General features: G+C 35.3%; 4 protein-coding genes and 2 pseudogenes across 4 annotated transcripts; all 6 read left to right on the forward strand.

The window, feature by feature from the left end:
* Positions 1 to 13,465: 13,465 nt before the first annotated feature.
* Positions 13,466 to 14,962, forward strand: LOC142641991 (scopoletin glucosyltransferase-like; annotated as a pseudogene).
* Positions 14,963 to 36,399: 21,437 nt separating this feature from the next.
* LOC142642670 (scopoletin glucosyltransferase-like) lies at positions 36,400 to 38,048 on the forward strand. The gene has a single exon (XM_075817071.1). It carries the CDS (start codon positions 36,458 to 36,460, stop codon positions 37,865 to 37,867), a length of 1,410 nt encoding a protein of 469 aa, XP_075673186.1. The 5' UTR covers positions 36,400 to 36,457; the 3' UTR covers positions 37,868 to 38,048.
* A 5,024-nt stretch (positions 38,049 to 43,072) lies between these two features.
* LOC142644308 (uncharacterized) lies at positions 43,073 to 44,096 on the forward strand. The gene is made up of 5 exons (XM_075818949.1): positions 43,073 to 43,140; positions 43,228 to 43,435; positions 43,529 to 43,612; positions 43,679 to 43,746; positions 43,880 to 44,096. Exons 1-5 carry the CDS (start codon positions 43,073 to 43,075, stop codon positions 44,094 to 44,096), a joined length of 645 nt encoding a protein of 214 aa, XP_075675064.1.
* A 10,163-nt stretch (positions 44,097 to 54,259) lies between these two features.
* LOC142644309 (scopoletin glucosyltransferase-like) lies at positions 54,260 to 59,601 on the forward strand (annotated as a pseudogene).
* A 4,107-nt stretch (positions 59,602 to 63,708) lies between these two features.
* Positions 63,709 to 65,504, forward strand: LOC142642577 (scopoletin glucosyltransferase-like). Its single transcript, XM_075816960.1, has one exon. The coding sequence runs from the start codon at positions 63,900 to 63,902 to the stop codon at positions 65,328 to 65,330; it is 1,431 nt and encodes a 476-aa protein (XP_075673075.1). The 5' UTR covers positions 63,709 to 63,899; the 3' UTR covers positions 65,331 to 65,504.
* Positions 65,505 to 97,349: 31,845 nt separating this feature from the next.
* On the forward strand, positions 97,350 to 98,778 carry LOC142605370 (scopoletin glucosyltransferase-like). The gene has a single exon (XM_075776838.1). It carries the CDS (start codon positions 97,365 to 97,367, stop codon positions 98,772 to 98,774), a length of 1,410 nt encoding a protein of 469 aa, XP_075632953.1. The 5' UTR covers positions 97,350 to 97,364; the 3' UTR covers positions 98,775 to 98,778.
* The last annotated feature ends 15,688 nt before the right edge of the window (positions 98,779 to 114,466 follow it).

Below are 114,466 nucleotides of genomic sequence, written 5' to 3' on the forward strand. Positions count from 1 at the left end.
TGGTTTTTGGTGTAGGCGGGGATTGAATTCCAGATCTTTTATTTAACCATCAAATACTTTACTAATTAAGCTAATTAGAACTTAATTACAATCTGGGTACATAGAATAAACAAAACCTAAAACATACAAAATAGTTCAAATTTTGAGAATTTTTAAAAATAAAGAACAAAACGGTTTTTGGTGTAGGCGGGAATTGAACCCCAGATCACTTATTCAACCATCAGAGACTTTACTAATTCAGCTAATTGGAACTTAATTACAAACTAGGTACATAGAATAAACAAAACCTAAAACATACAAAATAGTTCAAATTTTGAGAATTTTTAAAAATAAAAACAAAAAACTTACCTAAGAGAAACCAAGAACTTAAATGGTTGTCCCTTATATTACTTCTTTATAGTGGACTTCCTTTGACATAATATCCATACATGAAAATTTAGAAACAAATAAGAATAAGTAAGATGCATTTATTTAATAAAAATGATCATATACAAACACATATGCGTACGTAGGTTGCAAGTTAAAAAATATATATATATAAATAAACAAGAGGAAGTAAAGAAGGATTAATTTTATGGAAAGATCATTGGTGAATATATATAAGTTTTGAAATTTTGATAATATATTTTTAGTTAGAGTAGATTTTAAATTTTTGAAACTTAGATGATAAAGTTTTAGTTAAATAAAATTATTTAATTAAATTCCATCCCTTAATTCGAGGAATATATCCTAACAATTAATAAAATAATTTTTTAAATAATTAATAAAAAATGCAACTTGAGGGGAAAAAAAAGTATGGGGTGTTGTGTGGGATTTTAGATTTCATTTCAGAGTTTTTTTTTTTTTTTTTTTTTTTTTTTTTTTTTGTCTAGGGAAGGAAGTTAAAAAAAATTTATAATAGACTTTTAGTTTGAATAGAATTTAAATATGTTAAAATTTAAATGATAAAGTTTTACGTAAATTAAACTATTGTTAATTTTATCCCTTAATTTGAGGAAATATATCCTAACAATTAATAAAAAACCAATTTAAGAATTAATGAGGGTGGTTGGTTATAAAGAAAAGAAATTGTTCTAGCAAGAGAAAGAGTCATAAATGTATCAACTCCTATGAATCTATACAATATATATATATATATATACCCTCCTAATACAAATACATATGCATAAGTTGCAACTAGAAAATAAAAATAAAAAATAAACAAAAATGTGGGGTGCAAGATAGATTTTAAGGAAAAACCATTGGTTAATATATATAAGTTTTGAAATTTTAATAATAGATTTTTAGTTGGAGTGGAAATTTAAATTTTGAACTTAGATGCATGTTGCATATTTTGTTAAAACATTTATTGTTACTTTATTTAAAGAAATCTCTATAAATTGAAACTTAGATGCATGTTAAATGTTTTATTAAAACATTTATTATTATTTTATCTAAAATGCATGTTGCATGTTTTGTTAAAACATTTATTGTTACTTTATCTAAAGAAATTGTTAAGAACAAATAAGTTGTTGTCTCTATTAGTTGAAACTTATATGCCTATTGCATGTTTCGTTAATTAGAACACTATTATTATTTTATCTAAAGAAATTAATAAGAATAAATAAGTTGTTATATCTATTCAAAAAAAAAATTTTATCCAAAAAATTGCTGTAATTTGGTGAAATTACTTGGCGCAACCATGGCTTCTAAGCACAATTTTTATTATATAGTTCAAGATGTACAACTTTTTAAATCCTCACTCTTTCCCTCATTTTCTTACTTCTTCAAAAAATTTCAAGATACAAGTACAATTTAGCACACTTTTTATAAAATATTTTCAACAAAAAGCTTGATTAGTTATTCTCAAATAGATACTTATATTTAACGGTAGGTATTTGGGTAAAACTAATCGATCCATGTGCATCATGTGATGTTGATTGACTATCATTATTAGTAGGAATAAAAAAGTTTATGGGGATATAAAATTATATATAGGACCATATGCTAACAAGAACGTGTAGACATTGGGAAATGAAAGTTATTGAGTTATTTTTTTACGAATAGAAATCATCTTTACCATTTTTTATGTTCCACTTTATGTTTCACCCATCGCAACTTACCATGTGTCTTTCATTTTCAACTAAAGCAGAATATTATTCCAAAGTATCTTCATCAAGTCGATGCGCATGGGCTGCTATAAACAATGTTCATTTTAACAAAAAGAAAAGACCTCAAAAGAGTACCGGTGTGGTACCGGCCTAATACTTTCCGAAGGTTAAGTTAGAGATATTGTCACAACTCTAGAATGCTAGAGCTGGGATGAATTATGCGTACTTATTTTCTGAAGGGTTTAGCCTTTTTTATAGTGGTGGGGGACTGACCTTGGTTCCTTAGAGGAGAGGAATATTTCCTTGTAGAGAAGATCTTCATAAATGTGCGTATTTTGTGGAATCCTTTCTATGCAGGGATTCTGTTGCTTAGGATCAATTGTGGAACACAAGTTATTTCCTATGTGAGATTCCTTGAGGACCAAATTAACCATGTGGGTACCACGTAGCTTTAGCCACCATCCACCTTAGGGTCCGTCTATCTTCGCATCCGTCCACCAAGGCTAGTCTGTACGTCACTGCGTTACCTACTTTTTCATCCGTCACCTTGGTAAAATCGTCCAGAGTCTTTTTGTAAAATCTAATCATCTATCTTAATTTCACCCCCTTCAAAGGCAATGAGACAAATTTTGGTGGGTGAAGAAGTAGCCAAAGCCAAGGCACTCGGGGAGATGGCAAGGAGGGCCGTTGAAGAAGGAGGATCATCCTACTCTGATTTGAATGCTTTAATTGAAGAATTAAGGTTACATTGCCCTTGGTCTCTGGTGATAAAAATTGCTAATATGGCTCTTTTAATTATTGTTATATATATATATATATATATATATATATATATATATATATATATATATATATCAAAAAGGATTTATTACCCTTGTTGTTCAGTGTGTGTTATTTTTATTTGCTTAGTTGTTCTTTAATAATTGTAGAACATGGTTCTAAGAATTTGGGATTGATAGTCCAATCTGAATTTATATATAATACTAAAAGTGGAAGATAAAGCCTTGTTTGTTTTTTTTTTTTTCATCACTCATCACTCAAAATACCCCAATTTCCTTATACCCACCCGTTTGGCAACTGTTTTCAATTCACATCACTAAATTATTTCTACTGTTTTGTGGGACCCACAGACTGACCCAAAGACGACTTTTCGCTCCTTTTTTTTTTTTTTTTTCCTCGAACTCTTACATCTTTCTCTGCCTCTCCTTTTTTTTTTTTTTCCTCTTTCTGCCTTCGTCTTTCTCTGGAACAATCAGAGCACTACCAGAGAAGCAACAATCAAAACCCATGCCATTCTATTCCCCTCAAAAAATTTCCAAGTGCAATGTTAATTGGACCTTGTGATCAAATTCAAAGAAATAATAATTTCTTCAACTTTCTTTTCAATGAGGAATTTTGTCAAACACCTTATTGGCATTGAGGAAACTCCGATTCGGACTTTTGTGTAATATTCGATGATTTTTGTTGAGTTTTTTTTATTCGATTAATTCATTTTAGGGGCTTCTCTCTATCTTTTTCACACATGAGGAACACTAAAATGAAATAGGATATTTAAAGAGATGCCCATTCCTAAAGAATATTGCTAGTAATGATGTTATAGTTACCAAATGTGTTGCTAACTTTTGTATGCGTTTAAATTCATTGTTTTCTTAGGAACGTAGCTAGTTGTTGGGTCACTTGACTAGTCAATTAGGCCAACATAGATATGATACTACTCTCCTTAGCCTACTTTGGAATGTGGTGGACATACTTATAGTATGTTTACAGTTTTGAATGTTATTAAATGATAGTAGCAGTTTGTAGTATGTTAGGTTCTTTGCTTTTTTGTCTTTAGAATGCCCTATTTTATTTTGATAAGTTACATTCCACCCTAATTATAGTAGCTAGCATGTATGACACGTAGTTGGCTAGTAGCATTTATCCCATTTCAAATTGTTTTGAAACCAAGCAGCCAGTCATGCCATTTTAGTTTGCAAAACCACAACTTTAATTGGTTTGAGATTTCCAGTTGCACATAGTAACATGCCCCAATTGTTGGACCTTCCAACATTTACTTTAAAGACTTATTAAAAGTAATTCAATTCTTAGAAATTGTGGAACTCTATTTTCCATAATAGAGACCTTAACATGTCTCAGTATTCAATTTTTATGATGGTTGTACTTGTTTATTTTTTACGCATGCCCCTCTAGCTTATTGACTATATTTTTCACTATGCTAATTTCTTTAGTTAGCCATTTGATATTTATTTACCAGGTGCACTTCATTTCTTTAGTTAGCCATTTGAAATCAAAAGTTTCGTGCAATGCTGAAAATAGTTTTGATGCTAGCTATTAGCTGATATGACTTTTGCAAGAGCCCTTAGTTAAGTAGCACTACAATTCTATCCAAATTAGTTAGATTATATATCTATATATATATATACACGACACTGTTTGATCTTGTTCCCATTTTTTGCCTTGGTAATATTTTCTTGTCATTCTATTCCATTTATATGCACTTATTGAGTAATCATAATTTGTATGTAGGATATTCCTCTGGTCCAACAATCTCCACCTATCCAAAAATCATCAGCTGCATACCATCACCAAAGAAGCTTATAGATTTTATCTTGGTGTTTGAGGACTCTTTTGTGTACGAAGAACTTCATTGCTACAACTGCATTTTTTGCAAGTGTTGGAGGATATTTGTAAACACTTTGAAACTTTGATTATGATATTAGCTTATATTGAGCGGTTTTTTTATTTAAAGGACCACATCTTTTTTTGTTAATCTTATGATGATGGTAATAGACAATGTTATGTATTTGATAATATATAGCTATGTTAATATTATGTTAGTTTGAAAACATTTGTGGTGTTGTTAATTAGTTATGTTTGTGGTATTGTGTTAATAGAGCCAAAATTATTACAGGGTATTGACAAATAGTGGTTTTAAAACCCAATTGAAACCCAAAGGAACTAAAATTGGCAACTATTTTGGTATTGTTTCAGTAGAACTATGGTTTAAAACCTAGGGAAAAAAAATTAACCTATAGTAGTGGGCAAAAAGTGCCGCTAAAGGTCTAAAATTATGTTTTAATTGAAGACTTATAGCGACGTTTATAGCTCGCTGCTAAAGCTTCACACATATAGCGGCAAGCGTCACCGCCACTAAAAGGTGCATATGGTCTGTTGTACATGAAGCCCTATAGTGGCGCTTATTGCCCATTGCTAAAGGTTGTCACCTATAGTGGTGTGCATATTCCGCTACTAAAAGGTCACTTGACCCAAATGGTAACCTCATATAGCGGCGGTTTTAAGCTTGCCGCAATAGACCAAAAGCGCCGCTAAATGGCAGATCTATTGCAACGCTTTTTGTTATCTCCACAATAGATCTATAGTGGCATCACAACAGTGGCGGTAAGAACTGCCACAATAGCACCCGCCGCTAAAGGTTAAATGTACTTTTGGCGGTGGTTTTGGCCTGCCGCAATAGTACAGATTTCTTGTAGTGTTGGGATCCGCTTATTTTGCTAAAACTAAAAAGTTTTTACTGAAAGTACTATAGATAAAGGTAAAAATTAGTTAAAATAATACAGTGAGACCCATGAATAGTATCAAATGAAGAAAAATTGAGAAATGTATGCACAATTGTGATGGAAGAATAGTGAGAGAAAGCTTAAGTGCGGAGAGAGAGAGAGAGAGAGAGAGAGAGAGAGAGAGATATGAATTGAATAACTTCTTGCATGAAACGATAATTAGCAATATACAAAGCTTATATAGGTCCAGCCTAACACGCATAGACCTCTTTGTAGGGACTATAATAGACTCCAAATAATGCGGAGCTAACTAACTGATTATCAACGCTCTAACTAACTTTGGATCCAAAATATCTAACTGGCTCTAGAAACGGTGTCACTTGGCTTCAGTCTCAATTCTTTGCTTGATGAAACGCTGTCATCTAAATAAGTAATTGCTCGTGTCATGGCCTGCTTCTTATCTCTCCCACTTGTGTCATTAGCTTAAGAAGAAATGACAGCGTTTCTATTATCATCAACATCCCCCCTCAAACAAATTGGGGAAGAAACAGCCATGAGTTTGCGAACAATGGAAGAAAATAAGGGAGTAGTTAGAGGCTTAGTGAAGACATCAACTAGATTGTCTAAAGAGGTATTGTAAAACAATACCTCTAAAATAAAATAATAAAACAGCAGACTAGGAGTCACCATAGCTAAAAATATAGGTATGGTAAAAAGATCATGACATTTTGTTGTATTCCTATACTTCTTTTTTGGTTTAATCAATTTATTGAGCCAAAAATTCATTGTTTTATGCACAGTTTTTTTTGGTTGACTTTTTTTAACACATTGTTTAAAGTTAAAAATAAAAATAAAAAATTTTACACAAAAAAAAAATGACGAATAAGCACTTTCTTCCTTTATGTTTCATTCCCCCCAAACTAAAGTTGAATAAATTCCTCATTTATATTTTGTAAATGAGCAAATACCCCTATTGGTACTCTCTTAGTTAAGCCCTAATGAAATCTTATGATTTCTAAAATATTCCATTGTGCAATGTCTAAAATACTCACACTAAATTTTAATGTCCTAAAAAAATTTGTCCATGTATCTTAAATTTTATGTGGTAGACTGGTAGTCATGCTTGGAAAGTTAAAATGATGATATATGGTGTTCTATTTTTTGCCTAGAGAACACTAATTTATTAGGTTTAAATCTTCTAAACTTATAATTTTATCTAATGGAAACTTTGATGACAGATTTTTTTTTTATCTTGTTCTTTTTTAATTTATTTTCTTTCTTAAAAGGATATTCATTAAAAATAAGTAAGCTAAACATTGTAATTAGGGTTATAAAAAAAGATGATAAAGAAGGAAGTATGAATAATAAAATCTTCATTGTCGATGGTTGCAAGTATTTAATTTGATGAAGAGTTTCAAATTGTATTATATATTATTATTCAGTGCGAAAATTTAAATATTGTGACAATATTTTATCATAACTTAGTTGTTTATTATTGGAAGATAATAACATTTGTTATAATTCTTGATAGCTTTTGTTAGTGAGTAAATATTGCCTTTAGCAAATAGGTTCTAAAAAATTGTTATAATAAATAGATATTCGAATAGTTATTTTAAGTTGATGTACATAACTTCATTCCTTTTCAAAAAAAAAAAAAAAAAATAACTAGAGAGATGACACATGCTTTATACGGGCAACCCAAACTAGGTATTCAAAAAAATGGAAAAGTAAGATTTCATTTGAATGATAGATAAGCCATCCATCAGTCAAGACGGCCACTCGATGGCCAATATTTGACACCCAATGGTCAACTCACCCTATGTCGATACCCAACGGCCACGTGATTTCACCCGAGATCAACTTTGGCTACGGAGAGGGTATATCCTGTGCCCGGCATATATGCCGGGTATAGGATATAATTTTCGTTGGCTACGGCATTACAATGACAACCATCCCAATGCTTCTATCAAAGAAGAGAGATGAGATGGAGAGGGAGAGCCATAGAGAGAAAGGGTAATCTGAGAAAGAGAGAGAAAGAATGAGTTGTTGAAAAAAGAAAGTAGTTTATTGAGCTACAATGTTATGTATATTTAGGAAAGAATGATAATTAAAATGCATTATTTCTACTGGGTTACTAGTTTAATTGGAGTCTTTTTTTTAAAAAAATTTTTTTACTTAATTTTGTTGGACCTATCCAAGTGTCCAATGCTTTTTTTTTTTTTTTTTTGAGAGATAAGTGTCAAATGCTAATATTATAAATTTTATGACATAAGACTTATAAACTAATGTTTCACTAATCATAAAAAAGTAATTTAAACATTAATGTATTGGTTGTTAAAGTTTACTGATCAAATTTATATTATGATATCGGTTTGTAAATATTTTTTAGTGAAATTCGAAGAACCTCTACCATTTTCCTTTTAGTGAACGGTGACACAATAGTTTTTAAGGTTTATGTAGTAAAATTTATAGTAAGTCTCATTCTTTACCATTTATTAAACTAGGATACAAATTAGTGAGATGCTAGCTAGAATACTACAAATATTTCAGGAGTCTCACAAATTGATATGTCGTTAATCACACAAAGGTAATTTTAATATTTATAAATTAGTTGTTGAGGTAGCATTAATCTTATTTGTTACTGTTTTATTTTCTTAGGTTTTTGTAATATTCTCCTACAAACTGTCCCTTCTTATCAGGAAAATGCTAAAGATATTACGAATTTTTCTACAATGGTGTATAAACTAATGTGGCAAAAATATGGTTGGTGCCGCTTAAAAAAAAATGAAGGTTTGATTTAAAAAAAAAAAAAAAAGTAACACGTCAGTTAATAAGGTTTATGTAGTGAGATTTGTAGTATATATAATGTCAATCCTTTTATTAAATGTGTGATGGTAATGACTATCACTTTATGATATATATATATATATATATATATATATATATATATATATATATATATATATATATATAAATAAAGCTAAAGTAGTTGAAAGGAAATTCAATTAGATTCACAATTGGATTTCCAATTTTGCGCCACATGCCCTATCGTCTAAGCTTCTATATTTTTGTGTCAAATGAGTTATTGGGTCAAGTTAATATCTTAATTTTGATGGAGTGTTTACCACACAATGTGAAAATCAAAGAGTCAAATTTTTGTTTTTAATGAGTGCAATGGATCTGGGGTATCGAATCAAATGTTGTTTAAATATGCCAAGCCTATTTACCGGGGTCTCATAGTTTAAAATGTCCTGGCAATCTATATGTTCTAGCAGTTTCTTGATCAAGAAGGCAACCTTTTCATTCTGAAATTCAAGAAATTGGGCAATCTCGGAATCATCTTCTGAATCCTTTAGCAATTGGTTAGCACTCATTAGCACTCTCTTTAGTTTTTGTTATTTTTTGTTTATGCAGTTTGAAAGCAAGATTCTTTTCTTTCAAAGAGGAAAACAAATTAATTGCCACAACGCACAAAGCCCTTTGTATTTCAAACATGCTGTGATTTAAGATTTTTATTAGCTATTTATTTTTAAGATTGACGAAACTGATTTGCCCTTCAGTCCTTGACATTTCTAGGAAATTAAGATTTCAAATATCATTTTTGTTTCCTCAATTATTATGCCATCTATATATATAATAATAGGTAAAGCAGAAAGAAAATCTAATTAAAGTTCAAATTAGAATTCAATTAGAGTCTAATTTTGCGCCATGTATCTCATTTAATCTAAATTTTAGAATTTTGTTCCAAGTGAGTTAATTTAGTGTAAAAATTGAATTTCAATTAGAGTTTAATTTTGCGCTACGTATCCTATCTAGTCTAAATTTTTATGCCAAATTAATTAATTTAGTGTAGAAAACGAGGAGTTCAATATAATAAACCATAAAAAACATAATCATATAACTAAAAAAAATTCAAATTTATAAGTCATCTATATATATATATATAAAATAATAGATGAAGTTGAGAAAAACTCAAATTAGAATTCCAAATTCCAAATTAGAGTTCCAATTTTGAGCTGTGTCCTAAATTATTTATTCTTAAAGAGTTTTATTTCTTAATTTTAGAATCAAATGTGGGACTATATTATAAATATTCATCCAAGTGAGTTATTAAGTACAAAAACCAAAGAGTCTAGAATAAATGAATTGTAAAAAAAAAGTGCTTCACAATAATAATAAAAAAATGAAAAATTTACATTTTATATCTAATAATATCCTTACAAATTTTTTAAAGAGTTAATAAAATATAAAAATGATTATCAATAGTATTTAAATTATATTTATAAGAACTATATTATGCATCTTATTGTATATGTTTAAGTATATCTATACATATGCATGGCGTTACAAGCTCGTATATATTAATAGCGAAAGCTTATAAAAAACTAATTGAATTTCAAATTAGATTCTGAATTTTGCACCAAGTGTCTTATTGCATTTTTAATTTTTGTGTTAAGTGAATTTTTTAGTGTAAAAATCAAAGAGTCTAAATCCAATTAGATTCTAAATTAGATTTTAATTGGAGTTCAATTATGCAACACGTATCCATTTGATTTATTAATTTTTGTGGCAAGTAAATTATTGTGTGTAAAAATCGAAAAGTCTAAATCTAATTAAATTCTAAATCTCTCTCTCTCTCTCTCTCTCTCTCTCTCTCTCTCTCTCTCTCTCTCTCACACACACACACATATAATGAGAAACTATTACATATTTTAGAAATGTATAGTTTAAAAAATGTGTAAACTATTACCATGTATAGTTTTAACCGTATAATTGTGATTTTTTTTATTGTATCCGTGTATATGCACGAGGTTACACACTAGTTCGTAATAATACGTAACCACATGATAACGTCTTCACTTTATGTAGAAACTATTGTATTGCAAATTAGATGATTTAGCAATGGTCCTTCTCCAAAATTCTAAATAGAATCCATATTTTATAGACCTACTTTTGAGTTCTAAATAGAATCTATATTTAGAAACCTACTTTTCAGTTCTAAATAAAATCCATATTTTAAAGTTGAAGTTGAGCCAAAATCTAAATATAATCATTATTAGTTTTTAATTGTAATCCAATTTTATGTCAACTGGCGCCCATTTTAATTTTGGTACCAAATGACCCATTTATAATATTTCACACAAAAGTCAAAATAATAATTTTATCATTATTAATGTTAAAAGTTTCTGTGTGTAAAAACGGGTTATAACCTAGTTTTAGATGATGGTTGTGTCAAGCTGGCTAACTCAAATCAAATCAGTGTAATAAGATCTTTGTAATTGAAACAAATGACCATGCTTAAATTTGAAAAAAATTTGGGTAAAATTACCTTCTTAATCGGTCCATGTAATGTTGATTGACTTGATTCACTACCAGTTATTATTAACACAATTCGTACAAGATGATGCATTGCCAATCCGAAAGAAATAGGGTAAATTCTAGTATACATTGGCTGTTGGTTTGTTGCACACAACCGTTTTAGTGTAAAATAGACATTTCCCAAAGACTTATTTCATTCAAGTAATACAACAACCCCATTGGGTTATTGGGTTTCATGTAGAGGTGTCAATGTTTGACACTACTTGCCAACATGACATAGGTTTTTACAGGTTATGGTTGGATTTTAGTAGGTTCGGTGCATAATTAGGTTAATTCAAAAGTGACAAAATAAGAAATGTGTCCCGAGCAGGTTAACCCGTTTGACCTGCAAAATTGACACGTTTGACACGCTAATTTATTCGTATTATTACAAAATGACTTGTTTAATATAACCCACCTAACTTGTATAACAAAATAAATATTCATTTTAATTTAGATTTGTCAAATACCTTTTATATCCAACTTATGTTTTAAACTTAAAATGAAAAGTAAGCAATTTCAAAAACTTATAAAGGGATATAATTTAAACCTTAAATCTCTAAACCCTTCACTATGAACTTTCGGATGATATGTTAAAATATTTGATATTATTAACTTTCAAATTTTATGCTTAATAGGTATTTTGATGTTATGAGTTTGTATTAATTTTTTTTGTTTATTAAATTTAGAATAATATTAATAAGGTCAAACATGTTGAAATGGGTTGATTTTTTGAAGAAGCTGGTTAAATGAGTTGTATTTATGTAAACCTTACTTGTTTAATATTAAATGATTAAAATGGATTGTATCACATTCATGTCAACGCAACACGACTTATTACTCACTTATTGAGCACGTCAAGTTGGCCGTGTAGTGTTTACTCACTTCATTAACAGGTTGTGTTAGGCTTGAAGAAACATGGGGATTCTAGCATTTTGCCCTTATTTTTTTAAAAATTTAGCAATGTGTCCCTGTTTTGAAACTATATAAGTTCATACCTTTGTTTTGAAACTTGATTTTAATAAAATTGAGTTTCAATAAAAAAAACTCAATTGGTTTAAAATCGAGTTATGCCAAATGAAACTTTAAAAAAAAAAATTGCATGAAATTCGAGTTCAATACCTATACACTCGAGAATGAGCTTGAGTTCCATGCAATTTTTTTTTTATTTTTTTTTTATTTTTTTTTTTTAATTTGATCACCTCATACCTAAGACCATACCTATAGTTGCGTTCAGGTAGACCTATAGCGGTGTTTTAAATGGAGCTCGAGCTCCATGAACTCGAGTTCCATGCAATTTTTTTTTAAGTTTGATCACCCCATACCTCTATAGCTGCGTTTAGGTGGACCTATAGCGGCATTTTAAATGAAACTCGAGCTTCATGAACTTGAGTTCCATGCAAATTTATTTATTTTTAAAGTTTGATCACCCTATACTCGATTTTCTACAAATCGAGTTTTACATTGAAACTCGATTTTGAGAAAATTGAGTTTCAAAATAGGGGTATAGACCTAAATAGTTTTAAAACAGAAACATATTGCTAAATTTTTTAAAAAATAAGGACAAAATGCTAGAATCTCCAAAGAAAAATAACTCAATTATTAAATAGGCTGAGTCATTTAGCCGAATTCCCATATCTTAATAGGATACAAATACAACACTCCAACATAAATTGACACGGTAGATCCACACGTGTTAGCGTGACAAGTATTACTCTAGTTGTGTCCCCTAAATTATAGGGGTGGCAATTCGTGTTCACGTGTCGGATTCGTGTCGTGTCAAGTCATGAGTATTCAATTACATAGGTCAACACTAACCCGACATATTTATTAAATGGGTCAAGATTCCTCAACCCTAACACGACTCATTTATTAAACGGATCAGTCGTGTCGACCTATTTATTAGATTTTATCAAAATGAAAAAAAAAATTATGAAAAAACAAAAAATTAAATATTTTTAATATAATATTTAGAACTAACGAGTAACTACATCACAAATAATCATTCAAAACTAAAGCATATCCTAATATCACAAATAATGAATCAGAATATGTCAAAGAAAACAAATCACAACAACTAATAAGTTTATATACTTAGAGTTTGAAGGGTATATTGGTAAAATGTTAATTAATTAAACGGGTCACACGGGTCACACGGGTTCTATGTGTTCAATACTAATCCAACTTGCTTATTAAACAGGTCAGCCGTGTCAACCCGAATATGACACGAACCCGTTAAGTCTCAACCCATAACCTGTTAATTTCGTGTCGTATCGTGTCGGGTTCGTGAGTAGTGTCAAATTTTGCCACCCCAGTAAATTATGACCCGCAATGGACAAATAAGTTTGTGGATGTGAGCGTCCAAGAATAATGTGTGGGCACTGAGGAATGATAATCATTCATAATTAATGCATTCCATTCGGCACCGTACAAAAAAAAAATCTTGTGGACTACTTCATTCACATTTTCATGTTCATGTCTAACAAATTTCTTATAAGAACACTGTATAATCTAGCATAATCTCTTTATTTCCGCTGGATCCTGATTACCATTGTTGGCTTCTGGGGTGTTATGGCTAGCGAAAGTCGTCGTCAGCTTCACGTATTCTTCTTCCCTTTCATGGCCCATGGCCACCTGATACCGACCATGGACATGGCAAAGCTATTTGCAACACGAGGGGTGAAGGCAACCTTAGTCACTACACCTCGGAACGTGCCTTCATTCTCCAAAACTCGTGGCATCAACATTGATATCCAAATCATTAAGTTTCCGGCTGTAGAGGCTGGTCTGCCAGAAGGATGTGAGAATATTGACTCAATAGCGAGTTCTACAGAAATGGTTCACAAATATTTCAAAGCCACTAAGCTACTCCAACAACCACTCGAGCAACTACTACAAGATTTCCAACCTAGTTGCCTTGTTGCCGACATGTTCTTTCCTTGGGCAACTGATATTGCTACTAAATTTGGTATTCCAAGGCTTGTTTTCCATGGGACCTGCTTTTTCCTCTGTCTGTTGACCTTAGTTTGAGACAATATGAACCTCACAAGAAAGTTTCATCTGATTCTGAACCTTTTGTCATTCCTAACTTTCCCGGGGAGATAAAGTTGACAAGGATGCAACTTCCTGACTTCATTAAGCTTGAAGTTGAAATGGACCTTTCCAAGTTGTTGAAAGAAGTTGTGGGATCAGAATTGAGGAGCTATGGGGTGATTGTTAACAGCATCTATGAGCTTGAGCCGGCTTATGCATTACAAGAAGGTTATGGGAAGAAAGGCATGGCATGTAGGTCCAGTTTCGCTATGCAACAAGGATACTGAAGATAAAGCTCGGAGGGGAAAGGAACCCTCCATTAATGAACATGAATGCTTGAGGTGGCTTGGTACAAAGAAACCCAATTCTGTCGTTTACATATGTTTTGGGAGTATAGCAAACTTTAGTGATTCTCAGCTTATGGAGATTGCAATGGGTCTTGATGCTTCTGAACAACAATTCATTTGGGCTGTGAAGAAAGGAAAAAATGAAAGAGAAGAGGAAGATTGGTTGCCTAAAGGATTTGAGAAAAGAATGGAAGGCAAGGGACTAATTCTAAGAGGTTGGGCACCCCGAGAGTTGATACTTGACCATGAAGCAGTTGGAGGATTTGTGACTCATTGTGGGTGGAATTCGACCTTGGAAGGAGTGACGACAGGGGTGCCTATGGTCACTTGGCCTTTGTGTGCTGTGTAGTTTTACAATGAGAAGTTAGTAACTCAGGTTCTGAAAATTGGGGTTGCTGTTGGTGTTCGACAATGGATAAGAGTAGTGGGAGATAGTATCAAGAGGGATGCAATTGAGAAGGCAGTGAAGCAAATTATGGTGGGTAAAGAAGCAGAAGAAATAAGAGGCAGAGCCAAGGCACTTGGGGAGATGGCAAAGAGGGCTATTGAAGAAGAGGGATCATCCTACTTTGATTTGAATATTTTAATCGAAGAAGTAAGGTCGCATTGTTCTTGACCTTATTTGACACAAGAAATTCCAATATGGTTTTTTCATCATTAAAAAAAAAAGAAAAGATTTATCATTGTTGCTTAGTGTGTGTGAGTTTTACTCGCTTAATTTTTCTTCAATAATTGTAGGACGTGTTTATAATAAATTGGAAATATGTGTCTACTTACCTACTAGAATTTATAATATTATAAGTTGCGTTGCATGGGATTACACAAATTTTAGCTAAATTTAGCTTAAAGGTAATTTTTTCCATTTGTAGCATAGTCCATTTTTTACGTTTACCAGCGTCGTACTCTTTAATTGTTAAATATTAGTTATTTACCCAAAAAAAAAAAAATCACCCATACCACTAGCAACCACCAATCAAGCCTACAAATCTAATACTCAAACTGCTGGGACCCAGCCACCAATGAAGCCCAAACATGTAGTATCACATTAGTAGAGCCATAAATATAACAATATGGCTCTACAAAAGGTTATTTTATCTATTTTACCTTCTTCCTTTACAATCCACCCAACATCAATAGATTTATATTTTTAGCTATTTGATTCAAATAATATAAAAAATTCATTAAATAGCAGTGTGAACACAACCAAAAGAGATTTTTTATTAAAAAGTAATGTGAACACAACAATTTAATAATATATATATATATATATATATATACACACACACACAGATATATAGAATATATCAAAGTAAATGATAATTGAAAGTAAGGCGGTAGAACCAGCCAAGCAGTTGTATATCAAAATAATTCAAAGTATTGAAAACAGAAGTGTTTATTGAATGTACTTCAAAACACTTACAGTAGTAGTAGTAGCAAGAAGATTACAGTGATCAACATGGATCGGTTGGATAAACAGTACAAGGCTTGAAAGCTAGTCCTGGTTTTAGTTACAAGCTTTGTGTATCAGTGAGATATCTTGATCTAAGGAAGTCCTAGAGAGAGTTCTAAGGGAAATCCTAGAAAAGATTCTGCCTTTAATAATAAGGGACAACCCCCCTTATATAAGTGAATAAAGCAGTGAATAGTACAAAGTGAATAGTGACATTTTTCTATTCATATCAGGATCCGTGAGGGGCATCAAAAGCAACAGTAGCCTTAAATCCGGAAGGAATCAGATTGGCTTTAGAGCCGAAAGTAGTTTGGCATGTTGTGCCCAAAATATCAGCAATTATGAAAGTAGCAGGTAAATAGCTTTAACTTCGGGGAAAAACCCTTATCTTGGAAAGTCAACAATAGAGGAAAGCTGCAGCAGTGTTGGATCGTATTGGTGGTGCCAAAATGATTTGTCATATGGACTTTAATAAGAATGTAGTCAACAAGGAATTATTATTATTAGGAAAGCATCTTCGGCAAATAGTAACTAGTGAATATTGAAGCACCATCTGGCTAGACCAATAAGAAAGTCTTGTTCTGGGATCACTATGCTTCTAGGTAGAAGCTGCATCAGACGGGTAACCAGCATAAGGGTCCCATAGGGGATCATCATTGCATTCATGTTCATGATAAGTTAAATATTGGTTACAGAAACCACAATACATTAATGGTTCGTAAACATGATCTCTTGTGAGAAATATTCTTGGGTCATCATGTTCTGCCCATTGTAAATGTCGGACCGCAAAAGCATAAGGTTTACTAAGGAAAACAGAGATTCTATCGGTACATCCAAAGAAATGGTAGTCTTTCCATAATTCTTCAGAGACATCTAGAATTCGATTATTGAAATAACTTCTCCAACATTCAGCAAGAGCATAGGGATGCTTATGAGAAACATAAGCATTTCCTTCATACCACTGACCTTGGTGAGTATATCCATTAATGAGAACAAGATACTTGGAAAGTTGAACATTGATCCAATTATTCTTTTCCCATTTGGGCAAAGTACTCTAACATCGGATGGAAACATAGGGGCTTTCAATATGTGTAACAGCTTTTCAAATAATATCAGGAAATTGGTTAATTTGATCATGACTCGTCAATTTGATGAGTCTGATAAAATCAAATTCAAACATTTGAGAAAGCCAGAAGGGATCATCATCAGAACTATCTTCATAATTAATCAAAAGGCCAGGGAAAGGATGGGTTTTTTCATGTACTCTTAGACTGCTTCCAAAGTATTTCCCCCATTTCTTTTTCATGTAGCCTTTATTGAAGCCATCCGGTTCAACAATGGTAGGAGCAATAGAAACAAGGGTTTTGAAATGTTTAAGCCAAAGATCAAGATCTTTGCTCATAGCCTTGCTTTCAGAAATACAAGATTGTCCTTCTGGAGGCAAGTTGGCAACAACACTTTTAAGCAAAGATTGGTTTTTTAGACTCAAGCTAGCAAAATCAGTACCCATTAAAGTCTTTCTATCCATTGAATGGATTTCCTCTTTGCCAAAGAGTTGACTAATAAGATTTGATTCATCATTATGGTTTTGAGAGTTAATAAGGTAATTAAAAAGTTGGTCGGCAAAGACTCCATTTTCAGTAGTAGGGTCAACAATTTGGGTAGTAAGGTTAACAAGGTGAATTTCAAGCGCTCTCATGATTTTGTCGAATAGTTTATGGTGGTTTGAAGAATGGGAAGCTTGAAGGTTGTCAAGAATGAATTTAATGGAATCTGGTAATTCACTATAGACTCCATTACAGAATTGCAATTCTTTGTTCAATACTTCTTGTAAGGTTAATATGATATCACCACTGGAAGATGTCACCTCTGCCGGGACAAATTCCTGAAGGGATGTTGCATTACTGGATTTTACTCCAGAAGATGCGCCTTTATGCATTACAAAAGGATGTCCCGCTGGGAACCTTTCGTCTTGAGGAAAGTCCTGTGCAGGTGCTTTCCCCTTGTCCCTCTTCTTTGCCGAAGAAGTCATAATATTCCACTTAGTAGTGGTAGTATTAAATCTTACTTTCTCCTTCCAAGTAATGGAGAAGATGTTAAGCCAGTTGGCCATAGTCAATAGTATAATGATAGAATGTTTTTTGAAAAAATGAGAGTAAATATTATCAATAAAATTCTTTTGAAAAATATGTTTCAAAAGCCAGAGTATAATATTAATATATCTTAGTTGTGCAGGACAATAAGTTTTAGGATGACAATGATCATTTTTTGGGAATATTGGGGTAAGAGGAAGACTTGGTCCGGACAAGTTTGAACCATGCTAAGGACTTGGTTAAAAGGCTAGTGCAAAGGATCATTTTTTGAATTGTAGTATCCGTAGGAAATTCTTTAGTGAAGATATACCTTTCACTAAAGTTCTTGTCATTATGTATGTCAACATCAATATTGCTGGGGTAACTATCATTCATCAAGACTTTGTGACAATTAGCAATTATTGTTGGCAACAAATTATCAGAGAGTTGTCCACTAGTTTTCTTAGAGCTATCTTTTTGTTTAATAAAGCTAAGATGTTCATTAACAAGATTAAAAGCATTATCAATATGAGTTTCACACTTTGAGCAAAAAACAAATTTACTTTTTGTCCAAAAGGATCAGTAGTAATTCCGTCATCTTCAGTAAGAAAAGGGTATAAAGAGTTAATAAAAGGCAAACCAAAAATCACTTTATCAGTCATGTTTTCAACGAGCACAGAAGGAATTTTAAAGCAAACATTATCATGGGAAACATGAGCATTATTTAATTCATATTTAATTTTCATTTTTGTTCCCTTAGCAGAAACCAATCTTTTAGTAGATTTTTCAAAATATTTGGAAGGGATCAATCCTTCTTGAATACAATTAACATTAGCACCAGAATCAATCATAGCACAATACATTAATGGTTCATAAATAGGATCTCTTGTGAGAAATATTCTTGGGTCATCATGTTCTGCCCATTGTAAATGTCGGACCGCAGAAGCATAAGGTTTATTAAGGAAAACAGAGATTCTATTTGTACAACCAAAGAAATGGTAGTCTTTCCATAATTCTTCAAAGACATCTAGAATTCGATTATTGAAGTAACTTCTCCAACATTCAGCAAGAGCATAGGGATGCTTATGTGAAACATAAGCATTTCCTTCATACCATTGACCTTGGTGAGTATATCCATTAATGAGAACAAGATGCTTGGAAGGTTGAACATTCATCCAATTATTCTTTTTCCATTTGGGCAAAGTACTCAAACATCGGATGGAAACATAGGGGCTTTCAACATGTGTAACAGCTTTTCGAATAATATCAGGAAATTGGTTAATCTAACCATGACTCGTTAATTTGATGAGTTTGATAACACCAAATTCAAACATTTGAGAAAGCCAGAAGGGATCATTATCAGAACCATCTTCATAATTAATCAAAAGACCAGGGAAAAGAGGGGTTTTTTGATGTACTCTGAGACTGCTCCCAAAGTATTTCCCCCATTTCTTTTTCATGTAGCCTTTATTGGGGCCATCCGGTTCAACAATGGTAGGAGCAATAGAAACAAGGGTTTTGAAATATTTAAGCCAAAGATCAAGATCTTTGGTCATAGCCTTGCTTTTGGAAATACAAGATTGTGCTTCTGGAGGCAAGTTGGCAACAACACTTTTAAGCAAAGATTGGTTTTTTAGACTCAATCAAGCAAAATCAGTACCCATTATAGTCTTTCTATCCATTGAATGGATTTCCACTTTGCCAAAGAGTTGACTAATTAGGTTTGATTCATCATGATGGTTTTGAGAGTTAACAAGGCAATTAAAAAGTTGGTCGACAAAGGCTCCATTTTCAGTAGTATGGTCAACAATTTGGGTAGTAAGGTTAACAACGTGAATTTCAAGCACTCTCATGGTTTTGTCGAATAGTTTATGGTGGTTTGAACAATGGGAAGCTTGAAGGTTGTCAAGAATGAATTTAATGGAATCTGGTAATTCAATATAGACACCATTTTGGTATTGCAATTCTTTGTTCAATACTTCTTGTAAGGTTAATATGATATCACCACTGGAATATGTCACCTCTGCCGGGACAAATTCCTAAAGGGATGTTGCATTATTCGATTTTACTCCAGAAGATGCGCCTTCATGCATTACAAAAGGATGTTCTACTGGGAACCTTTCGTCTTGAGGAAAGTCCTGTGCAGGTGCTTTCCCCTTGTCCCTCTTCTCTGCCGAAGAAGTCATAATATTCCACTTAGTAGTGGTAGTATTAAATCTTACTTTCTCCTGCCAAGTAAGGGAGAAGATGTTAAGCCAGTTGGCCATAGTCAATAGTATAATGATAGAATGTTTTTTGGAAAAATGAGAGTAAATATTATCAACAAAATTCTTTTGAAAAATATGTTTCAAAAGCCAGAGTATAATAGTAATATATCTTAGTTGTGCAAGACAATAAGTTTTAGGATGACAATGATCATATTTGGGAATATTGGGGTAGGAGGAAGACTTGTTCCTGACAGGTTTGAACCATGCTAAGGACTTAGTCAAAAGCCTATTGCAAAGGATCCTTTTTTGAAATGTAGTATCCGTCGGACGTTCTTTGGTGAAGATATTCCTTTTACTAAAGTTCTTGTCATTATGTAAGTCAACATCAATATTGTTGGGGTGACTATCATTCATCAAGACTTTGTGACAGTTATCAATTATTGTTGGTAACAAATTATCAGAGAGTTGTCCATCAGTTCTCTTAGAGTTATCTTTTTTTTTAATGGGGTTAAGATGTTTAAAAGCATTATCAATATGAGTTTCACAGTTTGAGCAAAAATCAAATTTTACTTTTTGTCCAAAAGGGTCTGTAGTAATTTTATCATCTTCGGTGAGAAAAGGGTACAAATAGTTAATAAAAGGCAAACCAAAAATTACTTTATCAGTCATGTTTTCAACAAGGACAGATGGAATTTAAAGCAAACATTTTTATGGCAAACATGAGCATTGTTCAATTCATATTTGACTTTCATTTTTGTTCCATTGGCAAAAACTAATCTTTCAGTGGATTTTTCAAAATATTTAGAAGGAATCAATCCTTCTTGAATACAATTAACATCAGCACCAGAATCAATCATAGCAACAACATCAAAAGCATAATCATGGGCAACAACAATTTTGACCTTAGTGTACCATTTAGGCAGCATATCAATCAAATTAATCAAGACACGATTAGAAACATTACCAGAAGGAGAAGCTTGTTGATCGGATTCATCTCCGTCTTTTTGCTCATCATCATCAGATTGGTGTTTATCCATGTTTTTATCATCTTTAGAATTAACAATTCTTGTTTAAGATGATCATTATCATGTTTAATAGTTTTAACATCATTTTTTAACTGAATTATTTCTTGTTTAACAGTTTTTATTTAATGTTGAAGATCATTAACAGTTATTTATTTTGATTTATTTTTATTAAATCTTTTCAAAGTTTCTTCAAAACTTATCATAGAATTAGGTATTTTAACCTTGTCTTCTTTTGTTAAGTTTTTCAAAAACTTGTCAAGATAATCTTCAAACTGCAAATCAGGAGGAGTAGGTTTAGAATACCAATTTTTTGTAAAAGACGTGGGATTGGGTTTTCCAACAAATCTTTTAATTTCAGGTAAGCTTAAACCATCATCAAAAGCATTTTTTAAAGAATCAGAAGATAATGAGTCAGAATTTGTGTCTTCATCAGAAACAAATTCTTTCTCATTTCTTGAAATAGCACAAGTAGTGCTTCTAGAAGTAGAAGTTTGCTCGGTTTTAACTTTTAAATCAGTAAGCATTTTTTCAATCTTTTCAACAATTGATCCTTGAGAGGTAATTAAATAAAAAATCTTACTCTGAGAAGTTTTAAAGTCAATATTTTTTCTTTGACTGGGTAAATCAATCAAATGTTTGTCAGGTTTTGAAACAGCAGTTTTTTCAACAATTTTTTCTTCAATACGGTCAAGTTGTTGACCAATAATATGCAAAGATTCATTAGCAAAATTGTTTTGTTTAATAATGGCAAAAACAGGAGTTTTATCATCAGCAATTTTGAAAGGGGAGGCTTTCACCTCAGTGCTTTCTTTATCATTTTTGCAAGTAATCAAAACATTTTCAAGGGGTGGATGATTGGATTTTCTTATTACGTTCAAGTAATTGGTATGAACCTCATTTCTCGAAACATAATAATTCTCAAGATAATCAAAAAACAAAATATGTTGTTTTAACAAATTCATTTTTTCTCTCCATTTCCTTTTGATTCTATCTTTTTTAGACTGAGCAAAAGTACTTTGGTAATACTTCCTTTTATCACGGTTTGCTTTAGAAAAAAATTCATTACTTAAAGCAACCATATCAATTTGGAAAGCAGGGATTTCAAAATCCATATCCATCAAATTTATCACATGCAAATGATTGTAGCAAATAGGAGGAGTTTCAATAGGTGGAAAACCAGATCTAGAAGGAGCATCAGATTTTGCATCTTCTTCTTCTTCTTGATCACTTTTTGAAGGAAATTCAGGTTTAGTTGAATAATAAGTATTGCTAACTTGGGAATTGTTGCTAGCAACTCCTTTTAGCTTCAGATCTCTAGGTTCAAAATTCTTTTTTAAAAATTCATCAACATCAGAGTTTCTTTTAACAAAACTTTCAGATCCAATAAAGGACTTTCTTCCTTCATTGATTCTTAAAGGTTTGTTAGTAGGAAAACATTTGGTATCATCAAAAAATATTTTAACAGTTCCATCAGTATATTGAGCAATTTTAGTAAGATCAAGTTCATCAAAAACAAGTTTAACAGGTGGTGCAACTTGTTCCAAAGTCCATTCTCTGGGAAGAGTATTATCTTGCCATTGAATCATTTTAGGGACTTAGATCTTAGCATCAGGGGTGGAACAATGAATTAACATAGTTTTTCCAGCAGGATCACGTCCTCTAGACCGAGGAGTTAGCTGGGAATCAAGCAATCTATAAAAAATTCGGTAAATAAGAGTAAAAGGATTACTACTATCATCCATATCATAACCAGATGTCAATATATTCAAAGTTAAAGCTTTAATAAGAAAAGGAGTTGATGCTTCTGTGCTAATGTGTTTACGTGATGCTAGATTTAAGAAATTTAATGATAGCATTCTTGGCATGATTACTGCTTCTTTGTATGATGGTCCTATTTGCTTTGATTATTATCCTAATCTTGCTCTTGCTTTGGATGATCCTAATATTATTAAAGCTTTAACTTTGAATATCTTGACTTTTGGTTATGATATGGATGATGATCCTATTATTTCTTACCGAATTATTAATTGGTAAAAATGATTCTATTGATTTTGATAATTTAACTTATGGTGATATTTTCAGCACTATTAAAAAACTTGGAATTAATATGTTCAACGATGAAAAATGGTTAAAACAACAGTTAAAAGATAAAAAGAAAGCTAAATATGAAATGAGTAATTTCTGTGAACAATATGGTTTACCTCCTATTGCCCCTTCCAGGCAAAAATGAAAAAGTAAACATGATAAGGTTTACAAAATTATTCCCGTAAAAAGCATAAAAGATACAGAACCCACTTTGTTAAACCCAATGATTTTTATGCTAAAAACAAATCTGTTTTTTGAAAACATGAGAAACAAAGATCAGGTAAAGATAAATGCTTTAACTGTGGTAAATTTGGCAATTTCAGTAAAAATTGTAACCAAAAGCCTGGTAAATTGAAAAATACGTTCAACAAGTTAAATATTAATAATAATGATCAAAATGAACTATTTCAGATTCTTGAATCTGCTGCTTCAACTGAATCCTTTCAAGAGGATTTCTCCTCCTCATTTGATTCTAATTATCACCTTGTAGTGATGTTTCTAAATCCCCTAATATTAAACTTGATTGTAGAAATTACTGTTGTAATGTGATAAAATCTGTTAAAATGTTAACTAAAAGTAAAGAAAGTGATGATATACTTTTAACAATGATAAGTAAAATTGAAGTCAAAATTGTTGTTGCTATGATTGATTCTGGTGCTGATGTTAATTGTATTGAAGAATGATTGATCCCTTCCAAATATTTTGGAAAATCTATTGAAAGATTGGTTTCAGCTAATGGAACAAAAATGAAAATCAAATATGAATTAAATAATGCTCATGTTTGCCATTATAATGTTTGCTTTAAAATCCCTTCTGTGGTCGTTGAAAACATGACTGATAAAGTGATTCTTGGTTTGCCTTTTATTAACTCTTTATACCCTTTTCTTACTGAAGATGACGGAATTACTACTGATCTTTTTAGACAAAAAGTAAAATTTTATTTTTCTCAAAGCGTGAAACTCATAATGATAATGCTTTTAATCTTGTTAATAAACATCTTAGCTTCGTTAAACAAAAAGATAGCTCTAAGAAAACTGGTGGACAACTCTCTAATAATTTGTTGCCAATAATAATTCCTAATTGTCACAAAGTCTTGATGATTGATAGTTACCCCATCAATATTGATGTTGACTTACATAATGACAAGAACTTTAGTGAAAGGTATATCTTCACCAAAGAATGTCCTACGGATACTACAATTCAAAAAAGGATCCTTTGCACTAGGCTTTTCACCAAGTCCTTAGCATGGTTCAAACTTGTCCGGAACAAGTCTTTCTCCTACCCTAATATTCCCAAAAATGATCATTGTCATCCTAAAACTTATTGTCCTGCACAACTAAGATATATTACTATTATACTCTGGCTTTTGAAACATATTTTTCAAAAGAATTTTATTGATAATATTTACTCTCATTTTTCCCAAAAACATTCTATCATTATACTATTGGCTATGGCCAACTGGCTTAACATCTTGTCCCATACTTGGCAAGAGAAAGTAAGATTTAATACTACCACTACTAACTGGAATATTATAACTTCTTCGACAATGAAGAGGGACAAGGGGAAAGCACCTACACAGGACTTTCCTCAAGATGAAAGGTTCCCAGCGGGACATCCTTTTGTAATGCATGAAGGCGCATCTTCTAGAGTAAAATCCAGTAATGCAACATCCCTTCAAGAATTTGTCCCGGTAGAGGTGACATATTCGAGTGGTGATATTATATTAACCTTATAAGAAGTATTGAACAAAGAATTGCTATACCAGAATGGAGTGTAAAAGTAAAGAAAGTGATGATTTACTTTTAACAATGATAAGTAAGATTGAAGACCCTAATTTACAGAAAGATTATCTTGACAAGCTTATGAAAAACTTAACAAAAGATGAAAAGGTTAAAAGACCGAAATCTACGATAAGTTTTGAAGAAACTCAGAAAAGATTTAATAAAAATAAATTAAAAGAAATAATTGTTAATGATCTTCAACATGAAATAAAAACTGTTAAACAAGAAATAATTCAGTTAAAAAATGATGTTAAAACCATTAAACATGATAATGATCATCTTAAAGAAGAATTGTTAATTTTAAATATTGATAAAAACGTGGATAAACACCATTCTGATGATGATGAGCAAAAAGATGGAGATGAATCCGATCAACAAGCTTCTCCTTCTGGTAATGTTTCTAATCGTGTCTTGATTAATTTGATTGATAATCAATTGTCTCTTGTTAAACATATGCTGCCTAAATGGTACACTAAAGTCAAAATTGTTGTTGCTATGATTGATTCCGGTGTTGATGTTAATTGTATTGAAGAAGGATTGATCCCTTCCAAATATTTTGAAAAATCTATTGAAAGATTGGTTTCAGCTAATGGAACAAAAATGAAAATCAAATATGAATTAAATAATGCTCATGTTTGCCATGATAATGTTTGCTTTAAAATTCCTTCTGTGCTCGTTGAAAACATGACTGATAAAGTGATTGTTGGTTTGCCTTTTATTAACTCTTTATACCATTTTCCTATTGAAGATGACGGAATTACTACTGATCCTTTTGGACAAAAAGTAAAATTTGATTTTTGCTTAAAGTGTGAAACTCATATTGGTAATGCTTTTAATCTTGTTAATAAACATCTTAGCTTCATTAAACAAAAAGATTGCTCTAAGAAAACCGGTGGACAACTCCCTAATAATTTGTTGCCAACAATAATTGCTAATTGTCACAAAGTCTTGATGAATGATAGTTACCCCAACAATATTGATGTTGACTTACATAATGACAAGAACTTTAGTGAAAGGTATATCTTCACCAAAGAATGTCCTACGGATACTACAATTCAAAAAAGGATCCTTTGCAGCAGGCTTTTCACCAAGTCCTTAGCATGGTTCAAACTTGTTTGGAACAAGTCTTCCTCCTACCCCAATATTCTCAAAAATGATCATTGTCATCCTAAAACTCATTGTCCTGCACAACTAAGATATATTACTATTATACTCTGGCTTTTGAAACATATTTTTCAAAAGAATTTTATTGATAATATTTACTCTCATTTTTCCAAAAAACATTCTATCATTATACTATTGACTATGGCCAACTGGCTTAACATCTTCTCCCTTACTCGGCAGGAGAAAATAAGATTTAATACTACCACCACTAACTGGAATATTATGACTTCTTCGGCAGAGAAGAGGGACAAGGGGAAAGCACATGCACAGGACTTTCCTCAAGACGAAAGGTTCCAGCGGGACATCCTTTTGTAATGCATGAAGGCGCATCTTCTGGCGTAAAATCTAATAATGCAACATCCCTTCAAGAATTTGTCCCGGCAGAGGTGACATATTCCAGTGGTGGTATCATATTAACCTTACAAGAAGTATTGAACAAAGAATTGCAATACCAGAATGGAGTCTAAAAGTTATGAAAGTGATGATTTACATTTAACAATGATAAGTAAAATTGAATACCCTAATTTACAGAAAGACTGTCTTGACAAGCTTATGAAAAACTTAACAAAAGATGAAAAGGTTAAAAGACCCAAATCTACGATAAGTTTTGAAGAAACTCTAAAAAGATTTAATAAAAATAAATCAAAAGAGATAACTGTCAATGATCTTCAACATGAAATAAAAACTGTTAAACAAGAAATAATTTAGTTAAAAAATGATGTTAAAACCATTAAACATGATAATGATCATCTTAAAGAAGAATTGTTAATTCTAAATATTGATAAAAACATGGATAAACACCATTCTGATGATGATGAGCAAAAAGACGGAGATGAATCCGATCAACAAGCTTCTCCTTTTGGTAATGTTTCTGATAGTGTCTTGATTAATTTGATTGATAATCGATTGTCTCTTGTTAAACATATGCTGCCCAAATGGTACACTAAAGTCAAAATTGTTATTGCTATGATTGATTCTAGTGCTGATGTTAATTGTATTGAAGAAGGATTGATCCCTTCCAAAATATTTTGAAAAATCTATTGAAAGATTGGTTTCAGCTAATGGAACAAAAATGAAAATCAAATATGAATTAAATAATGCTCATGTTTGCCATGATAATGTTTGCTTTAAAATTCCTTCTGTGGTCGTTGAAAACATTACTGATAAAGTGATTGTTGGTTTGCCTTTTATTAACTCTTTATACCATTTTCTTACTGAAGATGACGGAATTACTACTGATCTTTTTGGACAAAAAGTAAAATTTTATTTTTCTCAAAGCGTGAAACTCATAATGATAATGCTTTTAATCTTGTTAATAAACATCTTAGCTTCGTTAAACAAAAAGATAGCTCTAAGAAAACTGGTGGACAACTCTCTGATAATTTGTTGCCAACAATAATTCCTAATTGTCACAAAATCTTGATGATTGATAGTTACCCCAACAATATTGATGTTGACTTACATAATGACAAGAACTTTAGTGAAAGGTATATCTTCACCAAAGAATGTCCTACGTATACTACAATTCAAAAAAGGATCCTTTGCACTAGGCTTTTCACCAAGTCCTTAGCATGGTTCAAACTTGTCCGGAACAAGTCTTTCTCCTACCCCAATATTCTCAAAAATGATCATTGTCATCCTAAAACTTATTGTCCTGCACAACTAAGATATATTACTATTATTCTCTGGCTTTTGAAACATATTTTTCAAAAGAATTTTATTGATAATATTTACTCTCATTTTTGCAAAAAACATTCTATCATTATACTATTGACTATGGCCAACTGGCTTAATATCTTCTCCCTTACTTGGCAGGAGAAAGTAAGATTTAGTACTACCATGACTAAGTGGAACATTATGCTTCTTCAGCAGAGAAGATGGATAAGGGGAAAGCACCTGCACAGGACTTTCCTCAAGATGAAAGGTTCCCAGTGGGACATCTTTTTGTAATGCATGATAGCGCATCTTCTGGAGTAAAATCCTGTAATGCAACATCCCTTTAGGAATTTGTCCCGGCAGAGGTGACATATTCCAGTGGTGATTTCATATTAACCTTACAAGAAGTATTGAACAAAGAATTGCAATTCCGTAATGGAGTCTATAGTGAATTACCAGATTCTATTAAATTCATTCTTGACAACCTTCAAGCTTCCCATTCTTCAAACCACCATAAACTATTCGACACAACCATGAGAGCGCTTGAAATTCACCTTGTTAACCTTACTACTCAAATTGTTGACCCTACTACTAAAAATGGAGCCTTTACCGACCAACTTTTTAATTACCTTGTTAACCCTCAAAACCATCATGATGAATCAAATTTGATTAGTTAACTCTTTGGCACAGAGGAAATCCATTCAATGGATAGAAATACTATAATGGGTACTGATTTTTCTAGATAGAGTCTAATAAACCAATCTTTGCTTAAAATTGTTGTTGCCAACTTGCCTCCAGAAGTACAATCTTGTATTTCCGAAAGCAAGTCTATGTCCAAAGATCTTGATCTTTGGCTTAAACATTTCAAAACCCTTGTTTCTATTGCTCCTACCATTGTTGAACTGGATGGCCCTAATAAAGGCTACATGAAAAAGAAATGAGGGAAATACTTTGGAATCAGTCTTGGAGTACATGAAAAAACTCATCCTTTCCCTGGCCTTTTGATTAATTATGAAGTTGGTTCTGATAATGATCCCTTTTGGCTTTCTCAAATGTTTGAATTTGGTTTTATCAAATTCATCAAATTGACGAGTCATGATTAGATTAACCAATTTCCTGATATTATTCGAAAAGCTGTTACACATGTTGAAAGCCCCTATGTTTTCATCCGATGTTGGAGTACTTTGCCCAAATGGGAAAAGAATAATTGGATGAATGTTCAACCTTCCAAGCATCTTGTTCTCATTAATGGATATACTCACCAAGGTCAGTGGTACGAAGGAAATGCTTATGTTTCACATAAGCATCCCTATGCTCTTGCTGAATGTTGGAGAAGTTATTTCAATAATCGAATTCTAGATGTCATTGAAGAATTATGGAAACACTACCATTTCTTTGGATGTACAGATAGAATCTCTGTTTTCCTTAATAAACCTTATGCTTTTGCGGTCCGACATTTACAATGGGCAGAACATGATGACCCAAAAATATTTCTCACAAGAGATCCTATTTACGAACCATTAATGTATTGTGGTTTTTGTAACCAATATTCAACTTATCATGAACATGAATGCAATGATGATCCCCCATGGGATCCCTCTCCATGGGACCTTTATGCTGGTTACCTGTCTAATGAAGCTTCCACCTAGAAGCATAATGATCCCAGAACAAGACTTTCTTATTGGTCTAGCCAGATGATGCTACAATATTCACTAGTTACTATTTGCCGAAGATGCTTGATAATAATAATTCATTGTTGACTACATTCTTATTAAAGTCCATATGACAAACCATTTTGGCACCACCAATACGATCCAACACTGCTGCAACTTTCCTTTATTGTTGACTTTCCAAGATAAGGGTTTTTCCCCGAAGTTAAAGCTATTTCCCTGCTACTTTCATAATTGCTGATATTTTGGGCACAACATGCCAAACTACTTTTGGCTCTAAAGCCAATCTGATTCCTTCCGGATTTAAGGCTACTGTTGCTCTTGATGCCCCTCACGGGTCCTGATATGAATAGAAAAATGTCACTATTCACTTTGTACTATTCACTGCTTTATTCACTTATATAAGGGAGGGTTGTCCCTTATTGTTAAAGGCAGAATCTTTTCTAGGATTTCCCTTAGAACTCTCTCTAGGATTTCCTTAGATCAAGATAACTCACTGATACACAAAGCTTGTGACTAGAATCAGGACTAGCTTTCAAGCCTTGTACTGTTTATCCAACTGATCCCTGTTGATCATTGTAATCTTGTTGCTACTACTACTACTATAAAGTGTTTTGAAGTACATTTAATAAACACTTCTGTTTTCAATACTTTGAATTATTTTGATATACAACTGCTTGATTGGTTCTACTGTCTTACTTTCAATTATCATTTACTTTGATATATTCTATATATCTGTTATCTGTTGTGCTTCTGCCTTCTGCGCTGTCATCCTTCCCCCTTTATATATATATATATATATATATATATATATATATATATATATATATATATATATCTGTGGAGTCAAAAGTAGCTATGCACAGTAGCTGTGGAGCCAAAAAAATATGGTTTTGGCTTCACCAATGTAGCCACATTTTTGTATTTGGTGGTGCTAACTAGTGCTCTAACAAGTAACAACAATTCCATAACACTAAAAGAAACACCTTAGTCCACAATTTACTAAAACTCAGAAGCTTCCATATTTGCCCTTTGGTCAAGTCCCACCCGTTAATGCCTCCATCAATAAACCAAGTTGTTTGCTTCCTTGTTATCCACTTAACATAACTTAGCCTTTGTTTGTGAGGAGGGAATATAAAGAAATGAAAAGAATAAATTTTAGAATATTCTTCAATTTCCTTGTTTGGGAGCTATGATGGTGGGAATAAAATCCATTCCTTTCTTTAGAAGTTTAAGTGGGAGGAAATAGAATGGGTAAGACCGTAGGAGGGAATATTCATTCTTTTCTATTCTCTTAAAATCTCAAATTTTTATTCCTCCCAAATTGAGAGGAATTAGAGGGAATTAAATTAGATTTAATAAATTCTTTACTAATTCTTCCAAAATACCCCTATATATTTAGCCATTCATTTTAAAATAAGGGTTTAATAGTAATATTGTCATTAAATGATTCCATTAATTTTCCTTTATGTTACTCTCAAAAAAGGTTACTTAGATTCCATTTATTTCTAATCTTTTCCATTCCTTTATTTTAAAACATCTAAACAAAGTTACTTAATTCCATTACATTCCCTTTTTTTTTCACATTCATTTACTTTACTTAAATACATTCCATTCAATTCTTTTATAATAATTTATTTTCATTATATTTCATTCCTTTATGAACTCCCAAATGAAGCCTTAGACTTTAAAGCGAGAAGATGAGGAAGGAAAGGAAATAGGGAGAGAAGACAAAGGTTGGAAAAAAAGAGAGAACAAATAAGGAAGAAAAGAAAAAGAAAGGTGAATGGTGTTAGGAGATTTTTATTTTTTAGATCTTAGAAATTAAAAAAAAAAAACTGCTATTTCTAAGAATGTCGTGGAGAGAGAGAGAGAGTAATTGACTCTCAAATCTATGTTTTATTTTTGGTGTGTGTGAGTGTGTGTGTATTTTTTTTTTTTTTTTGAGAGCATAATTTGGTTTGTTTTATTGTGTTTTTCTAAGAGCATCAGTAGCAAGTGTTGCAAAAAAAAAAAAAAAAAAAAAAAAAAAAAAAAAAAAGCCATTTTGACACACTAAAGACCTTCTTTATTATTTTACCGCATCATTTTACAACATCCCATTTATCAAATGTTTTATTCTTCAATTCTATACATTAAAATAATATTTACAACACATTAAAATAATATATTAAATTCCTCCCTCATCATTATCATCATCAACAACACCAACAACAGCAACTACAACAACAACCAGAAAAATTGTTAAGTTGTGGCCACAATCATCAGAAAAAAAAAAAAAAAAAAAAAAAAAAAAAAAAAAAAAAAAACACACACACACACACACACACACACACACACAACCACCAAAATCAACCCACAACCGCCGCTGAATCCACCATCAAATCACAACCACCAAATTAGAAAAACAAAAACAAAAACAAATCAGAATAGAGATCGGCACCACCAACGATTCGCCCATCACCAGTCGACCCACCCACCACGACTGATCCGCCCATCACCATCTCAACCCACCCACCGCCATAACCCCAACCCATGAAACTCAACCCACCCATCACTGATCTGCCCATCCGAACCCACTCATCAAACCACAGCCAAAAAATGTGAACAAAAAAAAGAAAAAAGGAAAAAAAAGAAAGAACCCGAAGTGGAATAGAGAAGATAGATGGTCGGCAGCGTCGAGTGGTGGCCTTTGGTGAGATTGGCGGCATAGAGTGGTGGCCTTTGGTCATCGGTGTGCTGTGGAAGATGAATAGAGAAGACAAAGATGAGAGAGAAGATAGAGATGAGAAGACGGAGAGAGAGATATCTATGATAAGGAGAGAGAAAATGGGAATAAAATAAAAATATATATTTTGCCATTATTTGTCCGTACCGTGCCAAATTGTGAGGGTACTGTAGCATTTTACAAATATTTGACACATTTAGAACATCTGATAAAGGAGGTTTTTTGGTGTTTGGTGTGCCAAATGTGCCAAATATTTGGCATTTGACACATCTGCTGCAGATGCTCTAAAGGTAGGCACATGCAAAAATGGGTTATGGATGTATAAGAGCATTTTTATTAGTGATGCTAAAATTGTAAATGGTGGTAAAACCACTTAGAAGCTATTTTAGCACTTCAAGCTATAAAAATCATGCTAAATCAAAAGTTTTATATATAAAATTTTTCAACATTTAGCTACATACAATAAGAGTTCACTATAGCAACTCTTTTTTTTTTTTTTTTAATGATTTTATTGTCTCTCCCCTCCGTACTTCTCACTCTTATTTTTTTTAATGATTTTTATTAATATGTTTGATTGTTTATATTATTGAATGAGTTGTTTATATTATTTTAATGAGTTCTATGTAAAAATAGATGATTTGATGTGTAGTATATTGTAAAGTGAGGCGTTAAAATAGATAAAGTAATTTTTTAAGGTGTTAAAAATTAAATTTTTTGGCACATTTGATGTGAATGTTCTAAGAAAGTTAACATTATTGGGAAAAGTGATATATTTTTTTAAACCCCAAATGTGCATTGTGCAGAATGCAACCATCAAAACCACAAGTCCATATTGTTTAATTAATATATTTTTATTAGGAAGCCTGAACACAAACATAGGTATGGATACGACGATAATACACTAATTTATGAAAAATTAGGATACTACATGGTGAGAATATGTATATTGATTAATTATTAAACATATTTTTATTTGTGTGTTTTAGATATTGTTAAGCATTTATTTTTCATATATTTTCAAACATATATTTTGACATGTAAAAGTGTTTGAGGCATATTCGAATGTGATATGTGTCTAATATGGACACACAACTTGATGTAAGACACAATTTACTATTTAATTATTGTAATTTATTATTTTTGGTATTTTTATGTAAAAACGTTATTTTAGGTTTAGGTGATTTATTTCCTTGTTTTTAGGTGCATTTAATACTTTTTAGGTCAAATTTGATTCCTGATATGGTAAGGTATCAATTAGGTGTTATTATAGAATATATTTTCTTGTCTAGTAAGTTTTATGGAGCCCTTAAATAGGCCCTTAAGTCTGTAAACGTTTTTCATATAAAATTATTGAATAAAAATCAGAAAAGGTGAGGCTTTGCTCTTCTTTTGGTTATTCAAGAACTGTGAACTTATTAGGGATTCTTCCTTGTGGCGTTCAAACTTTATACTTTCGGTTCGTGATTCTTTATAATCATTGGGTCAAAGTCAACTTATACCTTTGGTTCGCGTTTCGATTATAAATGTTGGGTCAGGGTTTTTATCATAAATCTGAATTTTAGCTTTCCTGGGTAAATATTCCAATATTTTTGTTGGGTCTCAAAGTGTGTCGATTGAGGTTTGCATCATTTGGTATCAGAGCACAGGTTCTAAAATCAGTTTTCTATCCCATTATCTTTTGTTTCCTTTTATCATCCTATCTTCTTCGTTCTTATTTTTTTGACGTGCACTAGGTTAAAATCGTGCACCCAGCACCAAAAAAAAAAGAGAAAAAAAAGAAGAAAATAACGTGAAAAATAAGAAGAGATGGTAATTATTGAGAACATTGTGGAAGATTCAATTGAGGTCAAATATGAGGATGAGTCCTCAACTCACAATCCTCAAGTCTCAGTTGATTTGATGAAGATGACTATACAACATGTTGATTTTCTTGGAGTAGAAAATTTTAATTTTATTATCAACTCTTTCTTAATTGATGTTGCAAATAACTTGAAAGTAGATGAGAAGAAATTTTTTGCTACACTTAATGAAGGATTCAAGTTTCACAACCGGATCAAGTCATTAAAACATTCAAAGTATTTATTTATTTGGAGCAGAAGATTTCAGATTTCAAAGATGAACTCGAGGACGAGTTTGTTTCAAGTGGAGGGGTCTGATGTAGGACAGAATTTACTATTTAATTATTGTAATTTATTATTTTTGGTATTTTTATGTAAAAACGTTATTTTAGATTTAGGTGATTTATTTCCTTATTTTTAGGTGCATTTAATACTTTTTAGGTCAAATTTGATTCCTGATATGGTAAAGTATCAATTAGGTGTTATTATAGAATATATTTTCTTGTCTAGCAAGTTTTATGGAGCCATTAAATAGACCCTTAAGTCTGTAAACGTTTTTCATATAAAATTATTGAATAAAAATTAGAAAAGGTGAGGCTTTGCTCTTCTTTGGTTTCTTCAAGAACTGTGAACTTATCAGGGATTCTTCCTCGTGGTGTTCAAACTTTATACCTTCGGTTCGTGATTCTTTATAATTATTGGGTCAAGGTCAACTTATACCTTTGGTTCGCGTTTCAATTATAAACGTTGGGTCAGTGTTTCTATCATAAATCTGAATTTTAGCTTTCCTGGGTAAATATTCCAATATTTTTGTTGGGTCTCAAAGTGTGTCAATTGAGGTTCGCATCATAACCCATTTTGAAGTGTTCGAGAGTCAAAGCGTTTTCTAAATTAAAGTTTGGGACTTGGGGCCTGTTTGGATATCACTTATTTTGCTGAAACTGAAAACTTATTGCTGAAAGTATTGTAAATAAAAATAAAAGTTAATTGAAATAGTATAATGAGGCCCATAAATAATACCAAAAAGTGCAGTGAGACCCATGAATAGTAGAAAAAATAAGCTGAATAGTAAAATAATTTATAATTTTCATCCAAATCCAAATGCACACTTAAGGGATTAGCTAACAAGTGAGACAAAATATTGAAGCTGATGTGTATGGGAGTTGGGACTTCAGCTATATTTTGTTGAAATTTAATAACGATGAGGTTGATGCTAAATTGCTAATGCTCTCGCTAGCTTTATGAAGTGATTCATCAACGAAATTTAGATATTAATTTATTAATTATTGAAATAGCATAAAAGTTAAATCAATTTGTAAAACCTTTTTATAGTAACCTTATCATTTTCATACAAATTACCCCTCTCTTTTGGTTGAGTATAAGAGGAAACTTTTTTGTTCAAATGACTTTTCAAAAAGTTAGAAGAGCAACATGCATGTAGGCCACTAATGAGAATTATCTTCTCCGTTCACTAATGAGAATTTCCTCTTGCAGCTCACCCGTCGAAAGTTATATATATGCTATTATTTTCAATATAAAAACTTTTACAAATACTAATAAAAAAATAATAAATTTTGACGTTTATTTATTATGTGACATGCATAAATTATGTTCATTGTAAAATCAATTTAAAGAAACAACGTAGTAATATTTGTAATATATTAAACATTTTCCTTTTCCAATATCTCGCTGGGGTGCGTCTGGTCCGGGTTGCTTCATGCAACAGTCAATCTCTTGCGTTCCAAATAGCCTATTCTAATCACAAAGAAAGCCCTCCCTGTCTCTTAGTAAATGTGTGATAAAACACCTTGTCAATATCTGTAATTGTAGATGCTGGTTGTGTCATGCCAGTCAAAGTCAAATCAAATCAGCATTGTAAGAACTTGGTAATTGATAACTATTTACCATTATTAGCAGGAACAAACTATTTTCTGTGGATTGGACTATATACAGGAGTGCGCAACAACTTGGGGACACTGAAATGAGAGCGTTGCATTTAACACCGTAAAGAAGAATATTCCAAACTATTCCTGCTCCCTATGGGGCCTGTGGGTTAATGTGTGCTTTCTAGCGCACAATAATTTATCAATTTTAAAAGAAATTTCTTGAAAATTAAAAAAATTTTAATAGTTTTTTTCAATTTTTTAAACTTATTTTTAAAAATAAATAGATTAATGTGTGCGTTAACCGACTCCTTTTTAATTTATTAGCCCTTTGCTCAACACCACTTTTCACTGCTACCCCAACCACATTCTACATTTTTTTTTTTTTTTAATTTTTTATTTTATTTTATATATAAGCTTTGCTAGTGCCACGTAAAGTCGCACAAGCATTATTCTTTATATATGCATACATGTCTAACAAATTTCTCATACCAACACTGCAAATTATAGCCTAGCCTAATAACCTCTCTATTTCCGCTTGTTCCAGGTGCTATGGGTAGCAAAAGTCGTCAGCTTCACATATTCTTCTTCCCTTTGATGGCCCATGGCCACCTGATACCAACAATGGACATGGCCAAGCTATTCGCAGAGCGAGGTGTGAAGGCAACGATTGTCACTACTCCTCGCAACGTGCCTATATTCTCCGAAACTCGCGGCACCAACGTTGATATCCAAATCATCAAGTTCCCGGCTATAGAGGCTGGCCTGCCAGGAGGATGTGAGAATGTTGACTCATTGACTTCCCAAGATATGTCTGAAAAATTTACCAAAGCCACTAAAATGCTTCAACAACCACTCGAGCAACTACTAGAAGAGTACCAACCTAGTTGCCTTGTTGCCGACATATTCTTTCCATGGGCAACTGATGTTGCAGCTAAATTTGGTATTCCTAGGCTTGTTTTCGGGATAACCAGTTTTTTTTCCTTGTCTTTACAACATAGTTTGCAACTATATGAACCCCACAAGAAAGTTTTCTCTGATTCTGAACCTTTTGTCATTCCTAGCTTTCCAGGAGAGATAAGGTTGACAAGGATGCAACTTCCTGACCACACTCTGCAAGAAGTTGAAACAGACTTTTCCAAGTTGTATAAAGAAGCTATGGAGTCAGAGTTTACAAGCTATGGGGTGGTATTTAATAGCTTCTATGAGCTTGAGCCGGCTTATGCAGATCATTACAGGAAAGTTTTGGGAATAAAGGCATGGCATATAGGTCCAGTTTCACTATGCAACAAAGATGCTGAAGATAAAGCCCAAAGGGGAAAGGAAGCTTCCATTGATGAGAATGAATGTTTAAAGTGGCTTAGTACAAAGAAACTCAATTCGGTTATTTATATTTGTTTTGGGAGTATGCCAAATTTTAGTGATTCTCAGCTTTTCGAACTTGCAATGGGTCTTGAGGCTTCAGAACAACAATTCATTTGGGTTGTGAGGAAAGGCAAAAATGAGAAAGAAGAGGAAGATTGGCTACCTAAAGGATTTGAGAAAAGAATGGAAGGTAAAGGATTAATTATAAGAGGTTGGGCACCCCAAGTTTTGATTCTTGATCATCAAGCAGTTGGAGGATTTTTGACTCATTGTGGGTGGAACTCGACCTTAGAAGGAGTGGCTTCAGGGGTGCCTATGGTCACATGGCCTATGGCTGCTGAGCAGTTTTACAATGAGAAGTTGATAACTCAAGTACTGAAAATTGGAATTAGTGTTGGTGCTCAACAATGGACTTGGGTGGTAGACGGTATCAAGAGGGAAGCAATAGAGAAGGCAATGAGGCAAATTTTGGTGGGTGAAGAAGCGGCCAGAGCCAAGGCACTTGGAGAGATGGCAAGGAGGGCCGTTGAAGAAGGAGGATCATCATACTCTGATTTGAATGCTTTAATTGAAGAATTAAGGTTGCATTGCCCTTGATCTCTGGCGCTAAAAATTGCCAGTATGGCTCTTTAATCATATATATATATTATCCCTGTTTAGTGTGTGTTATTTTTACTCGCTTAGTCGTTCTTCAATAATTGTAGGACATGGTCCTAGAAATTTGGGATCAATAGTCCAATTAATCAAAATTCATAATACTATAATAAGTTGGAGATAAGTGTCTAGTTGTCTGCTAGTTCTTTAAGTTTCAACTTTTATAGCATTTTGCATGGGATTAGGCCAGATTTTTAGCTAAATTTAACCTAAGAAGTCACTCTTTCCTTTTTTTGCCTGGTCCATTTCTTTTTTTTACAAGCAATGGACTTTCTATGCTTTTTTTACTACTTTATTAAAACATTATTTATCTACTCCTATGTTATTAAAAACAAATCGAAAATTTAGGATTTCATTTGCAAGATCAACCATTCAATTGACAAGATTTTACACAACTTTCCTAAAACTCGCCAAAAATCTGCCATAATTCCCTTTGGTCAAGTCCCACCCCTCGATGCCTCCACCAATAAACCAAGTTGTCTGCTTCCTCATAATCCGCATGGCTTAGACTTGAAAGTGAGAAGATGAGGAACGAAAAGAAACAGGGAGAGAAGACAAAGGTGGAAAAAAATGAGAGAAATAGTAAAAGGGCAAGAATGGAGAAGAAGAAAAGAAAAGAAATAAAAAAAGGTAAAATGGTGTTTGGAGATTTTCATTATTCAGATCTTAGATATTAATTTTTTTTATAAAAAAACTTATGTTTCAGAGAGAGAGAGAGAGAGAGAGAGAGAGCCATATATAATTTATATTTGAGAGGGCCATATATAATTTTTTTTTTTTTTTTTTTTGTGTATGAAATGTAATTAGTAATGTACAATATTTCGTAACTTAATATGCACTATAAATAAAAGTGTATTTAATTAATATTAAAAAGAATATAAAAAAGAAAGCAATGAAAAGTAAAGTAAAAAAAAAATCAAAACAAAGCAAATGCAAAGGATCCGAGAAAGAGTTAAAAACAAGCGGTCAGCCGGTCAGTTAGGGGCATAGAGCATTGCACTTGCACAGTCAGGGAATGAGAGGCCCACGACATGAACATTTTAATCTTTTACTCTTTCTTGTCTAGTTTAGTTACATATTACATAACTTTTACTTTTAAACAAACTAAAGTAGCAGTGGGAGGGAGGAAAAAAAAGAAGAAGAAGGCAAACGCCAAGTTGCCGACAAAGATAGAGAGAGTGGGAGAGAGAGAGAGTCGTCTATGTGGGGGACTTGGTGATGCAGCAAATCAACAAAGTTTTTTACCTTTCAATTTTTCTACTATTGTGTACAAGTAAGCCCTAGATGTATTGAGATGAGAATTAGAATTTTTTTTCCCTTTTATTTGTTGAGGTAATTGTTAAAATACCTATGTATTCATTTTAAAGATGTTGAATATTTAATTATTGTCATTTGTTGACATATGTATTTATGGATTGTATTTTATTTAAATGAAAATTATGTTTTTTTTAAGACTTTCTTAAATATATACGTATATTATCAGGTATATATGGGGGCTAAAATGATAAGGTTAATTGAAAATTTTCAAATCATTTAGGATATTTTCAACAAAAAAAAAATATTTTCCAAAAATTTTGTGGGGGCAATGCCCCCCACGGTCATCAAGTGGCTTTGCCACGGGAGAGAGAGATTGATTCTCAAATCTATGTTCTACTTTTGGTGTGTTTTATTGTGGTTTTGAAAGGTGGATGCAAAGATGATTATGATTGTGTAACAAAGTTAACATCAGTATGGGTACAACATGGCAATATGACAATTCTTGAAAAATTCAGATACGATACGTGCATGATGGGATACGTATATTAATTAATTATTAAAAAATTTTATATATATGTTTTATATATTGTTAAGCATTTTTTTTTTCATATATTGTTAATATAATATCAATTTAAGAATGAAAATAGATAATAAAGTGAGTTCATGACTACTAAGTAATGTTTAGAATTTAATTATTTTAAAAAAGTCTAACCCTTCAAATATGACATTACCATCATTTATTAATAACCATAACTTATAATTTTTTACATTAAAAAATATTACACAAAAATTAAGTTAAAAGTTAGTAAAATAATTCTTGAAAAAATTAATATTTTTTGGCCGTACACATTGGGAACATGCATGTAGACGTGCCCGAGGCGTGTTCTTGTCTAATATGTATCCGGGAGTCAAATAATTTTCTATATCAAGTGCGGGGCTTAATAGACTTCCTAACAAGTGAGACAAAATATTGAGGCCAATGTACGAGAGTTGGGACTTTAGTTATATTTTTGTTGAAATGATGAGGTTGATGCTATGAAGTGATGTATCATCGATTATAGTAAGGTAATTTAGATATTTATTTGTTAATTATTGAAGTAGCATAAATCACATTCATTATAAAATCGGCTTATAAAATTTTTATGGTAGCCTTGTCATTTTCATACAAATTATCACTCTCTTTTTTCAGTATATTATCACAAGTGTCTAGAGTTTTCGATCTTAGCTGCCCCAACTGCTCACACTCCATTAGTTTGGGTCCCCCCTCCGCGTAGTTGGGTAAAGGTAAATGTCCACGCTGCTTTTTCAGATCATAGGGTGGCTTTAGCAGCTGTTGCTCAAAATCACAAAGGTAAAGTGATTAAGGTATGGGCCAAGCTTCAAAACCCCTACTCCCCTCTCTAAGTTGATGCAGTAACAATCTCATGGGTTGTCCAGCTTGCTAAAACTGAGGCTTGGAGTCATAGCATGGTTGAGGTATATTACTCTAAAACTTGCTTTGACCACTAATTAGTTGATGCAACTTTTGTTGACGTAGTGGTAGAGTTAGGAATTTATCTTTTAGGGGGTCATATATAATTTTTTTTGTGTATAAAATCTAAAATAGTAATATACAATACAATTTAATAATCAATATGCAAATTAAGTAAATGTTAATATAGTAGTATTAAATATAATAAACAACTACTAAATATATGTTAATATAGTAGTATATTTGAATCAAGTACATTTATAATGTACTATGATGTATAATATATTGATTATTATAATAACAAATAATATATTACATGGAAAAACAAAAGAAAACAAATGAAAAGTAAAATAAACTACCTGGGAAATAGTGGGAATTGGGAAAGTGGTTAGCTAGTCAGGGGATAGTGCTGTAGAGGGTTGAGGAGCTTCAAGGCTCAAGCTTATCTTTCTTTTCTTGTATAGTCGAGTCATAGAAGCTTTATTAGATTTTACTTTTTACATTGCAAATCACAAAACTATAGCAGCCTAAAGGAAAGAACTGTAGTAGCCCAAAGGAAAGAGCTAGAAAGAAAAGAAGAAGAAGGCAAACGAGGAGAGAGAGACAGAGAGAGAGAGAGAGATTCACCTGCAGTGGCTTGGTGCGGTGAATCAACATTCAACAAAACCTCTGAACTTTCAATTTTTCTACTGTTGTGGTACAAGTAAGCCCTAAATGTGTTAGTAAAAAAAATTAAAATTTTTTTCTCTTTTATTTGTTGAGGTAATTGTTAAATACCCATGTGTTCATTTTAAAGATGGTGAATGTCGAATTATTGAAATTTTTTGACACATATATTTACCACTAATTGGATTGTATTTTACTTAAATGAAAGTTATATTTATTTTTAGACTTCTTTTATTAGTTTTTTAGACTTTCTTAAATATATCTGTATGTTATCAAGTATGAGGGCCAAAATGATAAGGTTCTTTAAATTTTTTCAAATTATTTAGGATAATTCCAATATATATGTATGTATTTCCTTAATTTTTATCAAAAAGATTGGGGGGGCCAAGGCCCCCCTCGATCCTTAAGTGGCTTATCCATTGTCCAGGTTGACGGGTCCATTTCCATAGTCTTAGATAACACTCTATGTTTAGCTAAAGACTTTTCTAGTTACTCCTTTTGTTTTTTAGGTTAAGAGAGTTTGCAATGTTGCTGCTCACACCTCTACTAAATTAGCTTTAATTTCTAATGCATCCTTTTGTTTTAACAATGGCAATTTGCTGCCTTCCCCTTTTTTGCCAGCGTGTTGAGAGGATTTCCCTTTTGTAAGTTCTTGAGTTTATGATGTTGCAGAAGTCAGAAGAAAGCACACATGATGCTCTCTTTGATAGAATAGAAACTATACTATTAGTTTCTAGTAGTAAACTTCGAATCCATGAGAGGTTTGTTGAATCCACGAGGTGATAAACTGGAATCCACCAAAGAAAAGTTTGAGAAGAACTCTACAATATTATTGACAATAATCTCTATAAAAAATGATTATAGACTGAGGGGCCTATTTAAGGGCTCTATAAAGCTTGATAAACAATAAAATATATTTAAAAATAATTCCTAATTGATATCCAACCATAACAGGAACCAAATTTGACCTAAAAAGCATTTAAAGAACCTAAAAATAAAGAAATAAATAACCTAAACCTAAAATAACGAAAGTTACATAAAAAACCAAAATTAAATAATTACAAAAATTAAATTGTAGATTTTTTCCTACATTAGTTTAATACATATTGCAGCTTTTTTTATAAAATAAAAAAGTATCAGAGGGAATTTATTCAGAGATTTTCCAAAAGTTATATAGGTATAAGCAACACTCCAATTGGCTCTCATTAGTAGTTAAAGCAATTGGGATGTAACGTTAAAAATACTATAAATTTTATTGCATAACTTTTACGAATACTAATCACAAAATAATAATTTTAACATTTATTTACTGTGTTATTGACATGCATCAATTTTCCTCTTCCATAATCTCCTTAGGGGTGCACCTGGGTTACCTCATGTAACAGTCAATCTCTTGCATTCCAAAATAGCCCATATAGTTTCAGCAAAAATAAATTAAAAAATAGTCTATATAGTGACAGCCAAAGCCTTAGTCTCCGAAAACACTACCAGGATATTAAAGAAAACTCTCCTTGTGAACATTGCGAATCTTGTCAATTTTAATTTTTAATTTTTAAGAGTGGCAGTAAGAACTTGGTAATTGAAAACTAATGAATAGTGTGTTTATTTGACATCAGTAAGCTCAACTTCCCCTCAAAAAAAAAAAAAAAAAAAAAAAAGCTTATAAGCTCAACTTTTTAAGTTTTAACTTTTACTGGTGAAAGTCTCGTGTGTTGCATGGCTTTAATCATGAATTATATATTTCTGAGAGGTCAATGCTGGAGAGAGAGTTTGAGAAGGAGATTGAGGCTCTCAAGGAGGCAGAAGGCAATAAGACTCCTGGGTCAGATGGGTTTACTATGGCTTTCTATCATAAATGCTAGAGTGTTTTAAAAGGGGATGTAATGGCTTTTTTCAAAAAATTTCACAGCCAGTGTGTTTTTGAGAGATTTCTTAATGCCACTTTTCTATGTTTGATCCCCAAGAAGATTAATGCAATAAATATTAAAGACTTTCGTCCTATTAGTCTTGTGGGCAACCTTTGTAAGCTTTTGGCTAAGGTGTTGGCTCATAGGCTACAAGGGGTTTTGGATAAATTGATATTTGACTCTCAAAATTCCTTTGTGGAAGGGAGACAGGTTTTGGATTAGGTTCTAATTCCCAATGAATGCTTAGACAATAGGTTGAAAAGTGGTATTCTTGGTGTTATAATTAAGCTGGACATTGAGAAGGCTTATGATCATGTGAACTGGAATGCACTATTTTACCTTATGGAAATGATGGGCTTTGGAGCAAGGTGGAGTAGGTGGATAAAGGTATGCATCTTTACAGTTAAATTCTCAGTTCTGGTTAATGGATCTCTTGTGGGTTTTTTTTGGTAGTTCTTGTGGTCTTCGCTAAGGGGATCTTTTGTCTCCGCTTTTATTTCTTATGGTTATGGAAGTGTTGAGTAGACTGTTGAAGAGGACAGAAAATGGTGGCCTTCTTTGTAGATTTCAAGCGGGGTCCCATAGGCATGGGGGTATCCATATCTCTCACCTTCTTTTTGCTGATGATACTATTTTGTTTTGTGATGCTTCTAGGGAACAATTATTATATGTGCGGATGGTGCTGATCTTCTTTGAAGCTATTACGGGCCTAAAAGTTAATGTAGGCAAGAGTGAGATTGTTCCTGTTGGCGATGTTGGGAATTTGAATAGTTTGGCTCGTACCTCGTGCTATAAGGTGGGCACTCTACCTATGAATATTTGGGAGGCACATTATAAGGATTCGTCAATTTGGGATCCTATTATAGAATAGATGGAGAAACGGCTAGCTAGATGGAAAAGACTTTATTTGTCGAAAGGAGGTAGGCTTACTTTGTTAAAAAGTACTCTATCGAGTCTTCCCACCTACTTTTTATCATTGGTTACTATCCCTCAGGCTGTGGCAGCAAGAATTGAAAGGATTTAGAGGAATTTCCTTTGGGGGGCCTCAGAGGATGTTTTTAAGTATCCTTCAGTTGCTTGGGATAAGGTATGATTGCCAATTGAATGTGGTGGTTTGGGAATCCAGAGGTTTGGGTTGTTTAACAAGGCTTTGCTTAGGAAGTGGTTGTGATTTTTGGGAAAGAAAATAATAGATGATGGCATCAAGTTATTGCAGCCAAATATGGGGAGGCAAGAGGAGGTTGGTGCACTAGAAGGGTAAGAGGTGCCCACGGGTGTGGGATGTGGAGGAGTATTTAAGAAGGAACAGAGAAGTTCTTTAGCCAGATTCTGTATAATGTAGGGGAGGGTAGCCGTGTTAGTTTGTGGCGTGACCCATGGTATGGGCCTACTCCTTTGAAGGAACTCTTTCCTTCTATGTATGCTTGCTTTGTTTCTAAAGAAGCATGGGTCTCTAACTTGGTTGTATCTGATGGGAAATTTAAACCCCGGTTGATAGAATTAACAAGTAACCTAAGTTGTTAATTAGATTTATTATGAATAAATATTGTTAAAACTAACAAACAAACATCAATATCATATCAAAATTATGCACAAGGGAATAGTAAATAAGACAAGATATGATGACCTAAGAAAACCAATGAAACAAACTAGTTTCACAGTAAAAACTTGGGGGGGAAACCTTCCCAAAAAGGAATTCACTGTAGTAAAGAGAAGTTTTAGATCTAGTACAAACCTTTGTCTCTAGACTCTACAATCCCTATAAATGAACTCACAGCAGAAATCTTCTACCGCTTTAGAACCTTTGAACTTTTCAATATATGAACATCACCCTTTTGCACGAATCCCAATACATGACTAACCAATGATGCACATATCCCAATACATGACTAACTCCACCAACTTGAAAAAGATATTGGCTGCAAATTTCTCCACTTCATCAACAATGAATATCAAGAAGCACTTGGTTACAAAACCCTAAGACGCAAAAGACTCAGTAGCTTTTATAGAGAGAATAAGGCACTTGGTCACTTTTTCATGTGTTTTCTATGTGCATACCCATTATGACGGCCTTTAAAATAAGCCTTATATATATCTAGGGTTGTGAGAAAAGAAACCTTACACAAATATTTCAACACGGGCCAAAAATCGGATCTAGAAATTCTGATTTCGTAAGTCTCGATAAATTCTTGATTTGTCAAGCTTTGTTCATTAAATCTCGATAGATATGTTTTTGTTGAGCTTCTATCGAGAATCTATTGAGAATATATTGAGAATCTGTTCGACTTTTATCCAACTTTAATGAATAGCTTTACTTGTTTCTTGGTCCAATCTTCATGGCTTTAAAACTTGACTTGAGCAACATGTTTCTTGAAGTATTTTACGCATCCTAAATCTACCCAATTACAAGTAAAGTGCATTTTGTCAAAGGATTAGCCAATTCTAAATGACATATGTTCATAACAAATTTCACATATGTCTTAACAATATCTACTTTAGAAGGAGGTAGGAGCTGGAATTTACTGTTCCGTCATGGTCCTCAAGATTGGCAGGCAACCACTGTCTATTCATTTTTTGATTTTATTTATTCTTCTATGCCGAGGGGTGAGGGGGATGATCAGTTGGTTTGGAGATTAACAACGTTCGGTGTTTTTAATGTGCGCTCTTTTTATAAGCTATTATCTAGTCCAACCATTGATGCCTTTCCTTGGGAGTGTATATGGTGTACTAAGGTGCCTAAATGCGTGTCTTTCTTCCTATGGACAACAGCTAATGATGGGATACTCACCATTGATAATCTTATTAAGAAAGGTCAGTCTCTGGTTAATAGGTGTTGCTTATGTTGCTGCGATGGGGAATCAATGGACTACCTTCTTCTTCATTGTAAGTTCTTTCACGCCTTACGGTGTGAAGTTTTTGTAGTGTTTTGGATTCAATAGGTAATGCCAAGGTCAGTGAGCTCTCTTTTCTTTACTTGGAGAAATTGGTTTGGATAGCATCGTTCAAGCATTTGGAATATGGTCCCGGCATGTTTAATGTGGTTAATCTGGCAGGAATGTAATGCCCACATTTTTGAAGACAAGGCGAGAACTTTGGAACATCTAAAATATTTACTTTTTTGTACTTTGTTTCTTTGGGCTCGTGTTTGGGGGTGTACAAACTGTACTATTGTATCTGATTATTTAGTTTCTATTTCCTTTAGCTCTTGATCTTTTTGTATTTGTTTTATTGTTCAAAGTGTTCACCATTGTGAACATGATGTTCAATTTTTTCTCAATGAAAGTCTTATTACCTATCAAAAAAAAAAAAAAAAAAAACTAAATGAGTTATTATTACATAATTTTAGAACTCGTTTCTAACTAAATGAATTATTATTAGCATATAAATTATTAAAACACATAATTTTATATATTTTCCCTTACATATAATATCTTGAATTAAAATGATCAATAAACTTTTCTAATTTTTTTTTTTTATGATTCCTTATTATTAATGAAGATGGTAATCTGAACTCAAGCAGTTAAATCTTTTCTAATACTTAAATAAAGTTATCCTAAAATAATTACTTTCAAACTCAAGATTAAAAAATCAATTGTATTTACACACCTAAAAGAAATTTCATTTTTAACTCTTATTCTGATATTTAAATCATCTGTTTTAGTATTGATTTTATTCAAATGGTTAACACCCTAAATTTTACAACTTGAGTAATGCCTCTAATTATATTGTGTTGTAGCCTTTAAGAACACATATATTAATATTATGCACATGAAAAACAATCCAAATTTTAGAACTTAAAAAAAAAATGAAAGAGAAGTTAAGTAAAGATAGACTTACATATGAATTTGGACCAATGAATCTAATTTAACCAAATATTATATATTATCTAAAAGGATATAGGAGGAATTCTAAATTGAGTTTAGTTAGATTGACTTTTGAAGAAATACCGGAGGAATTCCGCATATTAAAAAATTAATACAAAGCATAATCAAAATTTTGAAATATAGAAATAGATAACATTGGTAAAGTCTTAATAATCAATAAGTAAAAGTAACTTGGAATCCGATTGCACTACAAAACACGAAAGACATATTTTGAACCAAATTTTTCATAGTGATAGTCAATTGAAAAAATCAAAATACTTACAAACTTTTTTTTTTTAGGGAGTTTCAATTTATGGCGTCCGCTCTTAATGATAGCTCATTTATTATCAAACCAAGACATCAATCAGTTTTTGGTGTAGGCGGGGATTGAACCCCAAATCTTTTAAACCATTAGAGACTTTACTAATTAAGCTAATTGGAACTTAATTAAAAACTGGGTACATAGAATAAACAAAACCTAAAACATACAAAATAGTTCAAAATTTGAGAATTTTTAAAAATAAAAAACAAAAACTTACCTAAGAGAAACCAAGAACTTAAATGGTTTTCCCTTATATTACTTCTTTAAAGTGGACTTCCTTTGACATAATATCCATACATGAAAATTTAGAAACAAATAAGAATAAGTAAGATGAATTTATTTAATCAAAATTATCATATACAAACACATATGCGTACGTAAGTTGGTGAATATATATAAGTTTTGAAATTTTGATAATATTTTTTTAGTTAGAGTAGATTTTAAAATTTTGAAACTTAGATGATAAAGTTTTAGTTAAATAAAATTATTTAATTAAATTCCATCCCTTGATTCGAGGAATATATCCTGACAATTAATAAAATAATTTTTTAAATAATTAATAAAAAAATGCAACTTGAGGGAAAAAAATGGTGGGGTGTTGTGTGGGATTTCAAATTTCATTTTAGAGTGTTTTTTTTTTTTTTTACATTTTTTTTTGTCTAGGGAAGGAAGTTAAAAAAAAATTATAATAGACTTTTAGTTTGAATAGAATTTAAATATGTTAAAATTTAAATGATAAAGTTTTAAGTAAATTAAAATATTGTTAATTTTATCCCTTAATTTGAGGAAATATATCCTAACAATTAATAAAAAAAACCAATTTTATAATTAACTAGTCGCTAACCCGTGCGATGCACAGGAAAGCAACCAATTTTTGCTATGACTTTTTTTATTTTTGAATTTCATTTATTTAATGTCTTCCACTAAATATTCAATGTATTCATTATATTTAAAAACCATGGAAGTAAAGTTGTATCCTTAAATAACTAAATATAAGAGTTTAATTCCTCTGTTTCAATTTAAAACCAAATTGTGCATAAAGGCCAAAAAAATTCTTTTGTTCCAGTATGTCTTTAGTAATAAAATCACAAATCCATTAAAACCAAATTGTGCATAGAAAATCTTAGAGATTGAAAGACAACTTTAAAGTGTTTTTTTTGTATCTTCTTCCTTTGTTGCTTTGTAGTAGTCCCTAAATATGCCCTTTTGTTATTCTTGAGAACAAAAGTTGGTGTGAGTTGCACATTGCTTTGAACATCAAGGTTTTGAAATTTTGTACCATTTCCATCTTCTTCAGTTGATAAGTTGTTGCAACATTCATTTGAAGTATCACTGATGTAAGCCTGGTAATAGAACAGGTTGAGGAATGTATTACAACATATACATCTTAAATATCATATTTGTTATTTTGCTAAATTAAAGAATACTTACTTTTGTCATTTTATCAAGTTGAATTGCTTTGTTAGTTTCTTCAAAAGAGTCAAAAAGTTTCTTGACGGTGTAGAATTCATATCCACACTTGAGATTATAGTCATTTAGTTGTATTTGGAAAAAAAAATTGTTTTCCTTTCAGATTTTCCATTTGCACAGGAAGGAAGACTTCATCGGGCTCCTAACAAAAGTAACATTTTTAAAATTATAAACTCAAGTAAAGTTTAGTAACTATTAAATACTAATTTTATATTATATATTCTCACCTCTAAAGATTTGTACAAACCGTCAATAAGATAATTACACTCACTTCGATGGACAGTATATCAAACAAAAGCAATTTTGATTGCCACCTAATTTGATATGGCACATATTTTTCAGTTACAATAATCTATAGTCCACACTACCACATCTGTCATCCACGAACTTATAAAATCTAATGACTTGAAACTGGAGTTAAGACCATGAGAAAGATCTAGGATAACTTAGTACTCCATCAGATTCATTATTCAACTATGGAACAGAAACATATATTGGCAAATGAAATAGCAAAGTATGAGATTTATGTAATGAGAGTGACAGTGAGAATACAAAAACTTCTAATGGTTTTCTAGTATTGTGCCATTTTAGAATCAACAATGAAAATAGGACCTACATTTAAAAAAAAATGGTGTTGTAGATTAGGATAATTAATTGTTACTTTAGTCCAAAGGCATGGGTAAGTATTTTATTATAGATGATTAAGATCAAAATGTTTTAAGTGAAAGCACTAACAATCTTCCATCGAATCAGATTCCTTTTCCTACAATTTGTTTAGAAAGGGTTTCTTGTAGATCATGCAAGTAACTTTTAAGTTTACCACAAAAGGGGAAAAATTTTAATGAACCCCCCCCCCCCCCCCAATTTCTCATGCTAACAAAATGGAACCTTGGTAAATTCGGAGAGCAAATAAGTTCCTTCTCTTTTATTAGGGTATTGATAGATCAAGTAAGAATTACAACTTTCTTTAACTATTCTCTGTAACCTATTGGTACCTTTGCCCATTTATTTACTTTTTGATTGACAATCAGTACAAACAGAAATTGAGCCACTTAATAAGGCAGGGATTTTTGAGGGTTAAGGCTATATCCATTGTTTAGCAAAAATAACTTTTTTCCATTGAAATGGAAACTGAACACTACAATATACTATGATATTAAAACTCCAAGCACAAAATCTTTAAAACCTCAATAGTTTTTTTTTTTTTTTGCTTTTTGCTTGGAAATAGATTGATCATAGTGGATTTCTTTAGGTTTTCACAATTATCCATAAAATAGCATTGTTTAGGAACACAACCTTTCTTTTTTTTTACAAATTGAAGTATTTTTTCTACTAAAACTAATATAACTAAACTAAAATTCAAAAAAAGATAAGAAATCCAAACTATTATAAGTCTGAACTTGAAAAAGTCAAAAGATAAACCTACCAATTCACAGAGGCAAACGTTACAATTCAAATTGAGAGAATGTTTACCTTTAACCCTGATAACTTGATACAAAACAAACTTACTTGAAGTGAACTATTCCTAAACAACTTTACAACTTCCTATAATTCACATCACTAACCATGTAAACCACCAATCAAGAAGTAAAATAAAAAACAAATTCAATGAGTACACACACACAAACTAAAGCCTGCTCACAGCCTAACACTATCCCCTGAATTTACTTAATTTTTGCAAAGCTAACTCCTCCAAGACACAAAGAATATATATTAATTAGGATTGAGGAAAGGCACAAATAATACCTTGAATAACCCCATGGGGTCCTTAGAAAAGAAACTCGGATTACAAAATACCAACAATAACACAATACAATGAAGCAACTGTCCTACTTAATATTCTAGTTTTTCTGATTTCAAAACCAAAAAAGAACAATTGCATACAATTTTCAAAAATTCTAGAATTCCATAAAAAATAGTAAAAATTAGACTGGTTTCATATTTAAGCAATACTCTTAAAAGATTTATATTAAACCCTGTTTCCATAAATAATTAAAACAAAACAGAGAATAAATTCACACACACACAAATTCCTAACAAATTACTTAATAGAAGGTCACAAATATAAGTTCATAATATTGGCTTAAAAAAATAAATTTAGCATTGATAAAGACTATAAATACATTCAAGAAATTAGAGATTGCTTTAGTTGTGACTGAGTTGTATAGAAAGAATTGACTGAGAAAAGAAAATTGGTGACCGAGCTATTTTCTTAGAAAGAATTGCAAAGAGAGTGTGACGAAGCAGATCAGATCCTAATTCATAATTCTAACACCAAATTGATTGAAAGCAAGTATAAATGCACAAAAATATTATCAATAAATATGTAATAAACTGTACAGAATAAAGGAAAGACTGGTAAATACCTAACTTTCCTCGTCTTGTAGTTGTATTACCAAATAAGGCAGATATCAAAATGTTAAATCCCTACTTGCAAAACAGTAAGAATCCAATTTTTAGCCAAGAAACATTAATAGAAGAGAAATAGTGCAGTGCAGAAAGTTTGAAACAATATGATTGTGAGAGCAGGCAGCTTACCCTCATAAAAAAAAATGATAGATAAGAAACTAAAGTGACTACAATCCTCAAGAGACTAATTTCCAATTTCTAAGTCTAAGTCATATCTAATCCGAAGTAAATTAATTACATTAGGATTGAAGTGAAAACCCAATTCAAATTAAAATTTGATTTTGCAGAAGTTCAAAAGACCTCACTTAAGAAGACTTTTTGTTGCAATGCAAGTACAATGATAGATAAGAAACTAAAGTGACTACAATCCTTAAGAGACTAATTATCAATTTCTAAGTCTAACTCATATTCCAATCCTATTGATTCGAAATAACTTGATTCAAAATAAACTGACTTGAAGTGAATTATTCCTAAATAGAGTAACTCAAAGTGCACTGAATCAAAGTAAACTACATCAAAGTGAACTATTTCGAAGCAAATTAATTTGAAAAGAAATCAATGAAGCTGGGGTAAAAAATTTTAGAAGGGTTGGCTACATGGGTTTGCAGAGATACAAAGAGAAACACATCTAAAACTACAATTCAATCAACTCTAGAATACAAAATAGGCTGGGGTAAAAAAATAAACCATGAAGCTGTATGCTAAAACTGATATAACTAAACTAAAATTCAAAAAAGCTAAGAAATCCACACTAAAATAGTTAGAAACTAGATCTACATAGATTATCACAGAGACAAACGAATACCATACCTTTAGCTTGATTCGAATGGAGGAAAAGAATGATGAGAAAGGCAATAGCAATAAACCTAGACATTGGACAACCGTGGAAAAAAAAAAAAGACTAATAAGAATCAACTATTTATAAGATAATAGTTATAGAGTCCTAATCATTATAGAGTTTGGATTCAAAAATAAATAAATAAATATATATATATATATATATATATATATATATATATATATATATATATATATTATAGAGTTCTAATTAAATTTGTTTATTAGATACCTTTGGGCCAGTTTCGATGGGCTAGGTTGGGTGCATTGCCGACCGACATAGTTGATGGGCCATGGACTGGATTAGACCCATGACAAATGGGGCGCCGTTTCTAGGTTGTAGAGGTTGCATGTGGGCGGTTTGAGGAAGGAGCTCGACCTCTATTTGATATTTGTGGGTTTGTGGGTATGGTGGGCATGGTGGGTATGGTGGGTTATCTGTGGCCATGGGGTTGATGAGACCCACGGCAAATAGGGGCTGTTTCTGGGTTGTAAAGGTTGGATGTGGGTGGTTTGTGGCAAATCAGTGGTCTGAGGAAGGAGATCGAGGCTTCAGTTTGTGGGTACGGTGGGTATGGTGGGTCTGTAGATGCGATGCAATGGTTTGTCGTGGGTTTGATCGAGGAGGAGTTGGTAGAAGACTGAGGAAGAACATGAGGATGGCAGACCATCGTGCTAGTAGAGGATTGAGGAAAAAGATGGGGAAGGCAGACTTTTGTGAAAGCAAAAGGTGAAGTTCATGTTCTTTTGAGTGTCGGGTTTCTTTTTTTTTTTTTTTTTTTTTTTTCTGGTTTTGGTTTTATTTTTTTGTTCTATTTTTTTTAATATTGTGCTGACGTGAAAAATTGTGGAGCAAGCAGAGCTTCGGTTATATATATATATATATATATATATATATATATATATAGATGAGGGTAGTTGTTTATAAAGAAAAGAAATTGTTCTAGCAAGAGAAAGAGTCATATAAATGTATCAACTCTTATGAATCTATACAATATATATATCCTCCCAATACAAATACATAAGCATAAGTTGCAACTAGAAAAAAATAATAATAAATAAACAAAAAAGTGGGGTGCAAGATAGATTTTAAGGAAAAACCATTGGTTAATATATATAAGTTTTGGAATTTTAATAATAGATTTTTAGTTGGAGTGGGAATTAAAATTTTGAACTTAGATGCATGTTGCATATTTTGTTAAAACATTTATTGTTACTTTATTTAAAGATATCTCTATAAATTGAAACTTAGATGCGTGTTGAACGTTTTATTAAAATATTTATTATTATTTTATCTAAAATGCATGTTGCATGTTTTCTAAAACATTTATTGTTATTTTATCTAAAGAAATTGATAAGAAAAAATAAGTTGTTGTCTCTATTAGTTGAAACTTATATGCCTGTTGCATGTTTTATTAATTAGAACACTATTGTTATTTTATCTAAAGAAACTAATAAGAATAAATAAGTTGTTATATCTATTCAAAAAATTGGTTTTATCCTAAAAATTGTTGTAATTTGGTGAAATCATTTGGCGCAACCATGGCTTCTAAGCACAGTTTTTATGATATAGTATAGGATGTACAACTTTTTAAACCCCCACTCTTTCCCTCATTTTCTTACTTCTTCAAAAAATTTCAAAATACAAGTATAATTTAGCACACTTATTATAAAAAAATTTCAACAAAATACTTGATTAGTTATTCTCAAATGGATACTTATATTTAACGGGAGGTATTTGGGTAAAACTAATTGATCCATGTGCATCATGTGATGTTGATTGACTATCATTATTAGTAGGAATAAAAAAGTTTATGGGGATATAAAATTATATATAGGACCATATGCTAACAAGAACGTGTAGGCATTGGGAAATGAAAATTATTGAGTTATTTTTTTACGAATACAAATCATCTTTACCATTTTTTATGTTTCACTTTATATTTCACCCATCACAACTTATCATGTGTCTATCATTACCAACTAAAGAAGAATATTATTCCAAAGTATCTTCATCAACTCGATGCGCATGGGCTACTATAAACAATGTTCATTTTAACAAATTTCTTATACCAAATCTGAAAAATATAGCCTAACCTAATAACCTCTCTAGTTCTGCTTGTTCTAGCTGCTATGGGTAGCAAAAGTCTTCATCTTCACATATTCTTCTTCCCTTTCATGGGCCATGGCCACCTAATACCAATTATGGACATGGCCAAGCTATTTGCAGCTCGATGTGTTAAGGCAACGATTGTCACTACTCCTCGCAACGTGCCATTATTCTCCAAAACTCATGGCATCAACGTTGATATCCAAATCATCAAGCTCACGGCTATTGAGGCTGGCCTGCCTGAAGGACGTGAGAATATTGACTTAGTGACTTCCCTAGAAATGGCTCACAAATTTATCAAAGCCACTAAGATGCTCCAAAAACCATTGGAGCAACTACTACAAGAGTACCAACCTAGTTGCCTTGTTGCTGACATGTTCTTTCCTTGGGAAACTGATGCTGCAGCTAAATTTGGTATTCCTAGGCTTGTTTTTGAGGGAACCAGTTTTTTCTCTATGGCTGGAGCCCATGCTATAGGGCTATATGAACCTCACAAGAAAGTTTTATCTGATTTTGAAACTTTTGTCAATCCTAATTTTTCAGGAGAGATAAAGTTGACAAGGAAGCAACTGCCAAACACCATTCAGCCAAAAGTTCAAATGAACTTTATTAAGTTGTTGAAAGAAGCCAAGGAATCAGAGCTGACAAATTATGGGGTGGTTGTTAACAGCTTCTATGAACTTGAATCGGCTTATACAGATCATTTTAGTAAAGTCATGGGAAGAAAGGCATGGCATATAGGTTCAGTTTCACTATGCAATAAGGATGCTGAAGATAAAGCCCAAAGGGGACAGGAAGCTTCCATAGATGAAAATGAATGTTTAAATTGGCTTAGTACAAAGAAACCCAATTCGCTTATTTATATTTGTTTTGGGAGTAGGGCAAACTTTACTGATTCCCAACTTTTTGAAATTGCAATGGTTATTGAGGCTTCGAAACAACAATTCATTTGGGTTGTGAGAAAAGGAAAAAATGAGAAAGAGGAGGAAGATTGGCTACCTAAAGGATTTGAGAAAAGAATAGTAGGTAAAGGACTGATTATAAGAGGTTGGGCACCCCAAGTTTTATTTCTTGATCATGAAGCAGTTGGAGGATTTGTGACTTATTGTGGGTGGAATTCGACCTTGGAAGGAGTGTGTGTGCAGGGGTACCTATGGTCCCATGGCCTATGGGTGCTGAGCAATTTTACAACGAAAAGTTAGTAACTTAGGTACTGATAATTGGGATTAGTGTTGGTGCTAAGCAATGGACTAGAGTGGTAGATGATATCAAGAGGGAAGCAATAGAGAAGGCTGATGATGCTGAAAATTGTTAGTAAGTCACACAGTCCCTACGTGCCCGAAATGATACCTACACAACACCAAAAAGAAAAGACCTCAAAAAAGTACCGGTGTGTACCGGCCTAATACCCTCCAAAGGTTAAGTTAAAGAGATTGTCACAACTCTAGAGTTCCAAAGTTGGGATGAATTATGCGTACCTATTTTCTGAAGGGTTTGGCCTTTTTATAGTGGTGGGGGACCGACCTTGGTTCCTTGGAGGAGAGGAATATTTCCTTGTAAAGAAGATGTTCATAAATGTGCGTATTTTGTGGAATCCTTTCTATGTAGGGATTTTGTTGCTTAGGATCAATCGTGGAGCACAAGTTATTTCCTATTTGAGATTCCTTGAGGACTAAATTAGCCATGTGGGTGCCACATGGTTTTAGCCATCGTCCACCTTAGGGTCCGTTTATCTTCTCGCCTGTCACCTGTCCTTATGGCCTTTCGTCCTCCCTCTTATCTTGCATCTTTCTACCTTTCTCTCTTTCTAGGCTTTTCTTCTCGCGCAAGTAGTGCATCTTCCGCATTCATGTATTTGTTAGTCCTGTAAAGCACATCCGACATTGTCTTTGGATTGTTCTTGTATAGAGAAAAAAAAAACTTACCCTTTCATAGCCTATTGGTGAATGCTGCCACGAGTATCTTGTCATCGGCTTCATCAATCGAGAGGGCTTCCTTGTTGAAACGGGTGATGTAAGACCTTAGTGTCTCGTCCTCTTGCTGCTTAATGTTCATTAGGCATGTAGTTGACTTCTTGTACTTGTGTCCCCCAATAAAGTGTGAGGCAAATTGGGTGTTTAACTCCTTGAAAGTACTGATGGAGTTTGGCGTCAGCCTGCTAAACCATACCCTCGCAGGACCCCTCAATGTAGTGGGAAATGCCTTGCACATGATTTCTTCCACTACGCCCTGCAGATGCATAAGGGTCTTGAATGTCTCCAGGTGGTCTAACGGGTCCTTTGTCCCCGTCATAAGCCTCTATCTGCAGCATATGATACTTCGGCAGCAGAGAGAATGAAGTGACAGGTGCGGTGAAGGGCGAATCAGTTTGGTGCACCAGATCGTCGAGATCATTTGACACCTGTCCTTTGAGGGCGTTAATCATCAAGTCCATATGTTCTCTCTTCCTCTGCATATTTGCGACCAAGTTCGATGGAGTGATGTTTGTGGCCATTGGTCTGCTCATAGCATTACTGCCTTCTGGCCCTTCTCGATTCTGTCTAGTGTCGTTGCGTTGAAGGTTGTTGCCTTCCTGCTTCCCCTCTTGGTCCTGAGGCTCAGCGTCCCTTTGGCACAGTTGCTCCTCCAAGTCATGGTTTTGATTGGTAAGGCGTTTGACCACCGCTGCCAGTGTCTAAATCTGTTTCTCAAGGACCACAGTACGTAGTTCGTCTCCTTGGGCGTTGGTGTTGGTTGCCATTGAACGGGTAAGCACCATGCAACCTCTTTGTCCAGGAAATAGCAACACAACTTACCTACTCTTTTTCACAGACGGCGCCAACTGATGATGTTGAAAATTGTCAATAACCTGCACAGTCCCCACGTGCCCGAAACGATACCTGCACAACACCAAAAAGAAAAGACTTCAAAAGAGTACCGGTGTGGTACTGGCCTAATACCTTCCGAAGGTTAAGTCAGAGAGATTGTCACAACTCTAGAGTGCCAGAGATGGGATGAATTATGAGTACTTGTTTTCTGAAGGGTTTGGCCTTTTTATAGTGGTGAGGGACTGACCTTGGTTCCTTGGAGGAGAGGAATATTTCCTTGTAAAGAAGATCTTCATAAATGTGCGTCTTTTTTGGAATCCTTTCTATGTAGGGATTCAATTGTTTAGGATCAATCATGGAGCACAAGTTATTTCCTATTTGAGATTCCTTGAGGACCAAATTAGCCATGTGGGTGCCACGTGGCTTTAGCCACTGTCCACCTTAGGGTCTGTCTATCTTCGCATCCGTCCACTAAGGCTAGTCTGTATGTCATCGCGTTACCTACTTTTTCGTCCGTCACCCTAGTACAACCATCCAGAGTCTTTTTGTAAAATCTAACTGTCTATCTTAATTTCATCCCCTTCAAAGGAAATGACACAAGTTTTGGTGGGTGAAGAAGTAGCCAAAGCCAAGGCACTCAGGGAGATGGCAAGGATGGCCATTGAAGAAGGAGGATCATCCTACTCTGATTTGAATGCTTTAATTGAAGAATTAAGGTTGCATTGCCCTTGGTCTCTAGTGATAAAAATTGCTAATATGGCTCTTTTAATTATCATTATATATATATATATATATATATATATATATATATATATATATATATATATATATATATATATATATCAAAAAGGATTTATTATCCTTGTTGTTCAGTGTGTGTTATTTTTATTTGCTTAGTTGTTGTTTAATAATTGTAGAACATGGTTCTAAGAATTTGGGATTGATAATCCAATCCGAATTTATATATAATACTAAAAGTGGAAAATAAGGCCCTATTTTTTTTTCATCACTCATCACTCATCACTTAAAATACCCCAATTTTCTAATACCCACCCGTTTGACAACTTTTTTCAATTCACATCACTCAATTATTTCTACTGTTTTGTGGGACCTAAAGACTGACCCAAAGAAGACTTTTCTCTCCTTGTTTTTTTCCCGGACTCTTACATCTTTCTCTGCCTCTCCTTTTTTTTCCCTTCGTCTTTCTTCGGAACATATAGAGTACTACCAAAGAAGCAACAATCAATACCCATGCCATTTTATTCCCCTAAAAAATTTTCCAAGCGCAGCGTTAAGTGGACCTTGTGATCAAATTCAAAGAAATAATAATTTCTTCAACTTTCTTATCAGTGAGGACTTTTGTCAAACACCTCATGGGCACTGAGGATACTCCGATTCGGACTTTTGTGTAATATTGGATGATTCTTGTTGAGTTGTTTTTATTCGATTAATTCATTTTAGGGGCTTCTCTCTATCTTTTTCGCACATGAGGAACACTAAAATGAAATAGGATATTTAAAGATATTTCCATTCCTAAAGAATATTGCTAGTAATGATGTTATAGTTACCAAATGTGTTGCTAACTTTTGTGTGCGTTTAAATTCATTGTTTTCTTAGGAACATAGCTGGTTGTTAGGTCACTTAACTAGTCAATTAGGCCACCATAGATATGATACTACTCTCCTTAGCCTACTTTGAAATGTGATGGACATGCTTATAGTATGTTTACAGTTTCGGATGTTATTAAATGATAAGTAACAGTTTGTAGTATGTTAGATTCTTTGCTTTTTTGTCATTTGAACACCCTATTTTATTTTAATAAGTTACATTCCACCCTAATTATAGTAGCTAGCATGTATGGCTCGTAGCTGGCTAGTAGCATTTATCCCATTTCAAATTGTTCTGAAACCAAGCAGCCAATCATACCATTTTAGTAGGCAAAACCACAACTTTAATTGGTTTGAGAATTCCAGTTTCACATAGTGACATGCTCTAATTGTTGGACCTTCCAACATTTACTTTAAAGACTTATTAAAAGTAATTCAATTCTTAGAAATGGTGGAACTCTATTTTCCATAATAAAGACCTTAACATGTCTTAGTCTTCAATTTTTATGATAGCTGTACTTGTTTATTTTTTACGCATGCCCCTCTAGTTTATTGACTATATTTTTCACTGAGCTAATTCTTTAGTTAGCCATTTGATATTTATTTACCAGGTGCACTTAATTTCTTTAGTTAGCCATTTGAAATCAAAAGTTCTGTGCAATGCTGAAAATAGATTTGATGCTAACTATTAGTTGATATGACTTTTGCAAGAGCCCTCAGTTAAGTAGCACTACAATTCTATCCAAATCAGTTAGATCATATATATATATATATATGACACTGTTTGAACTTGTTCCCATTTTTTGCCTTGGCATATTTTCGTGTCATTCTATTCCATTTGTATGCACTTATTGAGTAATCATAATTTGTATGTAGGATATTCCTCCGGTCCAACAATCTCTACCTATCCAAAAATCATCAGCTGCATCCCATCACCAAAGAAGCTTATAGATTTTATCTCAGTGCTCGAGGACTCTTTTGTGTACAAAGAACTTTATTGCTACAACCGCATTTTTTGCAAGTGTTGGAGGATATTTTTAAACACTTTGAAACTTTGATTAGGGTATTAGCTTATATTTAGTGGTTTTTTATTTAAAGGACCACATCTTTTTTTGTTAATCTTATGATGACGGTAATAGACAATGTTATGTATTTGATAATATATTCCTATGTTAATATTATGTTAGTTTGAAACCATTTGTGGTGTTGTTAATTAGTTATGTTTGTGGTATTGTGTTAATAGAGCCAAAATTATTACAGGTTCTTTGAAACAGGTCTTTAAACAGGGCATTGACAAATAGTGGTTTTAAAACCCAATTGAAACCCAGGGGAACTAAAATTGGCATATTGTGGTATTATTTCAAAAGAACTATGGTTTTAAAACCTAGGGGAAAAAAAATTAACTTATAGCGACAGGCAAAAAACGCCGCTAAAGGTCTAAAATTATGTTTTAATTGAAGACCTATAGCGGCATTTATAGCCCGCTGCTAAAGCTTCACAAATATAGTGGTAGGCGTCATCGCCGCTAAAAGGTGCATATGGTCTGTTGTACATGAAGCTCTGTAGTGGTGCTTATTGCCCGCCACTAAAAGTTGTCACCTATAGCAGTTTGCATATCCCGCCACTAAAAGGTCACTTGACCCGAATGGTAACCTCATATGGCAGCGGTTTTCAGCCTGCCGCCATAGATCAAAAGCGCCGCTAAATGGTAGATCTATTGCGTCGCTTTTTGTTACCTCCACAATAGATCTATAACGGCACCACAACAATGGCGGTAAGAGCTACCACAATAGCACCCGCCACTAAAGGTCAAATGTACCTTTAGTGGCAGTTTTGACCCGCCGCAATAGTACGGATTTCTTATAGTGTTGGAATTCGCTTATTTTGCTGAAACTGAAAACGTTTTACTGAAAGTATTGTAGATAAAAGTAAAAGTTAGCTAAAATAATACAATGGGACCCATAAATAGTATCAAATAAAGAAAAATTGAGAAATGTTAGATTCTCACACAAAGCTCTTTGTATTTCAAACATGCTGTGATTTAAGATTTTTATTAGCTATTTATTTTTAAGATTGACGAAACTGATTTGCCCTTCAGTCCTTGACATTTCTAGGAAATTAAGATTTCAAATATCATTCTTTTCCTCAATTATTATGCCATGTATATATATAATAATAATAGGTAAAGCAGAGAGAAAATCCAATTAAATTTCAAATTGGAATTCAATTAGACTATAATTTTGCACCATGTGTCTCATCTAATCTAAATTTTAGAATTTTGTGTCAAGTGAGTTAATTTAGTGTAAAAATCTAATTCAATTAGAGTTTAATTTTGCACTATGTGTCCTATCTAATCTAAATTTTTAAATTTTTGTGCAAAATTACTTAATTTAGTGTAGAAAACGAGGAGTCCAATATAATAAAGCATAAAAAACATAATCATATAACTAAAAAAAATTCAAATTTAAAAGTCATCTATATATAATAATAATAATAATAATAATAATAATAATAATAATAATAATAATAATAATAATAATAATAATAGGTTAAGTTGAGAGAAACTCAAATTAGAATTTCAAATTAAAATTCTAATTTTGTGCCATGTGTCCTAAATCATTTATTCTTAAAGAGCTTTATTTCTTAATTTTAGAATAAAATGTGGGACTATATTATAAATATTCATCCAAGTGAGTTATTAAGTACAAAAACCAAAGAGCCTATAATAAATGAATTGTAAAAAAAAAAAAAAAGTGCTTCACAATAATAAAAAAATGGACAATTTACATTTTATACCTAATAATATCCTTACAATTTTTTTAAAGAGTTAATAAAATATAAAAATGACTATCAATAGTATTTAAATTATAATTATAAGAACTATATTATGCATCTTATTATATATCTTTAAATATATTCATGCATATGCATGGCGTTAATAACTAAAGCTCGTATATATTAATAGCTAAAGCTTAGAAAAAATCTAATTGAATTTCAATTAGATTATCAATTTTGCACCATGTGTCCTATTGAATTTTTAATTTTTGTGTTAAGTGAATTATTGAGTGTAAAAATCAAAGAATTTAAATTCAATTAGATTCTAAATTAGATTTTAATTGGAGTTCAATTATGCAACACATATCCATTTAATTTTTTAATTTTGTGGAAAGTGAATTATTGTGTGTAAAAATCAAAAAGTCTAAATCTAATTAAATTCTAAATCACACACACACACACACACACACACACACACACACATATATATGTAATGAGAAACTATTACATATTTTAGAAATGTATGATTTAAAAAATGTGCAAGCTATTATCATGTGTAATTTTAACCGTATAATTGTGATTTTTTTTATTGTATCTGTGCATATACACGGGGTTACACACTAGTTGGTAATAATACATAACCACATGATGACGTCTTCACTTTATGTAGAGACTATTGTACTGCAAATTAGATGATTTAGCAATGGTCCTTCTCCAAAATTCTAAATAGAATCCATATTTTATAGACCTACTTTTGAGTTCTAAATAGAATCTATATTTAGAAACCTACTTTTCAGTTATAAATAAAATCCATATTTTAAAGTTGAAGTTGAGCCAAAATCTAAATATAATCCATATTAGCTTTTAATTGTAATCCAATTTTATGTCAACTGGCGCCCATTTTAATTTTGGTACCAAATGATCCATTTATAATATTTCACACAAAAGTCAAAATAATAATTTCTTCATTATTAATGTTAAAAGTTTCTGTGCGTAAAAACGGGTTATAACCTAGTTTTAGATGATGGTTGTGTCAGGCTGGCTAACTCAAATCAAATCAGTGTAATAAGATCTTTGTAATTGAAACAAATGACTATGCTTAAATTTGAAAAAAAATTTGGGTAAAATTACCTTCTTAATCGGTCCATGTAATGTTGATTGACTTGATTCACTACCAGTTATTATTAACACAATTCGTACAAGATGATGCATTGCCAATCCGAAAGAAATAGGGTAAATATTACTAGTATACATTGGTTGTTGGTTTGTTGCACACACCCGTTTTAGTGTAAAATAGACATTTCCCAAATACTTATTTCATTCAAGTAATACAACATCCCCATTGGGTTATTGGGTTTCATGTAGAGGTGTCAATGTTTGGCACTACTTGCAAACATGACACGGATTTTTATAGGCTAGAGTTGGATTTTAGTAAGTTCGGTGCATAATTAGGTCAATTCGAGAGTGACACAATAAGAAATGTGTTCCGAGCAGGTTAACCTACTTAACTTGCAAAATTGACACGTTTAACACACTACTTTATTTGTGTCAATACAAAATGACTCGTTTAATATAACCCACCTAACCTATATAACAAAATAAATATTCATTTTAATTTAGATTTATCAAATACCTTTTATATTCAACTTATATTTTAAACTTAAAATGAAAAGTAAGCAATTACAAAAACTTATAAAGGGATATAATTTAAACCTTAAATCTCTAAACCCTTCACTATGAACTTTCAGATGATTTGTTTGAAGTATTTGATATTATTAACTTCCAAATTTTATGTTTAATAGGTATTTTGCTGTTATTAGTTTGTATTTTTTTTTTTTTTGTTTATTAAATTTAGAATAATATTAATAAGGTCAAACATGTTGAAATGGGTTGATTTTTTGAAGAAGCTGGTTAAATGAGTTGTATTTATGTAAACCTTGTTTAATATTAAATGGTTAAAATGGATTGCATCACATTAGTGTCAACCCAACACGACTTATTACTCACTTATTAAGCACATCAAGTTGGTCGTGTAGTGTCTACTCGTTTCATTAATAGGTTGTGTTAGACTTGAAAAAACATGACTCAATTATTAAATGTGCCAAGTCATTTAGCCGAATTTCCATATCTCAATAGGATACAAATACGACACTCCAACATAAATTGACAAAGTAGATCCATACGTGTTAGCTTGACAAGTGTTACTCTAGTTGTGTCCAGTAAATTATGACCAGCAATGGGCAAATAAGTTTGTGGATATGAGTGTCCAAGAATAATGTGTGGGCACTGGGGAATGATACTCATTCATAATTAATGCGTTTCATTCAGCACCATACAAAAAAAATCTTGTGGACTACTTCATACACATTTTCATGTTCATGTCTAAGAAATTTCTTATAAGAGCACTGTATAATATAGCATAATCTCTTTATTTCCGCTGGATCCTGATTATCGTTGTTGGCTTCCGGGGTGTTATGGCTAGCGAAAGTCGTCGTCAGCTTCACGTATTCTTCTTCCCTTTCATGGCCCATGGCCACCTGATACCGACCATGGACATGGCAAAGCTATTTGCAGCACGAGGTGTGAAGGCAACCTTAGTCACTACTCCTCGGAACGTGCCTTCATTCTCCAAAACTCGTGGCATCAACATTGATATCCAAATCATTAAGTTTCCGGCTGTAGAGGCTGGTCTGCCAGAAGGATGTGAGAATATTGACTCAATAGCGAGTTCTATAGAAATGGTTCACAAATTTTTCAAAGCCACTAAGATGCTCCAACAACCACTCGAGCAACTACTACAAGATTTCCAACCTAGTTGCCTTGTTGCCGACATGTTCTTTCCTTGGGCAACTGATATTGCTGCTAAATTTGGTATTCCAAGGCTTGTTTTCCATGGGACCTGTTCTTTTTCTGTGTCTGTTGACCTTAGTTTGAGACAATATGAACCTCACAAGAAAGTTTCATCTGATTCTGAACCTTTTGTCATTCCTAACTTTCCCGGGGAGATAAAGTTGACAAGGATGCAACTTCCTGACTTCATTAAGCTTGAAGTTGAAACGGACCTTTCCAAGTTGTTGAAAGAAGTTGTGGGATCAGAATTGAGGAGCTATGGGGTGGTTGTTAACAGCTTCTATGAGCTTGAGCCGGCTTATGCAGAGCATTACAAGAAGGTTATGGGAAGAAAGGCATGGCATGTAGGTCCAGTTTCGCTATGCAACAAGGATACTGAAGATAAAGCTCGGAGGGGAAAGGAACCCTCCATTGATGAACATGAATGTTTGAGGTGGCTTGGTACAAAGAAACCCAATTCTGTCGTTTACATATGTTTTGGGAGTATAGCAAACTTTAGTGATTCTCAGCTCATGGAGATTGCAATGGGTCTTGATGCTTCTGAACAACAATTCATTTGGGTTGTGAAGAAAGGAAAAAATGAAAGAGAAGAGGAAGATTGGTTGCCTAAAGGATTTGAGAAAAGAATGGAAGGCAAGGGACTAATTCTAAGAGGTTGGGCACCCCAAGTGTTGATTCTTGACCATGAAGCAGTTGGAGGTTTTGTGACTCATTGTGGGTGGAATTCGACCTTGGAAGGAGTGACTGCAGGGGTGCCTATGGTCACTTGGCCTTTGAGTGCTGAGCAGTTTTACAATGAGAAGTTAGTAACTCAGGTTCTGCAAATTGGGGTTGCTGTAGGTGTTCGACAATGGTTAAGAGTAGTGGGAGATAGTATCAAGAGGGATGCAATTGAGAAGGCAGTGAAGCAAATTATGGTGGGTAAAGAAGCAGAGGAAATGAGAGGCAGAGCCAAGGTACTTGGGGAGATGGCAAAGAGGGCTGTTGAAGAAGAGGGATCATCCTACTTTGATTTGAATACTTTAATCGAAGAATTAAGGTCGCATTGTTCTTGATCTTATTTGACACAAGAAATTCCAATATGGTTTTTTCATCATTAAAAAAAAAAAAGATTTATCATTGTTGCTTAGTGTGTGTGAGTTTTACTCGCTTAATTTTTCTTCAATTATTGTAGGATGTGTTTATAATAAATTGGAAATATGTGTCTACTTACCAACAAGAATTTAAAATATTATAAGTTGCGTAGCATGGGATTACACAAATTTTAGCTAAATTTAGATTAAAGGTAATTTTTTCCATTTGTAGCATAGTCCATTTTTTACTTTTACCAGTGTCGTACTCTTTAATTGTTAAATATTAGTTATTTACCACCAAAAAAAAAAAAATCACCCAAACTACAAGCAACCACCAATCAAACCTACAAATCTAATACTCAAACTGCTGTGACCCAGCCACCAATGAAGCCCAAACGTGTATAACACTTAACAACAACTCCATCACACAAAATGAAACACCAGAGTCCACAGCTATACTCACCAAAAAAACTGCAATAATTGTCCTTTGGTCAAGTCCCACCCCTCAATGCCTCCACCAATGGCAATAAACCGAAGTTGTCTGCTTCCTCATTTTCCACTCAACATGGCTTTTAGATTTGAAAGTGAGAAGATGTGGAAGGAAAAGCCGCAGCGAGAGAAGACAAAGGTGGAAAAAAGAAAAGAGAGAAATAGAAAGAGGGAACGAATGGAGAAGAAGAAAAGAAAGAGAAAGGTGAAATGGTGTTAGGAGATTTTTAGTTAGAAATTAAAAAATAAATAAATACAAAAAAAAACTATTGTTTCTTATAACGTCATGGAGAGAGAGAGAGAGAGAGAGAGAGAGAGAGAGAGAGAGAGAGAGAGAGAGAGAGAGAGAGAGAGATTCTCAAATCCTTTTTTGTTTAGAATATTAAGTATTTTTAATACACACACGGAGAGAGAAGAGAAGGTCTTAAAGAACCTTACAGTGGTGTATATCCGAAAAGACTTAACTCTTGGATACACAGCAGAGACTTTAAACTTCTTTAACTCACACTCATTTTTCAATGTGGGATTAACCCACAATTGTATTTTAGAATATTAAATATTTTTAACGCACACACACAGGGAGAGAGGAGAAGGTTTTAAAGAAACTTATAGTGGTGTATATCCAAAAGGACTTAACTCTTGGATACACAGCACAGACTTTAAACCTCTTTAACTCACACTCATTTTTCAATGTGGGATTAACTCACTATTTTTTTTTTTTTAGAATACTAAGTATTTTTAACACACACACGAGAAGAAGGAAGAATGTCTTAAGTTAAACCCTTTTGGATATACACCACTGTAAGATTCTCAAATCTATGTTTTATTTTTGGAGTGTTATTGTGTTTTTTAAGGGTAGATGCAAAGATGGGTTATGGCTAAAGTTAAAATTAGTTAAACTATTTTACAAATTACTGATTTGACGGGTGGTTATTTGTAAGTAAAAATGTGATATTAGTATTGAACCCATATGAAAATCTGTAAGAATTTATCATATCAACAATTTGTAAAAATGTTACAAAAAAATTTGTGCCTATAGTAGCATTCTTTTTCTAAACCGTGAGTGTGTAGAATGCTAGAATGCAACCACCAAAACCACAAGTCGATATTTTTTAATTAATATTTTTATTAGGAAGCCCAAAAATATAGATGGTTATGGGTATGATATAGTAATATAACAATTTTTGAAAAATTAGCATGTGACACAGCACGACATGACGGTGATACATATATTAATTAATTATTAAACATATTTTTATTTATGTATTTTATATATTCTTAAGCATTTATTTTTCATATATTGTTAAACATATATCAATTTAAGAACAATAATGAATAATAAAGTGACTCTATGACTATTAAGTGATGTTTATAATACAATTAATTAAAAAAGTCTCACTACAAAAAATCTGTACTATTGCAATGGGTACAAAAACTACCGCAATATAAAATTTTGAGGCATTGTCTCATTTATTTCATTGATGAAATTTTGAGGCATGACCCATTTCAAATCCTGGCTGACAATAGAAAGCTGACCATATGCAGACTACGTGTGGCTCAATGCTCATTTCTAGAATTTATTAACTATTTTGAAATAATGTATTGCTATTTGATGGTGACTTAATTAGATCAATTATTTTTTATACAATATATATATATATATATATATATATATATATATTTAAATCCGATAATTGTTTATGTTCTTTATTTTTTTTTATACAATACATGTGAACCGTTGAAAAAGCAAACACATTAATTTGATATTTCTCCCTGAAAGTTTGAATTTGTGTTAAAAACACAAGAGCTGTTTAGACTCCAAATTAAAAAATTACAGCTTAATTGTTTTTACTCTAACTTATCTAAGTGCGAAAACAAAAGTAAATGAAGCGCAAACAACCGATACTACTCTAATGCATAAACATGAACAATAAACAATAAAAGTAAAGCACAAGAGTAAGGGAAGAAGGATGCAAATACAAGATAACACTCCAATATGTTATCGAAGAGGAAACCGAAGAACTCGGTGAAAAACCACTTCAGCGCCCTCCAAGCAGTAATCGATCCACTAGAGAATAAAGTTGGAGTACATGAATAACAAAAGACCCTCCAAACTTAGTCTAACCAATGTACTTGAGCCTTCCAAGCTCTTGCTACTAACGGACTTTAAGGATTCATGTCTTCTCTAGTTTTTTAGATCCCGCAATACGCCCGATTACATCCGCCAAGCCTTACAGGTTTTTTTGGCAAATCTCCAAAGCTTCTCAAGCTCCAAAACACTCTCTACACTCTGAAAAGGTGTAGGTTGTGTTTGGGTACAAATCTCCTCTCAAGGTATGACAATGAGAAAGGGAAGAAGAAGAGGTTACAATGATTTCTCACTAAGGATGGGTAGCTCTCTTTCTAAAAGATGGTTGTGTGTGTTGTTGAAAACCTATCTAGGGTTTTTCTCTCTGAATGACCTCCTTACACATTTGTGGGTATTGAGGGTATATATAGTATGGGTGAAGGGTAAGAAAGTCACAATTAAAAATCCTCCAAGCAGAGAATTTCGCGGGTATCTTGCGGGAAGGTCTTACCCATGAGACACTCGCGAAATCTTCTAGGTTGACACAACTCTTCAGCTTCCAGCATGTGCTTCTCACGTGCCCTTTTTGCGAGATACTCTTCTCGTGAGCTACTCGCGAAAATGCACTGATTCTTCATTTCAAGCTTGATTCTTCACCAACTTAATACTAAACCCAACATAATAAAATCCCACAAAATACAAGGAACAAAATTAAAGCAATTACAACACTTTTTGTCATGGAATAAAACCAACATAAAACATAGTTGTAAATCACAACTTTACACTCCCTTCGACCAACACTAGTCCACTTTAGTTTAGAATTTTCAAACACACTTTGCTAGTTGTATTGAACTTTAGCACCTCATCAACTAATATGTTTAAGGTTATAGGCTTATAGCATATATTATAAGCTGTGTATGCTTTTTCTGTTTTTACTTTTTATCGACTCTATTAGTTGAATTAATTAAAACTCACATAGACAAGTGTCTTATAGTTTAATTAGTTAGTATTTTTTGTTGTTTTCAATGAAGACATTCCAATTTCAAATCTTTACTTGCTGTTGTAAGTATTGATTATTAAAAAAAATAAACCTAGGACCCAAATGTTTGCTTTAATTTTTTTTTATAACAAATGTTTTCCTCTTGTATTGTCTTCTTTTATTTCTCTCAAATAAATCAAAAGGGAAATTAGGAGGAGCGCTCGTTGGGTCCATATGATTATAACAACATGTTTTTCTATAAAAAATTATTAATCCTATATTATAATCATTAGAGCTTTATCATCTCCTAGTTATAAAATCCAACCAAATTCATCTTCCATGAATCATAGGGTTTTTTTCTTCTTCTGTGAGGTCTACCAAACCTCGCAGGAACAAGAAAAGAAAACCCGCCCAATCCCCTTCTCATCATCAAAAACTTCTTATATTCCATTCTTCTTTGTTGTTCTTGTTTTTATCATTACCTTTACTCTAAAGAGCGAATTGAACAAGCTCGCTCCTAGTCATATAATATAAACCAAGTAGTGTTTGTTTTTCAAGTGTTGTGTCAAGGAAGTGCATTCTTCAGTGATAGCCAAGAGGCTATGGAACGTGTTGAGGGTAACATTCTTCATTATGGAAGAGATTGATATCAACGAGGAAGTTGATCATGGACATGAACTTGATGATGAAGAGAGGAAAGCTCTTGAGATTGCGTAGTTCATGATGAATGGCAGATTAAAATCACTAAGCTCAAAAATTCCAATTTCACATTTCTTTTAATGATCTTATTCATATTGGTTGGTTGCACAGTATTTCAATCCACACCAATTAGAGATGAGCATATATCTAAAAATGTGAGATTTTTGGGGGGGCATGGCCAATATAGAGGTTTTGGCTCCATGTCTGTGTTTCTCATTTGTGTGTGTGTGTAAATATCATGTATATTTTTACCTAAATAAAAATGTATTGATGACTCTAAACAAAAAAGATTTATTGATGACTCTATGTTGCTGACACTAAAATATATTTGGAACTAAGGCTTAGTTGTTGTAAACCAAAAATAAGTTCCTTGGTTAGCCTAATATGATTTTTCTAGCTATAAATTTAAGCTAGTTTATGGATACATGTGAATTTTTGTGCACGAAGAATTTATGTCTCTTATTCTCTGAATATCTACAAACAAATATCTTCATCCTTACAATGTTATGAACAAAATAAGATAGAGAGAAGTGAAATGTATGAATATCAAGAATAAAATTATATATTGGATGGAAAGAAAGAAAGAAGATAGACTTTTGAATGAATGGGCAATGTATGTGATTTTCTTCTTTTAATATGGAGATATTCTCGTTTTTTTTACTAGGCCCAAAAGCTAGAAATTCTTGTACTTACCTTCTCTTTTTCTTTTTCCTATTTTTTGTTGAGTTATTCTTGTACCTCTCTCTGGTTAGTTTTTTCTCCTTAAAATTATATCTCAATGTTTGTGTGTTTTTTCTTAAAGAATTCATTATGTTCTAATACAATTATTTGATATTTGGCTGTGTTAAGATTGGACTAATTGTTTGAGATTTGGCTGTGTTAAGATTGGCTGTGTTATTTGAGATTTTTAAACACATTGTGGGATTAAAGTTTTATGTATTGGATGATAGTGTGTAGCTTGTATGTTTATAAGGGAAATAAATGAGTGAGTTTTGTGTTTCTACTTGAACACATGATGATGGATCATGCAACTTATACATGTGTATGTAAGCATTTGTGTACCAAAAAAATTAAATTAAAAATAAAGGAAATTATAGTTAATAAATTATTTTGTTAATCTTATTTCAGGTCTAGTAATGTCATTGATTGGATCTTTGCTCACAATGCTTGTAGTAAGTTTTTTTTTTTTTTTTTTCTTCTGCAAACTCATGTGTCTACTCCTTCTAGTGGTAGTTATGTTGCATTTGGTTCAAGGATATATAATTCTGAAGCTTGTCTATTTTATTATTGTAGAGAGGGAAAATTCTCGACCTATCACAAGCTGACACATCATACTACCAAGTCCACAAAATACAACCAATTACATAGCGCCACGTATTGCTGCTAGGTTTTGCCATCACTATTCAGATTCCAATAGAAATTTGCCAAGTGTCATTGAAATAAAGGCATGAAACTGCATCAGCATGCGTAAGCGATGACACAAGCAGCCCTGCACGTGTAAGCAATGACACAAGCAATCCAGCACGTGTAAGCGATGACATAAGCGGACCAATCAGGCTGTGACAAGTGTCACCAATCAGACTCTGCCACGTGTCGCTCACCTACCCCTAAACTCCTATAAATAGAAGCCTTCCTAAGACATTTAGGAGAACACATAAGACAAGACAGAGAAAAGGAAGAAGATATCTTGAGTTCAGAAATCCAGAAGCTTTGCCGGAATCAAACTCCAAAGCCTTCAAGAATTTCAAGAACTTCAACCTCGAATACAGACAACATTCGAAGCAAAATCATCCAAACTACTCGTCCAGATCTCAAAGTTCATTGGAATCAAGCTCAAAAGCCTCTAGAAACCTCAACAAACCATAAATTGGTGAAGCTCTACAGATTCAAGCCTCCAAAGCCCCAAAGAATTTCCACCACAAACCTTCAAACACGAAGAACAAAGAATTTCTAACAAGCTCATAGCTAGAGATTCATTGTAATTCCGTTTCAAAGATCTTCAATCCATTCCTCAGCTAAATTGAAGAATATCTTATGTTCAAATCAAAATCACATTACCACAATTTCAATCAATAAATCTTTCAAGGAGATCGAATCAGAGGATCACTCTTTTGTAATTATAGAGAATTGTACCACACATTTATCAATACAAATTCGTATTTGTGAAACTATTTTACTTGTTTGATTTATTTCGAACTAAGAAATTTAGTCGTCTACAAATCCTGGCACGCCTAGTGGGACATCTCTGCCTCTCATCTCTTTCTCCTTCAAAAGAAAAGAAATTCGATCTGCTACTAGCTTTGATGGCTTCTAACAAGAATGCTCAAAAATCGGTGATAGATGCTTCCATTGCGGATGATTATGTCGGCCCAATCACTCGTAGTCGATCCAAAGCTCTTGATCAACTGCAACCCCAATCAACCAAAGAAAGCAAGCTTCATAATATCATCTCTCTAGACTTTCTTGCAAAAAGGAAAGCCACCGCTAAGGATTCATCTGTCTCAAAGGATTTTGAGATCAATGATGAATCATCCCTAACAAAGACCTTTTCTATCAACTCTTCGCCCGTGATGAGAAGCCTAAGGAACAAAATGCCTTTGACTCATCCTGTCTCATCGTTTTCTCCATCATATCTAGAGGTCATGCCAGTAATGATGACCAACACCTCTACTGTGGAAGAAAAAATGGCTGAAATGGAACAAAGGGTCACCCTTCTCACAAAAGCACTTGAAGATAAGGACGTCCAAATTGCAATCCTGATGAACAAACTGGAAGTCCAAGATTCGGGTGAATCAAATCCAGACCTTGAGCACCCTCCTAGCTTTACCTTGAAGGGAGAAAATGCTAGGGGTGATAAGGGAAAAGGAGGTGAAGGCACTTCTTAACAAGGACATTCCACCTCAATGGCCTCGATATCTGTCCAACAACTGCAGGACATGATAACGAACACCATACGAGCACAATATGGAGGTTCTTCTACACATTCTCTCATATATTCAAAACCTTATACGAAGCGCATTGACAATATGAGAATGCCAAATGGGTATCAACCCCCCAAGTTTTTGCAATTCGATGGCAAGGGAAACCCTAAGCAACACGTTGCACACTTTGTAGAAACCTGTGAGAACGCAGGGACTCAAGGAGGCCTATTTGTAAAGCAGTTTGTTCGTTCTCTGAAAGGGAATGCCTTTGATTGGTATACAGATTTAGAACCTGAGTCAATTGATAGTTGGGATCAGTTGGAAAGGGAGTTTCTTAACCGGTTTTACAGCACGCGCCGTACGGTAAGCATGATGGAGCTTACCAATACTAAGCAGTGGAAAGACGAACCTGTTGTTGACTACATCAGTCGGTGGCGTTCTTTGAGTTTAGATTGTAAGGATAGACTGTCTAAAATATCTGCTGTAGAAATGTGCATCCAAGGCATGCATTGGGGACTTCTGTACATCCTACAAGGGGTAAAGCCCCGAACATTCGAAGAATTGGCAACTCGTGCGCATGACATGGAATTGAGTATCTCTTGCCATGAAAATATGAAACCTCCCGTACCTGAAGAAAAAAAAAAAAAGAAAGGTGAGAAATAAGGAGAAATGACAGGAATACAAAAAATAATGTCAAACATTCCATGAATGTCAACCCTGCCCCAGTCAAAATTTCAACGGGAAATGTAAAGGCTAACGAGAAGAGGCCTGAGGGACGCCAACGACGCAAGATGCGTCGCTCATCACTCAAGGAATGGGAACAGAAGGTGTATCCTTTCCTTGATGTAGATATACCCGAAATGCTAGAACAACTGCTCAACTTGAAATTAATTGAATTGCCAGAATGCAAACGACCCGAAGAAATAGGAAAGGTTGATGACCCGAACTATTGTAGGTATCATCGCATCATAAGTCATCCGATCCAAAAATGCTTTGTTCTTAAAGAACTCATCATAAAGCTAGCCAAGGAAAGGAAAATCGACTTAGATGTTAATGATGTTGCTCAGTCAAACCTTGTAACATTTGCTTACGGGTCGCCTAGTTGCAAGTCTCCGACTACTAAGCAGAGGACGAATACCACGTTCATCTGATTTGGTTCTTTGGAACCTATTCAAGTTCAGCTCTCACAAAAAGCATCTGATTATAACTCAAATGATGATAAAAAGTCAACAACGGATGAGGAAGAGGGTTGGACGTTGGTTACTCGTAAGAGATGGAAGAAGAGACGAGTATTCCCTCTTCATTTGATCACCCAAGAGTCCAGAAGAGCACAAAACCAAATTCAGCCGCAGTCAAGAAGAAAGAATGATAAAAGAAAAGAAAGACTAAGAATGGAAATGTGTGATGATTCTGCACAAACCCAAAAATTTCGAAGTCTTGTCACATTGGAAGAATTTTTCCCCATAAAATTCTTTCAAAACAAATCAGCGGAGGCTGTTCACACGGTCTCTCGTTGTGAAGTTGATGAAAAACAAAAAGGTGTTGACCATGGTAGTTCAAATGAGACTTTGTCGTCTTTAGAACAACTCAAATCTCAGGTTGATAAAGATGAACCCTCGCAATTCTCCACCTCACCGAAAGAAGGGATCATCCAAGCTCTTGAAGAGCCAAAGATTTACACTCCTTGTACCAATACACTTCAACAAACACAGGAATGTTTCGCATGTTCTCCAGACTTGACTTTCACTGACGAGGATCTATTGTTAGGCCCTAAGCCTCACAATCGTCCACTTTATGTCTCTGGTTATGCTCGTGAACAAAAGATTGATCACATTCTCATTGATGGAGGTTCAACTATTAATATACTACCGAAAATGACAATGAGACGACTTGGTCTTGCTATGGAGGAATTATCACACAGTCGCTTGGTCATACAAGGTTTTAACCAAGGAGGAAAACGTGCCATCGGCATGATACACTTGGAGTTAATTATTGGAGAATTGACAAGCAATGTTTTGTTCCATGTCATTGATGCCAAGACAACCTACAACATGTTGTTAGGACGTCCATGGATCCATGGGAATGGAATCGTGCCGTCAACTTTGCACCAATGTTTCAAGTATCTTCAAGGTGGAATAAAGAAAGTAGATGCCGACTTGAAGCCTTTTTTCTGAAACTGAAGCTCACTTTGCTGACGCGAAGTTTTATGTAGAAGATGATATCCCTAATGAAGTTCTCCCAGTTGAAGTCCCGTCCATGAAAAGCAAGCAGGGTGAAAAGAAGCATGTTAAATTCATCACTAGAAAGGATATTCCTTCCCCAAAGGAAGATCCACGATATGGGAATAAACAATCTAGTGAGTCTACTAGCAATTCAGAGAGAGCGGATGAAAGTTCTACGCCTTCCAATAACCCTCCATTCCTCCGTTATCTACCATTGTCACGCTGCAAAAATGGACAATCACCATTCACGGAATGCCTTCAATCTACAATGGACATGCGAAGACCTCCTACAAAGCTTACAATGAAGGATGTAGCCATGTTGAAAGAAAATCATGTAATGCCTTTAACTTCATCCACAAATCCTTTGCCCTCAAAGCCACTAAATGGATTCGTGAAGTCTTCACAAAGTCTGACAGAGCATGGTATTCTACCAAGTAAACGGACGAAAGAATGGTTTGACCCAAAGGCATATAGGCTATTAGCCAAAGCAGGCTATGATTTCTCAAAACAAAGCGGCCTAGGGAAACTAATTCCAGAAACCACCGGAGAAAAGATGCATGGTCTTAGTAAAACGCAAGGGAAAATGCGACTTGAAGGGCATGAAATTCCTATCCCAAAGACCGGAATAGGTTATACTCCAGAACCACCAGCTCAAATATGGATCAATAAAAGAAGCAATGCTTCAAGTTCCCAATACATAACAGTAGAGGTTGATGAAAGTCCGAATCAAAGAAAAGATCACTCTTCATCACGCGTCTCAGTATTCGATCGCATTAAGGCTTCATCGTCACGAATTACAATGTTCGACAGGTTGAATACGGCTTGTTTAACGCAAAGTCGGGACACTTTTGCGTGTGGATCAGTCTTTAATCGATTGGGGGCAACAAAAAGGCCCATTGATACTTGCTCTGAAAGTTTAATAAACTCTGAGGATCAAAAGGAGGAGAAAACTAATGATGAGATACGTAGTAGTATTCCTTCACGCATGAAGCGTAACTTTATCTTGGATATCAGCATTGAAGGAGCTCTCAAAGTCAAAAGGCGAACGATTGTACACATAAATCAGTCACTCGTCCACAATGAGCAAAATGAAGAAGTATCATCCTCGTTTCACATTACAGTAGAAGAAGATACACTGTCAAATGATGAAGCCGCAAAGAATGAGGTCGATGAAGCTCCCCTAGCCTTGGAAGATGGAGTACAGGCTACAGTTGATGAACTTAAAGAGATCAATTTAGGAACTACTGAAGAACCTCGACCAACTTTCATCAGTGCCCTTCTCACTCCTGCAGAAGAAGAAGGATACCTCCAGCTCCTGGTAGAATATAAAGATGTGTTTGCTTGGACTTACAAAGAAATGCCTAGGCTCAATCTAAGTATTGTTTTACACCATTTAGCAGTAAAGAAGGGCATGCACCCAATAAAACAAGCTCAAAGACGCTTTCGGCCGGAGCTTATCCCTCAAATAGAAACTGAGGTCAATAAGCTAATTGAGGCAGGCTTCATCCGTGAAGTACAGTATCCGGAGTGGATCGCTAATATCGTCCCTGTCAAAAAAAAGAATGGACAAATCCGTGTGTGTGTTGACTTCCGTGATTTGAACAATGCATGTCCCAAGGATGATTTTCCGTTGCCTATCACTGAGATCATGGTTGACACCACTACTGGTCATGAAGCCTTATCTTTCATGGATGGCTCTTCTGGTTACAACCAAATTCGAATGAATCCTAAGGATGAAAAGTTCACAGCTTTTCGTACCCCTAAAGGTATTTACTGTTACAAAGTGATGCCTTTCGGATTAAAGAACGCTGGTGCTACTTATCAACGAGTCATGCAAAAGATCTTTGATAATGTACTTCATAAGTACGTAGAGTGTTATGTCGATGATCTGGTGGTTAAATCAAAAAGGAGGGAAGACCATCTGGTAGATTTGCGATCCATGTTCAACCGCTTAAGAAAGTATCAGCTTAAAATAAACCCTCGCAAATGCGCTTTCGGTGTAACATCCGGGAAATTTCTTGGTTTCATTGTGAGGCACCGCGGTATTGAAATTGACCAATCCAAAATTGAAACTATCCAGAAAATGCCAGAGCCCAAGAACCTGCGAGAACTTAGAGGCTTGCAAGGAAAACTAGCTTACATACGATGATTTATTTTAAACCTGGCAGGTCGATGTCAACCTTTCAATAGATTAATGAAGAAGGATGCACACTTTCAATGGGATGAGGCTTGTAGCAATGCTTTTGCACGCATCAAAAGATACTTGCTTAATCCTCCAGTTTTAGGTGCTCCTATCCCGGGAAAGCCTTTGGTGTTGTACATCGCGGCACAAGAAAGGTCTCTAGGTGCTCTTATGGCACAAGAAAATAAAGAAGGGAAAGAAAGAGCCCTTTATTATTTAAGTCGGACTCTTAATGGAGCTGAATTAAATTATTCTCCTATTGAAAAGATGTGCCTCGCTCTTTTCTTTGTCGTAGACAAACTGGAGCACTACATGCAAGCACATACGGTCCGTTTGATAGCAAAGGTGGACCCGATTAAATATGTCCTCTCCAGGCCAGTGGTTTCGGGTCGCATAGCTCGATGGGCAGTCTTACTACAACAATACGACCTTGCATATGTTCCGCAAAAAGCAATCAAAGGACAAGTATTGGTAGATTTCTTAGTTAATCACCCAGTTCCATCTGATTGGGAGTTCTCTGATGATTTCCCAGACGAGGATGTGTTTTACATTGAAGTAATGCCACCATGGATGATGTTTTTCGATGGGGCTGCACGTCAAGAAGGAGCGAGGGCAGGTGTAGTGTTTGTTTCTCCACAATGACAAATACTTCTATATTCGTTCTCATTAAGCGAACTTTGCTCTAACAATGTAGCCGAATATCAAGCATTGATCATTGGTCTACAAATGGCCATTGAAATCGGCATATCGCAACTCGAGATCTTTGGGGATTCCAAATTAATTATCAACCAAATCTTGGAGCAGTATAATGTCAAGAAAGAAGACCTTGTCCCTTATTGCAAATATGCGAAGAAGTTGCTCACAAATTTTGAGGCAATTACATTGGAGCATATACCGAGGAAGGAGAATAGACAGGCTGATGCTTTAGCTAATTTGGCTACCACCTTAGCATTATCTCAAGAAGAGACAGCCAAAGTTGTTGTTTCCCAAAGGTGGGTGGTGCCTTCCGTGATTGAAGAAGAAAAAGAAGAAAAGCAAGCCAACATCATCTCTGTATGCCTTGTCGAAAAGGAAGATTGGCGACAAACAATCATTGAGTACCTTCAACATGGAAGACTCCCAGATTATGTACGCCACAAGACCGAAGTTCGGCGAAGGGCTGCTCGATTCATTTACTATAAAGAAACTCTCTTCTGCCATTCATTTGATGGTTTGTTTCTCCGTTGCTTAGGAGAGGAAGAGACTAAACAAGCCTTAGAAGAAGCTCATTCTGGAATATGCGGTGCACACCAATCAGGTCCTAAGTTACACTACAGGATCAAGCGAATGGGTTACTATTGGCCTACAATGGTGCAAGATTCCATGGAGTATGCTAAGAAGTGCGAAGCTTGTCAATATCATGCAAACTTCATCCATCAGCCACCAGAACCTCTACACCCAACTATAGCTTCTTGGCCTTTTGATGCATGGGGGCTTGACGCAATAGGACCATTACCAAAATCATCTAGCGGCCATTTGTACATCTTGGCTGCAACTGATTACTTCTCGAAATGGGCAGAAGTTGTGCCTCTTAAGGAAGTAAAGAAAGAGATGGTGGTCAATTTTATCCGAACACACTTGATCTATCGTTATGGTGTCCCTCGATATATCATAATCGATAATGGCAAACCGTTTCAGAATAGGTTGATGACAGAGTTGTGCGAGAAATTTGCATTCAAACAGTACAATTCTTCTATGTACAATGCCCCTGCGAATGGATTAGCCGAAGCCTTTAACAAAACTCTTGGCAGTTTGTTAAAGAAAGTGGTATCCAAAACTAAGCGAGACTGGCATGAAAGAATTGGAGAAGCATTATGGGCATATCGAACAACATTTCGAACGCCTACTCAAGCGACCCCGTATTCTCTCGTTTATGGAGTAGAAGCTATCCTTCCCTTAGAATGCCAGATCCCATCACTACAAATCGTCATTCAAGAAGGGTTAACTAAAGAGAAAAATGCCAAGCTTAGGTTACAAGAGTTGGAGGCACTGGATGAGAAAAGGCTCGAGGCCCAACAATGCCTTGAGTGCTATCAAGCTCGTTTGTCAAGCGCATTCAATAAAAGAGTTAAACCACGATCATTCCAAGTTGGTGACTTAGTCCTCATTGTTCGAAGACCTATCATCATGACTCATCATACAGGCGGTAAGTTCACCTCGAAATGGGATGGACCTTATGCTGTACAAGAAGTCTACACTAATAAGGCTTACAAATTGATTGACAATGAGGGTGTAAGGATCGGCCCCATCAATGGGAAGTTCCTCAAACGCTTCTATGCTTGAAAATCAAGAACTGCTCCTCGGTAAGAACTTAAACTACCCACTGCAGCACTACAAGGGTACATGATGTTTTCCCATTACCTTTGAAAGTGTACAAATAAAGAGAAATTAATCCCACTCTATGTCACCATTTGTGAGTGTGGCGTAGTGGTTGGATGCCCATGTCACCCTTGAGGCCAAGGTCTCGGGTTCGATTAGAGGTGATACCCACTATTGCACAATTGGTACCCATGAAATGTCGTGGGGTGTGGGGCAAGGATTACACACGTGAGCCCTACCTTTTTGTAAAAAGAAACAACAAAAAAAAAATCATGAAAAAAAAAAAACAAAACAAAACAAAAACAAAACAAAACAAACAAAACAAAAAAAAAAAAACAAAACAAAAAAAAACAAAATAAAAAAAAAATAAAAAAGGATCATCAAAACCATGAAAAAAAAAATCATCAAAAAAAATTTTTTGGTTGAACTACGTAATAACTTGATCCCTCTCCGGGGTACGTAGGCAGCTTAGTACTTTTCACTAAGTTCAGTCACATAAAAAGAAGAAGGGCTGTCAGTCTAGCTTGAAGAGTTTGTCCAAAGGTCGTCAACATGCTTTCAAGAACCCTTTGATTGGCAAGGCATCTCTTAAGATCAATCAATTGCTCACTATATGATGTTCAAAGATCATTGTGGTAGAAAGTGATAGCTGCAAAGAATTGGTGTTACTTAGCTTTCCTTGAAATAATGATAAGTTAATTCTCGATTGTGGAGTTAAATAAAATCTTCAACCTCTGTTGCAAGGAATGGAGTCTGCATGGCATTGCTCATCTTTTGTGGACATATTCCCACGTCTCTGAAGTATACTTTGCATCACTTATCTCCTGGGGGCAGCTTTTTTGTACCTTTCAAGTCTAGGCTATATTGTCTCTCTTCTAGGTTGTGCCACTTCACAACTCTGAAATTTGAACCACATCATCTCCCTTCTGAGTGGTGTTGTTTCACATCATGTCTCTAAAATCTGGACAACGTCACCTTCCTCCAACATCTGAAGTTGATGTTGCATCATCTCTCCTCTAAAGGCATGTTCGTGCAATGTCAAAATCATGGCAGCATTCTTCTCACATCTTCAAAGGTTTTATTGGCATCTCTTTGCATTCTCAAAGTCTTGATGGGAGCTTCTTGAAACTTCAAGCTTCATTATAAAAGCCAATATTAGTGCAACTTCGATGCGAATGAAGTGTTGACATAGCTTCATGGCAAAGATGAATGTTGGCATGGCTTTTGTGCAAATGGAGTGTTGACACGACTGCATGACAAAGATGGATGTCGACACGACTTTAATATAAATGAACTGTTGGCCCAGTTTCGATGCAAATGAAATGTTGACGTAGCTTCATGGCAAAGATGAATGTTGGCATAGCTTCTGTGCAAATGAAGTGTTGACGTAGCTTCATGGCAAAGATGAATGTTGGCATGGCTTCCGTGCAAATGAAGTGTTGACGTAGCTTCATGGCAAAGATGAATGTTGGCATGGCTTCTGTGCAAATAAAGTGTTGACGTAGCTTTATGGCAAAGATGAATGTTGGCATGGCTTTTGTGCAAATGAAATGTTGACGTAGCTTCATGGCAAAGATAAATGTTGGCCCAGCTTCGATGCGAATGAAGTGTTGATGTAGCTTCATGGCAAAGATGAATGTTGGCATGGTTTCTGTGCAAATGGAGTGTTGACACGACTGCATGACAAAGATGGATGTCGGCACGACTTCAATATAGATGAACTGTTGGCCCAGCTTCGATGCAAATGAAATGTTGACGTAGCTTTATGGCAAAGATGAATGTTGGCATGGCTTCTATGCAAATGGAGTGTTGACACGACTGCATGACAAAGATGGATGTCGGCACAACTTCAATATAGATGAACTATTGGCCCAGCTTCGATGCAAATGAAGTGTTGACATAGCTTCATGGCAAAGATGAATGTTGGCATGGCTTTTGTTCAAATGAAGTGTTGACGTAGCTTTATGGGCGATAGCATTATTGCCTAGCTGAATATCCTTATGGAGACGTCGTTGCAAAGATGAATATCACTAAATGATTGTTGATGCAAGAAAAGAATGTAACAACATGAAGGCATACGTTCTTGCAACGTTGCTATCAATGAAATACAAAGTCACCAAAGGAAGGCAAACACTTCTATGAGAACGTCAGCGTGAAGTTTGATGTCAAAACCCAAAGATCAAGGAAACTGAGCTGCAAAACAAAAACAAGCAACAACGAAAAAAAATGTCAGAAGAAAATCTCATTGCATGTCTAAACAAAGGACAAAAGAAAAAGAAAAAGAAAGAGAAAGAAAGAAAAAAAAAACCTTAAAAGCTAGAGAAGAAGACTGAAGGCTGAGAATGCCCAAATAAACGAAGCCAATCTCACATCTTATATAGAGAATTTCTGCTAAACTAGCAGACAAAAAAAAAATGAAGAAAGTCAGCAAAAAATAGTTCTACCAACCGACCAATGAAAAAAACTTATATTCACATTTCAGAAATGTGAAAACAATTGGAACTCAAAGTCAGATTTTGCAAACTCAAATGCACTTAAAGTCAGGGAAGTCTGCGCTGAATGTTGAAATGAAAGAGCATATTCAGCCATGGAGACAGAAGATAATGGCTCATTACCCACATGACAAAGATGACCCAAAGAATCAACATTCAGCGGCCACCATAATTTCTTCATCCTGTCAGGGCGGCCACCAGAATTTCTGCATCCTGTCAGGGTGGCCACCACAAAATTAGACCAAAAAAAGCCATAAGTCCAACAAAGACCCACGACTTTCTCATCCAAATTTGTGAAAATCCAGACCTTATTTCACAAAACTGACATCACAGGAGTCTTCTACAGCCTTCGATCCACCAAACCTGAAAATTTCAGGCCTAGATACCCGGCCACGCGCCGCCATACATGGCCATAAATTCTCAGTGACCCGCGGGTTTCTCATTCAAATCTATGCAAATCTGAGAACAATTTTACAAAACTGATACCACCATTAGAGCTATCGGCCTTCGATCTACAAAACCTGAAATTTTTAGGTCCAAAAGATCAACCACGTGCCGCCACAAGCTAGCGATGACCACCGGTTTAGTCCATCAAAACTGTGCAAATCTGTGCACAATTTCACAAAACTGACCATATAGCAGTCTTCTACGGCCTTATAACTACAATATGTGAAAATTTCAAGCCCAAACGATGAGCAACGCGCCGCCAGAAGGTCCGGCAATCCCAGCTTTAGTTGCACGCGCTCCCACGCGCCGCTAGATGAGTCCACGCGCGCCCACGCGCCGGCACTCTCTCACGCGCTGCACGTGCCACGCGTGACACGAGCTCCATGTCGATGACGTCATCCTCCTCGGCCCGGTTCGACCGGCTTAGACCTGGTTCGACCCGAAAATCGACCCGGATCCGGACCGCCTGAAAAAAAAAAAAAAAAAAAAAAAAAAAAAAAAAAAAAAACATTGACAAATTAAGACTTTAACTTTGACTTTGACCAAAAAGTTAAAATTTTCAAAACGGACCTGTCCCACTCAATTTTTTGCGTACTTTCCAATTTTGGAGTCTGTTTCTTCAACCAAGGCTCAAAAATTGCACAACAGTCCAATTTCTAAAAAATTGACTTTTGCACAAATTTTGACCAAAAGTCAAAATTTTTAAGATTGACCTGTCTTGCTCAATTTTTCGCGTACTTTTCAATTTTGGGGTCTATTTATTCATTTGAGAATCCAAAATTGCTCAAATAGTGTGATTCTATAACTATTGACTTTGATGTAAACTTTGACCGAAGATCGAGATATTCAAGCAAAACTTGTCCTATCAAATTTTCGCAAAGATTTTGATTTTGAAATCTAGGTATTTGTTTTGGACTTAGAAACTACACCCGCTTCTCCAAAGTACTAGCGGTGTCCAAAATTTAAGTTCTCAAGATCATAATTTGAGATCCATCCATTTGGTCTGGATTTCCTCAAAATTATCCTCTAGACTTGATCAAGGCTCCCCTTTCAAAAACAGACGAACTCTCACAAGTATGTCTCAAAATTGAAATTACATTGGGTCACTACTTTAGCCAATTATTTCCGTCGGTGCCTACCAGTCTCCAACCTAACGTTCCCATTCGGCGCCTACCATTCTCATCTACCGTTCCCACCAAAAAGTCTCATTCGCCATTCTTAACTACCCAGCTACCATTCTTCATCTCTTCGCTATAAATAGAAGGGCCGGATCCGCTAAATCCATCAAGAAAAAAACAACACATACACTGAGTTATGAAATGAAGATTTGCTTCTTTCAAATTTTCAAATCCTCCTTCTCACAGCCAGTTCTCACTATGGCCTCGTCATTCTCAATACCTAGCAACCAAGATCGCTTCATAATTAGTTTGAAATCAAACCCTTCATGGTTCAGTAGTAACCCTTCTCACAACATCATCACTGTTTTAGGATTCAAACAAATTTTTTTTCCTCACATAATGACCACATTTGTTCGTAAAGTTATTCATAACAAGGTCTGCATCGACCTTTCATGCTTTCGTGGAATTGGTTGGCCAGGAAATCCAAGTCCAGCAGAGACACCTGTTCCTAAAAACAGGGCTTCCATAGTCTCTCTTCAACTGTTTGGTCTCCCATCAGAAGCAGTGGTTCGGAACAAACAGCAGCTTGACTAGTTTCTAAAACCAGGATCACAAGTTAGCTCCATCTTTCATTTGTTGTGCTTTCCCAACAAAGTTGCATCAGGTGAAGATGGTAAAAAGTGTTGGGGTATCCTACAAATTGTCTCTCATCCAACCCTTGTGATGACCTCCAAGGTACCAGCTCATCAGAAATTAGCCTTTGGTGTCGGTGAAGGGTTACCAAAGCCTCATCCCATGTTTCCACCATCATGGGGTCCAAAGGTCATCATTGCTGGTACCACAAAACACACTTTCTGGAATTACTCCAACTTAAGATCAGCTTGAAGAATTTCAGAAAATATACTTCTGAAATTACTTCAACTTAATGTCCGTCAGTATGGTCCAGTCACACATGCACATTCAATGACTTGCCGTCGGACTTCATTCAGCATGCAGCCAGTCCCACATCTGAAGGTGTACTTCTCAGAGACATCTACGCCAGAGAGTCCCTAACATACAGGGTCAGGGCCATGGCGTCATATGCCTCACCCATTCACTTTGCTTCATCACCATCTTTTTCACCATCAACAACAACATGCCCAGAATCCCTTCTGAAATTACCTCAACTTAACCAGAGTGATGCGATAACACAAGCACATTCAACCACACTCCCACATGTTCTCTCTGTAATCCGAAGTATACCCTTCAGATATAACTTCACCAGAAGTCCTTAAAAATAAGAGGCTAGCTTCAGAGCTCTGCATGCTGTACCTAGCCAACATTCTCACCTCTTCTCCATCTTTAACACCCTGTGATCGCCACCAACGATCCAAAATACTTTTCTGAAATTACTTTGACTTAACCTCTACTGAGAAAGCTCGGTCACACGAGCACATTCAAATACTGGCAGACCCCTTCTCAGTCTCATCAAAGCCTTTCATATGGGTGGGTCTACTCTTCTGCAATTACTTCATCCTGATAAAAGCTCCACCACCTTCAACTATTTCACTAGAAGAGTCGAGTATAAAAAAAAAAAAAAAAAATCTATTTTCTTTCAAGACTCATTCATTCACCACACTCCAAAACTGTGTGCATGAACGAGTCTCGAGGGGGCATTTGTAGAGAGGGAAAATTCCCGACCTATCACAAGCTGACACATCATACTACCAAGTCCACAAAATACAACCAATTACATAGCGCCACGTACTGCTGCTAGGTTTTGCCATCACTATTCAGATTCCAATAGAAATTTGCCAAGTGTCATTGAAATAAAGGCATGAAACTACATCAGCATGCGTAAGCGATGACACAAGCAGCCCTGCACGTGTAAGCGATGACACAAGCAATCCAGCACGTGTAAGCAATGACATAAGCGGACCAATCAGGCTGTGACAAGTGTCACCAATCAGACTCCGCCATGTGTCGCTCACCTACCCCTAAACTCCTATAAATAGAAGCCTTCCTAAGACATTTAGGAGAACACACAAGACAGGACAGAGAAAAGGAAAAAGATATCTTGAGTTCAGAAATCCAAAAGCTCTGCCGGAATCAAACTCCAAAGCCTTCAAGAATTTCAAGAACTTCAACCTCGAATACAGACAACATTCGAAGCAAAATCATCCAAACTACTCGTCCAGATCTCAAAGTTCACTGGAATCAAGCTCAAAAGCCTCCAGAAACCTCAACAAACCACAAATTGGTGAAGCTCTACGGATTCAAGCCTCCAAAGCCCCGAAGAATTTCCACCACAAACCTTCAAACACGAAGAACACACGAAGAACACGAAGAACACACGAAGAACACGAAGAACAAAGAATTTCTAACAAGCTCGTAGCCAGAGATTCATTGTAATTCCGTTTCAAAGATCTTCGATCCATTCCTCAGCTAAATTGAAGAATATCTTATGTTCAAATCAAAATCACATTACCACAATTCCAATCAATAAATCTTTCAAGGAGATCGAATCAGAGGATCACTCTTTTGTAATTACAGAGAATTGTACCACACATTCATCAATACAAATTCGTATTTGTGAAACTATTTTACTTGTTTAATTTATTTCGAACTAAGAAATTTAGTCGTCTACAATTATATTAACACTTATTTCTATGGCAGACATTGATACTTCCTTGTGCTTGTTTCCTGAGCATTGTGAGAGGGAAAATACCCGGTTGCAGGTATGGCATCTACATATTATTATTATTATTGATTTACAACTATAGTTATGTATGTCCTTTGTAAATCATGGTTTTCCAGCTCTACCCATTTTGGAATTTGTTTGAAGTCAATAGCTAACAACCCCCTTTATACCATTGTGATGTTGAATCACTCTGTTTGAATTTGAACACTTCCTTGCATTGGGGGTTGCAGGGTAATAGGATTTATAAATGCATGCAAATGGTTTATGGAGCTTAAACTAGAAGTTCAATCATTACATTATTGTTGTGTCTTGTGGGCAATACTAACAGCTTGATTATCATATTTGCTTCTCACTTCCATTATCTATACTACTATTTAAGGGGTTTCCCCTGTTTGGATTCTACATTTTGGATGCCTAAAGTACCCTCATCATATTAACTTACAAATTTTCAACTAACGAGGATAAATATGTAAATTAAAACTCCTACACTTTAAAACCCACAAACTCACGTACGCTTTGCAGTTTCTATCTCACTTTCTATCTCTCATTCTTCTTCAGATTGAAGACATTTAGTTTAGCTCTACATCCTCCTTTCTTTTTCTTTAAATTCAGATTAAATACATTTATTGTCAGAGGTTCCAACAAATTTTCAGGTTCTATTTTTTGCAAGTTCCTCTTTATTTTATTTTCTTTGGTTTATGATTGACTTTCTTTGAGCTCTACTTTTTTCTTTTTTCTTTTTTTATTTTTATGTATCACGTTAACTTTTTTTTTTTTAAATGTAATTTTGAAATGAATGATTCCTTCATATAAATGATCAATTACTATTTCCTTCTATTTCCTCACTTCTTCTTCTTTTTTCCTTCTTCAAATTTTTTTGTTCTTTTTAAGAATTTGTTTTTTACCGTCATTGTATATGTTTTTGGCGTTAAAGTTTTTTAATTTTTTTTTTTTTTTTTTTACCATCATTGTATATGTTTTTGGCATTAAAATTTTTTTTTATTTAGTTATTTATTTAAATAGTTGATGATGTGGTGATTAGATTCTAAAGAGTCCATGATAGAGTTAAATTCTAAAAAATCTTTATCTTCTATTTCCTCACTCTTTTTTTTTTTTTTTTTCCTTCTTCATATTTTTTTTTCTTTTTAAGAATTTTTTTTTTTTTTTTACCATCATTGTATATGTTTCACCAACTGTTTCATGATATTTTGGAGATTGTTTGGTGTAGTCTTGTTGATGGGGATGCCGATGCCTTGGTCTTAAAGGTTTGATTTTTACTTCATATTTTTTTTTTCTTAGCTTTTCTTGTATGGCTTTGTTATTTTATGATGAATATGTTGCAGCTTTAATAGGAGAAGAAACAAGTTCTGATTGTTTTTTTGTTTGATCTCTCTTGGATTTTTTTATAGGAATAAGAATGAGATAATAGGGAACAATGTAGATAATAGCATTGTCTTTTTTCCTTCTTCGTATTTTTTTTTCTTTTTAAGAATTTTTTTTTTACCATCATTGTATATGTTTTTGGCGTTAAATTTTTTTTTATTTAGTTATTTATCTATATCTATATCTATACTATTATTTAAGGAGCTTTCCGTGTTTCGATTCCTCATTTTTTAATTCAAAAATGCCCCTACACCCCTATGTTTAAGTAGAGACAAAACTAAAGGACAATCCGGTAAAAATGCAACTCTAACTTCCACTAAAACATTGCCTAAAAAATAGGACCACTCTGTTGTTAAGTTTTAAATTACTTTATCCACTTTTAAAATACTTTTTCAAAATAAAAATTATATATATTAGTTTCTATTTATTTATTATTTATTTTGTTTTTTTATGTGATATGCGGTAGTTTTTTTATTTTATTTTAGGAAACAGTGGGTGGGTTTTGTTTTTTTAAAGAAGGTGGGGTGGTTTTATTTTTTTTACAGAACTTGGGATAGGTGTTTTTTAATAAAAAACCGTAGGGTAGGTTTTTTTAGAAGGTGGGATGGTTTTTTTTAGGAGAAAGTGGGGATTGTGGACAATTTTTATTTTTCCACTTTTTTGTTATTAATTTTTGTTGATTTACAATTTTAACCTTATTTTTTATTTTTTAGGAATAAGAATAAGTTAATTAAATTAGGGGTATTTTTGTAAGTTGAAAACACAATAACTAACTTTTTGAATCCTCTTAATATATAGAGAAATCCTCTTAATATATAAAGAAGATAAAATAAAATAAAAAACACAGTTTTTTCCTACAAAATAGGACCACTAACAACAACAAAAAAGCCTCATCGCATGCGCGAAGCGCGTGTGATGAGGCTAGTTTATATGGTTCTTCCTTTTTCAAGAGCACTTTGTATTATAATTATTTTAGTAGGTGTTGTATCATTTTCCTTTGGGACATATTGAGCCCTCTCCAAAATTGTTGAGAGTTTGAAGCATTGAAATTTTTGGGAAATTCCAACAGCAAGAGAAACTCGAATCATGTACTCTAGATTTGTATGATATTTATTCATTCTCCCTTTCCAATTTTGGATTTTGCATCACTCTTCTGTTTTGTGTTTATGCATTTTTCAATGAGAGCACCTTTTGTTACTACTAAAAAATCTACTACAAATACAATTATATTTCTATGTCAATAGAATGTTTGTTTGGAGACATTTGTGGTATTGTTAATTAGTTACATTTGTGAAGCCCACCGCTAAAGCTTCAAACATATTGCGTGTGGGCGTAACTGCCTCTAAAAGGTGCATATGGTCGGTTGTACATGAAGCCCTATAGCAACGCTTGTTGCCCACCGCTAAAAAGTCAATTGACCCGAACTATAACCACATATGGCGGCGGTTTTTTGCCTGCCGCAATAAACCAAAACCACCGCTAAATGATAGATCTATTGCGGCGTTTTTGTTACTGCCACAATAGAGCTATTGCAGCACCGCAAGGCTGGCGGGTAGAATCTCTGCAATAGGCCAAATGGACCTTTAGCGGCGGTTTTTTGGGCTTTTGTGGTGGTTTTGGCCCACTGCAATAGTCCATTTTTTTTGTAGTGTCTAACCCATCAAATACTAACATGACTATCATTTGTTTCTCCAAAAAAAAATTACCATCATTTATTTATAATCAAATCTTATAAATTTTAACATTAAAAAATATTAAATAAAGAATTAAAGCTAAAAGTTAGTAAAATAATTTCTGAAAAAAAAAAAAAAAATTTGGTTGGACACACATGCAGAAGTGTCCAAAGTGTGTTCTTGTTCAATATGTGTCTAACATGGGTAGTGGACACATGACCCATTCTGAAGTATTCGAGAGTCAAAGCATTTTCTAAATCAAGTGTGGGACTTAAGGGACTTGCTACCAAGTGGGACAAAATATTGAGGTTGATGCACGAGGTTGATTCTAATGCTTACTAGCCTTATGAAGTGATGTATAAATCATCTATTATAGTAAGATAATTTAATATTTAATTTTATATATAAATAAAAGTATTCAGCCTTTTTCAAGTATTTGACTATTCATTTGAATATGTGCAGTTCCCATCTCACATACACTAGTTTTTTTATTCAAAGACTTTTAAAAAGTTGGAGGTATGACAGTATGAGTGACACCTCAGTTGCCTCGGATGCATGGTTAAAGCAACATGCATGTAGATTACTGGTTGTCAGAAGATCAAAGCTGTTAATTATGATCTTCTTCGTTCACTAGCAAGAAGTTCCAATGGCAGTTCACCTGTTTAAAGTTATATATGCAAAAGTGGTTTATAATTTTTTTATAGAATAATATTAGAGATATTATAAATTTTATCACATAAGTTTTACAACTACTAATCACAAAATAATAATTTTAACATTTATATTTATTATGTTAGTGATGTTAGGATTGGTGCCCTTAAATCATATTGTATGATGCTATGTATGACATTATGTTTGACTTAATGTTGTAATTAATAAAGTAGTTTTATTATTATCTAAAATAATGGTAACATGAATATTTGGACATCATCATATAGTCCATGAGATGTAAGTATGTGATTTAGTCACAGAAGATATAGATCACAAGTTTTTTGTAAACTCAAAATTATAGTTCGTAGTCAACGATGAAATTGGGCATTTCATTTGCGAAGACTATAACATGTCAACTAAGATGATTTGTCTTGATCATGGAAGTGAAAACTTCTAGTTGATGTGTTGATATGTTTTAAGAGTTAAGACATATTGAACTGGATCGCTGTGAGATTTATTATTCTTCTAACGATTGTCAATTGAATAATAAATTTCACGACTTTTATTTACATGAACTCTTAATCTTGAGAGAATAATGGACTTGATCATGAAATGTAGGTTTCTTTGATATATCAGGAGTGAGATCTAAAAGTCACGATCAAGACCTCAGTATGTTGAGCAGTCACATTTAGTGTTGATGAAACATATATGCTCAAGATGAAATTCATAATCTCTTAACAGAGATACAAAATATTCCCTTGAGATAAGTTTAATGGGTTTGATTATTCAGAGTGTTAGGCTTTAACCATTTTAGTAAGGAGTTACTAAAGTATATGTTTATGGAATTAGATTTCATAAATATATGATGAATAACATAAAAAGATTAAATCGGGTACTTAAGGATTAAGAAGTAGTAATCTTCAAAGTGGCAGTCTACATTCATAACTTTGTATTACTACGAATATTTTATGAAGGGGTTGTATATACAATAAAATCTTGGGATATAATTTATTTAATAAGGCCTAGAATGCAATTCCATTTATATAGTTGTCTTAAATATAATTAATGGTAACTTTGGACTTGTCAAGAGTTGATTAAAAAGCCTAAGGCTCATTGAAGCTAGAGTCTTATTTGTTCCCTTTTGGTCTGACTCCAAGCCACATACTAAAGCCCAATTGAAAAGGCCCAAAAGGCCAACCTAATCAGATAATCAGTTAGATAAAAAGGGAGAAACATATAGAATTTCATGTATGAGACATTATTGTGAAATGATGTGTATGTGATTGTAAGTCACTCTCTTATTCTCCCTTGGAAAACTGATTGAGACCACACTTCTTGGGCGTAAAGTGGAATTGGAGTGAAGATTAAAAGTGTTCCTGAGTACTTCTGATCTTTTTTTTTGAATTTCACCGCACCAAGGTACGCTCTCTAATTCTTGAATTTTGAAATTTATATAGTACATGTTATCAATTACGAATGAAATAGATCCATTAATTTTTCGCTATGTATGTTTTGTATGCGATACAACATGTATTTTTCCAACAATTGACATGCATCCAATTTAAGAAATTAGGTAGTAAATTTGTAATATATTAAACTTTTTTTTTGTAGGGCCATTGGGTGGGCAAATAGCCTACACGCTAAGCTGTGGGCAGTTAGGGATGGGCTATCCCTATGTATTCAACTCCACTTGACAGATGTAGAGATTGAACTAGATGCTAAAGTAGTAGTGGACCTCCTGAATAGTAGCATGGCCTCCTTTGCTGACTATGCCCCTTTGGTTGATGATTGTAGGAACTTGATGCACCAAATCCCCAGGTGGAAGCTGAAACACTGCTTTAGAGAAGCAAATGCTTATGCCGACCAGCGTGCTAGAATGGCACTTCACCTTCAACAACCTTTTGTTCTTTTAGACTCTACGCTTGTGGAGGTGTCTTCGCTTTAACTTTATGACCTCTCAGGTCTAGGAAGTAATAGGTTTTGTGCTAACACTGACCTTTGGGCTATGTAGTTTCTGGCTTTGTTTTAATATATCCTGATTATAAAAAAAAAAAATAAAAAAAAAAAAAAACTTTTTCAGTCCATTTTGGGTACAACCTTCTCAATTAGTTCATGTGAATCATGTAATTTGATTCACTACCATTATTAATAGGAATAAAAAAGTTTATGCGGATATAAATTGTTAACGTGTATAGTGTTGTGGGCTTTAGGCCCAACTAGTTTACTTGTATAGCACACATTCCTATACTACACTCTTACTTGTACTGCACTCATATGCCTCCTATATAAAGACACTCATGTATATTCTTTCAATGAGAAATACAATACTATTGAATTCAGCATTTCTAACATGGTATCAGAGTCACTGCTCTGACCTTTTCTTAGCAGTCTTGTCTTTATTGGTGTAACTCCTCTGCCGTCACAGCAACTGCCACAGCCTTTCGCCGTTAAACCTTCGATGTCTTCTAGACATCGTCCTTGGGTTCCGGACCTATAGCAGCCGCCATTAAGGAGTTCCACACTACAAAGACCACTGCCTTTTTCCGCACTGCCGCGAATCTTGCTCCAATCAATTTTCTGCAGGTACCACTAAGATCGTCTTGTACCGATCTACACGTTTGTGGAAGCCTTGAAGCCATCGGAGACCTCATGCGCCCCCACGTGCCGCTAAAAGAATCAATGCTGTAGCTCACGTGCTGTCATCCTTTCTAGGCTGACGTAATCCATGACGTCATCAGTACACGTCAACCCTAGCTTACGTTAGCATCCAGTCACTTGCTGACATTAGTGCCACGTCATCTTTCTGACGTCATCACCGAGTGGGCCGTTGACCATAACCGTTAACCGATTGTTGACTTTTTGCAGTCCAAGTTCTCCTTAGTTTTTCGCGTAGATTTCATTTTTGTGGTTTGTTTTTGAATATTGTGTCTCTAAATGGATAAAAATGATGTTTTTCTTCCTTGCCCCATCAATATTGTATTGGAGGGGAATAAGAATTACTTATCTTGGTCTTAAGCTATGCGTAGTTTTCTTAAGGGTCACATGCTCTGGCAATATTGTACTGGTGCAATCACTATTCCTGTCAATGGGGCAAGTAAAGAAGATACTGCCTTCCTCAGTCGCATGATTGAATGGGATAGTCACAACCACATGATCCTCACATGGATTTGAAACACTTCCATTCCCTCTATCTCCAATCTGTTAGGCAGCTTTGATAATGCAAAATCAGCATGGGATATGTTGGCTAAAAGATACTCCACTACTCACGGATCCATGAAATATCAGTTAGTGGTTGAACTGCATCAACTTAGGCAAGAACCTGGGCAATCCATCAATGACTACTATAATCAGCTTTGCTTCATTTGAGACCAAATTGACTTTTCTGATCCAACCTAGGCATGCTAAAAAGATGCTCAACAATATGCTACTTTTAGAGATGAATTTCGTCTCTATGAGTTCCTGATGTCACTCCACAAGGACTATGAGCCCATTCAAGTTTAGCTTCTTAATCGCAGTCCTCCTCCCTCTTTTGATACTACTGTAAACAAGTTAGTTAGAGAAGAAGCTCGCCTTGCAACCTTTCAAGCCCAGAATAAGTTTAATGTTTTGGCTATTACTCCTTCTGCTTCGCCCATAAAGCAACCTCAGAAATCAGGTGATCCCTCTGGCTCTAGCAATCGTTGCAAGCAGACCAACAAAAAGTTCTGCAATTATTACAAGCGTCTTGGCCACATTATTGAGACTTGTTACCATCGCAACAAATCTACTGCTGCAGTTGCTAATACTGAGTCTACTCCGCCAATGCCTCCTATTTCAGCTAAGTCACAGTCTTTTGGATCCACTATCAACCTCTCACCCACTGAACTACAGGAGATCATAGCTCAGGCTGTTCATATGGCTGGTAATGCATCTCTTTCCACTGCTCTCTCAGTTTTACCCAGTAAGTCTCAAACTTGGCTTTTTGATTCTGCCTGTTGCAATCACATGACACCTCACTCGTCCTTATTCTCCAAACTTGACCCTACACCACATCCTCTAAATATTCATATAGCTGATGGACTTGAATATTCTCCAAACTTAGTCTAGGTTTTGTTTCGACCTCCAACATCTCTATTCTTGGGGTCTTCCATGTACTTGACCTATCCCATAATTTGTGCTCTGTGGGACAATTAGCTGAACTAGGATATTGCCTTATTTTTTACTATTCTGGGTGAATTGTGCAGGATCTGAGGACGGGACAAGAGCTTGGGACCGGTCCTAGAGTTGGGCATATATTTCTCGTGGACAATCTTCATCTTTCACCTGTTGCTCCAGTGTCTGTTGTTGTTGCTGCTGCTGTTGCGATTTCTTCCTTACCTTCTCTCACACTTTGACATTCTCGTCTTGGTCATTCACCCTCTTCTCGGGTACATTAGTTAGCTTCTAAGGGTCTGCTAGGTTCTGTGTCCAAAGGAAAACAGCCAGCTTTACCTTTTAATAATAGTGATTCTATTTCTAATAGTATTTTTGAGTTAATTCATTCTGATGTTTGGGGACCTTCTCCTGTTGCTAGTATTGGTGGATCCCGATATTTTGTTTTTTTTTTTGGTTGATGATTATTCTCGTTATAGTTGGATCTTTCCTATGAAATCTCATTCTGAAATTTTGCCAATATATAGTAACTTTGCAAAAATGGTTGAAACACAATTCTTCAAACGTATAAAAAAGTTTTGATCTAATAATGCTCTTGAATATACTCAATATGTTTTTCAAGCTCTGTTACACTCCTATGGCTCAGTACATCATCTAACTTGTCTAGGTACCTCTCAGCAAAATGGTCGAGCTGAACGAAAATTTCGTCACATTCTTGACACTGTTCGTGCTCTTCTTCTTTTTGCCAAAGTTCCTCCCCCATTTTGGGGTGAAGCTACTCTTCATGTTGTTCATACTATTAACCACATTCCAAGCACTATCATCCATAATCAAACTCCGTATGAGCACCTCTTTGGGTCACCCCCTTACTATCATCACCTTCGCTCCTTCGAATCTACTTGTTTCGTTCTTCTTCTGCCTCATGAGCACAACAAACTTAAGCTTCGATCCAGACTTTGTTGTTTCCTTGGTTATGGTGAAACACAAAAGGGGTATTGGTGTTATGATCCTGTCTCTCATCGTCTTCGTGTTTCTCGTAATGTTGTCTTTTGGGAACACCGTTTATTTGTTGAACTCTCTCACTTTCGTTCTTCCTTAACTACCTCATCTGTTTTAGAAGTCTTTCCAGACGAGTCTCATGTTCCTTCTCCAAATACTCTTGATCCTTCTTTGGACTTCTCTATCCAACCTCCAGATATTTTTTATGCTTCTTTTGGACAAGTCGAAGATGAACAGGTTGACGACGAGCTACCCCAACTTGAGCCTGGGTCCCCTACTCCTGCTCTGCCTGAAGATCCTCCATAATACATTCCACCTCGTCACTCAACTCGGGTAAGATCCATTCCTACACATTTACTTGATTATCATTGTTACACTGCCCTTACTACACTCCACGAGCCTCAAACCTATCGTGAGGCCTCCACTGACCCTTTATGGTAGATTGTAATGAAAGAGAAACTTGATGCATTAACCAAAAATCATACTTGGGATCTAGTTACTCTCCCTCCTAGACAGTCTGTGGTTAGTTGTAAGTGGATCTACAAGATTAAGACTCGCTTTAATGGGTCCATTGAGCACTATAAGGCTCGTCTTGTTGCAAAAGGCTTTACATAGGAGTATGAGATTGATTATGAAGAGACCTTTGCTCCAGTTGCTCGCATCTCATCTGTTCATGCCCTCTTAGCTGTTGTCGCTGCTAGAAAATGGGATCTTTGTTAGATGGATGTTAAAAATGATTTCCTTAGTGGGGATTTGAGTAAAAAAGTTTATATGCAACCTCCTCTTGGTTTCTCTGTTGAATCAAATAAGATTTGTTGCCTTCGACGTGCATTGTATGGCCTTAAACAAGCTCCATGAGCTTGGTTCGCAAAGTTCAACTCTACCATCTTTTGCTTAGGTTACACTGCCAGTCCTTATGATTCTGCCTTATTTCTTCGTCGCACTGATAAAGGCACCATTTTACTTCTCCTCTATCTGGATGATATGATCATAACTGGTGATGACCTCAGTAGAATACAAGAACTCAAGGATTTTCTCAATCAGCGGTTTGAGATGAAAGATCTTGGACACCTTATCTATTTCTTGGGTCTTGAAGTCACTCATTCCACAGATGGTCTTTATATTACTCAAGCCAAGTATGCTTTTGACCTTTTATCTCAAGCTGGACTCACTGACAGCAAGACTGTTGATACTTCAGTTGAACTTAATGCGCATCTGACTCCCTCGGGGGGGAAACCATTGTCTAATCCTTCTCTTTATAGACGATTGGTTGGCAGCCTAGTTTATCTCACAGTTACTCTTCTAAACATTTCCTATGTTGTTCATCAGGTAAGCCAGTATTTTTCTGCTCCAAGATCGACTCATTATGCTACTGTTCTACGCATTTTTCGATACTTGAAGGGCACTCTCTTCCATGGCCTTTTCTACTCAGCTCAATCTCCTCTTGTACTCCGTGCATTCTCTGATGCTGATTGGGCAGGAGATCCCACTGATCGTAGGTCCACCACTGGCTATTGTTTCTTCCTTGGCTCTTCCTTGATTTCTTGGCGAAGTAAGAAAATAAACCTTTGTGGCCCGCTCCAGTACTGAAGCAAAATATCATGCCCTTGCTGATACCACATCTGAGCTCCTTTGGCTACGATGGCTTCTTAAGGACCTAGGTGTGTCCACGTCCTTTGCTACTCCTCTTTATTGTGATAATCAGAGTGTCATTCATATTGCTCACAATGATGTCTTCCGTGAACAGACTAAACATATCGAGATTAATTGTCATTTTATCCGTTATCATCTTGTTCATGGTGCTCTCAAACTCTTCTCCGTCTCCTCCAAAGATCAACTTGCAAATATCTTTACCAAGTCACATCCTAAGGGACGTCTTCATGATTTAGTTGACAACCTCAAGCTGGTCTCACATCCACCTTGAGTTTGAGGGGGGCTGTTAACATGAATAGTGTTGTGGGCTTTAGGCCCAACTAGTTTACTTGTATAGCACACATTCCTGTACTACACTTTTACTTGTACTGCACTCATATTTATTTGTACTGCACTCATATGCCTCCTACATAAAGACACTCATGCATATTCTTTCAATGAGAAATACAATACTATTGAATTCAGTATTTCTAACATAAATTATATATACTAATATAATATTATATAGGACATTATTGGAGTGCTCCAAGAAAAACTCTATCATGTTTCCTATGCATGTTACTTCTCTCTTACAAATGGGTAGAACCCAGAGTGTGGGGTCCACCCACTTGTAAGAGAGAAGTAACATGCATTGGAAACATATAATATAACTTATTGTGCTCCAGAACGTGCAGGGACTGAGAAATGAAAATCATTGCATTTCTTTATTACCACCGAAAGAAGAACTATTCTTTCTCAAGTCCTATTGGGGGCTACTATAAACAATTATATAACAATGTTTCATGTCTAACAAATTTCTCATACCAAGTACCGACGCTAAAAAATATAGCCTAGCCTAATAACCTCTCCATTTCCGCTTGTTACAGGTGTTATGGGTAGCAAAAGTCGCCAGCTACACATATTCTTCTTCCCTTTGATGGGCTATGGCCACCTGATACCAATGATGGACACGGCCAAGCTTTTTGCAGCACGAGGTGTGAAGGCAACGATTGTCACTACTCGTCGCAACGTGCCATTATTCTCCGAAATGCGTGGCACCAACATTGATATCCAAATCATCAAGTTCCCGACTCTAGAGGCTGGCCTGCCTGAAGGATGTGAGAATATTGACTCAGTGACTTCCCTAGATATGTCTCACAAATTTATCCAAGCCACTAAAATGCTCCAACAACCACTGAAGCAACTACTAGAAGAGTACCAACCTAGTTGCCTTGTTGCCGACATGTTCTTTCCGTGGGCAACTGATGTTGCAGCTAAATTTGGTATTCCTAGGCTTGTTTTCGAGGGGTTCAGTTTTTTTTCCCTGTCTGCAACCCATAGTTTGACACTATTTGAACCCCACAAGAAAGTTTTCTCTGACTCTGAACCTTTTGTCATTCCTAGTTTTCCAGGGGAGATAAAGTTGACAAGGATGCAACTTCCTGACTTCACTTTGCAAGAAGTTGAAACAGACTTTTCCAAGTTGTTTAAAGAAGCTATTGAATCAGAGTTGACAAGCTATGGGGTGGTTGTTAACAGCTTCTATGAGCTTGAACCAGCTTATGCAGATCATTACAGGAAAGTTTTGGGAAGAAAGGCGTGGCATATAGGTCCAGTTTCACTATGCAACAAGGATTCTGAAGATAAAGCCCAAAGGGGAAAGGAAGCTTCCATTGATGAACATGAATGTTTAAAATGGCTTTGTAGAAAGAAACCCAACTCGGTTATTTATCTTTGTTTGTGGAGTATGCCAAACTTTAGTGATTCTCAGCTTTTTGAAATTGCAATGGGTCTTGAGGCTTCAGAACAACAATTCATTTGGGTTGTGAGGAAAGGCAAAAATGAGAAAGAAGAGGAAGATTGGCTACCTAAAGGATTTGAGAAGAGAACGGAAGGTAAAGGATTAATTATAAGAGGTTGGGCACCCCAAATTTTGATTCTTGATCATGAAGCAGTTGGAGGATTTGTAACTCATTGTGGGTGGAACTCGACCTTAGAAGGAGTGGCTTCAGGGGTGCCTATGGTCACATGGCCTATGGCTTCTGAGCAGTTTTACAATGAGAAGTTAATAACTCAAGTACTGAAAATTGGAATTAGTGTTGGTGCTCAACAATGGACTTGGGTGGTAGACGGTATCAAGAGGGAAGCAATAGAGAAGGCAATGAGGCAAATTTTGGTGGGTGAAGAAGCAGCCAGAGTCAAGGCACTTGGAGAGATGGCAAGGAGGGCCGTCGAAGAAGGAGGATCATCGTACTCTGATTTGAATGCTTTAATTGAAAAATTAAGGTTGGATTGCCCTTAATCTTTGCCGCTAAAAATTGCCAATATGACTCTTTAATCATTATATATATAAAAGGATTTATTATCCTTGCTGTTTAGTGTGTATTATCTTTACTCGCTTAGTTGTTCTTCAATAATTGTAGGACATGGTCCTAAGAATTTGTGATCGATAGTCCAATCAAAATTATAATACTATAAGTTGTAGATATGTGTTTAGTTGTCTACTATTTCTTAAGTTTCAACTTTTATAGCATTTGCATGGGAATTAGGTAAAAGTTTAGCTAAACTTAACTTAAAAAGTCACAATTTCCTTATTGCCTTGTCCGTTGTGCAACCACAAGACTTTCTATTTGTTTTACTACTTTGATTAAATATTAAATAAAGAGCTACAGAGAGAAAGGGGTAATTTGAGAGAGAGAATGAGCTGTTGAAAAAAAGAATAGTTTATTGAGCAACAATGTTATGTATTTTTAGGAAAGAACCATAATTAAGATGCATTATTTCTATTGGGTTTCTAGTATAATTTGTGTCTTTTTTTTTTTTTTGGAGTTTGTTCAACGTATTTTTGCTGGACCTGTCCAAGTGTCCAATGCTAATACCACAAATTTTATGATATAAGACCTATAAATTGATGTTTAACTGATCACAAGAAAGCAATTCAAATTTTAATGTATTAGTTTTTTTTTTTTTTTTTTGGAGAGAATGTATTAGGTTTTTAAAGTTCACTAATCACATTTATTATGATATTAGTATGTAAATACTTTGTAGTAAAATTCATAGTAAATGTAAAATGTTTTATAGCTTTTTATAAAGGATTTTACGGTCAATAAAAATTATTTTATAAGTTTGACAATATTTTACATGCAAACAAACACATAAAAATGGAAAAATTACATGTAAACATATACACTAATGTGTTACTAAGGATAATAAATGTAGTGAGATTTGTAGTATCTCTAGTATCACTCTTTTTATTAAACGTGGGATGATAATGACCGTCAATTTTTGATGTTGTAGATGATGGTTGTGATGTGCTAGCTAAACTCAAATAAAATCAAAGTAATAAGAACTTTGTAATTGAAACAAATAACCATGCTTAAATTTGACAGTATTTGGGTAAAATAATCTTCTTAATCGGACAATGTGATGTTGATTCAGTAACAGATATTATTAATACAATTCCTACAAGAAGATGCATTGTCAACAGTGGCAGCACCACTCAGAGTCCAGGGTGTTCCCAGGAACACCCTAACTTGAAAAAAAAAATTATATATAGTAATTTAAATTTTTTATTTGTTTACCCTTAAAACGAAAATAGGAACACCCTGACCAAAATCAGGAACACCCTCAAAATTTTTATGCCAAAAAAATTTTGAACTAAAATCTATAAAAAAAAAAAAAAAAAATTGTATCAGTCTGGAAAAAAAAATGTAACAAAGCAAGCCCAAAAAAAACCCCAACATAAATCCTAAACAAATACCCAACAGACCCAACCCAAACGTATTCTCAAAAAAAAAAAAAAAACCCAACCAAAACCCAATACGAATATGCATCCATCCGCCGCAATCATCAACAGGTAAAAGCAAAACCTAAAATCAGAAACCTTACCTAACCTAAAGAAAAAAACTCATTAATGACAACACCTTATGCCTCAATGAAACCTCATCATCAAGCACATAGGCGCAACGCGGCAACGGCGCCTCTGCCTGAAACCCGAGCAACAGAGCTTAGATCGGACATCAGAGATCGGTCCGATCGGATCAGAGCTTACAACGCTGACTTTTGGCCTCGAATCCTTCCTCGCCTCTGATGCCTCGACGTGCTGCCGCGGCCCTCGGCACTGCCCCTCAGGCCTCCCTCAAGGTATTTTACACTTTACTTCTCTCTCTCTTTTTCTCTCTTAATCTTTGGGTTTTGTAGTTTTGCTGTGGAGTGTGACTGTTTTGTTCTGACTTCTGAGAGAGGGAGATCTCTCTTTTTCTTTGTTAACTGATTCTCTCTTATTATAATTATTCAATTTATTTGCCCCTTTTTTTTTTTTTTTTTTGACTTTATCTGTTGGTGTGTGAGTGTGTCACTATATTGGTCAGTCAGTGTTGGTGAGTTTGTCTGTATTGTGATTTGTGAATTGTTATCTGATTGGCTTCTCTTGTGTGAACCTTGTCTATTGAGTGGGGTAGATGGGGTTGGGGCCGTGTGGTGTGGGGTTAGGGGTGTGTGCTAGACTTAGTAAAAAAAAAAAAATTATGAAGCAACTAAACACCAATAATTAGTAATTTAATTAACTAATACATTATAAAAGACAAATAAATTAAATTATATTAGGCTAAATAATAATTAATAATTTAATAATTAATGAAACAACAATACAACAAATTATAGTTTATAAAAGAAAAACAAATATATGAAACAACTAAACAACAATAATTAATAATTTTATTAATATTTCAAATAAACTTATAGTTTATTGTACAGGTACTTTGTTCATTTCTTTTCTTTCCATTTTTTTCCTTTTGAGGTTTTTTGGTGTATAGAATGCAAATTTGTTTTGGTTTTAAGCATTTTTTATTTTTAAGCACAAACTTCACGCCAGCCAAATCTTGAATTTTGGCCGATATATACCAAAACGTCCCGAAACACCCGAAATAGACCGAAATGACCCAAATTTTTTTCAAAGTAGAATAGGAACACCCTAGACAAAATTCCTGAAGCCACCACTGATTGTCAATTCGAAAGAATTAGGGCAAATACTAGTGTTGTGTGTAAGAACTAGTGTGAAATAGACATTACCCAAAGAATTATCTCATTCAAGTACTAATACACGAACCCCATTGGGTTAATGGGTTTCACAGTGGAACCACACGCATTAGCTTGACATACACGTACGGGGTTGGTGTATTAGTACTTGAAACCCATTAACGGTTGGACCGGGTTTGTGCTACCACGGTCTGGCAAGCTCTTTTTGCTACGGCTAAAGAGATCCATCTACAGGTATCCTATTCCGACCATGATCCGATTCTTTTAAATACTCATTAGTTGGCCCATCAGGTACACACACGGCGAAGGAGGCTCTAATGTTTTGAAGAAAGATGGGTGTCCCATGAAGAATTTGAACAGATAATTGAGAATGCATGGACGCAGCACCATCCAAATGGCAGCCCAATGTTCAAACTTTTCGAGAAAATTAAGCATTGTCATATGAAGTTGGCTGCCTGGAGCTGTGGGGTATTTGGTAACATAAGACATAGGTTGGAGGCTAAACAAAATACACTTGAGGTGCTGACCACTACGGGCTATTGTGGCAGCTTGGATCAGATCAATAAGGTAGGGGGAGATAAATGATTTACTTCAGCAGGAGGAGGTGTTTTGGCGGCAAAGATCCCGAGCTATTTGGCTCCAGGCTGGGGACAAAAACACCAAGTTCTTTCATAGACGGGCAAGCCAACAACGTCGGAAAAATCAGATTGGTGGCTTGTTGGATGGGGATGGGGTTTGGAGAACCGAGGAGCAGAGTATCGGTGGGGTGGCAGAAGAGTACTTTCATAGTATTTTCTCTACTTCCCACCTGAGTAATGTAGATGAGGTGCTTGAAGCGATAGACAGAGTTGTAACAGAGGGGATGAACTGGGAATTGCTTCGGCCGCTTGTTGGAGAAGAGGTACGTAGGGCCTTATTTCAGATCCACCCATCGAAATCGCCGGGCCCGGCTGGTATGTCGCCTTTCTTCTTTCAGAAAATATTGGCATATAGTTGGAGGCGATGTTACAACGGCAGTACTTTCAGCTCTAAACTTTGGTCATGCCCTAAATAAGATGAACTTCACTCATATTCTACTTATACCCAAAAGAAGGAGCCTCAATCTATGTCAGACTACCGACCCATTAGCTTAAGCAATGTGGTGAATAGAATAGTCTCTAAAGTTTTGGCTAATAGAGTAAAGCCTCTCCTCCCAAACATCATCTCAGACTCCTAAAGTGCTTTTGTTCCCGATAGACTTATCTCAGACAATACCTCAGTAGCATATGAGATGCTACATAGACTGAGAAATAGAAGACAAGGCAGAGTGGGTCACATGGCAATTAAGCTCGACATTAGGAAAGCATATGACTGTTTGGAATGGGAGTTTTTACGTAAGATAATGCTGAAACTGGGCTTCACGGACACATGGGTAAATTTGATTATGCAAGGTGTTTCATCATCAAGCTATTCGGTGCTTATTAATGGTGAACCTCGAGGTTTCATCTCCCCGTCCCGCGGTATAAAACAGGGAGACCCTTTGTCACCATACTTGTTTCTATTTTGTGTGGAGGGACTCTCTGCTCTACTCCGAAAGCAATTGAAGCACAACACATTCAAGGGATTATGTCTTGCCAAAATGGGATTAGTATTTCCCATTTGTTGTTCGCCGACGACAGCCTACTGTTTTGCCCGACCATTCCATCTAAATGTAGTTGCCTACTCCACATTCTAGGGTTATATGAGCAAGCATCCGGCTAGGCTATAAATAGGCAGAAAGCGGCTTTATACTTCAGCCCAAACACGACTACAGAAGTGAAGGAAAATATTCGTAATATGCTCAATGCTCAGATAGTGACAGAGTTTGAGAAATACTTGGGCTTGCCGATGGTGGGAGGTAAGAATAAGGTGAATACCTTCAAGGAACTCTGGGAAAGAATAGCTAGGCGGGTTACCGGTTGGAAAGAAAAGTTCATTTCGAAAGCAGGAAGGGAGGTCCTTATTAAATCCGTTGCACAGGCCATACCAACGTATTCGATGAATCTGTTTAAACTGCCAAAAGGCCTCTGCAATGATATTAATTCTATCATTGCAAAATATTGGTGAGGGCAGTCGAAAAATGAGAAGAAAATACATTGGATAAACTAGAAAAAGCTGTGTGAACCGAAGAGGAAAGGAGGGATGAGTTTTCGGGACATAAACGCCTTCAACTTGGCTATGCTAGCCAAGCAAGCATGGAGGCTTATCAACCAGCCGAACTCTCTGTTCTATAGAGTGTACAAAGCCAAGTACTTCCCAAGTGTTTCGTTCTTAGAAGCGGAATTGGGAAGCAACCCATCGTACGTGTGGAGGAGCCTTCTACAAGCTCGGGATATTATACTAGAAGGGTCAAAATGGAAGGTGGGAAGTGGGAACTCAATTGATATTGTCAAACACCAGTGGCTGCCCCGACCTCCTTGCTTTCGTAGGAATTGGCCATGGCCGTCAATGGTAAGGGAATTAGTGGATGAAGACACAAAGCAGTGGGACAGGGCTAAGTTGGCGTATTGGTTTGAGGACCATACGTGTGCTGATATCTTGAGCACTCCTTTGCCTAACTTGAATGCTAAGGACGTGTTGGTGTGGAAGGAAAACAAGTCTCAAACATTTTCTGTCAAATCGGCGTATGGAGTTGCACAGAGGGTGCTTAACCCGACGGATGGTGATCACTCTAGGGTGTCGGCAGATGGGCATTTATGGAAGTCAGTGTGGTCCTTTAACACTCCCCCAAAGGTACGAAATTTCCTTTGGAGGGCATGCTCAAATATCTTGCCAACCTGAGACAACTTGTGCAAGAAAAAAGTGCAGCTAGACCCTCTGTGTGCTGTATGCCATCGACATGTGGGAATGTCCTTTTGCCCGTAATGAGTGGGCCCTAGCCTGGGGAAAGATCCAGAAAAGCTGTGCCTATGCCTCAGACTTCTTCATCCTGACGCGGAGTATGCTCGAGAGACTTCCTCGTAGAGAAATGGAACACTGGGCAACGATAGCTTAGGGTATATGGCATGCACGTAACAAATATTGTTTTGATGAGACACAGGCTCGCCCTGAGTTTATCCTGCGTGGGGCCACAACTCTTCTGCATGAGTACCAAACCCTTGTTGCTAATCAACACACACGTTAAGATGCATGGGGCTTTGCATGGGACTTTTAATATTGTTTTTGTGCATCTTTTACCCTGTGGCTTTTAATACTGTATTTATGCTTCCCTTGGACAGTGGCTTTCTTTATTGTAGTAGTGCTTCCTTTGTCCTGTGGCTAGGCCTGTGCTAGTGTGGCTGCAGGACCTTTTTTTATATTGTTTGTACTTTTTATTCATTTTAATATACCATTCTACCTCTTCAGTCAAAAAAGCTTGACAAGCATTCCTAGTTATGTCTAGTAAATTATGGTCAACATGGGACAAACAAGTTTGTGGATGAGTGTCCAAGAACGCCCGTGTGGGCACTAGGAATGATAATCATTCATCATTAATGCCCATTGCATTCAGCACCGTACAAAGAAAAATCTTGAGGACTACTTCATACACGTACGTTCATGTTCATGTCCTACAAATTTCTCATAATTACAAACACTGTAAAATCAAGCTTAAACTCTTTATTTCCGCTGGTCCTGATTATCACTTTTGGCTTTCTGGGTGTAATGGCTAGCGAAAGTCGTCAGCTTCACATTTTCTTCTTCCCTTTCATGGCCCATGGCCACCTGATACCAACCATGGACATGGCAAAGCTATTCGCAGCAAGAGGTGTGAAGGCAACCTTTGTCACTACTCCTAGGAATGTGCCTGCATTTTCTAAAACTCGTAGCATCAACATTGATATCCAAATCGTTAATTTCCCGGCTGTAGAGGCTTCTCTGCCCGAAGGATGTGAGAATGTTGACTGAATAGTGGATTCCCAAGAAATGGTTCAGAATTTTTTCAAAGCCACTAAGATGCTCCAACGACCACTCGAGCAACTACTACAAGATTTCCAACCTAGTTGCCTTGTTGCCGACATGTTCTTTCCTTCAGCAATTGATATCACTGCTAAATTTGGTATTCCAAGGGATCTTTTTTTCTTTTTCTTTTTTTTTTTCTTTTTTTTTTTTTCTATTGACCATAGTTTGAGACTATATGAATCTCACACGAAAGTTTAATGTTAACATGTATAATGTTGTGGGCTTTAGACCCAACTAGTTTACTTGTATAGCACACATTCTTGTACTATACTCTTACTTGTACTACACTCATATTTACTTGTACTGCACTCATATGCCTCTTATATAAAGGCACTTATATATATTCTTTTAGTGAAAAATACAATACAATCATTCAGTATTTCTAACATGGTATCAGAGCCAATGTTCTGACATTTCTCTTAGCAGTCTTGTCTTTATTGGTGTTACTCCATTCTTAACATCGTTTCCGCCGTCACAGCAGCTACCACAGCCTTTTCGCCATTGAACCACTGACGTCTTCCAGACATCCTCTTTTGGTTCCGGACCTGTAGCAGCCACCGTTGCGGAGTTTCACCCTGCAAAGACCACTGCCTTCTTCAGCACTGCCGCGAATCTTGCTCCGATCAATTTTCTGCAGGTACCACTGAGTTCGTTTTGCGTCGATCTACAAACTCATGGAAACCTTGAAGCCATCGGAGACCGTACGCACCCCCACGCGCCGCCTGAAGGTTCTGCTTCGCAGCTCATGCGCCCCATGCGCCTCTGCACGCCACTATATAGCTGGGTTATTGATCCACGCGCTCCCATGCGCCACGACTGACGGTCACGTGCCTTCACGCGCTCACACGCCCTTTCACACGCCTCAATCCTCCGATTGACGTCATTGTTGACGTCATCCTGCCACGTCAGCCGTCGTTGGTCATCGCTGACGTCGCTTGCGTCAGCCGCTGACGTCATCGTTTGACTTCTTGGTTTTGATCGTTGACGGTTGACTTTCAGCCGGTTGACCGTTGACTTTTTAGAGTTGACTTTTTCGTAGTCCAGGTGCTCATTCCCTAGTTTTTCGCGTAGATTTCATTTTTACAATCCATTTTTGCATATTTTGCTTCTAAATGAAGAATAAGGACAGGTCTTCTTCCTTTTGCAACGATCGTCGCCGAAAATCCAGTAAACGTTTTTGCAATTTTTGCAAACGTTTTGGCCATAATATTGAGACTTACTATCAGCGCAATAAATCAGTTGTTTCAATTTCTGCTGCCACTGTTACCAACACTGAGAATGTCCAACCAATGGCTCCCATCTCTGCACAGTCTAAGTCTTCAGGTCGCACTTTCACCATGTCCACAGATGACCTTAAAAACATCATCGCCAATGTCATTCGTATGGTTGGTAATGCATCTTATTCCTCTTCTCTCTCAGCTTTATCTGGTATGTCTCCTTCCTCTTGGCTTATGGATTCTGTTTGTTGCAATCACATGACACCTCACTCGTCCTTATTTTCTAAACTTAAACCTGCACCACACCCTCTTACTATTCGCACAGCAAATGGTTCCACAATGTCTGGTCATAATATAGGTTCCGTTTTAACCTCTAACCTCTCAATTTCTGGGGTCTTTAATGTTCCTGACCTTTCTTACAATTTATTTTCTGTGGGACAATTAGCTGAGTTGGGTTATCGAATTATATTTGATTATTCTAAGTGTATTGTGCAGGATCCAAGGACGGGACAGGAGCTAGGGACCGGTCCCAGAGTTGGGCTTATGTTTCCCGTGGACAACCTTCGTCTTTCACTTGTTGCTTCTGTTTCTATTCCCGCAGCTACTGTAGTTTCTTCTATTCCTTCCCTTGCACTTTGGCATACTCGACTTGGTCACGCATCTTCTTCTCGTGTAAAACAATTGGCTTCTAGAGGTTTGTTAGGTTCAGTGTCTACAGAAAATTTTGATTGTGATTCATGTCAGTTAGGAAAACAACCAGCTTTGCCTTTCAATACTAGTGAATCAATATCCACTGATATCTTTGACCTTATTCATTCTGATGTTTGGAGACCTTCCTCTGTCTCTAGTATTGGTGGATCTCGATATTTTGTTGTCTTTGTTGATGATTACTCTCGCTATAGCTGGATTTTAAATATGAAACATCGTTCTGAATTATTGCAAGTATATTCTAATTTTGCAAAAATGGTCGAAACTCAATTTTCCAAACGTATCAAAATTTTTTGATCTGATAATGCTCTTGAGTACACTCAATATGCTTTCCAAGCTATTTTGCATTCCTATGGCACTGTTCATCAACTAACTTGTCCAGGTACCTCTCAGCAAAATGGTAGAGCCGAACGAAAACTTCATCATATCCTTGACACTGTTCATGCTCTCCTTCTCTCTGCCAAAGTTCCTACTCCTTTTTGGAGTGAAGCTGCTCTTCATGTTTTTCATGCTATTAATCGCATTCCCAGTCCTGTCATCCAAAATCAAACTCCATATGAGAGCCTTTTTGGGTCACCTCCAGACTATCACCACCTTCGCTCCTTCGGCTCTGCTTGCTTCGTTCTTCTTCAGCCACATGAGCATAACAAACTTGATCCTAGGTCAAGACTTTGTTATTTTCTTGGCTATGACGAAACTCAAAAGGGGTATCGGTGTTATGATCCTGTTTCTCATCGTCTTCGTATCTCCCGCAATGTTGTCTTTTGGGAACATCGCCTATTTGTCGAGCTCTCTTACTTCCGTGCTTCTCTATCTTCCTCTTCTATCTTAGATCTATTTCTAGATGAGATACATATTCCTTCTATAGCTGGTCCTGACCCTCCTATAGCTGCTCCTGATCCTCCTGTAGTTGCTCCTGATTCTCCTATTCACTTCTCTGTCCAACCACCAGATATCCTTGATCCCTTTCCTAGTTCCCCTTTTAATGAACAGGTGGAAGATGAACAGGTCGAAGACGAGCCACCCAACCCTGATCTTGGGTCCTCTGCTCCTGCTCCGCCTGAAGATCATGCACAAGACATTCCACTCATCACTCAACTCGGGTAAGGCCCATTCCTGCACATTTACTTGACTATCATTGTTACACTGCCCTTGCTACACTGCACGAGCCTCACACCTATCGTGAGGCTTCCATTGACCCTTTATGGCAGATTGCAATGAAAGAGGAACTTGATGCATTATCTAAAAACCATACTTGGGACTTGGTTACTCTCCCCCTTGGGAAATCTATGGTTGGTTGTAAGTGGATCTACAAGATTAAGACTCGCTCTGATGGGTCCATTGAGCGCTACAAAACTCGTCTTGTTGCAAAAGGTTTTACACAGGAGTATGGGATTGATTATGAAGAAACCTTTGCTCCAGTTACCCGTACCTCATCTGTTCATGCCCTCTTAGCTGTTGCTGCTGCCAGTAAATGGGATCTTTTCTAGATGGATGTCAAAAATGCATTCCTTAATGGGAATTTAAGTGAAGAAGTTTATATGCAACCTCCTTCTGGTCTCTCTGTTGAATCAAACAAGGTTTGTCATCTTCGACATGCACTTTATGGCCTTAAACAAGCTCCACGAGCTTGGTTTGCCAAATTCAGCTCTACCATCTCTCACTTGGGTTACATGGCCAGTCATTATGATTCTACCTTATTTCTTCGTCACACTGACAAAGGCACTATTTTACTTCTCCTATATGTGGATGATATGATCATAACTAGTGATAACCTCAGTGGCATTCAAGAACTCAAGGATTTTCTCAGTCGCCAGTTTGAGATGAAAGATCTTGGACATTTCAGCTACTTCTTGGCTCTTGAAATCACTCATTCTACAAATGGACTTTACATTACTCAAGCCAAGTATGCCTCTGAACTCTTGTCTAGAGCTGGACTCACTAATAGCAAAACTGTTGACACTCCAGTTGAGCTTAATGCGCATCTGACTCCCTCAGGGGGGAAACCATTGTCTAATCCCTCCCTTTACAGACGCTTAGTTGGCAGCCTAGTTTACCTTACGGTTACTCGTCTAGATATTTCCTATGCTGTTCACCAGGTGAGCCAGTATCTGTCTGCTCCACAATCGACTCACTATGCTACTGTTCTGCACATTCTTCGGTACCTAAAGGAGACTCTCTTTCATGGTCTTTTCTACTCTGCTCAGTCTCCTCTTGTTCTCCGTGCATTTTCTGATACTAATTGGGCAGGAGACCCCCCTGATCGCAGGTCCACCACTAGTTATTGCTTTCTTCTTGGTTCTTCTCTGATTTCTTGGCGAAGCAAGAAACAAACTCATGTGGCCCGTTCCAGTACTGAAGCAGAATATCGTGCCCTTGCTGATACTACATCTGAGCTTCTTTGGCTACGATGGCTTCTCAAAAACTTAGGTGTGTCTACATCCTCTGCTACTCCTCTTGATTGTGACAACAAGAGTGCCATTCATATTACTCACAATGATGTCTTTCATGAACAAACTAAACACATTGAGATCGATTGTCATTTTATCCGTTATCATCTTGTCCATGGTGCTCTCAAGCTAATCTCAGTCTCCTCTACAGATTAACTTGCAGATATCTTCACCAAGTCACATCCTAAGGGACGCCTTCGTACTTTGGTTGACAAACTCAAGTTGGTCTCACATCCACCTTGAGTTTGAGGGGGGCTGTTAACATGTATAATGTTGTGGGCTTTAGACCTAACTAGTTTACTTATATAGCACACATTCTTGTACTACACTCTTACTTGTACTACACTCATATTTACTTGCACTGCACTCATATGTCTCCTATATAAAGGCACTCATGTATATTCTTTCAGTGAGAAATACAATACAATCATTCAGTATTTCTAACATTTCATATGATTCTGAACCTGTTGTACCTCATAATCCGCATGGCTTAGACTTGAAAGCGAGAAGATGATGAAGGAAAAGAAACAAGGAGAGAAGACAAAGGTGGAAAAAAATGAGAGAAATAGTAAATGGAAAAAAAAAAAAAAAAAAAAAAGGTAAAATGGTTTTTGGAGATTTTCATTTTTCAAATCTTAGATATTAATTTTTTTTAATAAAAAAACTTACGTTTCTTAGATTGTTGAGAGAGAGAGAGAGAGAGAGAGAGAGAGAGAGAGTAGCGAAGCCAGGAATATATATTTGGGAGGGCCATATATACATTTGAGTGTGTGTGTGTGTGTGAAATGTAAAATAGTAATGTACAATATTTCGTAACTTAATATGTGCTATAAACAAAAGTGTATTTAATTAAAATAAAAAAGAATATAAAAAAGAAAGCAATGAAAAGTAAATTAAAAAAAAAATCAAAACAAAGCAAATACAAAGGATTTGGGAAAGAGTTAAAAATAAGGGGTCAGCTGGTCAATTAGAGGCATAGAGCATTGCACAGTTAGGAAATGAGGGGCCCATGACACGGAAATTTCAATCTTTCACTCTTTCTTGTCTAGTTTAGTCACATAGTAAAAAGCTTTTACTTTTAAACAAACTAAAGCAGCAATGGGAGGGAGGAAAGAAAGAAGAAAAAGAAAGCAAACGCCAAGTCGCCAATGGAGACAGAGAGAGCGAGAGAGAGAGTCATTTGTGTGAGGCAAAATGTTTTTGCAACTGTGTGGGGGACTTGGAGGTGCAGCAAATCAACATAGTTTTTTACTTTTCAAATTTTCTACTATTGTGTACAAGTAAGGCCTTGATGTGTTGAGATGAAAATTAGAACTTTTTCCCCTTTTATTTGTTGAGGTAATTGTTAAAAGACCTGTGGGGAGTAAAAGGGCCCAAGTGGGCATATGGGCCTTTGGGCTGTAAGATGGAGGGCCGACCTGATCCAGGATTAAACTCTATGAGTTGGCCCATATGCTGAGGGTCCGAGGACACAGCCGAGGGAGAGTTTCACCTCGGACAGATCCTGGAGAACTCAAGATTTCATTATAAAGGTCAAGGCACAACTCTGGAAAAACTAGTGGTTAAAAGGGGACATCTTGAATCTTCTAGATGCACTAGTATTAAAGAAAATATCAAGGGTAAAGGTTGCCACCTCCGCATTAAAGGCTCTGGACCTACCTCCCTGGCCGCATTAATGGGGAGGTGACCCCTGAACAGTGAGGTGGAAACTTCTAGTCACTATCCAAAAAGTATCAAGGAAGGAAGTATAAAAGGGGGGTAAATGCCAAAGAAGGGGGGGGCGGGAGCTAAGAGAGAAGTGAAGAAATTGTAATCTTTAAGGAAGAAAGAGAAATACAAAAGAAGTGGTCCTCGGCTCGAGTCCGAGGAGATTCATTGCAATTATTGTTCGTTATTTACCTGTATTTGTTTATAAAAGTCTGTTATTGAGCTCCCAGTACTTCTAACCTAGGTTTCAAACCCATACTCTACAAATTTTATTGTTTAAGGCTCATTGGGCCTGAACCCGTGATTGTCTTTGGGTCCAGGTGCAATTGTGCACTTACAATTGGCGCCGTCTGTGGGGAAATCTAGTCTAGAAGAGGTAGGGATACTATGGCAGGCTTAGGTGCTCACCATGCAGAGTCACAGGGATCACAACCGGAGGATCATTTCGAGCGTCTTGAACGTCGAAGGGATCGTGAGGGAAGCGTCCACACAGAATACCCAGGGGCTAGCCATACTCATGGTGGGGGTAGCACTACCCACGAGGAGGGTTCTGAGTCCATACAGAGGGAAATCAATCGTTTGAAGAGGAAGTTGCGCCGTGCTAAACGTAGGTTTTCACCGTCCTCGTCTAATTCTTCCTCGGAGGAGGATAGGGGAAGTGGCTACAGCTCAAGGTCGCGCTCCCCCACCAGTGCAACGTCCTCCGGTGAGGAGGACGACCAGCCAACCCGCAGACGTAAGAAGCTTCGTTCTAGGGGCTTAGGCAACGATACTATGAGTAGGGCGTTGCACCAACTCTCTAAATCTCCGTTTACACGGAGGATTGAGAAAGGAAGGCTTCCCAGAAGGTTTACCCAGCCCACTTTTACCATCTACAATGGCCGGACTGATCCGGTGGAGCACGTGAGTCACTTTAACCAGAGGATGGCGGTGCACTCTCACAACGAGACCCTGATGTGTAAAATTTTCCCCTCTAGCCTAGGACCTGTTGCTATGAGGTGGTTCAACGGCCTTAAATCGGGGTCCATAGGTTCGTTTGGGGAGCTTACTAGAGCATTCGCTTCGCAGTTCATTACGTGTAGCAGAGTACCTCGACCATTGGACTCGCTGTTATCCATGACCATGAGGGAAGGGGAGACGTTGAAAGCATACTCCGACCATTACTGGGAGATGTTTAATGAAATAGATGGCGACTTTGATGAGGTGGCACTCAATACCTTTAAGGTAGGCCTTCCTACTGATCACGACCTGAGAAAGTCTTTGACTAAAAAGCCCGTCCGCAGTGTACGTCGCCTCATGGACCGTATTGATGAGTACAAGAGAGTGGAGGAAGACCAACAGCAAGGAAAGGGTAAGGAGAAGGTTATCCCGCAGGAGAGAAGGGATTTCAGGTCGGACAGATACCACAATAACAGGCCGAGGAGAGATTATGTTGGGCAGTCCGGCTCGGCAGCACCTCAGGCCGTGAACACTGTGTTCCGAGAACCAGTACATCAGCTGCTGGAGAAAGTTCATAAGGAACCCTTCTTCAAATGGCCTGGTAAGATGGCAGGAGACCCTGCGAAGAGGAATCAGAACCTTTTCTGCCAATACCATCAGGATGTGGGCCACACTACCGAGAACTGTCAGACCCTTTGGAACCATTTGGAGCAGCTTGTCAGTGAAGGAAAACTGAAGCAGCACTTGTGTCAACCTACTGGTCAGGGCAGCCAGTCTGGCTCAAACAATCAGAGGAACAATTCGTCTCGGCCGGCATTGGGAACAATCAATGTTATCTTCGCTGCACCTGGTAGGACCGGCTCAGGTCCCACTAAGGTGATGGCGGTTTCCCATTCTCAGGCCGAGGATGCGGGCAGCAGGCCGAAGAGGATGAAGGGCACTTTACCCGTCTTAGAATTTTCCGACGAGGATAAGGTAGGGACTATCCAGCCCCATGACGATGCCCTTGTAGTTACGCTTAGGATAGGGAATTATGATGTGAGGAGGGTGATGATAGATCAGGGCAGTGGTGCAGATATCATGTACCCTGATCTATTTAAGGGGTTAAGGTTGAAGTTGGAAGATCTTACTCCTTATGATTCGCCGCTTATAAGCTTTGAAGGGAGAGCCGTTGTGCCGAAGGGACAGATCCGTTTGCCCGTTCAATCCGGCTCAGAAACGGTTGAGGTGGATTTCATTGTGGTTGACGCGTACTCTCCATATACAGCCATCCTCGCCAGGCCTTGGCTGCACGTGCTTGGGGCTGTCTCCTCTACCTTGCATGTTAAAGTTAAATTCCCCTCGAGGGAATGTGTTGAGGAAATCCTCGGCAGCCAATCGGTGGCCAGGCAGCGCATATCGGCAGCAGTACTGCATCAGACAGAAGTCGAGCCTTCGGCTTTAATCACCAAAGACTTATAGCAGTTAATAGCCCCTGATTCATCTGGAACGGTGACAGGAGAGGAGACACATTGTGAGGAGTTAGAAAAGTTTCCGGTAGCCGATGACCCAGAGAGGTTCTTTCAAGTTGGTATACTTTTGCCACGCCAAGAGAAGATGGAATTGTTAGAATTTTTGAAGGACAATATTGATGTTTTTGCGTGGGATCCTTATGAAGCTCCAGGCGTTGATCCGAGCTTCATCTGTCATCATTTAAATGTCAACCCAGCTATTGTTCCAAGAAGGCAGCCACCTCGGCGATCTTCCAGAGAACATTCTGAGGCTGTAAAGGAAGAGGTTCTTAAACTCAAGAGGGCTGGGGCTATCAAAGAAGTTTTTTACCCCGAGTGGTTGGCCCATACTGTTGTTGTTAAAAAGAAGAATGGAACGTGGAGGGTATGTGTGGACTTTACTGATCTGAACAAGGTCTGCCCCAAGGATTCATTCCCAATGCCTCGTATTGATCAACTGGTGGATGCTACTGTCGGACATCCCAGGAT

Source organism: Castanea sativa, chromosome 7, assembly GCF_040712315.1.
Source record: "Castanea sativa cultivar Marrone di Chiusa Pesio chromosome 7, ASM4071231v1".
In the NCBI taxonomy this organism is placed as follows: Eukaryota; Viridiplantae; Streptophyta; class Magnoliopsida; order Fagales; family Fagaceae; genus Castanea; species Castanea sativa.

Bases quoted from the DNA above. Each gene is read 5' to 3' on its own strand.
- LOC142644308 (XM_075818949.1), top strand. From the start codon at position 43,073: ATGCTGGAGAGAGAGTTTGAGAAGGAGATTGAGGCTCTCAAGGAGGCA. The intron at 43,141-43,227 runs GTCAGATGGGTT...AAAATTTCACAG, and splicing joins GAAGGCAATAAGACTCCTGG to CCAGTGTGTTTTTGAGAGAT. The intron at 43,613-43,678 runs GTATGCATCTTT...TTTTTTTGGTAG, and splicing joins GGTGGAGTAGGTGGATAAAG to TTCTTGTGGTCTTCGCTAAG.
- LOC142605370 (XM_075776838.1), top strand. From the start codon at position 97,365: ATGGGTAGCAAAAGTCGCCAGCTACACATATTCTTCTTCCCTTTGATG.
- LOC142642670 (XM_075817071.1), top strand. From the start codon at position 36,458: ATGGGTAGCAAAAGTCGTCAGCTTCACATATTCTTCTTCCCTTTGATG.
- LOC142642577 (XM_075816960.1), top strand. From the start codon at position 63,900: ATGGCTAGCGAAAGTCGTCGTCAGCTTCACGTATTCTTCTTCCCTTTC.